The sequence below is a fragment of the Calypte anna genome, chromosome 4A (assembly GCF_003957555.1).
Source record: "Calypte anna isolate BGI_N300 chromosome 4A, bCalAnn1_v1.p, whole genome shotgun sequence".
In the NCBI taxonomy this organism is placed as follows: domain Eukaryota; kingdom Metazoa; phylum Chordata; class Aves; order Apodiformes; family Trochilidae; genus Calypte; species Calypte anna.
The window spans coordinates 26,620,274-26,764,452 of NC_044248.1; the positions used below are offsets into that span (position 1 = coordinate 26,620,274).

The 144,179-nt window shown below is 35.7% G+C and overlaps 1 protein-coding gene across 3 annotated transcripts; it reads left to right on the forward strand.

Moving 5' to 3' along the window:
* The first annotated feature begins 31,614 nt into the window (after positions 1-31,614).
* GLRA3 (glycine receptor alpha 3) lies at positions 31,615-106,183 on the forward strand. Of its 3 annotated transcripts, XM_030449908.1 has the most exons (10): positions 31,615-31,733; positions 49,716-49,843; positions 56,338-56,405; positions 72,192-72,415; positions 75,412-75,494; positions 87,820-87,957; positions 94,583-94,797; positions 96,705-96,851; positions 101,939-102,058; positions 105,914-106,183. In XM_030449908.1, the coding sequence occupies exons 1-10, from the start codon at positions 31,615-31,617 to the stop codon at positions 106,181-106,183; spliced, it is 1,512 nt and encodes a 503-aa protein (XP_030305768.1). The 3 variants fall into 3 exon arrangements, with proteins under 3 accessions (XP_030305768.1, XP_030305769.1, XP_008500740.2); XM_030449909.1 differs by lacking the exons at positions 31,615-31,733; positions 101,939-102,058 and having other exon boundaries at positions 49,759-49,843; positions 96,705-96,860; positions 105,878-106,183; XM_008502518.2 differs by lacking the exons at positions 31,615-31,733; positions 101,939-102,058 and having other exon boundaries at positions 49,765-49,843; positions 96,705-96,857.
* The last annotated feature ends 37,996 nt before the right edge of the window (positions 106,184-144,179 follow it).

Sequence of the window (144,179 nt, forward strand, 5' to 3'; positions counted from 1 at the left end):
GTCAATCATATTTACCAGGAAGAGAGAAATTGAGAAAAAAGGCAGTAAAGAATGCTACATGCATGAAGTATGGGTTAGCTTTTTGAACACAGTCTGTATTTTCACATTCTCAACCTGCCAGATTAACCTACAGGCTACAGACAGTAAAATAAAAAAAACTTCCTCTGCTTTTTGCATGACTGCCTCTTTTTTTGCTGCTTCTCTCCATCAAATATGTATCACATTATGAAACCAGGGAGAAGGATCATAAGATAAAATTTTTTGCTTTAGTAACACTTTACTTACCATACAACATGCTCAAAAGAATCACAGTTCCATCAGCTGTGTACATGTCTATCCCCTTTCCTGCTAGTATACCTTTGATCCTTGTATATCTTAATATTTTAGTCTGTAAGTTAACATGTAAAGCATTTACCCCCTCAGATATCCATACCACGTTATAGAATTTTTAGCAAATCTTAGCATCTTAGGCAAGTCTGGTATCAAAAAGAATTTCTGTTCAATTGTCTCATCCAAATTTTTATTTCACTAGAAGGTGACACTGAAAAAAAGTATTTACTAAATAAAGACAAACAAAAAATAGCCATTGGGAAAAGGAAGATGTGTCTTGGCAAAAAGAACACATTGTTTCTAATATTGGGACTCACCCTTGAGAACAGAGAAGGCACTGGTTTGGCTTTAGGAGATGGATGTATGAATGAGGTTACCTACACCTTACTATTCAATATTTCTGAGCACATTTACATTTACATATTTTTATAAGCATCACGTGTTATTATCACTGTGTTGCAGAAAATATGAAAAGCTATTTAATTTCACATCTTTGTAAACAGTTAAACTAGAATGTGCTCCCTACTAGAGTACAGTCTTGCCCATTTTCTACAGTAAACATTTTATATTTAAAATTTTTGAAACTGTTCAGGAAAAGCTATTTACAAATACATAAGAGGGTTGGAGGACTTGATACCAAAACAATATAATATAGGCCATAAATAATACCTCTGTCAACAAAATCCTACAGATTTTTTTGTTGTTTTGAAATACTTCTCAGGGACAGGGAGAAAAAGAGCTTGCTTTTTGTTCTGCACTGTGAAACCCGGTCTTCCAGCCAAGACTAGGTAACAGCAAGACAAAGAATAATTCATGCTCCAGGCACAACTGAGATTGTGCAACTCTTGATCTTGCCTTGAGTCTACCACTCCTTCCTCTTCAAAATCTCGAAGATAAATCAGACTAGGAAAGGAGATACTGATATCCTTACCCTTAAACAATACTTTTAATATTAATTTAAGATAGGTATATTCAGGATTTATGCAACAAAAGATCCTTTTAGAAACAAAACTTCCCAAAAGCATGAAAGGGTACGCCTTGTGTACTTTTTAATATAGAGTATTAATCTCTCCTTTATCACACGTACAGTGGAATTCATGACAGCTTTTAGACTGTTTTCTTCTGAGACTTTCTATTATGTTCTACTGACAGAGACTATGCTAACTGAAGCCTCAAGTTGGTTGGAAGGATAAAAAGTCACCATTCAGCAAATTAAATAGAAAAAATTATGAGGCTGAAAGCTCAAAATAGAGAAGGAAGTAGACTCTTATCTTCCCAAACCAAACAATATGTGTGGTTATAAAATTTATATCTAATCTCGTACTGAAATTTTTTCAGCTATTGTTCAGTTCTGGTATCACACTCATCAGTAACATGTAAAGTTGACGATGTAAAATTAAAATAAAATAAAATTTAAAAAATCTTTGAAGATATTCTTCTATTTACAGGTTTATAGACTTGAAGATCATTGTTCAACAAGTTTACAAGAAAAAAAAAAACGGAAAATAAACAAATCTCCACAAAAAGGTCAGAGTGAACATATTCATCTCAAGAGGTCAGACAGTCCAAAGCCCTTTACAGATATCTTAGCTAGTGCACACAGATATTAAGCTTGTAAGATCACCCTTTGTTTGTAAGATTCTGAGCCTACATAATTGGAAGTCAGATTAAGTTTCCAAGTAAACCCACAAAGATATTGAAATATAATAATAAAAACAAATAAATAAATACAGGGAGTTCAGTTGAGCCAGACACAAACTTTGGTTGTTTGCTGAGGAAAAAGGTTAAAATTTTAATTCTGTTGAATTATGTGCAGTCATTAACATTTTATCACTCTACGAATGCTGCCAGAATGTGGAGCCTCTTATAAGTGCTATTTCAGGTCACTAATATTTGCTGTCATGTGGCCATCCCATTCCTAAAATATTCCTTCTGGTGGCATTTCTATACAAGCAGAAAAGGGCATACTTTGTGGCAAGAGCAGAAGGGTTTAGAAATGACACAGTAAGAGAGAAGACAGAAAACCAACAACTGAGACAGAGTGTGTCAGGCTGTACAAAAGTACCAAAGTATCACTGGGGAAGAAATTTCAGAGGAGCTTACAAGGGATTCCTTTTAAGATGGAAGGATTAGTAAGAGCAAAACCATACCTTCTATTTACACATATAGATTCCTTTCCTTCTCCTCTTGCATAAACTTTTAATTCCAGATACAAATTTCACACACACATTTTAGGCTGTATATTAAATTATTTTGTACTTCATTGCGAGTGGAAAATTTTCCCTGGAGACAATAACTTCCTTGTGAATTTTATTTCTAGGAAAATAAGCCTTCTAATTTCTTTTAGAAGAAAAACTTTTAAACTTTTTCCCCAAGGAACAAGTTTTAAAAAATTAAGTGTAATTTAGTTTTAAATTTCAACTTTTTCATACTGAAAGTTACTCTACAAGTCAGAAGAGAAGCAGTTTTGGTTTTTTCATGTTGCATTTATTATTAACAGTAAATTTAATGAAGTTTATCTACTTGTAGCTATCTTGCAAAAAGCAAATGCAAACTCAGAGCAGACCATGTAGAATGAAAAAAAAAATTATCACTTTGTCTCATTAATTTTAATTTTCTTAGTTACCACATGAGGGTATCTATTTTCCAAATTCTTACATGTGCAGTAAAACTGATTGAAACTTTTCTGCATCTGAGCCATCAAACTCACAACATGCTAAAATCAGACATCCCCCACAGACTTCACCCCCACCAGGGTACTGGAGTGTTTAATAATTAGCTTTCTAATTATGCTTATTATATTTGGTGAAAGCCAGTAGAAGGCTTATCAAAGCAGTTTCAACATTGCAATTTACAAACATAATAGCTTCCCAAACAACACAGACTGTTAATTTCAATTTTATCTAGTATATCACTGAGGAGAATAGTGAATAAAACTCAATCATACAGAATTATTGTTGTACAAGTGGCAATAAAACAAGATAAATTTTGTAACTGTGTTATACGAGGCTGCTATATTTTATATAGTGCTCCACATCAAAGCTCTGAAGAGATTATGTTGAATTTAAGCTTGAAAAAAATTCAGATTTCTATATCTCATTATGATCTACACACATTTGAGATGTATCTCTGCTGTGTAAAATTCAGTTTGAGACTTTCAGTAACAAAATGAAATTGATGAATGATTTATCAGTGTTTGCAGAGCTATGGGAGATCTTATGAAAAACAAAAAGATTTTCTTTTCAAGTATATTCTAAGAACACAGGCATAGTATCCAGTTTGAATGAAAATAATTAAAACCATACATCCTGTCCCATTAATTTTTATAAGAGGATACCTGCACCCTGAAAATATTCCTAAATACTTCCAGAGACTCCATGTTATCCCTTTCTCACCAGTTCCCTAAGCTTTATGGTCAGAATCTTGCATGGGCAAAAGAAGAGATTTCATCTCTTTCCCATCCTTAAGTAAGAAAACCGTGAGCCGGGTAAATCAGTGGAAGTATCTGTTTTATTGCTCTCTGTAATGTGGATACATTGAAAATAGGAAAAAAATTACTCTTGAGTCAGCAGAATCCTGGCTCTGCTGGCTTGGTTTACTCTGTTAAAATGTATCAAACTTGAATCTGGCTCCCCTGATTCATTTACTCTGTTAAAATCCACAAAAGCCTGGCTCCTAGGTATTCTGTTTACACTGTGTAAAATGTATCAAGCTTATTTCCACCAGCAAATCTCATCAACAGACCCCCCTCCTTTGTCAGGACTAAAAAGATAAAATGCTAATGGCACTAATAGCCACCAGACAGTAAGGCAAATTGGTAGCAAATACAAGAATTCCAGGAAACCTGAATAGAAAGGGAAGACCTGTGTTTACCAGTTTGCACAACCTCTGGCAATAATTGATGAAAAGATCGACCTTTTACTATATAAAATCCAGAGGAAAATGAGAGGGGGGAGGGGGGAGGGGGGAAGAAAATCAGCACCAAGGAGCAGCAGAGCATCAGTGACTTCAAAGACACAGAGATCCCTGCGACTGCGATACAACTTTTCTTCAGAGGGTGAAAAAAACCAAACACTTTAATAGTCCTCTTTCTTTCTTACTAGCCCTTTTCCCGGGGTGAATAATTTGTTTTAAAGAGCTGTTCAGCCTGTTTCTCTCCCACTGTTAACTCCTTCTTAAGACTCCTGTCAGAAGTGGTGTCATTTTTCCCTGAAATAAACTGTTGTAATTCATTCAAACCACAAAACTGTTTACTCTGCAATTTGTACTTTGTAATGCTCAGTGGCTGATATTTCCTCACAAACAAAATATAAAATATTAATAGCTAAGGACCATGACACTGTCCCAGACATTTCAGCCTTCAACTGCCAGTGGTGTCTAGAAATCCAATTATTCACCTATTAACTTTATCACTTATTCTTATGGTTGTAATCAGCACCAAGCAGCAGCTTCAGTTAATTTTCTTAACTACTTTGGGTAAAAATGTTTCTCCTCATTTGTGTCCAGCTTTAATTTGAATTATTTGTAATGAGAGACAAATGCCATAATACCATTGGTAAAAATAATAACCTAGAGACTTGTTCCTCCCTGCCCGTATACAGAAACTGTTTTTCCTTGTCTAATAAGATCACTCACAAGTGATAGTGCCTCAAGCAGCTCACACTTCCAGCCCATAGCTTTTCAGATGGCTTACTAGTCACTGAGCACTCAGAAGCTAGAGACAGAACAGATTATGCAAATACAAAAATGTATTTAAACTCCACTTTACTACAGATTGAGTTATATTTTCATAGTAAGGTTTTAAAATTTCAGAGAACTAAAAGTCAACAGATTTAATATCATATATTAAGATGTGATTGAGATGTAATTCATTGCAAAAATAAATGCACCTCACTCATGATCATATTTGTTGTTAAGCCTGCCTTTTGGATAGTGGACTAAAACTGAAAGCAAACATTTTTCCCCATATCTTGTATATTTGTGTACTCCACTGCAACATCCAGGATACAAGATCAAAATCTGGTCAACTGAAAATTAGCTAATCCAACATTTATTTTGAAAAATGAATGTCATGATACTTAAAATGCATAAAAAGCAAATCAAAGCCAAATTATTTGACATAAGGTTTCCTTCTTTCTGCTATACATAAGACACTTCATGAATTCTGCATAAAAACATCTTTGGAATAAAGTGTTTAAAGAATCCAAATACTTGCAGAATACTGCTGTTTAGTACAGAGCTTTGCAGAGCTTTAGGACTGTCTTCATTAAAGTTCTTAGGCTGAAAAACAGAAATAACCTGATGTAATACATCTTTGTCTCAGAATTGTGTCATACTGAAGCTGTCAGCAAGCTCAACAAGAACTCTCCACAAAATGTAGCTTAGAGATTACGTAAGGCTTCCCAAAATATCACAGAGTAAAGAAAAAATCAGGTGATTTTTTTAATTCTTATTTTTTTTCCCCCCAGACTTGAGTGATTTAGTAGATTCTGCACATGGCCAAGAGTTATCTGTGTGACATGTTATGAAGACACAATCATCTTTATAGATTCTGTTGGACTACCTACCACAGAATGATTGCAATTGGTTACACATGAAGGTTGTCACAGCCCTGAAAAACTGTTCCACATTTTGATTTAAAGCAAGGAATATGTTTCAATAGCTAGCTGCATACCACTTAGAATAGAAGCCACTTCTCTTATAAATATAGATCTTGAGCAACTAGTTGAAGAAAGACCTAATGGCAAATATTTCCATTTTTAATCTGCCCTGGAGCAAGATGAAAAAAATCCCTATTCTCCCCTAATAAGACATTTGACCTAGCCTTGTAGCAAATCAGGTCAGAGGCAGCACAGAGAGAATATGACATTGTCAGACTGACATACAAGCTGTATTTAATAACCAGTACCACAGAGGAGTTCACTGGGCTGTTGCTTGCCACTTCAGATTGTTTTGACAAATCCAGATAAAAACAAATACAAATAAATTCAGATCCCCTCTGTACTTAGTATAAGGTCTAACTTGTTTTTTTCCATAAGTATTTCCATGACTAGTAATCAACAATAGGCAACATGTATTCCAGACAGAAAGTTGTTACTGCTAGGAGTTACTGGTACCTTGAAACCACATAACAGTGGCAAAAAAACCCATCCAGTTGTTTTAATAGTATTTGCAGTTCTTTAAGAGCATACCTGATGGGTATTCTCTGTCAGGGTAAACACTTCTTAAAAAATTATTTTGTCTGCTCTATTACATTGTAACAGAAATAATAAAAAATAATTTACTATAATAGGTGGGCAAAATCCAATAACTGGATTTTATTTTCCTGATGACATATAATACTTCCTCTATTGTAATAAATATCATTGATTGGAAGGAAAAAGATAAAGCTTTGTCAAAAGGTCAGGCTGTAGTTGGTGCAAAAGCAGTTCTCTCAACCTTACTAATGTTGAAAATGGTAGCCACAAGATTTAGTCTTATATGAGCATTACTGTGAGAAATGACAGCAAAAAAAGGGCTTAAGCTTTAATAAAATTGTTTGTACATATCTACTGACAAAGCAAACTTTGCTTTCAGGAACAAGTAACCCTGAACTTGCTTTTTAATTTGTTTAGAAATACATTCTGTTTAATTCAAAGCAATAGAGCTAACACACAGATAACAAAATAGAAAATATTCTCTTTTCAGCTGTTTTTACAGTTTCCTTCACTCCATTAAAACACCGTGAAAGCTTAGATGTTCCATAAACTTTGATTAGATGTTTCATTAACTTTTCTATCTTCAAGATGAATTTATGATTTTCTTCTTGCCTGATTCCACAAGACTTTGTGCTTAGGCTCTCTTTGGGTCATTTGACACTTCTGTAAAGTTGTCATTCTCTGGATCTCCATGCCATGGGAAAAGCACATGAATCATCACCTCACAATTAAAATAAAAAGTTAAATCTCTATTTAAAAAAATTATGTTCTTCAAAATTAAAAAGTATTAAAATGATCTTTACAATTTTTTTTAATAAAAGTTTTTATTTTGAATGGAAGATAATTTTTGTTACTTTCGTAACATGTATTTAATTGTAGCAGTGAACTCCGTATCAAGCTATTGGTATGAACAAGCATCTCATGTAAACTAAGACATTGAAATCACACACTCAGTTGTGATTTGTAAATGTGTGCACACATTTATGCTCCCTTCTGCATAGACACCAATTCCACCAGTATCCCAAATACTTGATCAGAACAACTATTCCTCCCATGGCTGACAAAAATGTTTCCCTGAAGTGTCTCGTCAAATGTAAATGTAAACATTTCTATTGTGTTCAGCAGTAATGGTAGAGTTACTTTGTAATGTTTGGATTCATTTTTGGAAACTTGTCTTCATAAAGTACTATTTGCAAACCTCCATCTAACCATAATTATGCTGGGAGAAAAGATAATATACCAAAGTGCACAATACAGTAATTTTACTTATCCATCATCATAGTTATATGAAATCTTCCTTTGAAGAACTTATTTATATTCTATCAAGACAGCATAGAGCCGTACAAAGACAGTGAAAATTAGGTTTGCTTTCCTCCATCAGCATACAGGGAAATAAAAGAAATAATCTTTCTCCCCTTATCATTATAAACATTTCTATTATTCCTATCACGTCTGTTTGACACCAGGATTTACATCTGTCTAAGAATAAACTATAGAAAAATGTATTCACTATCAAACAGCCACTTACCTCCTCACAAAGCCAGCAAAGTCACTTGAAAATCCAGGCTATTATAAGTAATGTATTTGTAGAAATAACAGTTTGGAAGATCCTAAACACCAGTATTTCAAAACAAGTCCAAGAGTGTTCCATTTCATGTAATTTGCAAGTGCACTTGATGCTTTAAATCTGTCAGATACCAACAAGACATATTAGTATACCAGAACAGCAATGAGCTTATAGCATTTTAAAATTATCTGAACTTTATCTCTGTCTATACCTACATCCAGAGCATACAGACCAAGTTTCGATTCCAAAATAAACACTGTCTACTTTTTTTGTGCAAACTCTTGTAGCCAAGTTAGATATTGAAATTCTCAGTTGGAATAATATTTTTTCAGGCTTTGAGAATCAATTTTGTACCTTTAGATTCCATAATCAAATGATTAAGTGTGCCTATTAACTCGGTTTTGGATAGGTTGTCTGGATCACATGCATCTGGCAGGAGAGATGCCAGATTAACATCACATTAACAAAGCCTATCAAAGACAACCTATATATTTAACTTGTAGCTCAAGAATTACTCCCAGATAGACTACTCAGACTCAGGTGAACATTCACTGAGGGCCATTCAAGTAGTGTTTACATGTCTTTAAGTAAGGAAAAAGTCTCTGTTCATATAGTTCTGTGTCTGGCTAAGAGGTAATGCTGGTAATTCAAGCTGAAATATCACAACAATCCATAGAATGCATACTAGTAGGCAATACAAGCTCTAAAACAACCTATGGCTGAAAAACTACGTTGAATTGTCCACTGCAGCAAAACCAACCTTATGTTAAGGTCACCTGCAAAGCTCTGTAAAGAGCTGCATATGCAAAGAGGGCTTGTGGATTTAAAAAGAAAAATAGTAATAAAGCAACAAAAACAACAAAAAAGGCCAAAAAATCAAACCAAAAAACCCAAACTGGACAAACAAGTATCATTAGTTCTGTGCAGCAGGTCTGGTAAAGATAAGTATTTTCATGTTACCAAATCCCACATGCTAAAGCCTGGTTTCAGGTAGGACTGGTTGCATTTATTACTTCCTAAAATGGCAATAGTTGCAGGGTAGTGCATAGTAGACTGAACAGGGAGCCAGTTCTGTTGCCAAAAGAAATGATGAAGAAAAAAAAATACAGAAAAAACACCACCCCCCTTACACTTCTGTCCTTATTTGCTATGTGCTCTTAAATTTCCTCCTTTCCTCTGCTCCTTTTGATCTTTGTGACTGTGAACCAATCTTAAGCAGATTGAAATGAATGGATTTTTTTTCTCTTTTTAATAAAATAAGCATTGCCTCATAGTTACCAAGCAACAATGCAAACCTCTATGAAGAATGTTGCAAAGCCTTACAAAAACAAAACAAACCCAAAAAACACCCACAAAACTAAGGACAAACCAAAACAAACCAAGAAAATCGACATATTTTTCAGTAGAATTTTTAAATGCTCTTACAGTAATGACATTAGTACCCTTTTCAATTAAAACATTCTGTTCATTTGTTATAATATTATCTCCTGTGGAGAAAAAGCTTTAAGAAGTATGAAAACAACAAGAAAATCACAAGGAACATTAAACTGGCTGTGAAAGGCACTCCAAAATGATCTGTCTGGTCATGAAATGAAATCTCTTTGAAATTCATTAAGTCAGACACTATCAACCCAATCCTGCAATTCTGACTCAGGCAAAACTGCCATTGACGTCAGTGAGAGCTTTGCCTTTATGACAAAGTGAGAACTGATTTCAGGAATGGAACCTAGTTGTGTTTCATTTAATTATCATCTTATTTTACAATAAAAAAAACCCAGAAAAACCCCACAACATTAAAATCATAATGATATTATAGTCTAAAAGAAAAACAGCACATCCAGAGAACACAAAACAAGCATGGTACAGATTGCAATGGAATTATATTGTGGCCTTTATTTTAACTTTCTGTTAGATGTCAGGACAGTGCAGAACTCAACATATATTTTCTTTATGAGTGTTGGCTTCTCTCAGAGTGATTTATGAAGAGCGATCTGCTACTAGAAGTGCTGTAGGGTAGGGTTGTAGGGAATCACCAATGCACTAAAGAAAAATAGTCAAGAACAAAGCATAAGACAAAGCACTACAGGAATATTGAAGTACATTGCAAACATAAGAGAAGCCATCCCTTTTACACTTAGGGAAAGAAAAAAAAGGTAGATGATGTACTGTATCAAAAGAACTTGTTTCCAGGTCTCAGCTGAAAATTAGGACTAGAGACATCCAGCAGTCTCTTGCTTTTCAAGTGTTCCAGTCTTCCATCTGACTTTAACTACCAGCTTAGTTCAATGTGACATGTTAACATGATCCTGAACAATGTGTTCCATGTCTGGCCCATTTAGGCAACTGAGTCCATGGAGGCAATTATACCCAGAGCCTGACAAAATAGAGTTTAGAACCACATAGAAACACTGAGTGCTTAATGGAAAGAAGTGTCAAATTATTCTTCCACTTAAAACATTTCTCAGACAGGAACCTTCACATATATTCTGCCAGTGTTCCTCCTTAATATTTGACTTGCTGTTATTGAATCATGCTAGCAAATATTTGAATATAGAAATTTCATATTCTTATCTTCTTAACTGAATTATACAGTATAACATGTGATAATACAGAGATAGTTAATGAACACCAAGAGAGTAAATTCAGTGATCGCTGTGGCTATATTTCAGACCTCCTAGGGACTTATAGCATATGCCCCGCTATTTTGTTTAAAGTTTGCCAGTAATGGCAATCTCATAGTCATGAAACTACAAGTATAGAAAAAGCCATTTGTATGACAAATGAATTTCTGAATAGGGTGAGGAGTCAGGAGTAACAAATCCTGCAAACACAGCTGCCCCAAAAGCCTCACCCCACATACATCTTAGAAACCAAAGGTGTGAAATCTGTCGAAACTCAAAGTGTAAATACATTTTTTCTGTTACCATATTTCTTAAGTTAGGCTTAATTTACAGTCCTAATTTGAAGTACTGTAAAGCTATCAGAATTCTGGGCATCTTCTATAACACATTTACACATGAATAGTTATTTTCTTGTGACCTTTCTGCGTTAAGTTCCACGCCCACTAATATTTCATTCCAGAAAAAAAGAAAAATCTTACATAAATGTATAGAGATTCCCAGGGATGCCTTGTAATGCATGTCAGTTTTATTATCTTAACTTTTGTACCAGAAGAGTAGAGAAAATAGTAATGGCTATTTCAATGTATTTCTGGTATTCATGGACAATTAAGACTGAAGTTTCATCTTAGACATGCATACATACATTTAAAAGCCTGTAAAGCTTGACACAGAAGTTTAGGATTATTTTTAAGTAACTAATCACTCAAGCCTCTTGCTGTCCTGTGTAGTCATACACAGCCAGAAGAACGCCTGTCCCACAAAAGGACATACCTGTTGTCCCACAGTTTGTTTTACTCTATGCCCTGCTATGGCAGATCTACTTTCAAAATGTCAGCTGCCTGTGAAGGAATTACAGGCACAGATCCTAAGGACTTGAACTGAACAGTATCACTACACCTGGTCAGGAGTTCATCCACTTCCACATGGTGTCAAGCATCCACAGTTGTGGATTTTACCTCATGAGTTACTCAGCTGTATCTTTTTTAGAACATATAGATATGGTAATCAACTCAAGAATTCTGCTTTAAAATTAAAGCTCAGATATTCAAGGTCTGGCTAAGTATTGGAGAGATAATATTGGCATTGAACTGACACATGGGAAAACTGTGTATTGTTCATTCTTAAAAAATTTTACAATATTTTCAAAAGATTTTGTATTTTACAAAATAAGATTGAGAAAATGTTGTTTGCATCTTTAAGATTGTACAGTGTGTCTCTATCAAGTTTAAGGTTCAAGCCACTGTATTTAAGCCTGTTACTTTTCTGAGTGTGCAAGAAAGACTAAAATGAGAATACAACAAAATACGACGTGCAAATTTAATATAAAGGAAGTATTTTCATGTGCATGTTAGATACTCTATTTTCAAAGACAGCTTTCTAGTAGCATTCCCTAAAAGGAAAAATAAAGGAAAAAACCAAAGCCAAAACAAAAAGAAACTAAATGCATGGAACCAAGTTTAAGGTTACCAAATAACTTGCTGCTAAATTATTTTGCCTGTAGAGCTGTTTATTGCTACATAAAATATAATGAGATTAAACAATATATTCACTTCTTAGCTTCAAAAAAATTACATATATTTGAATTATCTCTTGCAGGCAGTTCTCTTCTTTGGACAGGTTTCTAAGCAAATATTTCAGTCCATAGCACTGTTTGATGTTCACTTTTATTTGTTAGCTCTGTTTTCACCATGTACTTTTCAGCATCTTCTGGGGGGAGGGGAGTGAGTTAGGCCTAAGAAGAACTTGAAATTTTCAGTAGTTATTTGATCCTGTGTTAATGGATTACATTAAGATTTACTGCATTAACACATCAATAATGACTAAAAAATACTATTTGCATATTGAAATCAGTCATTCGTGATCAAAAGGTAAATTGAGGCACTTCACCTCTTTAGAGATACAGTTTACTTTCTTCTGTTTCAGTGCTCCTGTAAACAGGCTGCTTATCCCAGGCAATTCTGCAATATACTGCCGAGAAGAAAACAGGAAAAAACCCCCAAACCTCTTTCAATTAGAACAAGTCAAAACTTGTTACAGGGCAGAACCTTTAACAAAATGCTTCTCTATGCACCTCACAGAGGTCACCTCCAGTACTGTGTGCCATCCAGCCTCTGTTCTGCCAAGGAATACCTCACAGGCCTTTGTTCAGGCTACTATTCTACATGACCCTGCTTGAACCAGGAGGGTTGACCTGACAACTTCCAGAGGTCCTTTCTGGTATTCCAGGAGTCAATGATAAGCTTAAAATATGATCAAAATGCTACAGTGTCTGGTTTTAGAGTTAATTTCCCTAATAAAATAAACCACTGGGGATCAACTTCTTAGTATTCCTACCCTGATGTGTATAGTTTTCTCACCACTTGCTTTTTTATACATATTTATGTCTACACACTAACAAACAATCCTCCAAAATCCTTCTCCCCTCAAAAAAACCCAAAGCAAAAAAAGGACACACACTAAAGTTATATCTACCTCCGATATAATAGTTGCTCCTTAAAGCAATTATTTTACTACTACTGAAATTATACACATATGTCTGTAAACATAGTTTTATATCCATTCTTCTACCCAAATAAACTTGTTTGGGTTTCAAACCCTCCACCCATCCTCAGATAAAGTTATTTAGGTTTTGCCCTAAATAATATAGATAAACAATAATAAAAAAACTTGTATTTGTGTATTATGCTAACAAGTGCAAAAATATTTCTTCTGACCGGAAGCATAAAGGGAAATTTTTACAAACCAGCCCAATACTTCACTGCACAGTCATTAAATTGGTATGAGTAGAAACACTTCCAACAGTTCTGAAATCCTTTGATTTATCTTCACTATACTTCACATCTCTGAGAATTCTTATCTTTCCAGCTAAGAATTTGCTTTATATCTGTTGCAGTTTTAGAAATGGAAACTGCTGCAATACCCGCAGCAGGTGAAGATCTGCCAGTCATTTTGCACATCTTGGTCATTTTGCAAGTCTTGAAACCATTTGCCTGCTTGTGGGAAGCTGCTACTTCACACACATGTAGTGCTTGAAAGCTTCTGCTTCTATTCAAATAGCATAGATGCAGGTTAGCAACACACTGGAGAAATCCCTTCTGAGAACACCCTGCACTTTTAAAGGGGCTTTTATAAATTCCTAGTGTATTAACAGCTTTCTCTGGAACATATTACTAAGAAATGGGCAGTTAAGCAATGCTGTGTCAGTGATCTCAAGTGCAGCATTATGTGTCAGAACTGTTAGAATTAGCAATAAAAAGAGATAAAAGATTACAGTCTGCAACATGCACAAGCTCCTGAGTGTATGGGGAGCCATCACAAAAATTTTTCCAGGTTTTGAAGAAGTCCTTCCAAATCCTTGGTGAAATATTGTATTAAAAAAACATTTTCACCATGTGAGGCTAGGAGGGTGCAGAAATGACAGTAAAGGCATCTAGAGAGGATTGCATTTCCCTCCCTTTACTCTCAGTTGAAAACTCAATCTAATTGTGTTAGAAATTCTGTTCACAGATCTCATAAGTCTTTAAAAATTCCAGCCATGTTTCCTCCCTTTTCCTGCATTTCCCTCCCTTTACTCTCAGTTGAAAACTCAATCTAATTGTGTTGGAAATTCTGTTCACAAATCTCACAAGTCTTTAAAAATTCCAGCCATGTTTCCTCTTCCTGTAAGGAAACTGTGAGAATCTGGTATTTTTGATATAGTGACAAGTCCCTTAGAGAGTTGTTTTCCCAGATTAAGTAAATAAAGAACATTTAGCAGCTTTAAGTTTATATTTAACCTTTCCATTAGACTTTTTGTATTGTCTACTGGATGCAGGGGACAAGCCTGCATTCATGCATGGTTGATTCATGTCTCTTTCTTCTGAAGTTTTAATTAGAAATATGTAAAAATACTTTATAGCCTGTCTTAATGTTTAACAAAGAAATAAATATATACCTATATAAACATTTTCACCACCAGAACAGAAATTTGAAAAGGACAGATGTTGTTTCTTCTGCATCTGTTTATCACTGGAGAAAAAAAAAATAACACCTTTGGTGAGAAAAACTATAGATAAAGCAAGTAAGTTTCCTAATCCGTCCACTTTGGCAAATACAGGGATGATTTCTTCATGCCCACTTAGAATCCTTGGTAGTTTGGTGCAAGAACAATGTAGCAGAAATTAATTTCAATGAATTAAGAGATGGAAAAGTATCTGCAAAATCACCTGGCACTGAAGGCTGAAGTAAGTCCTAAAGCCTCCCTTGCTAAGCATTTCCTCATAGCACAGTCTGCTTTGCAAAAACACTCCCAAGCTTTGTCTGGACTCATTTTATTTGAAAAACGTTTTTTGGGTCTCAGTTATTTTTATGAACTGACAAGGAGGCCTAGTCTGCATTGCCCTGGTAGAATGGTCCTGTCTTAGGCAGCTAAGGGAAATAGTGGTAATTTTTCCATAAATAAGTAGGGTTGATATACAACAGATAATCTGTAATTTGTTTCATTGTCTGGAACCCAAGTGATCACATGTAAGGTGTTTCAATTGCTACTGGTCATAAATAGAGTAAACTTTGACAATTTGTCAAAAGCAAAAAAAATCATATTTCAAAACTGTTCTTTTAAGACAAACGCCACCATTGCTTTGTTATTATTCTAATAAACCATCGTTTCTCCATTTTATGTTTTTTTCAACTAATGGCCTTTCACTTATTCAAAGCAGGCTCCCACAGGTATCTAGGCATGCATGATAATTACAATACATTTTTCTGAAGTAATAAGCCAAAATGTACTATGTTTAAGAGAGAGCACTGTAAGATAAGGGTCATGCTGGTTATACTGAATTGAAGGTCTGTTGTTTTTTTTTCAAAGCACACTGCTTGATCTGACCTTTCAGCAATTTTAAATACAATAATTTAAATAAAACATAACAGTAAAAGTGTAACTCCCAGGATTAATTCAAATGCATTTCTAAAGCCTTCTTCCTCTCTCTGCACCCACCACAGCATTATAATAAAAACAATTTGCCTGATATTTTAGTTTTGAAAGAAAAATAGTCAAAATCAGTTGAAGCTTGATGGACATTGGTCCCAGCGTGGAAGACATTAAATATTTTCATCTTATTTTTAAGCATTATTTTAGTGACATTCACAGTTTTTACTGCAGTCACTGTGGCAGTCTTTGTGAGATACTGACATAGATTGTATATAGTTCACAATTTTCTAATGCCTGAGGAAGTAAAGAGCAGAGATACTTTCAAGAAACCAGTATGATTTAGTTTGAATTTGTTTCATACATAATTAGCCTACCACTTCTTTATGAATGCAGTGCATAGCTGCTTTTTAAAATTATTATTATTCGTGCAAATAAAGCTCCTGAACAATGCAATATTTTTTCTGTTATTATTGCTGCTTGAATACTGTTCAAACGAAGTGAAGGTAGCAGTGGTTCTTTTTTCCTAAATGAGTTTTGTTTCCTTATCTGCTGACAAGGAGGTCTTAAAAGCTTTAACAGTTCAGCCATTCTTAAAAGCTTTTGTTGAATGAGTTATATTTGCCTAAAGGTTTCTGTACAGAAAATATATTTTGGACCTCCCTCTTGCAGAAGTATCTTGACATTCATGAAAAACGATTAATATTCCTAGCAGGTCACATTTACTGAAAGTTCTATATATTACTACTGTCTGACAGATGGGATTTCTTCTTTATATCCCTCATTGGGGTTTTATTCAACAAGCTGGCTGGGTCTCACATCTATAGTCATTCATTTAAGTATGAAAACAAAGTATATAATTTTTACTCACATTTTAGACTTCAGAAAGACAGTGCAAAAAATTTTAAAAATAACTATATGTGTTCTCCAGATTAGATAGTATTTCTGTCTCTGAAGGATTTGGAAGTACTCAGGCTTTTCTGAGAAAAAAAAATCAGCTCCTTCTCTGAGTTTCATATTTCATTCTGCTTCCCTAAAACTGGTATGAAGCATTGCCACAGAGACAAGAACAGAACTGTTGACAGCATCAGTTTCAATCTGTATTCCTGAAGACTATTCTAACCCTACTGAGGCCCAGGAAATGCACAGCACCTTAATTTCCTATTTGCCATGACTGCTTTCTTGTTCCTTTGGTAATAGCCCTCATATTTCTAAACATTCTATATTCGCAATGCAAGGCTATTTACATTTCTAATGCAAGGTTACTTACATTCGTAATGCAGTGTTTCATCCAACTTCTTTTATTCCATGGAACAGGACCCAAAAATTGGCTGTAGGATTACTCACCAGCAAGTGACTATTTGAGCTCAGAACATTAACATGTTCAGATTGAAAGTACGCTTCAATCTTCAATATAATTTCTGCATTTAGACCAAAGATTCCTGTTACCAATTATGAATGGTTTTGAGCCTGATCCATCAGGGTACCACTTGTTCCAAGATTTTACACACAGTAGAACTATAGGCATATTTCTGATTTGCATCTCCTCTTTTTTTTTTGTTTGGGGCTTGGTTGGTTTGTTGGTTGTAATAACATTTTTGGTTGGTTTTTTTTTTTGAGAGAGATATTTGGGTTTGCTTTTTTGATGTTTTGCTTTTGTGGGGAGGTCTTGGGGAGTTGGTTGTTTATTTTTTAAAACTTCACAGTAAAGCATATTTGCAGTCTTACACATTCCTTTCACCAACATATTTCCTAAACAGAAAGAATAACTACTTTTCTATCTTATCTCCAAAGAATAGTTTACAATTACAAGAAATATTTTCATGCTTTCAGAATATATCTCTGAGGGCCACTGAGAAGTATACATAAGGTACACAAATATCATGATTCCCCCTTCTTCAGACATCCCAGTCAAAGCTTGCATTTATCATTTCCAAATTCCAATAAGGATAAAAGCATAAAAGACATGAGAACTCACCATCCCGCCAATAGGCATGGAGCTCCTCTTCACACATTCCAATTTCCAGATGCAGAAAGATATTTCACCCTGAAGTAACTAGGCATTTTGATACTACAAGAACTCCACTATTAAGATTTAATAGTATAAATTTCCATCTGCTCCCTTATCTTCATGTCACAAAGCATCTTCAAGGGTGTTTTAGTCCTCAAACTTAAAAAAACTAGAAACTTTAAAAAATTGTTAGTTTCTGATTCATTAACTGAAGTATTAAAGTTCCAGTATGGAGTCTCATGTTATAACCAAGCCACACAAAAACATTATTGAAAACATCACCCTCTGTCCATGGCCCAGGCTGCAGATTGAGCAGGGCACACTCCCAGAGGACAGTACCCACTGGGTCTCTCCATGCCTGCATTCTGCAAGCACCTACTCAACTGCAAAGCAGCCCCACTTGGAATACAGAAACACATGCATGAGTGGGATTCTGAGAGTAATGGTCCTCAATTTCCTATCAGCTATCCTCTTGAAATTGCTATATTAATAAATAAAACTAAGCTGGGCACTAATTAATGTTAGACTGCAGCTCTTCACCTTGGGAAAACATTTGTTTAATTAAAATCTTGAAATAAAAAAATCTCAGTTCCACTTGGATTTTATCCTATTTAATTAGTTTACTACAAGATAAGGAATGCACTTCTATAACTTTCCTATGCAGCATCTGTTGTTTTCTATAATTCATTATTTAAGTAAGTTCATGTTCTTACTTCATTAATAAAGGAAACAAAGTCTTAGGTTCTACCACAGCTTTACAGCAATAGCCAAAGTAAAATTCATGTTATGTTGCACTAAAGATGCAAACAAGAATGATAATTTAAATATGCAAATCATTAAATCAAGAAAAGTGTTTTTTTAAAAAAAAAAAAATTATTTCAGATAAAAATACTATGGCATACTTAAGCATATGTTATATGTAGCAGGATGAGCCTTTCTTGCTCCTGAGGCTCGACGAGCTGCTGATCTCTCCATTGCCTCGCACCAGAGTGAGCTTCTCTCTGTGGGTGTGTGTCCCACCTTTATTGGCCCCCTGGTAATAGTGGGCCTGTCCTAACCAGGCACAGGTGGACTCACACCCACTCTTTGGCAACTCGAGGCACCTGGTTTATCTTGTTTCTCTACATTTCCCTCCCCCCTCCCCTTTTTTTTTTTTTTAGCTTACAACACTGATTACAGGATTTTTACAAACATTTTCTACTGACACAAACATACACATATAGCTTACAGGATTTAACCCTAGCTTACAAACATACAACACTGATTACAGGATTTTTTACACACTGACACAAACATACACTTATAGCTTACGGGATTTAACCCTAGCTTCAACACAAACATACACTACTGCAGCCTAGGCAAACCGTTCAATGTCAGCCCAGGCACTTTTCACAAAGTCTCTGCCTTTCCGACTTGAGTTGTTCTTCTCCCTCCTGTATCTGCTCTTCTCTTGTCTTCCCTCTGCTCAGGGGTTTCCAAAGAGAGAATCCTTATCTTGGCTTCCCTCTGCTCAGGGGTTTCCAAAGAGCTTGCTGGTTCCTCATGGGTTTCTGGTTCCTCATGGGATTACGGGATTCAACCCTTCCTCATGGGATTCCATACACGGGTTTTAACCCTTCCTCATGGGATTCCATCCTCCTGGCTAGAGTTTTCCTCTATCCTTCCTCTTAAAAGACAACAATGATGTGTATATTTCACAGAGCCAAAGATTATTGGATATAGATACTTGGAATCAGCATTGCAAGGATAATAGAATCAGGTCAAGTTAGAACAATAATCTATACAGTCTATGAAAACAGCATTGACTCCAAATTAAAACCAGCTACACAGCTTCTTAAGATGATTGAGTCCAACTGTTAACCCAGCACTGCCAAGTCCACCACTAAGCCCTGTACCCCAGCACCACATCTACAGGTCTTTTGACTATCTACAGGGATGCTGACTCAACCACTTCCCTGGGCAGCCTATTCCAATGCTTCACTACTCTTTCAGTTAAGAATTTTTTCCTAAAAGCCAGTGAAATCCTCCCCTGGCACAACTTGAGGCTATTTTCTCTTGTTCTATTGTTTTTTTATTTGGGGAAAGAAACTTACACCAGGTAGCTGCAGAGAGCAATGAGGTCTTCCATCGGCCTCTGCTCCAAACAAAACAACCCCGGTTCCCTCAGCTGCTCCTCATAAGATTCGTGCTCTAGACCCTTCACTGGCTTGGTTGCTCTCCTTTGGACACACTCCAGCACCTCAGTGTCCTTCTTGTAGTGACAGTCCCAAAAGTGAATACAGTACTTGAAGTATGACCTCACCAATGCCAAGTACAGGGAAGTGAATACCTCCCTAGTCCTCTTGGCCACGCTATCTAGTGCAATCTAGATCTTAATATTCTCAAAACTCTGTTCTGTACTAATTTCTGTTTAATGCACACATGCTGAACAACAGCTTTATAGACTGTATGTACCAGTCCAAGACATGTGAGCATCAGAATGTAGACAGACTTGTTCTATAACACAAGTGAAAGAAGTAAAGTAGCAGGTGAATTCCATTTGTTTACATTTTTTAATTTTAAAGAACTCCTTGTGCAAAAAGTCCCTTGAACAGCTTCAACATTACTGAAAGATTTACATGATGTTTTCAACTTCCATCCCTTAAAGATATAACTGCAAGGTGGACTCACCCCTTCCTCCATTCCTGAAATCTAGAAAAAACCTTCATTAACAAAAATGCTAAATAGTTCCATTAAGTGAATCTACAAAGCAGGAGAAACTCTACAGAACTTCATCTCTCAAAGCTTTCCTAGAGTTCTCTTCGCATAAAGCAATTTGTGACATATAAATAATAGCTGGACAGTGAGTGGAAAAAGAGTAGCACAGCTTCTAAAAACACACAGTGGTCAAGTATTGAAGCAATCCTCTCACACTACCAAGCTACTGTTTGCCAGAGCTATATTTGTACGCAAGTACACGCAACCTCCTGTTCCAGTTGCATACCTGGATTTCAGACCACATTATGTCTGGTCATAGGGAAGTTCTTGCACTCTGATACCACTTCCTTCTGTGTTCACATCTGTTCAGTGAGTTCTTTTGATCCTGTGCTTACCTCCACTTCCCTTCTATATTATTTGAACTCGGCTTGGAAGTGTGGTGATATGAGCAGCCTCCAGTTAGGGTAAAACCAGAAAGAAAGTAATTTCCAAACAACTCCTAGAAATGATTTAAAAATACAGGGGCAAAACCAATGTTGACTTAGGAAATACTGTACAAACACCAGCTAACAATGAAGTTACAAATCCTTTTCATCATGAACTTTGCCTCCACATCTGTATTTCAGTGCTGAACAGCACCAGCGAGGAATGTTTAGAAAGAGAGCATCAGATAAGATAAAAACTAAATTTTCCTTAAAAAAGAAAACCCAGAATTTAAAATGTTGCTTTTCAAAGGTGTGTATTATAGAGATAGGGAGAGCTTATGTTAGGGGACATATTGATTTGAGAATTAATATTAAATAATAATAAATAAAATATATTTATATATTAAATATATAAATAAAATATATTTATAAATAAAAATAATAATAAATAATAATAAAACAAGCAAGCAGAGAAATAACAGTGTGAGAAATCTAATAATCACCTGAGTCTTTTTCATACTAGTAGTCAACTAAATCTTGTCAGCACTATGTCTTCTCCTCCAGTACTGCCTCTTTGTCTCTGCACACTGCCCTGACAGGCTCCACACTGAAAACTGGAATAGAAAGAAAAGATGATAGGAAACTGAAGATTTTCTCCAAACTCTTTATACTCAAGATATACACAGCTGCAGCTAGAAATCCAGTTCCCCAGCATCCAAGCCCAAAATGGGATTTTTGAAGATTTCAGGGAATCCCTAGAATTTGTCAGGGCAGCAGAAAGTAAAGAAAAAACCATAATAAGTTCCTCTACCTCAAAAATCATAGCTACATGTAGTGGGTCCCTGTACTAAAAAAATACTGATAGGACAAAGCCAAACCACATAAAAAAAGCTACCTCATCCTAGTGTACCTTCCAAGAACTGTATTCCCAAGGAATAAATAGCACCCCAGCAAGAGTAAACATTTCATTAAAAATATGAATAGAAAAAAAAATCCTATAAAATTATCTTTTAATTATCTTTCTGGATAGCTGTACCTCTGCAGCAGGTTAGATCATCAGAAGAGCTCATCTGATCTGTTCTTCCTAAAGTAAAGAAAAGAGCAATACCTGAATAGAAAAAAAAAAGCCCAATAGCTGAATGTCTGATTCCACCTGTAGTTGCACTAACCTTCACCTGAAGTGGGAATTAGAGTGGTGGTGGATGTGTCTGGGAAGAAATTATCTGCAAACACTTCTCCCCTCAAGAAGTACACTCTTATTTTCAACATTATCAGATGTATTTCTCAAAACTTTTATAATATAAAAATACATTTTATTTTAGAATGTTTATTATTTTACAATTTTTGGTATAAACATCTTAGATTTCATTTTCTTCTGACATAATTTTAATTACGGTTTAAAAAAGTAGTATCTATCATTCATAGGTCGTGCTCCTGTATGGTGGTCATCACCTCTCAGCATTCAAAATAGAAGAATAATGTACATAAACTCACATATTTTTGTACCATACATTCTGCATTAATAAATATGTATTAGTACTGGAGAAAATAATTAAATTTAGTCAAGCATATCAAGGTGTTTAATACTTCTAGTTTGAAAGCTAAAAAGAAATCAATACCATTGAAGCTGACATGAGAAGAATAAGCCAATGGAGATTATATTCCATGGAATTTGCCGTTAGTAGAACAGGTTTATGAATCATCAAAGTGTGAATTTGGGTACAGTGAGCTGTATACACTATTGCTGAATCATCACAGCCTGGCCTTTTCTATGATCAAAGTAGATGAAAAGCATTACCACATGAGAGCAGAAGCTTTTCATACCCACATTTCAATGCATTCACACAGAATTTTCACTTTCCTAGACTGGAAAACTGACCCCAGAGGGAAGACAAGCCAACGCCAAGGCCACACCTAATGCACCTTTCTGATGTGGTACACATCACCCAAGACAGGATGGGCACAATCACACACAAATAACAGAGTCCACCAACAGTGCCAGAAACAGATCTAATGGAAAGATCCATCAAGAAGCAGCAGGAGATGGGCCAAAGAGGGAACTGAAGGAATGGCTGTGACACAGGTCCAGCCAGGAGCAGAGAGAGCCACGACTGGAGACTGGCACACACTCAAGGCTGGAACTGAAGTCTCATTCTTGAGCTTAAATGGGGCTCCTGGGCCCACACGGAGTTGTTTAGTATCAAGAAAGTGCTGATTCTTTTGTGATTTCAGTCAGTAAGGCACCGCCACTTAGAACTAGTTAAGGAATCTATTAAATAAAAGATGGAAATAATGGAAAAAAATAGAGCAATCTTATGACTCTGCTGATGCTGACTGTGGGTCATTAATGCCCATTGGTACACTTAAGACCATGACATTAGTGTACAGAATCACTACACTACATTCCAGAATGTGATGGAATTAACATTAAATTGTTTTAACTTGAAAGCCATTGAATCTAGTGGATTTCATAATCTCTGAAGACCACAAATGAAGGACCAAATAGCAAGACATCTAAAATAAAATCTAACAAGATAGTCCAAACCTTACAAATAGGGATGGTTTTCTTTTTTTTTCTTTGAATTGGTTCCAAATACATACTGCATATGTCCAGAACATTGAACTAGTTTTGGGGTTTTTTTTAGGAAAGTACTTGGAGCATCCTAAAAAGTCCTGAACTGACCTTGAATATTTCTTTTTATTCTCATCATTTCATTTTTAGAAAAAGAAATCCAAACTGGGGAAAAAGGGTGAGAAAAGCCACTCAGGGGACTGCAAGAGCTTGGTTTATTTGATAAATGCATTTCCTAAGGTAAACTCAAAGGAAGAAAAAGAACAATATTGTCCAAAAGAACTCACAAAAAACAAACAAACAAACAAAAAAACAACAAACAAACAAACAAAAACCCCAAAACAAAACAAAAAACCCCAACAAAACCATCAAAAATGAAAGGTTTGAAATTTGACAAAGTGAGATAGTTCCCCTCAGGGAGCAGCAACAGAAAAAGGATTAGGTATTTTTACATTGTAACTTACATTCCTCAAACTGTGGATACCTTTCTTGATGCAGTTACCCAGGAGAGCTGTGGACTAAACCTTATGTCTCAAAAGTCAACTTCAAGAACTATGTTCACCTTGAGAGAATGGACAGAATTAACACTTCACTGAATAAACAAAGGATCTCATTAAGCAGAGGCATCAATGCCATACACACAGATGTATTTCCTGTTCCCTTTCCACAAACATTGCCAACACAATTAAGCCAAGGCAGAGCACCACAGATGCATGGTTATTCACATTGACAAATAATTTTACATTAAATTTAAATTAATGATAGAAGGAAAGTTACTAAATGTAGAACATTTACTGTGTAATAGAAAAAATTTATTTTTTTACTAATATTGCTATCCTTCTTTTCAAGCGCTGCTGCCAATGATGAAAATTACTTCTACAGAGTTGCTTGATATTACATACAAAATTTTGAAATATCATGTGTAACTGACTTTGATGCATTAAATCCTTCTCCCTGAGAACTATGGATTCAGATTAAGAACAACTGTTGCCTTTTTATAGCAACTAGAATTTCAAAGTCCAGCTGACTTCAGCAAAAAGGAAGAAATGAACAAGGATCACTAAACTGAAGGTATTTGTCTTTGATTTAGAACATCTTAAAAATCTTGTGAGCTGGAAGATATTTTATGGATCATCCAGATTTAATGAATTATGAGATTAAGGGCTGGTTTTACAAGGGTTAAGGAACATCCAAGCTGAAACTGGGTTTTAAGCCCAGGCTCATTACTTTAAACGCATTTTGCAACAAATTTGAGGAAGATGCATTCACCTTCCCTTGAGGAAGTTCTAGCTGATACTCCTAAATTCCTTTGTGAAAACAGGCCAGCACTTTCAGTTAAGACATTATCCACAATTTACTTCAGCAGGAATGCTCACATGAACACATTTTCAAAAATCCAAAGACATTGAGTCATTTGGTGTAAAGGAATGTACATTAGGCTGTATTATAGCAATACCTTCTGCTGATAAAGTATCATGCTACACACTACATCTGGTTTTCTATATTATTATCATAACTGATACTCTGCCCAAATGGAAATCTCTTATAGGTCGGTTGCTGAAGGGATGATCTCACATTGATCTGTTGTTTAGTTTCAGGTATTTAGATTTGCTATGGCTTGAAAGAGCTTTCAAGCACTGGATTCTTGAGCAGCTGGAGAAAAGGGAAAGTAAGAGTGGTATAAATACACTTCAGTGTAAATTATCCATATGTCCAGTTACTTATAGTCAATATATATTGCCAACCACTCATTCCATACTAAATGCAATACATACATCAACTATTTTATGTAGTTATCACCAAAAAACCCCCCACATTTTCCTGAAAATTTAGTATCTGAAATAGGTCAATAGATGTAAAAATGTGTTTAAGAAGAGCTACTTGGGAAAATGTGGACAAAACTTTTCTAGTAGTCAATAAAAACTGACAGCATTTAATAAGTAACAATCAGTTATAAAATTAAACTGACGCTGGTCTTAGATAACCTCAGATCATTATAAAAGGCCACCTGCAAGTTATTGAAGTCATACAGGATTTCAAAGAGTCACTGGCAGTGTGTATAGTTCATAATCTTATTATGTTTTACACACATACGCAATTATACTTCTAGCATCAAAACCCATAGAAGTGAATTTATCCAGGTACAATTTATTTCTCAGAGTTATTTTTTGTATGCAAAACTATCCCCTGGGCAAAGATAAAAAGCACAAAAGTAAAAAAAAATGAAAGAAACCTCACCCTTCACACTGGCAAAATGGAAGGCTACTGTGGATATTTAAGCACTCTTCTGCTACAATTACAAGGAGTAATTAAATAAAAAAGAGGAGTGCTCACTAACTAGCAGGAACTGTTTCCCTTGAGGCTTGAGCCAGTAAAGCATTCACAGGGCTGCTGACTCCAGCAGAACAACTCACTTGCTTTGAGCTAAACAGGGTTTAATGAATTGAAACCTTGATTAATAAAGGGAGCTAGTAACAAAGTATTACATTTATTTGAAAATTTTTCTGCTTTTGATTGGACGTGGTACACAGCAGTTCACAGCCACATCTGCCCTTTTTCTGGACCACAATTTGTTCTGTTCTTTTTTTTTGTAAAACTTAGAGAAAATAATTTCCTTTTCTCATTACCTAACAGAAATTCTGATTATAAATAAGCACATAAAGAAAAGGCCAGATTTTGCTCCAAGGCAGTCAGCACTATAGTGAATATAAATATCAGCTACACCTCAGTACTTCTTTTCAGTGATGATTGCTTATGGAGTACAAACTTACACTGTATTTCTTAATTGTCTCCATATAAAGTGAATACATACACACACGTCTTGTAAATACAATGACTAATATTTAATATTAATTATTTAATATTAATGTTATATTAATTATATTAACATATTATATTAAAATATATTAAATATATTAATATATTAATTATATTATTTAATATTAATGTTATATTTAGCTATTAAACAATTTCAGAGTGATATTTTTATGTATATAGCTGTTATTTACAGGACTGCATTTTTAATTAGTTTCCAATCTGTTCTCCCAGTATCAATACATTTTTCAAATTCTGCTGTATGTACTTGATATGTACATGTGTTATGTTATTACTCTGAAATATACCACTCTTATTAACATTGGATGAGCTCTGCACTAAGTTACAGACCATTGATCTGCATTTTAATTGCTGCTACTACCATAACTCACTCTCCTTAGATTAGCTTCTCATATAATTTAGCACAGATCTAGAGAACATCATGGATAGAAGAACATCATTTACTACTGGAAGTGTAGAATCCACCTGAGCTAAAAGAAATGAGGCTTAAGATGCAAGGTGATTGAGAAGAAAAATCTCTGAAGAAAAAATCATTGAATCTATTGGTCATATCTCAGTTTGCTAAAAGACTGAATTTAATTAAGTGTGAAGTAGAAACAATTTCTTTGCATGCATCTAGAAATTTAATACAACCAACAATTAAGCAAACCAGACTAAAAGATCTCTTTATTTTACTTACCCCAGTAAGTAAATTAGCCTTTGAGCTAATACATTTTGAAAAACACCGTGTTACAGCTTTGGGGTGAGTACCTATATTTCTTATGGAGAAAACAGGCAAATACAGACTTGCCACCTTATTGTCAGAGACTGAAATACATGACTAAGCCTTTTATTGCTTATTGAGGTACAATGAACAAATATATTTTTTGTTTTAGTAACTTTACTCCTATGTTTTAAAGTTGTCATGTCTATTTTAGGACTGTGTTTTTAGAAAAACATCTATTTGTAGCTTTGTGTTTAGTAATAGGTCAAAGCCTCTGGGGTTTCACACTTGAATGAATTCTATCCTCAGGAATCCTATGTACTGAGAAGGCCAGATTAATTAACATAATCCAACATGTCTCAGGAAAACTGGGATCTAAAACTACAGTGATGTCATGTCCCATCATAACACCCTCTTAAAATAATAGGGTGTTCAAACTGGCAATGCAAGTTTAGCAAAGACCACACATATGAGATCTTTATTCCTTACCATTATGATATATGTGGTTTTCAACTCTGTCAGCTTGAAAGCCAATCTAATATTTATAAGGTCAATTTACTGCTTTTCTAGGAAAGCAGATAACTTTGTAGCTGAACACATCATGACTAAACACTGTGGGATAATAGGTTCATCTCCTTTAACATTGGAAACATGATTGATTTGAACTTCTGTATCTCAAGGTTTATGAAATTATACCCAGTGCCTTCTGAATCAAACCCAGAACATACAGATGATCTAGATATAAAGATTTTAAATGGTGATCAGTCCTGCTCACTCTTTAGTAATTTTAATCTTTTCATTGCTTCAAATTTGGATTTTTTTTTCTGTTATGAATTAATCTTTCATGAGGTCTCTGTCTTTAGTCTTTACTACCTCTACTTATTAAAAAAATTACTTTTCCTTTACAATCTTTTTTCCATCAGGAACAGTCTAAAGACATCTCTAAACATGTCTGATTTTCACAAGCTAAACTGCTTTAATATTATGTTAGAAAAGTATTGCAAACTCTAATGTTCTTGTAGCTCTTTTCAAGAACCTTTCAAATTCATCAGCAGCCTTCTTACAGGATGATCTTTAAAAACATATTGAAACAGAACATGTTCCAAGAGTGGGCAAACTACAATGATAAGAACAACTTCTCAAGACTATATGATTAGTTTGTCTTAACATTCTGCTCGGAGTCTGTCACAGCGAAAAGCACGGTCAGTAATCCTTCAATCCATACCCCCACATTTGCTTTTCTATATGAATACTGTTGAGGATATATATCATCAAATACTGTTGAGGAGCTGCATGAATCTGCATTCAGTGAGCTAAAGTTTAACAAGTGAGCTAAATTTGGCCTATGCTTATATCTTGCTAAGCAAAATATGCAATTTTTTTCAAGTATATCTAATTTTGGTACGAAAAAAGACCAATTTACTGTTATGATCAACATCGGAATCATCTTCTTCCAGTAACTGTCTCTCAAGCTCATAAACACATGTGGTTTACTTTCAAATAAACTAAATACTGATTGGAACAGAAAGAGCAGCTATGCAATCCACTGGTTAGTAGGAGAATTATAGACTAACAACAAGTTTTGTGAAAAATTTTCACTTGAGAATACTAGCATTTTCCATGTGTAAAGAAAGTGCCTCAGTTAGCCTCCAATTCAAGTGAAATTAAATTTTACAGTTTAGCTTTTTACACACATGGTATACACAAACTAACTATCATGTTTTGAAGAATGAGAAATATTTTATTATGTTGTTATTCAGTTACATTATACATACACAAATGAACAAAATTAATATTTGAGACATCCAAACCATGGTTGCACTCTATGATTTTAATTTTTAAAATAGATGTTCAAACAAGTCTCACCTTTTAATTCACTGTATCTACGAAAAGTGTCAAGAAATACCACAACAATCTTCTAAAAATCGGACATAGACATGTGTTCAGCTTTGCACAATAGCAGGTAAAGTCTACATAGTAAACAATAAAATAACAATACTAGATTAAAACACTGAAAAAAAATAGAGAATATTTTACCAAAGCCTGTGATTAAAAACTAAGTGTGCTTCTAGGCTTCTAACATTGAAGTCAACAGTATATGCTTGAGTGCTTTGTTGAACTGGGAGTTTTCATAAATCAAGCCAAGTTGTTTGAATCCACTCCGAAGAGAGTATTTTAATATTCAGTGCTACTCATATGAAAATTTTCAAATCTCAGAAATGAGATTCATATTTAACAGAACAAAATGATGCAAAAGCAAGTTGCTACTTAAAGCAGAGGCAACTGTCTGTTTTTCCCACAGGAATTTTGAGAAGTTTGAACTCTGCATATCTAAAGTACAGCCTATATTTATAATTAATATAACTGTTCCTATTGGAGAACTACAGAGTTCATGCTGGTAGTTTGAAGTATAATAGCACCATAAGAAAAATGCACTTGCTGCAGTGCAAATAAATGAAATGTTTGACCGATTCACAGTTGAAGTACATTACACACAAAGATAAGCAGCTCCTGTAGAAGCAGCCCCTCTAAATACTTATTTTAAGGTGGAAGAATCACCTATTCTGAACATACAAAAGTACTCTGATTCTGTAGAGCACTTACATTGACAGACTGTCCTCCAGCAAATGGAGGGATTCTTTAGTTTGTTTGCTATTATGTTTCTTGTTAAGCATGTAAACAGTTTCTTTTCCTAATTATTCTTCCCACTCAGGGTGACCAGGAGACCAGGAACAAAAGGGTAAGCTTTTTGCAAAGTGTACACCTGGAAACTTAGTACCAAATATATAAAAATATACAAAATCCCTCTGAATGTATGTAAACACAATTAATAAATAAAGTTCAGGGAACAGATGAAATAAGCTGGATATTAATTACATTATATTATTATACTATATATGTTATATTCTAGTATATTCTTCAGCCATATACTTGATAAACTACAAAGAAATTCAAAACTATCTAAAATGGGTGGTAGGCATTATCATTTAGTGATACATGCTGGAACAACCTTGTAGAAGAGCTAAAACCAGAATAAGGATATGGTGAAAACGGAAACCACTCTTGTTCTATATTTCACTGTCTTCCAGTCTTCCTTTTTCTGTAATGCATATATTATACTTCCCCAAAATTTCATTTTCTTTTAATTTTCTTATTGTACCTTAATCTCACTCTTTACCTTTTCCCACATCTGCCTCCTTTTTCAACACCTGATATTTCAATGGCTTTTTAATATTTTAAATAAGACCCTGACCTGTGATAATCATGTGGGCTGTGCAACTCATGGAGATGCACAAGTAGTGCAGCCTGGTCTCTAACACAAATTGGTAGCTACAGGAAAAATCAAGCCAGCAGATTATAGGTAAACATATAGAGGGGTATATGCCCAACCCAGACACATTTGATTACTGCAAAGTTCTGTCCCTGACCTGTTCCCATATTTCCCTTTCCACTGACTCTCCCAGACATGATGTATGTGTTCAAAGGCTATTGCCTTTTAAGACTCATAGAGAGTATCCCTACTCTATAATCTCAGAGATATTTTTCTCTTCTGTTCCTCTCCACGTATAGTCCTTCCTCACATATCTTTATTTTTACTTGTGTATGATGCACAGATCATACAGATTCCCACAAGAATTTGTCAACCTATGTTTCTCAATATCAACTCATAAGTCCTTGACCCTTTCTAATGCAAGCAACATCTGTCATGCATGAGATGTTTGGTTTCCCTAACAATCTCTGTTATCTCCAAACTTTTTTTACTGTCAGCTGTTCTTGTAAACTCATTCTCGGTTCTTCCCTCGTATTCATGAATACCTGTTCTCTTTCTCTCTTTCTTTCCCTTACTTCTTCCCATAATCCCTTCCACCCTCCTCCCCAACCAAACTTTCAAATTCTCTGGATTTCTCTCTTAGCCCATCTCATGGCACCAAGTCATCTCCCTCTACTGAAATGTGGAATAGAAGAGGATATAGTTTTACTGTGTTCTTTCTTCACCATTGCACGTTTTTTTAAAGAACAGAATGAATATAACAAAATATTAAGGTGGGTTGTTCTCCCCCATTTCCTAAGAAAAAGCATACCACCAGCCCCACAGGCAAAACAGAGTACCCCACACCCCTCTTTTCCCCATCCTTTCCGAGATCCAAGTCTCAGAGTTTTCATCCCAGTTCTGGTGCCATGGGTGTCCTGTGCAGGCATCACCCCCACAGCAGGAAGAGCCGCGCTCAGCCGGGGGTCGTTCCGAGCGCAATCATCAGCCACGGACCCCATCTGAGCCCTCCACCTGAGCTCCTGCCCTTCCAGGGGCAGCCCCTCCAGGGCGCCCGCTCCCAGCCGTCGTCCCCGGTCCCGCCCCGCCGGTCTCCGCGGCGGCAGCGTGCTCCCGGGGGGGCGGTCAGGGACGGCCCCTTCCCTGCCTCCCCGCCCGCCCCGCCGCCGCCGGGGCCGCGGCGCCCCCCGAGCCCGGGATGCGGCCGACGGCGGGGTGCCGGCTGCTGGCAGGAGCCGAGGGCAGGCGGGCGGTGAGGCGGGCTCCCGCCGCCACCTCCTCCGCCGCGTCTGGGATTCGGCTCCCGCTCGGCTCGGCGGCGATGCGGCGCGGCGGAGCCGGCGCGGCGGGGCCCAGCGGGAGGGCGCGGGGAGCCGCCGGGCGCTAGGCGGGAGGAGGGCGCGGACCCGCCGGAGCTCTCCAGGGTGCTGGGGAACCTTCCGCCCTTGCCCGGCCGCGCCGACCGGCGGAGCCCCCCCGATGCCTCGGTCAGGAGCGCTCCAGGGCTCCGCGGCTCGTCCGAGCAGCATGGCCCGGATCGGGCACCTCCGCGTCGTTTTATCGGGATTTTATCTGTGGGAAGCCGCGGTACTGCTCAGGTGAGTTGTTTCCCCCCCACGCTGATTTTCTCGGGCAGCCGAAAAGCCCGGGACTCCCAAAAAGAGCGGCCGCAGTCACTGCTCTCCTCACCGCCTCGGGCAGCCAGGCTGGGGGCATGGAAACTCAACGCGTGGGGTCCGTGCCTCACGGGAGACTTCGTAACGTTGCATTACCCAGAATTTGGTTTTGCATTCTGCATGCTGAAAGCTGTGCTTTTCCCTCACCTGTTTGCAATTAGCGTTTCCCTATTTTTTCCGAGTTTTGTCACTTCTTTTAGCAGGAAATGTAATGCCAATGATCTTAAGAATTCTTCAGGTGCAAACTGTCTATACGTAAAAGTTACAGAAAATAATCTGAATTGTGAAAATACAGGCAATTATTACCACCTGCTCATTTCAGTAGAAGGAAAATCAGGGATTGCATTAAATTAGAAACAGTAAAAATGAAAGCTGAGTGAACAGAGGATACAGTCTAGACAATTTCTCTCAAGAAGGAAAGTGTTGGGTGTACCACTGGCAATCAAGGATTTCTATTATGAAAGATAGAGACATATCAGTAAATTATGACCTGAATAGAAGACTGAGATTCATATGGCTTTCTCTCCAGCACACATTTTCTTGCTAATGTAAGTAATGATTTCAATGCAATTATTATTTTTCTTAATACATGGCTCTGGAAATGTGGTGATAGCAGCCTAAATAAACTTGAATCCTCTGTGAGAGGAAAATATAAAAAAAGAAAAATCGAGTAGGTAAAGAAGCAGACTTCAGTGTCATCATGTATTCATGGCTGATGCAGAGTTAGACAAGCTTGTTATCAACAAACATTCTAGCTCTGTATCACAATAAATACACTAGGACATATAACATGACAATGCCAGAGTTCTTTAAGAATCACATTGTTGCTTGACAAAGATAAAAAAGGAAACTTAAATTGGAAAAGTGATTCTCCAGAGGGAATCCAGAGGATTCTAGATGTAAGTGATTCATAACTATAAAGTTAGAACACTAACATGTAGTGCCTCACAATGATAGCACATTTCACAGGTGCTCACAGGTTCACAACACATCTTTCCTTTTTGAAGTTAATCACTTTTTTTAAAAATCAACATATGTAATGTAAATAGTTTACAATGTGATTTTTTTTTTTCTGTAATTGTGCCAAAGAAAGAGATTTTACAAAAGTGGGTCACGTAATATGGGATTAATTGACACTGGGACAAAAGAGTGAATGCACATACTGCAATTTAAATTTTTTGGTTGTATCAGGTATATTCAGATGACTGAACCTCTGTATAGTATAGGCAATACAAGCACTACTTTGCCATTATTATTCTATTTCAATATACATATATATAGAACATACTTATTTTTTCCTGTGTATAGTATTTAAATGCCATCCTAGTATAGAATAATTCATCCTTTATTTTAATGATATAAAAGAACACTATATTCCAAGGGAAGAAAAGTGAAAAATTACATTTTGGAAACCATACAGGTAGTTTCCATCCTATAATTCTGTCCCAATATTTAGTTGTTTCAAAATGTATACAGGCATCTTATTATACAAAAATTCAAATTAATATCAGTGTTTAAATAACTGCTGTATTGCTATAGTTTTCTGCTCTTAAACTGTCATTTTGACATAACAAAAATGGTTACTGTGCACTAAGTCTGTATAATCTGAGAAAGATCTCAGAAAGCTTTTCAGAATCAATATATAAGTCAATATAGAGACAGGTGGTGACTCTAGGTCTAGCACTAATACCTGAGAAACCTGTGTCATTTCATCAAGACACACAGGAGTCTTCTCCATTCTTTAAAGTGGAAAAAGATTTTATTTTGGTTTTTTTTTTCCTTTGTTTGTTTGTTTTAAGAAAATAAATAAATAAATAAGTTAAAATACTAAAACCTGTAAAATTCCCAAGTTTCCTGTGGCTATAATTCTAGCTCTTTTCCATCTTAAACATTATTTACATTAGTGTGAAGAACACAGGGAATAGTTGGATGCTGCTTCCATAGGATATTGCTTCTACTCTCTGTAAGACACACAGACTCCTGCCTTAACACCTGTATAACTCCTTCAGTGAGAGGATAAGTTTCCTACAAATTTCTTGGAACAACCAAACCTAAACTGTTCTGCTTGCTCAGACATTATAGAGGAAAAAAAAAAAAAAAAAAAAAAAAAAAAAAAAAAAAAAAAAAGAAAAGAAACAAACCATATTTCTTTTTTACACAGTGTACACAGTGCATTAATTTTCCTGCTCTTCATTAACAAGCACTCAAAGCTGTGTGGGAAGACTGAAGGAACCAAACAGGAAAAACTTTCCATACCTGCCCAATAGCCCTGAGGCTGTTTAATGTCTACGAAGATAGATACTTATTTTTTATTTTCAAATGAAAGAAAGAAGTATTTTTTCAGTATGAAGTTACAGGCTTGTTACTTTACTGAGCAAAGTCTCTGGCCTGGCATACTTCACAAGAGAAAACTGCACTTTATTTTTCACCCCACATCTAAAGGCAATTCAAATTCAAACCATTGAAACAAGATATCTATTGGTCATAGGAGGATCTATTTATTAATTTGATTTCTGAATGGAATTTCAGAGAGAATAAAATGCCGCTAATATTTTTTCATAATATTGTGCATGTTTGTACTGCTATGTCTTAGATTAGTAATGTAATTAAAGTTAATATATTAATAGATTTTAGACATGAAAACCAAGAGTTTAAACATGCAACACTCTGTTATGTTTTCAGTGGTATTTTTGAGGATTGGGAGAAAAGCTATATACACCAGACATAAAATAAAAAAATATTATTTATTAATGACTGCCAGGCCATGTCCCAGTGTGATATTAAGAAGGGGATAGAGATGTAAAATTGAGGGTAAAAGCTAGGGAAAATAATTAATGGAGATTAAAAATATCAGTAATTTCAGTAATTCACTGTTGAAGAAAGAAAATAAACAATTCTAACACATGGTTTGAAGTTATAATAATCTCTGATTATTTCACTGAGTTTTCATTAAAGTAATAGTGTTAACAAAAATTCCTCTGGATTTGCCTGGATTCCAAGAGGCCACACCGAAAGCAAGATCATATTTGTGCAGTCAAGATGAAGATCATGTTTGTAAGTCAAACAGTTTTACGACAGCTCTTGAATTTGCAAGAGCACCATCACAGCTCCATTAGAGCTACACTCTCAGGAACCTGCCGGGGATTCTGCTTCCTCCTTAAAGGTTCTAGCATAGGCATTTTTAGGTAGACACATATCTGGGGAAAGCACAGGATGAAAAGGTAGATGGAACTATGGAAATGCAAACCAGATTCTCCCTATATGATATTTCTTTATTGCCTATATTAGCATAGACCAAGAGCCATGTTAAGATTACACTGCTGCTTCTTCCCTTGTTCTAATCACTGCCCCATTGGCCATGTATTGAAGGAAGCAATATGATGGAGACAGCTAATTGCACTTAGAAACCAGATTCTTGTGGAAAAGACCTCAATGCAACCTAACTCTGGGGCATGTCTGAGCTCACAGTTAACTGATTTTGAAATTATTCCGGCATTGCATTGCAAATTGATGTCAAATGAACAGCTTTAAGAAGCAGAAGTATCCTTTAAGCCAGCATTAGTTCCTCCAGATAATGAAAGAAAAAAAAAATCTAAAAAATATTCAATCTGACATATCACCACAAACAGCTTTGAAAATAAAGATTTCCAATGTTCTGATGAGACTTCTGTAGATTGTTAGTATGTCAGGAATTATACCTACAATAATATTCAGGAAATAAAAGTGTTTTTTAAAATGAGGATATGAATAAAGTTGTGTCTGAAAGAAAATGCAGCAATTCATGATGAGGGCACAGTACCTTTCTTTGACAGTCCTGACTCAATTGAAAAGATAGTTTCTATGGGAAAAATCAGTTGACAGACTTCAGATCCTAATAGAAAAGTTTCGATATGTGTCAGGGAACAGCAAGAGAAGGAAGGATGAGTGGGAGTTTAGACTCACAGCAAAGAAGGCAAGACCAGGGTCCTATCAACAAAGTTTGCAGCCCCATAGCACCTCTGCAGGAGTAAAGCAGATCCAGTCCAAAGAGCTCAGCTTCCCAGGCAAAGTTGGGAGTTATGAGGGAGGCCCAAGGACAAGCCAGAAAGTCAGGTCAGCAGATCAGGCTCAGGATCAGAATTAGGAAGGCACAAGGCTGGGTGAAGTTGTACTTGCCCAATAACTAACACAGAGACCAAGAGCATCTCCCCAGCATTCCTAAGTGAGAAAAAAAGAAGGGGAAAAAAAAGGGGGGGGGAGGGGTGGGTAGGAAAGAAAAAAAAAAAAAAGCCAAAAGCCTGAGATTCTGGGAGAAGAGGAGTGAACCCCTGCTGAAGCTACTACAGCTTTTTTATTAAACAGCTCTAATTCAAAGCTTGGCTGTTGCATTTTCAGAATCAACACTGATGTTGGAAAGACAAACCCCTGGGATGAAGGAAATGTGCTCAGGGTTCTTACAAAATGTCAGGCAGAGAGCATCGGGGCTCCCTTGCAGGATGTACCTATAGGCAGGCATTGTACTTTCCAAAACTCAGACAAATAGGAATTATTTTTAATTTTTTTTTTTTTTTTTTTTGTGACTAAGAACACGTAATTCAAATTCTCTCATACATTAACCATACCAGTCTGAACACTGAAATCCCTTTGAACCAAATCTGAGTTTTATCATGAGTATGAATTTGATCAGAACTTTTACTATCAATTCTTTACTTCTATAAAACAATTATTTTTGTAAGCCACTACCATGTTTATAATTTTGAAAGAATTGTTTAGATTTTTGAGCTTATAAACTCATAGACTGTAAGAAAATTAAATAAAAAGAAAACTTCAATTAAAACCATGAATCTTTCAAATCTTTCTGTGCTGGTGATATTTTCTTACTTTTCAGTCTCTCCTAATTCATTCCTAGCAAGTTGATGCTAACAACAGAAAACAATTGCTGTGCTTCTGTAGGATGAAAAATGTAATAACTCCTGAATCACATTAGTCTTGTCCAGATAACCTAGGAATCATGTCAATTAGAGGAAACGAAAATTTTTTATAAGATTAGAGCTTCTCATTTTAACAGATTTAGAGTACAAGCTTCAAATGACCTTACTGAGTATTATGTAATAATACCTATAGGGAATGATTCCTACAAATCAGCTTTTCTCAAGTAACAAACAATGAAGAGCCTTTCTGTTTAGTGTTGCATCTTCTCCTTCCTACTGCTTTTCCCAGTGATCACTGGATGGTCACTGCAAGCGTGAGTGAACAGAGATAGTAGGGTTTTTTCCATGGCTATGTAGGCATTCTGAATAGATCGAACGAAAAGCATTGTTTTGAGGATGAGGATCACTGACCAGCATAAAGGTCTCTCTGAGAGCAGGAAAAGACATGGGTAGAAACTATGTGTAACAAGAAAGCAGGACCAAAGCAGGAGAATGCAGAGAGCATCAGGAAGCAAACAGTCTTCACAGTCAAGTCAAGAGAAAAGAAGGTAAGAATCTTTGAGACTGTACTCTTTTTTTCTAGCACAGACTATAACCCATTATTTTTTATGGCTCCTGAAGCAATATGATCCTTCCTGAGTGATGATTTTAGATATGTCAATATAAATGCTAAGTGGGGTGAGTAAAGTAAAAAGAAAGAAGGATGAAAGGAAAAAAAGTACAAAAATAGATAGCATGTAGTTAAAAAAGCATAAAAGAATACACTTTGTTATTAGTTTTCCAGTCAGCAGTCTAATGAAATGCTCCAAGAGCAAACAAAGTAATAATAACAGGTGTATTGTACATCGCAGTGGAATTTCTACATATTGAACAAATCCTCTATAATTTTCCTATACCACATCCCAACCTGTTATTCCTTTAGCCCTGCCACAACTGTGCAAAATGAGCAGGGACAGGGGAGTGTCAGGACTATTTCCAGGTAGGAACTTCCCTAAGGAAGAGCAGCCATGTTCTGGATTATTATTACCAAAGTTTCTATTTGGAGACAGGAAATATAAACAAGATGCAGTTTCCAAGGGAAATTATTTGAAACCACAAAATAATGTAGAAAAGTTCAAGAAGGCTCTGGCCATGTGGTCCCAGACAGGGCTATTGAAAGGGTGGAACTGCACAAGTAGTGGGGCTGCTATCTGATACAAATCAATGGCTATAGGAAAAGCAAACCAGGAGATAATCCAGAGACTGTTTCAGTGAAACAGTAAAGTGAGTAGAGAGCAAACACAGGAATATTAAATTATCTCAGACTGTGAGGTCATGTTAATTGCTATTAATTTGTATGTGATTCTTACAGCTAAAATTAATTTTGGAAAGAGATCATGAGCAAAATCAGTACAGCTATGACATTTAAAAAAGGAAACGAGCTTTCTTCCTCTTCCTGATTAAAATTCAAGCTGCAGTTATATCTATATGAGCTACTATCTTTATTTTTGATAATAAAAAAAATAATATTGGAATATGGTACACATCTCACCATTACTCAAGGCTTCACATAATGCATACAGTTTGCAAAAGACTCCACTATGTCTAGAAATTATCTCCAATTTCTTACAAAAGAAACTTATTTTACCTTTCAAAATTCTGAAAGGGAGAACAATGAGTCTAATGAAATCCTAAATTACATCTCTGGGTATCCATAGATACCAAAATATATCGTTTCCAAGGTGATTTTCTGTAAAATTGTCTGTTTCCATATTTGTATAATTTTTACCAACAGTAAACTTTAATTAACTTTAATTTCACAACTAGCTACTCAGATGAGAGTACATTCATCTAGCAAATATAGCTATAACAGTATGGTTCTTCAGATGGTTACATTTTTTTCTACATTACTATTATCTTACATTTTAGTGGCGACTGCAGAGCTTATGGACTTTTTTGTGGAAGGTTGGTTTATAAAGTTCTGGAGTACTGTAAGACTTTGTTATTGAAAAGACCCTGAGTTTTTGTCCTGGTAAGGCTTTTAATTTCATGAAGTTATCAAAACTCCTCTGTTACAGGATAGATTCAGTAATGCACAGGTCCATGTAGGCTAAGTTCATCTGGAGGGACCAACAAAAGTTTCAGTGTTGTAAGCAACATACCTGCTGGCTAAGGGTGCCCTACTAGATAAATAAAATAAATGTCACAACCTGGTAGCTTGCTGGAAAAAGTAGGAAAAAACTTCATATTTTGAAGGGAAAAATAAAAAATTTTGAAATCAATCATGACTAAAGCACTAATTACACAGCTAATTTATTAGCAAATTCAGTATTCTAAAGTTTATGATAATTCTGTGCTTCAGCATTTGTGTAACACCTTGAAGGGATGAACATCTGAGGGATGTTTTTTCGAATGCTAACTGGTCAGATCCATTACCTCTGACAACAGTATTAGCACTGAAATCAAAGTAGGCAGATTTCAGCATCAAATCTCGACTAGATCCAGTAAAAGACTTTATTCTGAAATCCTGGAGGTTTTTTTTCATTATCTATCAGAAAGTATGTTTCATGTAAATTTCCTTTTTTTTCTGAAAAAAAAAAAAAGAAAAAGGAAACAGATTTATCAGAATACGTAACATTTATCTCTTTGGTTTAACTATTAATTTGCAAGTTAAAGTAAAATGAACTGTAAAATTCTGTAAAATCTTCTGAATATTGGAAACTCCATTGTTTTGAACATGATACTGCAATTTTTTTATGGCACTGAATGAATATGAAATGCATCCACTTGAGAATGAAATACATGATTACAAAAAGTAAAATACACTAGAGTACTCTAGTTAAAGGAGATGTTTGTAACCAGTTTCTCTGTATACCTTTAAAATTTTGCCTCCCAAAATTCTAACTCTGTGTAAATTAACTCTAAGAACATATCTATGTGTTTAACAATTTTAGTTGTTTCTCTACAAAGATATTTGGATGTAAGAGTACTCAGATTTTCACATGTAATAAAAATGTGAGCACGAATGCACTCGTTCCAAGTAATGGCTGGCGTAACAGCCTTTCTCCTCCTTTTTAACAGTGATGACTCCTTCAGGAAACAAAGTGTCTTGCACATAACAACTGCAACACATTCAGTCATGATCTTCTCTTCACCCAAATTATTTCCATTTGTTTATACAAAACTTAGAAGACTCAGATAATAAATGGCATAAACAAGACTAGGATAGCAAAGACAAAACGTGTATCTGAGGGCAAGTTTAACACCATAGTCTCTGTGTGGAAGAGAATGTGTGCATGTGTAGTGGACCAGGATAATTACAGTGGAAACACGAAAGGCTACAAGCACTGTTTTTTAACCTTCACATTATTTTTTCTGACTTATTCAGTAAGGACAATGCTTCAGTGCATGCATTAGAAAAACTGGGTTCTGTCATTATGTGGCATGAATCCTGTCACTCTCATCATCACCCTGAAGCTCAACCCTGTTGTTAAATAAAGAAAGTCTTATACTTAACTATTACAGTGTTGATTCTGGATAGAATTAATAAAGAGGAAAAAAATTATTTGATTCACATATCCCATGTAAACTAACATAGCACTATTCCTGTCTCCCAGACAATTCCAAAGTTCTGAACAGTTTTTCATTGAAGAAAGCAGGAAAAAAAAAATTGTCAATGCTGTGGCGCAGATATTCAGAGAATTTTTTTAAAATTAGAGCCTGAGATCCCACATTCAGTTCTTTTTGACATTAGAAAAATGATTGTGGTTGATAGAATAAAAAGAAAACTGGAAGTTTTCTCTACCAAAGTCTGCAGTCTTTCATTAGAATAACATATATAAAACTTTCTTTCAAGAAATCAGTACTTTTCCAACTAGAAATATTTTTTCTTAATTGAAAATTCTTAATAGTAATAAGACAGTACCTATAGAATAATTAGATGATTAATCAAAATTAACAATTTCATGAGAAGTGTTTTGGGAAAGAAATTTAAGCAGCACTGAGCTCTATTTACTGGTAGGTTTTGATGTGTCTGGGCTGTAGTCCTGCTTCCTGAAATACTTTATTTCAAGGTGAGTGACTCTTCAGGCTGTATTCAGCTTTTGTCTAACCAAACTCATATCTTATCAAACTTATTTTGGAGCAAAAGTCTCATCCTCTAAACAGCCATCTGACATGATCACTGAAGATACAGGACAACACTGTTGTACTGAAACAAGCAGAGCTTCCCTAAGGCAAATGGAATAGTGTTTAATTGTGCTTCAGTCTCCACAAACCCTGGAGGTTTAATACAAAATCAAATTTTTATCTAATTCTGATAAAGCCCAAACATTTCATTCTAAGACTTTATGTGAAAAGTTTTATAAATAGTAAAAGAATTGTTTGAGAAGAAACAACAAAGAACTCCACTTTTCAATTTGAAGTCATAAAATTAGCTTTTTAAAGCAAACCAAAGCAAAGGAGGAAAAGAAGACTGATGACATTCTAAGTGGTCATTATTATGATTACGATAAATATCTTTTTTCTACAGCTTCACACTTCAGTGGCCGTAGTTCTTATTAATATTGAGTGAGAGTACAGCAAATGAATGGATGCAAAGACAATGGGGCAGTGGTGCAACAGGAGTAAAAATGAGTCAGCAAATTAGAAATAAAAAAAACCCCAGTAATATGTCATTCTAAAATGTAAAGGACAATGTGGGATACATTCAAAATACAGGATTAATCAAGCAGCTGTAATCTGTAGAATTCCATTTTCAGTATTCATAGGTTCCTCCTAGGTTTGGGAAAAGTTTATCTTGAGAAACAATAGTTTGCAGGTTTTATCCAGCCAAATGTCTCGTTTCAATTAATTCTCCTTTTAATCTAGTCTTGCCTCACTGACATTAGTTGAATTACTATTCATTATGGAGGGGAAAAGCAGAAGCCAGTTCCTGCATGAGTTCAGTTGGTTACAGGAATGATTCATTAATCATAGAATAAATGTAATTGTTCCACTCTGACATACTTTTGTAGAAGTATATCTCGTGATATAAAAAGAATATTTTCTTAAATTATTTTACTTGGCCATTTTTCAATCTATCCATTACTCCAATATCTTTCCTCCATTATTCAATTAGCACACAAATTAATCTCTATAGTGAGATAGTAATGCAAGCTTAGACTACCATAAATTACTGAAATTTACAACCCAAAACCAAGCAACCTCTCCACCAAAACTCAGTAACTGATTTTTGAGAACATCTGACTATCTCAATTTGGATTCAAAGTTGTAAAAAACTTATGCAGTACATTTTTGGAAGAGCGAGAGATCTGTCAGAATTTGAATATTTCAAACATTCTCTGCTTCTGGAATAAATATTTGAAGCATCTTTGAATAAACAGCAAGAAACTAAGACTGCATTTTAGAACATTTATAAAAATAAGGTATACAACAAGTACACAAGACTACAAAGGAAGCAGGTGCTTCTGGGCAACAACAGATACATTAATCATAATTTATAAAATGTCTTAAGAAAAGTCACATGTGGCATGGCTGAAATTGGCAACAATAAACTTGCCCTAAACAAGAAAGCAAAATTAGAGAGACAAACTGTAGCTTCCTGAATCCATATCTTAATTAAACTAGGAAGACAAGCCTATGGAATTAAGAAGAATCCTGACAAACTAGTTTTCTTCTTTTTCCCTAAGAGATTTTTTTTTCCAAAGGGGCCTAGTAAAGCATTGTGCTTACATATACATAGAGAGTTACAACCTAATACAAGTACATTAAAATTTCGTGTTATTTAGAATGTAAAGCCCTTTGACTTGTAGAATGGTGATCAGGTCAGAGTCATAACAGAAGACATAAAATCCTACTATACTCTAATTTTTAATCTCTGTTAAGAGAAACTGAAAATCTCCACAGCAATCCAAAGCTTTTTTAAACTGTAGTACATAAAGTGAATAAGCTAGAGACATTGTACCGTTTGACTTCCATGACACACAGGACTGGAAGAAGATTGCTGGGCTGAAGGTATTCTCAATTGTATTTTAAAAAGAGGAAAATATAACACCATAAAGAGACCTGGAACATGATTAAAAAAATACTTGTAAACAAGAATTTCTTTACGGAGAGAGTGATCCGGCATTGGAATGGGCTGCCCAGGGAAGTAGTGGATTCTCCATCCCTGGAGATATTTAAAAAGAGACTGGATGTGGCACTCAGTGCCATGGTCTAGCAACCGCAACGGTGGTTCAAGGGTTGGAATTGATGATCTCTGAGGTCCCTTCCAACCCAGCCAATTCTATGATTCTATGATTGCCCAATCTACACAAAACACTAAAATGCAAGGTTTCTTTAGTCAGAATAATGAAATTTTTCAAGAAAAGAGAAATTTTTAATAGTTTAGTTGAAATGCAAAGTCATATATTTTCATGTATTTTTCATTTCTAAGCAGTAAATTGGTTGTTGTTTACTGCACAGACAAACTTACTTTCTTTGCTGAAAATAATGCCCTGTTGTAGCTCTACTTATCTCTGCCACATTACATAAAAACTAAACCTGACTACTTTAACTTAAAATTGAAGGAAAGAAAAGCAACTATAAAAATCTAAAACTTTGAAATACATTATAAAAATCTAAACTGTCACAGAAAATATTTAAAATTCTCCTGAGATTTTTTTTCTTAGGAAATATCTGTTTAAAATCTTGATGATACAATGTTGCTGCTCATGTTAGTTAAAACAGTCTTCTCTTCAGCAAACATGAATTAAGTGTTCTTTGTTCCTCTCTGATCTGATAAATCTACTATTATATAAAACATTGCAGGAGATAGAAATCTGCTTTTTCATTGCACTAGTAACTGATAATTTAATGACCTACAACAAATAAAAGAAATTTCATCTTTGATTTTTTCATCTTTTATTATTGTCAAATTTGCAGAAACAATAGAAGAAGAACTCCAAATCTCAGTTTTTTCAAGACACTACAAACTTTACTCTTTTTCCTTCATTTGCTGACTTTGGGTTAAGCATATGCCACCCTTTCCACTATTCTTTCACCACTGGAAACCCTTTTTCCCCCTTGTTTAGAACTAATTTATTCACCAATAAAGCTCCAGTACAATTATTTTCATGCTGGAATAGAAAGGATTTGAAAGGAAATAATCTTACATACATTTGAACTGCAGAAGGTTGGAACGTTATCTGATTCAGGCATCTAAATGGTGTTCAATTGCCCTGGATTCACAATGTAGGTAATGTAAAGAGCTTGAGTCTTTCCAAAGATTTCTATCTCCTGCTGACAGAGAGACAAATTTTGCATCTTATTTTGCTCATCTGAGGAAACTAGAATGGGACACCAGTGACAGTCCTGCATGGCACTTTCAGGTCTGGATTCATGCAGCTGTGACCCTCTGACACAGCTCCTGGATTTCCAGAGTGGCCATGGCTTTTTGTGAATCTATATCACTGATAAATGGTTTCCAACATGAGAAATCTCTTTATCTTCTCTTTCATGTGAAGGCTTTTAATATTTTTAACATATTCGTTCACTTTTCTACCAGTCCACAATATTTACCTCAACTGCAAGGCTTTCAGAAATGAATAAATGTATTTCCAGGGCAAAGTATGTAAAAATTGGAAAAAAATTAGGAAATAACTCTATCCACAAAAATCAAACTAATTACTATTTTTTTATGCTTTACTTTTTTTTTCTAAAATGTAAAGAATTTTTTTGTCTTTCTGAAAGAGTAGGATTTATTATTTTTGTTCAAACATGGAAAACCCTGTCATTCAAATGGGTTAAGGCCTTCAGCTGTCATTCTTGTTAACATTTGTGTTTGGTTTAAGCTGTTACACTCTGGAGCATTCTGTCAAAAAGGTGTTTTTTTCAGGTTTGTGTTCTCTCTTGGAATCACACATGCAAATTATTCATACTGTAAACTCTGATCTTTTTAGTTATTCTCCTACTTTCATGAAAAGATCAGCTAAATGGAGACACTACTTTTACAAAAAAAAAAAAAAAAAAAAAAATTAAAAAAATTCCTATACTTCTCACCTCTTAATTTTCCCCACTAATTGTACCAAATACATTTTATACATTTTATTCAGAGATCTATATTGCACAGAAAAGGGTTTTATTACTGTCTTCATACCACAAAAATTATTATGAGAATGTTCAAAGTGCAGTTGTCAGACACCACCTCTTTGAGAATCATTTCATTTTAGCAGAGCTTGTAAATTACATTGTTATACTGAATTATTTTGGTTTAAAATTGATGACTACTATAACTTATAGTTACAGAACCAAGGGAAGTGATCCTGAGATTAATTCACCTAACCATAATGGGTGGGCCAGTGAATAAGTATCCATTCAGATTAATTTTTTGAGGTGCTTTTGTGCATCGATGTTTGTGAGATGCAGCTGAATACATATTGGCTGGCTGCAGGTTCAGCATTTCTTATGAATGTGAAGTTAATTTCCTTGAGCTCCTCTGCAAAGCCTTTTAATTGTAAAGGGCATCAAAAACATTCAAACAAGAGCTGGAGAGAAAGGACCACTAACACAAGATCCAATTGCTCCAGAGATCTGGCCACACTTGCTGTCTTAGAGAGTAAGCTAAGCAACGAAATGAAGAGTTAGCCAACAGCATGGAACAGCTCTGTAGCATAGATTGTAAAATGAAATAAAAACTTACTGCCTCTCTGAATGACTAAAATGGATTGTGCTTAAAACAAAACAAATAATTTATGATCAGGTGAAAAAAAGCACCAAGCCAAATACAACAGTAACTTTTTATTGCTTTTACAATTAATAAGTTACAACAGTAACTTATTATTATTTGATTTTAATAGAAGATTTTTAAGATAAATACACAGGTAGTTTGATTGTGAAAGGAAGAAAATTAATGTATCAGCTCACAAAAGGAAGTCAGTGAGACTGTGGACACTGCTCTAAGAATAACTTTGTTAACTTAGGAGACTGCTCTAACTTGCACTTGGAAACTTCCCTCTAGGAAGATTCCAAAGGAAGGTATCATTAAGGCACACCACAACATCTCTGTTAGTCACCTGTAGCAGCAACAAACTGGGAAGAGCCAGCAAATGCTCTAAGGTGTCATTTCCTCCTTCATCCTTTATCTATACCATTCTTCTTAAGCTCTTCTGGAGGGCTACAGTCTTGCTTATTTAAATACTCACAGTAGCCCATTACTTCTTTCCTTCAATACTTTCAAACAAATAGGTATTCTTTCAAGGCTGAAAGGGCTTTTTAAGAACCCATCTTAAAGAGGAAAAATTAAATGAGGAGATATCAGTGAGAAATGGTACTTTCTGTAGCATACAAGTGATACAAAAGGGTAAAAGTCAATATGATTGAAATTACTTTGAAAATAAACCTTTTAAAGTACAGCATATATATAGCACTTTCATTTGTAAAGTTCCTTTCCTCTATTTGTGCTTTGGTAAAATTTGTGGAAGTTTGCAACCGATAGAAAAGAGTCAGCTTATGAATAGGTGTAGGGTGCTTCTTAAAAAAAAAACATGGCAAAATTTTAGCTTTGTAGCATTAAATGTTTTAGAGAAGGAAACATTTGTGCAAAATGTGAAACTCCCTTTGAAGAATTTTTCTCGACCATTTTCTTTTGGGAAGGGAAGAGAGCAAGGTTTCTTCTCACAGACATGCCTACTTTACAGAGACATTTCAGGAACACAGATTCATGACCCATGCTTTCTCTTACTCTCTAAATTTCCAATTGATAGATTAGATCTCCCATTTAAATTCTCTAGGTGTTGGTTCTCTGGCAGCATAACTGTGTTAACTATGCATTCTTTCAAAGTCCTCCAGCTGTAATTATTTCAATATGTGAAAGTATTGATAATACTGTAAACATATCCTCAGCAGAGGAATTAGGAAAGAAGTGAGTCTCATCACCTGCAGTCACAGTCATACATATCACAGCATCCTAATATGCCAGCTCCATCTTGAAACACACAGAGCTTTTCTACCTCTACTCAAAGTGCTAAGCTACTGCTGAAATGAAGTGTTTCAGCCCTTGAAAGCATTTGAAAGCATGTATGGTCTAAATTTGTCCCTGCCCTCTTCACATCCATTTCTTTCCGGGCCAATGTTATCATTTAAGTTAAAATTCTTCCCTCTTCGAAGGCGTATGTCAGATAAAACATTAGCTCATTTTTTCCTACTAGTGGCCAACCTTTGATTTGTAAGCTGCCTGTAGTTTATGGGCAACTCAAGTGCAGTTTTTATTCTGAAGCTTAATTTCACACCACACATGGAGCTGATGCTCATAAAACTGCTTGATAAGTAAAATGTCCAGTTGTGAAAGGAACTGAGCAAAACGGGCCAACATTGCCATATGTAACCTGCAACCCAGCTTACTCCGGCAAACCCAGCCCCAGTGTAGCAGCATCCTGAGAATTCACCATATTCAACTTGGAATTGTACCCATTGCTTCCCTTTCTTAATCTCTTCAAGTCTATGATGTATTGTTTGGAAATCTGAAGGCTTGTGCATGAGATTTTTAATGTCTGTTCTGAATTTAGCCTGCTTTTCCATACATCATAGGTAATTTCTTTTCACCAAGCGAGCCATACATGAAACACAATACCTTATACTTCACTAAATTGTTTCTTCCAGAAAGCTGTTCTGCCTTGGTTGGTACAGTTCAATCTTTGGTTAAATTAGCTTTGTTATTAAAATTGTGTGCCTAAATCCTCACTTGAATTTGTCTGCCTCTCATTGACTTTTACTCTACTGGTTTTCTTTAGATAAAAGTCTGGTGTTTTCTGCTCCTTTGAGATATTTATACACTTCAACCATGTTATTTTTCAATCTCCATTTTAAGAAACTAAGCAGACTGAACTCTTAAAGTCTCCTACTGTAAGGAAATTACCCTAAATCTCATATTACAGTTTAGTGGCTTTGTTCAGTACCTTTCCTAATGCTTTAATGATCGCTTAAAGCCTGAATATGGAATTTGACGCAAAGTCACAGAAATGGCCTCATTAAAATCATATAAAATAATAAGTGATCTTCACTCTACTACCCACTCCTTCACTTCTTCCACACTAATGGATAGCACAGTAGTGCGGTAAGAAGATTCAAGATACTCCGGGACTTTTAACTAATGAATGAAAATATTAATGATATATTATGACAAAATGTAAATGTCACTTTGAAAAAATCCATAGTCACACTAATTACTGTTTTTCCTGTTTAGCATTAATTACTGTAATTTCTAAGTACTCTATTTCATGTCAGCCTTTAAAAGTAAAGTGAAGAAAGACTTGAAAAAAGTTCTGAGAACTGGAAAAGACACAAAGAAACAAATTCTTCATTCAGACAAATTAAATAATATTTAAGATAACAATGGGCCTTTTAACATTTGTGTTCTGGAGTATTTACTTATAAACAGAATATCTATACCCTACAAAACAGAAATGTAACTTTCTTGAAGAAGTAAGAAAAAAAAGATCTAAGAAAAGACATCTAATGGATACATACATATATATTAAGTAACTTGATTCTCCTACCTTGCAAATAGATAAAATCCAGTAAAATGTAGTGGGACTGTCATGTTTTATTAGCTTTGTAATCACAGATGATATTGCATCAGATACATTCAGAATGATTGCTAATGAAAATGGTGTCAGAGACAAATAGGTTAATTTCAAATTAAACTAGAGAAGTAATATGTTAAGTACTTACTTTCTCAGAAAGGAAAATACTTTCTCCAGCTATGTGAAAAAAAATAGGTTAGCTACTGAAGAAGACTAAAGAAACATTTTTAAGGGAAGATAATACTGAGATACCAAAGTATTCAGAACAATTTAGAACTACCAGACAATACAGAAACATGAGCAATCTAGACATATGCTTATCAACCTATACATAAAATTGGATAAACTCTAAATAAGCATATAAACAGAAGGATCAATTTTTAATTGTCTGTTTTCATCTAATATTACAATTAAAACATTTGTAATTTTAAATTAAAATCTCAGTAGTTCTTAAGGTTTTTATAATCATATTGTCTGTGTGTTCAAATTTGCAATGCTCAAGATTTAATATAGAATTTATTATTTTTTTTTACTTCAAAAGCCAGAAATGGTTTAAGTTGCACTGTGTATCACAGAGTTACTCATAATTTTATTTATATATGTATTTACTGACCGTGCTGTTTTTCAGTTTGTTGGCTAGCAGTCAAGTAAGAATTCCACAAAAATAAAGACCTTTTGCATGACTGATGACAGAGTTACTACTCTTCTCTCTTGGCATGTTCAGAGCCACTCTAGAATGTCAATGGGAGTTCTGCAAATGTATAGAGAAGAGGCTGTAGATAGCATTTACCATGTGTCCCTGAGATTAAAAATTTGTCTTAAGGTAGGTTCCTTCCAAAAGTTTTTTCTATTTTTTTTTTTCTTTTTGTACAACAGCCAATGTTGAACAGAAAATAAACCTCTAAGCCAACGTTGAAGAATACTCTGCCAGGAGGTTGTTTGCTAAGTTCTATTATGTTTAAATATCATCATAAAACATGGGCTGAATAAAAATTGATGGCAGTACTACTATTCTATGAAAGACTCTTTTTTTTTTCTGATCTGAAAAAACCCCCTAAACCAGACCAGTCTTAGAGCAGATTCCAAATTCTGACATTCCACATGCACAGCTGCTTGTGTTTATGACATTATTTGACTCTATGATATTGGATTGATTAATGTTGACTGCAAGTCATTAATTTCTGCAAGTCCCAAGCAAAAGGTAACAGCAACCTATAACTGCAGCTTTGCAAAATAAAATTTGTGTATAAAATGACAATAAGAAATGACTTACTGTTTCCATTTCTTTGCTATTGCTATTTTTGAAGCATAAACTAACTCAAAAGTCAATCTTAGCTTTCCTGTTTACCTGTTCAGACGAGTATGAACTAAGTGACTGACTGCATAAAATTAGTTTCTGTAAAAAAATCTCTAAAACAATGGTTTTTTCTGTTTTCTGTTTTCCTTGCTGTCAGCTTGGTAGCCACAAAGGAAACAGACAGTGCAAGATCTCGGAGCATGCCAATGTCACCATCCGATTTTCTGGATAAGCTAATGGGTAGGATGTCAGGCTATGATGCAAGGATACGACCAAATTTCAAAGGTAATTTCAAGGCTAAATTTTCAGGATTTTCATTGTCTTCTCATACAAATGCACGTTCTGGAACAGATATGAAAACAAAGTACACTTGTGGAAAAAAAAAACCAAAACAAAAAAACCAAAGTGCTTTCTTTTGCCTTTCTTTTCTGTGGTTCATTTCAGTATCAACATCAACATAATCTATCCCTATCACTTTCACAGATGCCCAAACCTTCTGAAAATTCATCTCATCATTAGATGTCAGCTAGTCTAATAGGGTTTCTGTTGGGTTTTTTTGTTTGTTGTTTTTTTCTAGAACAGTTATTAATAGGTTCAAATTCCCATCTTGGACTGCCATAGCCAAAAACAGTAAGTGAAGTCTGGGAAAGAGAGGCCATATCCTCATACCTGCCTGATCCTAACTAAAAGAAAGGGTGTGTTAACAATATGACCATTAGAATCAAACTCAAGACAGCTATCAAAGTACTTACTTTTATTACCAAATCTATCACCAAATTGAATTCCTCAATCCTGTGCCCCAGTTGTTCTTTGAAATGGCAACAGGAACCATCTTTCCTTTTGTTCCTTTCCCTGTTCCCAGTTCTACATTGAAACTGTAGGTCCTCAATACCTGGAATTGTCTCTTGGGATCTGCCTTTTATCCTTGTCTAGAAAAGGAGATGTGAAGAAAGACAAAGGAGATTCAAAGTAGATTAGTAGTCTAAAGATCTGTCAATACAGTGATTACATCCTCTGAGGGTCTTCGCACAAGTTATATTATCAATATATTATACAAATACCACTCATTCTAACTTCTATAGTCTGCAAGTTTCATTAAATATGACTACTCTTTTTTTTTAATGAAAAAATTTCAAAAATACAGTGGAACTATATTTTACTGTTTCTGACTATCTGAATCAAATCTTTAAATTCTTCAGAATATAAGCATTTTTTAAAAGAATATTATGATTTTTTAAAAAGACATTACTCTTAATTTGAGCCAGTTGTCTCCTCCTATGGCTACCTTCCAGAATCCAATAATTCCTTTAAGCTCTAACATTTCATTATAAGGCGAGTTTTATTCCATGTTTACAACGAAAATTTTCCTTCAAGCAGAGAGGCCTTCCCCTTCTATGTCATCTGTCACTGCCTTTCCATCTTAATTCTTATTCAGCACTAAATTCTATAATTCTTTGACATAACCAAGAACAAGAAACTTAAGTGGTTATGACTATGAAGCCATTGGTTTTGACAGAATTTGCCCAGACTGATTCACAGGAACCAAGTATTTTCTCAAATTATTTCCCCACCAGTAAGACATGAACAGTTGGTGCTGTGTATGAAAACTTATAACCCAGGGTTTACTGCAGCTAAGAAGTTAGCAGTGGTCATATTCTTCAGAAAATTATAAATGTTCACTGGAAATCAGAACACATTGCTAAAAGATTTACAACAGTGATCAATATCCCTGATGACCAGACAGAGTAAGTCTTCAGTTGTCAGAAGTACTTTGAAGTACTTTCCAGTACCCAGCTTCCTGGATGGTTATTGTATCAAAAAATATATGCAAAGTAATGCAAAGTACTGCATTTCTATACCTACTTTCTTATGCAAATAGTACCTTTCAAATTATTTTTGCTCCTTATTAAAGATACCTTGGCTGGTTGCCACATTATACTCTTCATTTTACAAACTGTAGGTTCAACCTAAGGTAAAGCTGTTCTGGGCAAAGACCTCAAGTCAAGTCTAAGTACTTCAGTTTTACTTCAGTTGACTGGAGGACTGAATTTTATATTTTGCCATGGACATCTTCTGATGGGTCTACAGTGAGGAACAGGCAGATGGTTTAGAGATTATCAAATTCAATACAGTATTTCTTGAAAGTGTAATTCAAAAGATTTACAGCCTTGTTTTGTAACTGTTTAAATTTAAAGAGACAAAACTTAATTTGACATTGTATTTTTTACAAAAGTGTGCATTCTAAATCTTCTAGACAGCTGTATAATTTGAACAAATCTGCACGGAATGATTCAGATTTGTCACTAGAAATAAGTATCTCCTTAAGTGATTTTGCCACTTCCTGGTTAGTTTTATTAGTCCTAGATGTACTGCAGCTTAATGCCTTTTTGAGTTTTTAATCTGTCAACAGTCTTAAAGAAACAGAATGTGTACTAATACAGAAACTCATACAATCATTTTAAACCACTGTTCTTCCAATAAAATTCCTACAAAGAAAAAAGTTTAAACTACCATCTTTTAGTCACTATCTTGTTCAATAACACATAAGTATATATTTTGTCCGAGTGCTCTGCTTTTGGATAAGGAATTCTGCATATATGTTCTTGTTCAACAGAAAACCATTGGTTTTTTTTTGCTCAGCTCTGGAATAAAACAGAAAATTAAGAACTCTTGTAAAATCTTTATTTCTGTTTCAAAATATTCTTATTTCCAGTACATCAAACCTATGACAAAGTGTTTCTTTTACTCAGCTCATAGACTATAACTGTTCTTCACTGCCTTTCAAATTTGGACACAATTACCATTGTAAAAATCATTGTGGTCTCAGTGACTGTCTGGACTAAACAGACACAGAAAAGGTGTTATGTTTTTAAATCTATAGAACTGAGATTACATCGTTGAAAAAAAGATGGAAATTTTGGTATTTACATAAACAAGTGTAAAGTATTGCTTGCCCTTGTATTGCCAAACTGTATTCAGCAATAATTGGTTTAGGTAATTAAGGTCCAGGTTAGTCAGGACTTAACTGAACTTAAGAAAGGATTTAACACAAACAAGTGTTTTGATCACTTCTGGAAGCTGTTTATACTTTTGGCCTTCTCAGTATTTTATAGCAATAAAATATTTAAAAATAGTGAGAAGTATTAATTTTTATTTTTTATTCTTACTTTTTCTTTGAATTTGATGACTATTCTGGTGATTTCATTGCCATCTGAAATACTGAGAAATGAAGGGGAATTATTACTTCCTTTTCATCTTTGTAGATCTTTATAGCTATATATTACTCCTTACTATATCCCTTTTCCAATGTGAAGGGTCCTGTTCTGAAGATTTTTTGTGCAGCAGAATTTCACAGAATTTGTGATTGTTGTCTGACTTCTTGATGCCTGTTCTCTCACTAATATATCTTATTGAGGTGAACAGAGGAAAAAAATTTAAGTATTCAAGACAGAAGGTCATTACTTATATGCTAGTCCATATTTTTAAATGTATTTATTTGCATTTTCTTATCTTTATTGATTATAGAGCACACGAAAGAACCATCCATAATTAGACTAGCCTCTCCTTCCTGTGCGAAAATCATGAATTTCGACCCCATCAGTAGGATTATTTGGTATTTGACTGACATTGAATTTCATCAAACATTTTATTGCTTGATAGCTCAGTATTTTGTAATTTTTCTGCACCTCCTTGAAGTTGCCTTTATATACAACCACTCTAAAATGCCTTGTACCAGAGCAAAACTATAATATTATCTTCTTTTCTAGGATGTTAATATTGAACTACAAAGATTCAGTGCAGACAAATCAGATGGGGGACCTCACCAGCAATCACCTCACACTTCAAAAAATACCTAATCTTAAGAGGTCTTTTCTAACCAAAACAATTTAAAATCATCAAGTCCAACCTAGCACTGCAAAGTCCACCAATAAGCCATGTCCCTCAGCACCACATCTACAGGGCTTTCAAATACCTCCAGGGACTGTGACTCAACCACTTCCCTAAGCAGCCCCTTCAGTGTCTGAGAACCCTTTTGGTAAAGAATTTTTCCTCATATCCAATTTAATTCTTCCTTGGCACAACTTGATGCCATTTCCTCTTGTTATATCATTTGTTACCTGGGTGGAGAGACCAACTGCCACCTCACTGCAGCCTCTTCTTTAGAGAGCGATAAATCGATAATTTGATAGCAAAAGGGCTAGGAGAGGACTGTCTTTTAGTTCCTCACTACTAATATCTTTAAAAAGCCTTTGACAAAGGGTTGCGCTGAAAAGCTCTTGATGCTCTACATAAACTATTTTAATTAAATATTACAATTAAAATTATTTATGTATTGGATAGCCTTTGTCCATATACTTAGGAGCTCCTTCAAAGAGCTTCAGTAGACCTGATATGTTATTTCAGCAAAAAAAGAAATATTAATCTGTATCTCTTAATCCAAACAGTTCACAAAATTTCTGTCACTGTCAGTGTCCTCTGCCATCATACCTGAGGTCTGTTTTCCTTTTTTAATTCAAGTTACACTTGCTGGACATGGTACACATTTCCATTGATAAAAAAAGCCTGACATAGCTGACTCACTGTGATTCATAATTCCACAATTTTGAAAGCATTTTTATAATGTCTGGCTTGATATCACCTCCTACTGTCAGCTTGTTTCTGCTCACTTAGTCTGAAAAATCCTCTACAGTCCTTATACAAATCTTTCATCAGAATGGCTTCAGTTTGAAACAGCTGCCAACTGGAGACAAATGCTGCAAAAAGGTTTTATTCAGCATTTCTGCTCTGACCTTCTACACTTCTGTGGATACTTCTATATCTTAATCATCTTTTCTTGACTTCACCTTCCAGATTTTGACAGGATTCTATTTTTAACATCTTGCAGATGGTTATGGTTGGCTTTCCTGTCTCTAGTATTTTTCTTTCTGCCTGTCTTTAATCTTTGTTCAACTTGGCTGAGTTACTGTGTTTGAATATGACTTCCAGTTTTAACAGCTTCATTTAGACTATGTTTTTGGAAGTTCATTATCACTGTCAGCACAGTATCTTTAAGCAATCTCTAAACAATATGCGAGCTGCTTTTAGCTTCTCATTTTATGTTTTTTTAACTAGCTGTTAACAATTTTTTTGTAATACCACTTTTGAAATGGTATTGATTTAGGGTTTTTCTTCATAAAGGCAACAATGTTAATATAGCAAATTTGCACTCCAAAGCATAGTTCTATTTAAAAGAGGCAGTATCATAACAAATTTTAAATGATGACCAGAACTACAATATGAAGGTGAAAGGAAAGCTGCCTGCAAACAAAATATCTAACGTAACCAGGAAGCACAAGGACAGTTTTTTGTAACTTTGCCTTTGTTTTTCTCTCCTATTTTTCCTTTATATCTTCCTCCCTTCCAGAAGTCTTAAAAGTTAAGCTTTTACTGAATTCTAGGAAGTACTGGATATGCTCAATAACTATAAATAACCGAGTACCAAAGTGAAAATAGTGTCAAAGTGACTGCAGAGTTAACACCTCCTTACCTGAGAAGTCTATAGGTGTAGTCTTGAGTATTATCATGTCTGAAGTAAACATAGTAAATTTTTTTGCAATTGCTATACAGTACTTCAAAATAATTATTGCCTTGCAGAAAAAAAAAAAGAACAAACCTGGATGTTCCAATTTGAGTCCTATTGACAGAATATTTACTGGACATTCTGATTCTTCAAATGTAAGATACCAACCTCATTGGCCACCTTGGATTTTGCTAGCTACAAACAACCAGCAGTGGCAGAGCAGCTTCTTACCTCAGTGACCCTAAAGAAGAAATACTGCACAAGGCTTTGTAAGACCAGTCCTCAAACTCCAGATAAAGATCTTTCATTATTAGTGACTGCTTACACCTGCAGAAAGAAACCAGATCCCCCAGTGCAGAACTGGGAGGATAACTGGAACTCGATAACTGATAGAAGAATAAAGTACAGGAGGGTGAAAGAAAAATCCTGAGATGGAACAACCTTGTTTCTGCTGTACACAGACTGAAATTGATAGGAAATAATGGAGAAATGAGCATACTCTATACCATAATGCCATTTTTACAGAGACTGTCAGAGAAACAATTTAAAACCATTTCCATGAAGAGCCAATTAATTGTTCACTTATCATAATGACTGCTCTGCCATTACTGATGCTTCATAAACACAAGAAAGAACAACAGCTAACTGAAGACTAGTGGTAACAGAAATTAGAATTTAAATGGATTCTTAACTGTTTTGTGGATTTAAGAGAAATGAGCATTGAATCTAAGTCATTCTTTCTTAACCACTGTAAGCAACAGGAGTAAGGGCAGCAATAATGTACTTCTGTTAGCAGTGAGTACAGATACCATTAAATGTAACAGATCACTTTTTCCCTAATTACCAATTGCACTAATTGCCCAATTTTCCTAATTCTCAAGTCCACTAGTTGTTCTGAGAGTGACATACATTCCTAACTGAAATGCACATAAATATATTTTTACTACATATTTCAAATAACATATAGATTATTTTGGGTTTTGTTTTGGTTTGTTTTGGTTTGGTTTTTTCTGGAACTGGCCAGTCAAGTGATTTACCTTTTATAAAAATCAAAAGGAAAATTTATCAGAAAAAAAAATTAATTTTTTATTAACTGATTGTGAATGTAGCATCATTCCCTTTAAGTCAATCAACATTGTTTCATAACTGCTTATCATTTACAGCCACTCAATAAGCAATGATTCTGGAGCAGGAATTTTATTTTTTTTTTATTTTGCAGGCCCTCCAGTCAATGTCACATGCAACATTTTTATAAACAGCTTTGGATCCATTGCAGAGACTACCATGGTAAGATATTTTACCTCAAACAATCTTTAAATTTAAGTTAAATATGTTCAATAAGTTCAAAAACTAGCAATGGATTTTCTTCACCTGAAACTAAATGAAGAAGGAAATCCCATTCTGAGAAGGCAAAGTGAGAAGATTTAATTTGGCAGTTGTTTTTTTTCTACAAGAAAATCCATCATTATGCCAGCAAAACCACAAGTAAAATAAAGGCAAGGGCTGAGTTTTCAAATCTCTCCCTAGGTTTTATTTGACAGCTATAATTAACTCATTATTTCCAATTACATATGTATTCCTACAATGTTCCACCTTTCTAAACTCAAAAATGTCCCTTCATTAAGTTGCTTTATTATTAATCTTTTAAAATTTCATACAGTGCATATGGAGATTTAGACTTTTTAAATCAAGTCTTTCTTCCATGGAGGTACTGAACAGAGCTAATATATAACAGAATAACTAAAATGGTTATTTTGCATATAAGATTTCATTATGAATATTAACAGTGCAGTAAATATAAATGGATTGTACACTCTTTGTACAAAGAACTTGTCTACTAAAGAAAGGTAGAAGACAGTACAAAAAGACTAGAGATTTTAAGGAAAGTAGAGAAAGTTTAAAGTCTAAAGATATTTAATCTAGATGTTGAACAGGGAAGCAAAAACAATTCCTTGGATAACCTTATTTAGCAGGTATAACATATGATAATGACTTGCAGCCCAGATTCACTCAGAAAATTTTGGTAAGAAAGAAGAAATAGGCATTTTTTTCCTCCATACTATTTTCTCGTGTTTTGAAAGAGGGCACATGAACACCTTTGAAAACAGAGCTACACAGTAATGAGAGGACAGAGAGAGTAAAAATACAGAGTGGTGAAGGTAGAGCTCTGAGAGTAAGATCCAAATATAGTAAATACTCTGAAATCCTAACAATTTTGGGAGTCAGTTTAGGTACTTTGAATGACAGAACACAGAATAAAAATAATTGGTATAGCCAAAAACAAACAAACAAACAAACAAGTAAAAGGCAAATACTAAGCAAAAGCCATCCTTATCAATTACCAGAAAAGCAAACAACATCTTTGAAAGAGCCAATGATCTGAAGTTAGGAAATAAAAAATATAAATTCTTACAGTCAAATATTTATGCCCTTTGTCTCCAAAGTGATAGTCAAAGATTCCTGATCTTTTCCCACCTTATACATCATGAAGAGAGGCAGAAGATTTTTTTTTTTTAGGTAGAAAATTACTTTAATTTGTATTTGGGTGCTTTGACAGATTGCAAATCCCAAACAGATTGAAATAGCATTCAAAGAGATTTATTCAGGTTCGATCAGAAGATTAAGTGATGCCCACGTGACTAGAATAGTGCTCCACAGCTACTTTTCAATGGCTATATGGGTGAATCTGCTGCAAAGCAGAAGGCAGATCACAGGGTCAGTAAAAGGCAAATATCCAGCAATTAGATAAAGTCAAAAAGTATATTTGGAAAACTGAAGTTGCTATCACTTAAAAAAAAATTGTGAATTTGGGAAGTTCACATCTCATGTGTATTTTCTCTTCAAAAAAATTAGAATTACAAACAGTTCCTTTCAGTACAACTTAGTAAATCAGTATAATACTTCTGCTTTATAACAAAATTACATTCTGTCCTGTATTACCTTGAAAGACAACTAAAGCAGCTGAGATACACCACAACCTGATCTATAGGTAGTTTCAGGTAGTATGTTATAGAAAATACCAAACCTGGTCAGAACCATAGGGGTTTTCATTCCATTGATTATGTGCATTCAAAACCCGGGCAACTGAACACAACCTTGACCTTAAGACAAGTGTTTCCTTCGTAACATTGCTATTCTGAACTAATACAGTTCAAAAGAGGCTTTTGCATATCAGCAGCAGCTGTTGACCTCTCAGAGACTCAGATTTTCCTTTGAAGAGGAAAAGATGCTTTTTATAGATAGGGTTTTCAGATGTGGATTTTATTAAATTTACTTCTCCCCAACATTGAAAACTAACATTTCCTAAAAAACGTGAAGAAATGTCTATCATAAAATTACAATCAAAACCACCCTGCATTATTTTACAAAATTAATTTCTTTACTGGGGACAGCAGTCAATTCATTGCAGTTCTTTATTGTACCAGTTGTCACAATTACCAATTTTATTTACCATGGTCCTTAAAATTAGAGTACCCATGTCTTAGTATTTATTCTAAATATTTATGCATAGAACCTCTCATTAGAAAAATTTATTAGACTCAGAAAGGACTCCTATGTTATAGATAGATACTTTTTTCAAACTGTAAACAAAAGCTTAAGTAAGGGAAACATGCAAAATAAAACCTGGTGACTAAGTGGTGCCTTGAAGTCTCATTGGTATTCAAAAGAATCCTCTGAATAATGGGATATACATATAATCTACTAGGTTTAAACAAATTCGAGTACATGAAGCCACGTCCTTCACTGTCCTTGTAAGCACCCTTGGTAGGATCAGGCTCACTCCCCACCTCTCTGTTTCTCCACCCCTCACCCATGACCAAAATCTTTGAGCTCCCTCTGCTGCCTTGGTTCTGTTTAACACCATAATGGGTTAAAGAGAAACTATGGGTTAAAAAAAAACAAAAACGGGATGTGTCAAAAAAAAAACAACCCATGAGGCAAAATAGGCCAGTGCCAACTCTACATTGCCAGACTTTATAGCTCTCCAAAGGAAGCAAAGCTCCTCAGGGTGTGATGGGAACTCACAGCGTGCAGCACAAATAAGTTTTCAGACAAGGGATTCCCTTAAACTCATCCACACCTGTTTGTGGTTTTACAGTGGGGTCTAACAGATCAGGAGAGTCAGCCAACTAAAAAAAAAAGTTTGATGAATTTGGTTTACGGCCTGTTAACTCTGAACATTGGTTCTTTCTTTATTTGGTGCTTTTTACATCAATTTTAACTTCTTTAGAGTATGAGTTAGTCATTTCATCGTCCTTTTCTTCATCTTGAAAGACAAACTAGATTGTTTATAGTGGGGAAAAGGCATTCCATCTCTTGCAAGGAGGCTCTGATTTTAGTTGAACCTACTACTGAATTTTAGATTAACATATGAAAAGCTTCAGTTATGTCATGTATGCTCTGAGAAAAAAAATCACATAGTTTAAAACAGCCCTTAAACAAACTTCCATCAGCAGCACCACTTTGAATTCAGCCTTGCTGATGTTTCTTTTACCTCAACAAATGGTAGTGCCAGCTCTGTATGCATCTTGATGATATCAACAAAATGAGGATTTCACACTCACCCTCAAGCCAAGTAAAAGTCTTACTGCTTTGCACATATAGAGGAAAACCTAGGCTCAGTCCTTCCTGTCTCATGTATATCTACTATTCTCATAAGGATTTTGAAATCTTAATAGCAGAAGATTAAAAAAATGTGGAAGCCCAGAATAAAACGAGTGTGTGGTTATATGAAATTAATATATAATTCACAAAAACTAACATCCGAAGTTTTTTATAGCAATGTGTATAGGTACACTGAACCTTAAGAATTTGAAAGATCAGTTGGATTGCTTGGTCAATGTAAAGTTAAATGTATATTGGCAATATGGGAACCATCCTATAGAAAACCAAATAACTTTCTCTTTGGTGCAGCTTGTATTTCAGGTTATATCACAACACCCCCAAAAGTTCTTTACAGAGTTTATCTTTGTAGCTTATATTTGCACTGCATCTCCTCCTAAAGAGATTTCCTGATTGTTAAGGGCAGTATCAAAAAAAAAAAAATTAATCTTATAGAGTGAGAATATCACCAATGCCAACATCTTCAACAACAAATGTTCAGAGAAAAAATGCTGAATACATGAAGCAAACACTACAGAATTCTTAGGTTGGGGTGCAGATAGCAGGTCATAGGAAAAAGCCTTCTTTTATTTTATTAAATATTACTGACCAACTTCCTTAAGGTTTTCTGAATATTAAATGTCAGGAACAACACTTCGATCTTAAATCAGATTTGCAGCAATATTGACTAATAACGTATTAATATCCTTAGCATAATGCATGTGTCAGAACTGCATTGAAAAGGATACTGAGAGATATAATAGCAACAGACAATAATGCAGACAACTAACACATTTGAAGCATTCATTTGCCAGTATGTGTTATATCTGCTATTTGACCCTGCCACATTTTTGCTGTTGAGTATTTCTTTGAGGAAAAGAACATTATCCTGAATGTTGTTAGGAAGCAGGTGATGATAGATATTTCTGTACTCCAACACTAATGAGATTATCTTACTTTTACAAATGAAATGTGCTTATACACTGCATTTACCCATTTTTAAGCTACCATAATTACTCTCTTTTTATGAACCACAGCTCTTTAAATTCATTAGCTTCATCTTCCTTTAAGTGAGCATTTCTCTTTATGTTCTATTCAACCTATTCTAGATTGTATAAAAATAAGAGTAATTGAAAGGAGTGTTTGCTTGCATGTATTGCAAATGTTAATGCTGAAAAGTTTCATACAAAAAATTTCTAAATTAATCATTTAGTCTATTGTCTCAAATACAAGGAAATATAAGCCTTCCTTTGGTGAAAATGTGTTGGAAAATTCTGTGTAATGGATATAGCAATGTGTTAATACTGAGGTGACAGGCAGAAAAATTCACAATTTTTATCTCAGATGAGTGATCACACAATAAAGGCCACTTGTACTTTCAAAATTTCAAAATGACAAAAAACTTTCCATTTTTTCTCCTATTTGGCAATTAAATATCTTTCATCAGGGCACAGAGAAGTCAAAAGGTTGTTCTTGTATGATTTTGGAAGAGTTTCTTTAACATTCCTTATTTTATCATAAATTAGCCTCTGCCACCTTTAGCCTGGGTCACAGAGTCAGGAGTAGAGAGAGGTTTTTCAAATTCTAGCAACTCAATTTAAAGTCATGAATTCTTGTTTCTCCGCAGCCCTGTATTGAAATTATTAGGAACAGGAGACTGGAAGGGACCTCCTACATCATCACTGCAAGCCCTCACTATATCAGGCAATTTTGTTTTATAATCCTATTCATTGCCTGTTCTAATGGGGTCTAAAGCCCAAATGGTTTAATTACATGCCAGCCCTTATGAAAGGCTCATTCGCAATCTTCATGTCCTCATTCCAAGGGATACTTAGCCTTTAGCCAAATTTTTTACATCCTGTGCTTATCTACACCCAGCTGAACTGGTCCTAGAAAAAACTGGAGAAAAGTTCACACCTCTTATTACCTCTTACCTATACTGATTCTTCTTTCTCCAGCCTTTTTCACTTAACAGAAAAGCCATGATTTATACAGTACTGCACTATGAAACCCAATGGCATTACCCTCATCCCCTCCAGTATTTTCTTTCTTACATTTCTCTTTCTGTATTAGCCCTTTCAATCTGTCTGAATAGCAGCTATCAGGTTCGCTGCTGGAGCAATTATAGCATTACCCAGACAAAAAAACGCAGAAGATACCTAATTTGTAAGCTGAGATCTACTCAGTCACTGTTATACAGAATCTGAGGATCTGTGAAAATAAGATTGTGGCACCATTATATAGCTCTGTTCACACTTGATGAGGGAAGCTGTCACAGTTTGATGCAACTTATCATTCTGGATCTGTGACAACAAAGTCCAACCACCAAGGGTCGGGTGCAAGCATAAATTTTTATTTGACAAAGGACATAGGAAAAGTGATATAACTTGTGAAGTTATTCTCTGTGAAGAATTGGCAAATATGTTGAGAGGCAAAAGAGAGAGAGAGATAAAAAGAGAGAGGGGGAGAGAGAGGAGAATGAGGAGAGGGGGGAAAAAAGGCTCCAGGAATTTCTCCTCTCAGGAGGTCCCCTCATTCCATTGAAAAGTCTGTTGGTGTGAGTTGGTGCCCTAATATTCCATTGCCATTTGATGCAAAGGAAATTCAAAATTCCACTGAATGAAACCTCACATAAGCTGTCTATAAAGTTTCATATTTTCTTGCAATCATACAAGAAGACTAATTCCACTGAGGATTTGATTATGTAACACATTAACTTATAAGGATGCAGATATCAATGTAAAGACTGTCTCCTTTGTTCCTCATTTCTGTTCTTAAGTCTAGTTAATATGTGCTGGAAAAGCTCTTCCAGTACAAACAATTTACATGAGGTATTAATCTTTAAATTCTTTCTTTGGCATCATAAAAGATTCGGTCCTGCTCTCATGTTTTCACTGTATTCTGAATATCTGGTACTTCATGTACTCTGGGTGTGCATTTCTAATTGCAATAGCCAAAGTAATTACTCAACATAAAAGAGATTTGCACTCAGAATTATTATTACACAACATACCCACACTGCAAAGACATATCCTAAATCATATCCAAACAAGTCAAAATAATTTTATAATACTTTAAACAGTAAAATTGCACAATTTATTAAAATAGCTTATAAGAATCTGTTTTCTACATTTCCTTTTCTGAAGAGAATACACAACATGCTATGAAATATGATTATCAGACAGGAGAACAAAGATATGAGACTGTTGTTTAGGCTATAATATTCTTTAAAAGTCAATATAACCATAGCAAAGTATGTGCTGATATGCATGTTTTTACAGACCTGCCATTCCTTATGTCATTACTGGCATTACAACAGGTGTCAGATATTTATTTCTCTTTTTTTTTTTCCCCTCCTAAAGTCTTTGAGACTTTAACACAAAATTTTAAATAAAACTTGGAACCTCTGAGAGTTCAGTTTCTTCGGCAGTGCAAAATAGCCCTTATGACTTCAGAATCTGTCTCACAGCATAGTCCTCAGCAGGCCCAGTCACATCCTACAGCAAAGAAATTGGGTTCCGTGCTGTCTCTCACACCCAAAGCTTTTTCTTTTGATCCTTCAACTAGTTAACCACTTTACCCAGGAAGGGCTACCCTGCCCCTAGATTCACCAGACAGGCATCTCTAGACAGGAATCTACAGGTTGTCACCTTCCTCCTTCTCTTCAGATTGCAAGTAATCCCAGCTCACAGGTTTCTCTTCTCCTCTGCCTCTGGTACTCTACTTTGCAGAGGCTTTTAGCTTCTCAACAACTTCTTCCAGGGCTTTCAGTACAGGGAAGCCAACAAATATCAGCTCCCTCTAGCTGCAGTTTTCTCCACAGTTCAGAAATTTCCCAAGATGATGCAAGCTTCCACCAAGCATTTTCAAACCCTAAGAGCAAATTTAAACCAATATCCCCCTAAAAAAAACAAAGAAAAAAACCCCAAAAACCACAAAACCCAAAACAAAAACTCCAGCCAAACAAAAAAACCAGCCAGCTATCCCCTCAAGGCATTTCTCATTGGAGACTTTTTTTAATGATAAAATAATAATCTTAAAAAGCATTTCTGGGAAATATGAACCTATTACCTTGCTTTAAAAAATAAGCAGTCGTTAGGTTGCCTAAACTTATGGTCAGTAGATTTCTTTTCAAGTTAATAGTTTTGCAAAATGTAAATTACATAAAGTTAGTTATGTGAAACAGGATTAGTTTAAGAAGATTTCTAGTCTGCTTTCCATCTATGAACACGGTGTGCTACAATATGTGGGATCTCTCACAATCTTCTTTTTAGTTGCTCTGTCTTTTATAGATTTAAATTGAATGATGGTTAAGCTACTTAACTCCTGTAGGACTGAAGGGATAGTATACTAAAAATTTGATGTTTCTTGTGTAGTGTTTCATTAGTTACCTAATACATTGTTTTGCAATGTATTTTTTCTTATTTTTGTGAACATTGTGAAACTGGCTATTCTACAGTATCAGAAAACTGGATATATAAAATACAAAACTTTCCTGTCTTGATATAATGTATATTATACATAATATATAACATATAATACAGATATAAACCAATGCATTTCTCAATATATATATCTACACTTTATACAGATTAAGTCTTTTATTCATTTTAGATATTTTTGCAGCAATTTTAAAATACTTATATTACAACTTACAATGTAACAAGACTGTTTCCCAGTTCAGCAAAATGTAGAGAAAATGTTTCAGACTTGTGCTTGTTCTGCTATGACTGTATTATTATAAACCCTTGTATTTAAGATTTGTCAAAATAAGGTTAGGCTGAAATTTTCAGTAACTAACCTCTTCTTCCACCCCCTTCATCACCGACCTCATGGAAGCCCACAGACCTCATATTTCTTCTGTCTCCCTCCTTACTTGTTTCAAGTACAAACAAAATTTCCCTTTCTCCTCAGTACTGGTACAGCTTTTACCTGTTGTTAGGGCATCAGCGAAGACCCTCTAAACAACATGATTTTCCTGATGAATTTCTTGGTGTGCTTCATGCTTATCAACAAATTTCAAGACAACTCATATGTAATAAAAATTTTTTAAAGGTAGAGATATATCCCTTCACACAAGCCATTTTAGCAGCTATTAAAGCTGCAGGAGTTAGCTTTCCACCTTGAGCTAGTTCATCTTTATCTTTTATTTTACCCTGTTTACCTATTTGCCTACCAATGCAAGAAAGGCTGAAGGGAATGCTAGCACAAAATTCCCAAATTCCTATTTGATCTAATTATATTTCCTTGAGAAGATGAAACAGAGCATTACTTCAAATACGTATTTTCATTAGTAGTAGTAGTAAAGTTTTCTACACTTACCCCTTTCAGTCACTCATATTCATATTCAACCAATCATATTCTAAGTGCTAACAGATAGTATATATTAATAACATGGAATATGTAGAACCAAAAATTCATCTGAACAAAGGAATAATCTCAGAGAAACAACTTTTCACTTAGCAAGAAATACCTTCTGCTGTTAGAGCAAAAGAGTCTTCAGGGACAAACCTGCAGAAAAAAACCAAAACAAAACAAAATGCAGAATCTTTTGCCAGCACAGCAAAGATCAACAGACAGAAGCTTAGTGCATGATGTTAATTCATGTAATTGTCATGTTCAGTTTCATCTAATCCCTTATACTACTGCTTGAAAGTGCAAACATTTTAAAAGCCCCTGAGCTAAAGCTTTAAAAAGCAATTACACTGAACAGGTTGCATCATGAAATGTTATTGTAATGCCCCAGGAGTTAAAAACACACAACTTCCATTAAGAACTTCCATTAAGAATGGAAGTAGTATATTCAGCTTGCAATTAATGAATATTCTATGACATGCAGTAAGAGCTATGACAAACATTCTGATACAGTATGCCAGTACTGTGTTTAATTATTTTTAAGAGTAAACATCCTTCATATTAACTAGATTTGAGTCTTGATATGACAATTATTTGTGAGCACAGAAACTAAAATCCAGTCATTGCTACTGATAATGAACCAGGAAAAAACCACAACACTAAAATTAACTTAACTTTTTCATTTTGCAAGGTTTCCATCTAAAACTTGTGGAAAACAAGTAGCCTTTAGAGCGTGATGCTGAATTAACAGATTTTAAATGTTTTGTAATAAAGACAAGAGAGTCAGAAGCTGAAAATCAAGGAGTCCTCACAGCATCTACTGCCTATAGTCTACTATTACCTATGGGTTGAATGACAAAGACTCTATAATAAGAATCTTGTAGTAACCCCACACCTTCAGTACTAGAAAGATTGAGATGGAGTAATGACAGAACAGTTCTCATCCTCCAAACCATCAACAGTGATGGTGAATGAGATATTACCCAACTCTGAAGAAGGCCAGCAAAATTCAGACACTCATCTCTCCCAGGCAGAAGGTTAACAGAGCCCACACCACTTCAGAATCCAAGGTTATGAAAGCAGGTGACACAACTACGAAGAGGACTTGGTTCATGAGTAGCAGGTACACTTATTTGGTGAACTCTCAGTTTTAATTGGGTAAGGGAATCTGAAGTCCTGGTTTCAGCTAGTTCTTTGCCAAATAATTCTAGTTCTATTGAATTCAATATGAGTATTGCTGGCCAGTTGTTGGAACCAAACTCTGCAAAGAATTTAAGCACAATTTAAATAAAACTTTAACAGAACTATTCACAAAACATCCATTTGGACCTGTATTAGTTCAGAAGTGTAAGAGAAGTAAACAAAACCAACCAAAGCAACCAACCAACCAAACCCCAGTAAGATTAAAAATATTAGACTGATTTCACACACTCATGGACAAAGAAGGAGAGAGCTCTTCATCCATCATCCATCAACAATCTTTTCTGAATAGCTCAAATAATTTCCTTGATCTCAGGAAGATTTGAGGCAAGTTAGCCCTCACCCAAATCCCCAAACCATCTGGTCTGTCCTATTTAGAAGATGGGGTAAGAGCACTCACCACTTTCAAAGTAGTCTAGGATTAGAGCTTTTATCCAGGAACCAAAAGACCTTACTGCTCATTCTCAGCCTAAAACAGTTCAAATCTGGAGATCATAATCACAAAGTGCTTAGTCAAGTAATTGAGGCAGGACTAGACAGGAAAGTTTTTGTTGTGTGTGGAGCTGGGTACTTGCCCTAATACAACAAAATTGCAAGAGTCATGGGATTAGAAAAAAATAAAATGCAAGAGGAAGGCTTTCTCCTAAGGCCACATTAAAGAAGACATTAATTTCTGAGGGAGGAGTCCTGTGGTTCTGGAAAATTCACAAAGTTGCTTCTTACTGAGGGAGTGGCACAGCACTGCAATTCCTTGCAGCATCTCTATGGGTTCTGTAATTCCAGAACAAGAATAATAAGATTATTCTCTATTTTACACACTGCCAAAATCAGTTCTGGAAAGTGAGTTTCCACCTATGGAGTCATCCATGGCTAGATCATCAGGAAGGATCCTGTGAGTCAGAAAAAATGTATTGTAATCAATAGCATATCAGTTTTGCTTCTTGTATTTAGTGCCCTACAGCTATTCAGTACAGAAAGGAATGTTCTTAGGGATGCTTGGCATTAGTCAGATCTTATTACTCTGGCACAGATCTGACATATCAACTAAAATTAAGTGCTCACCAACCAGTTTAAATCACAGTGAATTTCTCTTCAGAAGCTATGGTAAATCTCTGACAGATTAATGAGTTGCAGTTAATGGTGGACCTTGGATGCTGTCACAAGTTTTTTTTCAACTCATTAATTGAGCTGCCATACAGTACACATACATACACTGGTCATGATGCAGTTCAGACCTGCAATAATGTAAAGATGTAATAAAGGATATAAACGAGTTTCCTTTTTGCAATAATTAATCATGCCAGTGAAAAGCTCACCAATGATTATTATCAGGAGAACTTGGGATGACTACAGATGAGGCCTGATCAGAAATAATCTCACTCATCATTGAACTATTGAGCATGAGGAAATACAGAGGAACCCTTCAGATTACACAAACTGTATTGACATTTCTCAAAGGTCAGTGTGAATTTCAAGGATCTTCTCCTGCTTTGATTTTGCAATGACATTGGTAGTCTGCATGCAAAATAAACTGTAATTTGAGGGGCCTACTTAAATTTAAATACGTGGGTATTTATGCTTCGGAAATTCATCAAAGGCATATTGAAGTCACTAGCTGAATAGCTACTGGATCAACCTAAAATTTAGCAATATGCAAAAGAAAATTAAGGAAACTCCATCAATTTACCTAAAGTAATTATGTTACCTAAAGTGCAACCATAGTGCTTAGGGCCAGTGAACAAATGGAAAGGTGTTATTAGCACAAAGTACTAATATGCCACAGGCATCCTGTCTAATTGTATTAATCAAGAGGGCAATAAAAAGCATGTAAACTTGCACTGTTTTCAGAGACTGAGATAGCAACTTTCAAAAATCTCACCAGTGAGAATTAAAAGTGTTTCTGTGTTCTGTTGCATAGTAGCTTTTCAAGTACCACAATGAGAAGCAGAAAGCAAACTAGAGAGGGGAAATGACTGACAATCTCTATTCACCAAGTCCCCACATTCTGCTACTTTTGTATTAGTGCAACAAAACCCAAAATCATCCTTCACTTTTTGTGGTTTCTTCTCTCATTATTTTCTAAGGTAAACAGAATTAACTATCTTTGGTAAACAAGGAAAGCATGCGTTACAAGGGAAAAACTCATCTAGAAACTAAAAAATAAAGAAGTTAATATTAGTTTTTACTGCTGTCCTATAGCAGTAACAAGCTTAGTGCTATACTGGTTTGCACAGCACTTACCTTGTTCAGAATAGAATTTTCTTCTCTGTTTTCCATTTTATCTTCCAGTTTTGGAGTTAGTCTGGAGTGGGTTGACCTTGGCTGGAAGTCAGTTGCACACCAAGTTACTTTATCACTCCCCTCTTTGGAAGAATAGGGAGAGGAAGAAAATAAAATGGAAAAAACCCCTGTGGGTCAAGATAAAGGCAGTTTAATAAAGCAAAAGCAAAGGTCACATGCCTAAGCAAATGAAAACAAAATATTTATTCTCAACTTTCCATGATAACCTTGATATCATCACTTAAGTCTTCACGTGAGAAGCTCTCTCCATTGCCATTACAATGAACTGCCATAGTTACCAGACTAAAATATCCTCCACAAGAACAAAATTTCTCATAATGCCTTTAAATTTAGTCCTAGTTGTTGCAGGAGGAGCCTTTCTTGCTCCTGAGGCTCAATGAGCTGCTGGCCTCTCCATTGCCTCACACCAGAGTGAGCTGAGTGAGCTCTGCTCTGTGGGTGTGTGTCCCACCTTTATTGGCCCCCTGGTAATAGGGGGCCTGCCCTAACCAGGCACAAGTGGACTCACACCCACTCTTTGGCAACTCGAGGCACCTGGTTTAGTGGGAAGAGCCTTTCTTGCTTCTGAGGCTCGACGAGCTGCTGGTCTCTCCATTGCCTGGCACAAGAGCAAGCTCTCTCTCTGTGGGTGTGTGTCCCACCTTTATTGGCCCCCTGGTCTTGCTCATGCCCAACAGGGGGCCTGTCCTAATCAGGCACAGGTGGACTCACACCCACTCTTTGGTAACTTGAGGCACCTGGTTTATCTTGTTTCTCTACACCTAGCAGTGTTTTGGACAGTCCACAATAGCTCCATGATGAAATTTTCCAGTGAGAATATATAAAGTAAGATTCATTTGACTACACTATGCAAAAGACAACTCTGGATTTAACTTAGGTGGATACGTTAGTTAAAAGTATAATATTTTTTAGCACTGCAACAGGTAGTGTACTGGAAGATTTATGGGTGATTCATTTATGCATGAAAGATTGATTATTTGGGTTACGTGACAGCAACCAAAAATTACTACAGCAAGTGAAATGGAATGTTCAAATGAAGGGCATATTTTGGAAATTTTCCTTTATATATTCCTCTCTCAGACATAGGAAGATTCTCCATACAGTGCATATTAAAAATGCATTAAAGAAGACAGTGTTAGCTAGGAAATTAATATCTTGATGTTTTATGCAAAAATTTACATAAAGCAGTCTATCTATATTCTGTGTACTGTGGAAGTGTAACTCTTATCTGTGGATTTATTTTTGGGGGGAGGATGAAAAATGAGAGCACATTGAAGACACTTTTCAACGGAGAAAAAAATAAAAATTAGTTTCAATTGCTTCATTGAAAAGTTTAACTAGGATTTTTTTAATCTTAAAAGCTGGAAACAATTTAAACCAATAACTTTTAGGCAAGCAGACATATAGAATAGTTTAATATAACCCAGAACAGATTCCACCATTTTTCTTCCTCTATTTTCCATTTTCATCAGAACTTTCTGGTACACATTAGTCCCATACTCTAGAAGTAACACCATTCATAAACTCACCATATTCCACAGAGAAAGGTAAAATAAAAAGACATACTTCAGGTTATAAATATTAAAACACAAAGATTGAGTTTGGCTGAAGTGCAGTCGAAGTGCTGAGCGCTGCAGTGTTCCCACCCAGCTCCCCAGTTTCAGGGCTATTTTTTCCTTCAGTGCAATGATTCCACATGCTGGGGCAGGCAGTAGAGCTGTCATTGCTCCCACACCTTACTTCTTCCTGGCCTTTCCATTTTATACAGGATATGATGTAAAGAAATAAGGGTATGTCAGGCTGGAGGTATTATGTATGGCCTCTTGCTGCATGGAAGACACTGAATGATCAGTTCTATGAACAGTGATGCACAAGCTTGTCTAAGGGTTTTGGTTTACTTTAGAAGAAAAAAAAATAAAAAAATAAAAAAATGTCTCTATATCTGTAAAGTATTCCTGGATCTGATTTCATTATGCCATGATGTTAATAAAAAAACAACAGCTTCTTTTAAGAATTTCTTATGATTCTTGAGGCTATCACTAGAAGCCATAGACAGGAAATTTCAGTATTTCTGAAAGGGTTTTAAAAAACTCGTTAACAATTATTTTTTTTTAAGCAATTGATTAACAAATCCTATGCTTTTTCAGCCTGACATTAAATGTTAGATGGTTGAATTTGCCTACAGAATCTTTTGTGTCTGCTTAAAAAAAATAATCTGAATTAATTTCCTCCCCTGATATAGTTTTACACTTACTGACTTTGTCTTGAAAAATTATAAGGTTACTTGAATATAAAATCCTCTACTGGGACTTACTTTATATGATATGCATATTATATGATATGATATGATTGTGTGCTTATCAAGCAACAAATGTTTGGTAAGCATGTTTTTACCACATTTGGCTTCCCTTTTTCAAGACAATTAAGTTGCCCAAAACAGCAGGATGCTTAAGATTTTAAAAGCTGTTTCTCATGAGCAAATGTTGCATATTGAGTTCTTATTGTCCTTTATTTTATCTGTTGGCATGATTTTCACAACTCCATGGATTCATGTACAAGTTGCAAGTACATTCTGACAACCAGGCCTCATTTTCCCTCTGCATCTAACATGTCTTAGTTTCTATTTTATTTTTATCTTCTTTCATTAATGCAGCAGTGCAAATGATGTGGAAAATTATTTTATGACCAATACAAGTATTGTTCCTATGTCCTTATGCTCAGTGTCTTCTCAGTTCTTGATATAATGTAATGAGATTATAATATTCTCCTTTATTACAAAAAAAAAACCAACCAACCAACCAACCAACCAACCAAAAAAAAAACAACAAAACAAAACTCATTTTCAGATTCATAAGGTTGTAAAAAAGTGTGCAGACATAAATACAATATTGTTTGGGGCAGAGAGTATATACAACTCCAAGAGGCCTTCCAAAAGTTTGAAGCACTCCTCTTCCATAAAAGTATCCCTGTTTAGGACAGGACTTTTCTGTAGGAATTACTGTGACTACACTCTACCCAAGCTAACTTCTGATAAGGACCCTTATGATCTCCACCACATCTGAACAGAGGAGGAACTTGTGTCCTCCTCAGGCAGCTGTATGGCAAATTATCGCTCACACAGTTTTCAATAGGGAACTGAGGCAAGGAAAGTCTAAGTGGTAGATCAAAAATATGTAAGCACTAGAGGGAGAAAAGAAGAAATTAACTGAAGTTCCCTTACAGTCCCTTAGGCAGATTCTCATGCCTAAGAGAGAGAAGTGGGAATGACCCTGCCAGAAGTTACACAGAAAATGGTAATTATATAACACTCTTTTTATACTTCGCTTTTATTTTGATTTCAAGAAAAAGCTACTGTAGTGCTAGAGTTATATGGAGTGGTATCAACTGTACCTGGTGTTTGGATTTCCTTATCTTGCTACTTTTTCAATTACTCTGAAATTCATCTCTATTGTCATCCACTGTGTCCACACTAATACAAATAGGTATCATGCCGGCATTCAGCTAAATAACTCTTTTGTCATCCGCAGATGGACAGGGGATTACATGGCTAAGAACTGAAATAAAAGCTAAATCCTTATGCTTGATAAAGCTTTGCTTGTTTTCTCTTTCATTCAGGATTACCGAGTGAACATCTTTCTCCGTCAGAACTGGAATGATCCACGGCTTGCATACAGTGAATATCCAGATGACTCTTTAGACTTAGATCCATCCATGCTGGATTCAATTTGGAAACCTGATTTGTTCTTTGCTAATGAAAAAGGTGCCAACTTTCATGAGGTTACAACAGATAATAAATTGTTGCGAATTTTCAAAAATGGAAATGTACTTTATTCTATCAGGTGAGCCTCTAAACAAATATTTTTTTTCAGATAGAAGCTCAAAATGTACCTAAAAATTGCTAATGGGTATCTTCAGTCTTGCAGAGCTACATCTGAGGTAACTGTAAGTTTTGAGTACCAGAACTTTATCATTATTACTCTTCACTGTTAATACTAAAGTACAAAATGATCCTTCATTAGGAATACACAAAGTAAAAATAATAAGAAAAATCTTTCCCATTTTAAAGTACAGATACTGAGTCTAGAGGAGCCAGGACTCTTGCACAGGCAAATAATCCTGGAGGTGGTTTATGTGTGAGTTTCACATGCTGTAACTTCCAATGTCATGGCAATCCTCCTTCCCTACTTCCAGTGCAATTGGGATGTGTCTTGTGAAGTTTACACAGGAAGAAAGATCTGAGTTAAAAATCCTACAGGCATTTCATATCCAAAAGGAGGCTACTCTGCCAGTCTTGTAATTGTTCCACAGAGTTAAAACATGTATTCTGTGTCTAGAAAAAGAAGGAAAGCAAGTACAAAGCAGAGCTAAATCAATGAACTTCAGACTTTTGAGTCACCCTCAGGGGCACATGCAGTTGCTTCACTATAATCAAATAACTTCCTTCTTGCCCTAGTCCCTGTACAACAGACCACAGAAGCCTCCATGTAAAAAAGTTTTTATTGGAACTTCAACAGAATTCAGACCAGATTCATGATGATATGAAATGGGGGGAAAAAGCAAACATGAGAAATACTATACTATTAAATTATAAAATAAAACATTGGCTGTGAGGAAAGTAGATGCCAGAAAGCTCCTGTCTTTCTTATGGGCATAGAAAGTTTATGTTGCTAAGATTTAATAAAGAGCTATTAGAATTTCTGAGACAGATTTAAAATCATACAATTGGTATTGAGTTAGTATGTAAAGTTGAGTCAGCTAAGCTTTTAATGCAGGGAGACATGGTAATTTCTAATGTGCTGATATTAAAAGAAAAAAAATTAAGTTTTCTAAATTTGCTTTTTTCCTTTCATTCCCTAATGTCTTTTCCTCCCCTAATTGCATTGGAACAATTAAGAGATTAATATAATGAGAAGGTTGCAGTTCCTGATTCAATGAATGCTTAATACAAAATTCCAAAATATTTACAAACTAAAGACCAGGTGCCTCTTCTTTGATATGACTTGCCATGTTACTAGGCTACAGTCAGATTTTTATTAGCACAGGAATAGGGCCAGGGTCTCAGTTCTCCTGTCAGGTTATCCCTGTTCATCTCTGTCACTGGCAGGCTATACAGCAGTTATAGCAACAAAGAATCAAGAAGCTCTGAATTGGGGAAAAAGTAGGGTAAAAGAAATATACATCCACACTTGCCATGACTGCCTGCTTCTCTTGAGACCTACTGAAAAACCAAGCAAGTGGGATTAAGAGTGAGGGGTTAGAGTTTTGCCATTCTAGAAAAGCCTTATGTGTCAGGAGTTGAATTCAAGTTCCTCAACATTTTGGGGAGGAACCGATGAATTAATATGAGGCAAAGTTTTCACACAAGATATTTTCTATTGAGAAGAAGGGTACAGAGTTAACCCTGAATGGGTTACATAAACATTGCCTGTGAGGTAGAAAATAGAAATGTAGAATTGTTACAGTTGGAAAAGCCCTTTAAGCTCATCAAGTCCAACCATTAACCTGGCACTGAAAAGTCCACCACTAAACAATGTACCCAAGCACCATATCTACATGGCTTTTAAATTCTTCTGGGAATGGTGACTCAACCACTTCCCTGGGCAGCCTGTTATAGAGCTTGACAACCCCTGCAGTGATGAAATTTTTCCTAATATGCAATCTAAATCTCCCCTGCCACGATTCTAGACCATTTCCTCTTGTTCTGTCACTTTTTATGTGGGAGAGGAGACTGACACCCACTTCCCAACAACCTCCTTTCAGGTCGTTATAGAGAGCAAGGAAGACTTCCCTCAGCCTCCTTTCTCCAGACTAAACCCCAGTTCCCTCAACTACACCTCATAAGACTTGCTTCTTGATCCTTCACCAGGTCACAATCACTTCCCTAGTCCTGCTGCTGACACTATTCATTTGCCTTTTCCTCTCCTTTTTTTTTTTTTTTTTTCTCATTCATCTGAAAATTATCACTCTAATGAAAAGTTGTTGTACTGATATAAAATGCAAAAATACACCTTCTGTCTATAGGCTGCAAAGTATCGCACAGGACTAACGTGAATGACAGCAGCAGTTCAAATTCACAGGCATATTGCAGTCTATCATCAACATAAAATGTTATCTTAAACCTTTGTGTTGACAATTTAAGCACTTTGTTTTAGGAAAACATATATATTACTTTGCCATTATGACCTGCATTTGACTTCTCTTAGGAAATTCTTGCAAATCTGGGTATATTTTATGATAAGAATTTGAAATACCATAGTGCTACAATAATTTTCCTGTGGCACAAAGAAGCATACCAGTGTTGTGCTCCTTTAGACTTCCCATAAAGTTAGGGAACCCTACTGAAAAATGTGTTTTTCTGAAAAACCTGTAATCATTTTTTTCCACATTGTCAGAGTGTGATTGAGAGGTTAGGGTTGGAGAGGACCTTAAAGTTCCAATAATTCATCTAGTTCCAACTCCCCTGCATGGGCAGGGACACCTCCCACTAGACCAGATTGCTCAAAACCCCATCCAACCTGGCTTTGAATACTTCCAGGGATGGGGCCTCCACAGCCTCTTTGATCAACCTGTTCTAGTGTCTCACCACCCTCACAAGAAAGAATCTTCTCTGAATGTCTAATCTAAATCTACCCTCTTATACTTTTAAGACATATTAGGCTGGGCAAATGAAGTGGGTTCAGCAAATATATATAAATTTTGAGAGCTTTCTAATGCAAAAAAAAAAATACATATTTTCTCCTTGTTCCTATTAGTTCTACTGTTTTCCTGTATTCTTCCTGTGCAGTTCTATGGCATTTTTCTGGTATGTTTTTAATATTTTTTCATGTTCTTTCAGATTGACTTTAATACTGTCCTGTCCGATGGATCTCAAAAATTTTCCAATGGATGTGCAAACATGTATAATGCAACTGGAAAGCTGTAAGTTTGACTAATGTATTATCCTATAAATACTTTTGTAGGGATTACAACACTTAAGCAGGAGCTACTAGTACTAAAACAGAAAAAAAAAAAGAATCCTCTATTTACTTAAAGAATCTGGAACATACATGATTTTCAAAGGAAGCAATATTTTCATCCTTACCAGTACTGCAAATCAATAGTTTCATGCAAATCTCAAGTTACTGCTAAACTTCATACCCAGTGTCAGTTTACCTTTAAGCAAAATTTTTGCATATGGGGATTCACCATTAAGTCCTCTCTGTATTGACACATACAGGGGGGTGGTAATATGGGAGAGCTTAAGGAAATATGAGAATAATTTAAGGAAGTGTTTTATGTGATTTATGTGACTATCCTGAAATTGGTAATCATTTGTCCTTAAAAGCTGGAAACAAGATGATATATACTGAGTCCCCTCTCTTCAGATTGCTGCCCTAGCTCTTCCACTACATATCTGTAGTTGTTACCTAATCATCTCAGAAGGGATTAAAAAAGGATTTACTACAAGGGAGAACTGTAGAAGATTGCACAGCATGTATATGCCCATGTATCTATATAGATATGTCTGCAGCTGTATGTCATTTACACATCCTTCACTGCCTCAGCTGGGGCTGTGCCTTGGATTAGTGGAACATTCTCCAAAAAATCTTTGGAAGGGATGTAGAGCCCTTGCATTATGGCAAGGAACAAGTCCATTCAAGGTTATAATTTAGCTAGGGATAAAATGTGAGTATAATTGGACCATCAAAAATAACACACACACACACACACACACACACACACACACACAAATCTTCCTCATGGCATGAAGAACAAAAACTAAATCAGATTTATTAAATAAAGGATGGGGGAAAGATAAATAATAAGTACCCATGTGCATGTCAGACTTAGATTTACATCTAAAATATTCTGGAAAATAATTTTCTGGATATAAAATTAATATATTGCATTATTTGAAATATATTTAGATCAGAAACACAACATGCCTATTTTGATTACAGAATTTTTTGCTTTTTTTCTTCTTTAAATGGACAAAGCAGCATCTAAGAGAAGGAGGAAATAACCAGTCAATAGATCAGAACTCTGCTGTATGGGTAACAGTATGGTTTTACAAAAAAATTGCCATTTCTATCTTTTATTAAAATAGAAAGATGGTATTATTAGAAAGCAGGCTGTCAATTTGAGGCCAATGGCTAAATCTGATAGCAGAAATTTTCTGGGAAAAAATTAGATTTGCTGCAAATAAAGGAATTTAGGACAATAATATATGTTCAGCATTTAAGCAAAATACCACAGTCAACCTGCTTGGATAATCCTACTAATTAGCTATTTTACCTTTATAATTAATATTACTAAATAAAAGGTTAATACAAGGCAGTTGTACCAGTGTACATACAGATAGCACGGATATTTGTTATATCAGATTATACTTCAAACCGAAAGTATCATAGTGTTTGGTTGAATAACCAAAAGGCATACTTTAAAAAAAAAAGTGTTTACAAAGTTTTCAAATTTTTTCTTTAAGAGCTTTATAAATCTCAGCTTTGTTTTTCTCTTTTAGCTGATGTGAGAACAGGTCATACAGCCACTGGTACGCTTGAACAAACAGGCATCTGGTTTGCTTTTATAGAGACCTTGCAGGAGCTCACAATTCACACGAACTGCACCATAGGGAACTAACATTCATTACTTGAATAACACTGTAGATGTACTGTATTTTCCTGCAGAATATTTTTCACTAAGTCTTGGTTTTAATCTTTCAGTTCAGCAAGGTAAATTCCCTGCTGCACATCCATGTGGTGGTGAGAGGCAACAGTCACAAAGAGCTGAACAAAATACAAATGAGTGCTTCAAAATCTTCTAGTTACAGATCAAATTTGTTTCCATAAGGAATTTACAAGCAGTAAAGCTTTCCCCATATCAGCTTGTTTATCTCTATTTTATTCATAAGTCCAGGTAAATAAATTGAGAGTATGGGAAAAGTAGCAAGCCTGAGGCAGAAAGGTTGCAGCATGTGGGAGCTCCAGCTATACCCACATGTCTGACAGCAGAATAACCATTTTAGTTCACAAGAACAAGGCAGTAGTTCCCTGAAACTGAGAGAAATTATTCTGGGACAGATCCAGAGACAGACACAGGGATGTCACTTCCAAGCTCCTAGACCTTCAAGAGCAGGAAGTTGCATGCTCAAAACCAGTTTTTCTGTACAGGAGGTGCAGGAAGGGAAATGGACACCTTGGAGAAGTTACAGAAGATATCTACGAGACGAGAGAGTAACCAGGCAAAAAAAAAAAATGTTTTATACAAATCTGAACACTAACAATTTCCAAAACTTAAAAAAAAAATTAGAAATCTCAGAAAAAGAGCAGAAATGTTCAAATTCCAGAGTCTTTGGCTGATAACAGGCACCCAGTTCTCTTTAAAATTATAGAAGAATAAAGGAGGATGGCCACATTTAGCATTTTCCCAGGCTTAATATCAAATCTCTGGAGGTAAGAACTGATATAACCCTGAGATGCTGAATCCATCCAAGCATCTCTAATTTTTAGGCCACATTGTCATACTCCCCTGTGTCTGTCTGGCTTATACCTTTTGGTGCACAGTGAGACAATTTAAACAGGTGAACTGGAGCACTAACCCTAATAGTTAATGTGCTGCCTGAGGAAGTAGAAGACATGGAGTTGAAAAACTGAGAACATAATGGTATCATGGCCTAAGGAAAAGACCTGAGCATTAGGCTGTGTTATAAAACCCCAAATGGCTGCAGGAGCCAACCAGCAGCAGCAGCCATGCTTACAGATGTTACTTTTTTAAAGTGATCATTATTGCTGTTTTTCCCACTGAGTGCCAAGTTGGGTAGAACATTATAAACTTCAGAATTTACAAGGCCCATTTACTTCACAGTCTCTTTAAAATATATTTGATCTTGCAAGCCCTACTCCTGCATGTGTCTAAGTTAAATGGTTTCTAACAAGTCATTCATCTTTTTCTTACTAATCTTACCACCAGGTTGTAAAGGTTGACAGTTACTTATAAAGGACAGACTGTAGATTTTACCTCTGCTAGAAAATAATAATTTTTTTTACTACTAGATACTAATACTACATACTAGATACTGATGCTAAAGATGATGCTATGACATAGAAAGCTCTAAGAGGAAAATTCATGTATAACTTTTCTTCCCAAATTTTATTTTTGTTTTTAGCCAGCTCATGAAATGTTTTTTCCTAGGTCTAAGCAACTGGATTTGCCTTTACTTATATAATGAAATGCATGAAAAATATTTAAGTGGAAATGTCTTCTATTTTTAAAGGATTTCTTTCACCAAATGATTTTGTAGCAACTAGAGTGAGATGCTTTTGTATCTTAGAAAGGAAGTAAATGAAAATGCACATTTGAAATAATCCCTCCTACATTTCTATGCCTTACACCAGGGCAGCCTATAGGCATATAATTTTAGTTTTATTCTCCTTGAGTAAGATACAAATAAATGTCAGTTAGATACATATTTACTTCTGTGGCCTATCTCCCAGGAAAAAAGTGTTTGGGTTTTTTTCCATGCACTAGAGTTTGTTGTTTCTCTCAAGTTTCACTTTTTACCTCACAGTATTCCTTTATTCATATATTACATTTATAACTTCATGTGGCATTCAGTATTCTTGAATTTTCAAAGAGCAGTGAAAAGAATACACATTATGAAAGAAGAAATATACTATTAAAAGTAATATATGTAAGGGAGAAAGCACCTACTCACCTCATTTTATTTTGGTGCTTATTTTCTCTTTTAATAAATTAAATAATGTCCCTTTTCCCCCTTTTGATCTATAGAGGCTTTTTAGTATTTCTAAGCAATCACCTTTTTGCCTATTTTTAGAGAAGATTCAAGCCATACTACATGATGCTGTTACCTGAAGAATGTAATTTCTTTCCTCCAAGTCTCTGACTGGAGATTGTGCAAACAGACAGACGTGTAAGCAGGCTACAGCAGCACAGGCTACTGCATTACATAAATGACAGGCACACTGCTCCTTTCCTACAACAGCTCAAAGACACCATAAGAAAAAATAATAGAACTGGAGCATATTTCTTCTCTGACAGAGAACCTCAGGTGTCTACGTCAGTGACAGTAATTATGGACACCAGGTCAATGTCTGTCTGTGCCCAACCAGGTGAAACCCATGCAGATTCCTTCTATTTTGGTAGCATGAAAGTTGTACAACAACTCATGGTTTCTGCTCTGCAGACAGATGACTCAACCACATAGATTTTTAGTCTCCAGCTCCCAACCTATGCAGAATGAGAGGGCAATTGTAATTGCACAGGTACTGTTGAACCCACAGACACTAACATAAAATGACATCTGAAAATCTATAGGCTTCAGGAAGGAATACTAGGTTTGAGGGATGTGGTAAAAAGCTGGACCTGAAATGTTATTCTTCTCTGAAATTCAGGCTAAGAAGGATAAAGCTGTAACTCTCAAGGGAGAGACTTAGAGGGCACTGCAAGAGGCAGATACTTTGCAAAGCAGCTCAGAAGTACACAATAAAATAATGTTTTCTTGGAGCTCCAGCATAAATTTAGCCTTGAAATGCAACACAGCAGCTTTCTGAAGCTATTTTTAGTATGAAATGTATATTAGAAGAATTTATTCTAACATCAAGCCAAAACCAGATTCATTGGCTCTGTCAGATCTTTTGCCTGTGCTGCATGGAATTTAGGACACAACTCAAACCTCTGCCATATGCTTTGGAAGAATAATGTGCAGGCACCCTATCCTGGAGGATACACACTTGTGACACTAACAGAAGAGTAGTGAGCTATCTCTGGTCTGTTTGACTGTAGTACTTGCCTCAGATGGATTCCTAAACAACTGCTTGGTTTGCTGAATAAATCCAATGTTACTCTTGGACCTGTACCTCACTAACCATCCAAGAAATGAGAATAGAATTTAGATAAATCATGTGGATTAAGAGAACGATAAAATAAATTCTTTAGTTGAACAAAGCTGTGATGTACAAAAAATGCTGGATATTTATTCAGATCAGCTGAATTATGAATTATTTCATTAATGTGTTTGTTTATTCATCAAAAGGAAAATATTTTAATACCACTGTAAGTATTGTAAAATTGTGCAAGGGAAGCATGGCCTTCCTTGGAATAAAACAGAACAAGAGAAAATTTACAAAATATATTGGTATTCAGCGGGACTATGTTTGCTCAAAAATTTTATTCTTCATGGGTTGGAATGAAAGTAAAGAATTTTGCAAACAAAGCTCAATCAGCAGAAGTGAAAGAGCAAGTATCTTGGAGCTGTTGAGACAATTGTGGTTCAGAAGCATGGAGTCTCTGAAAGTACAGGGGAATTGCCTGCCCAGAATTACAAATCTTGTTTTTCTGTAATGGTGTAGTCCTTAGACAACCCAGAGGTAGTATATTAACACTTTCAAGACACCTCAATAATTCTTGAAGACAAGCTTGTTGGATGGCCACTGTCTTGCCTATGACATTATGGACTTTTAATACCTACAGCTGATACTGAATTAGCTAAAATAAAATCTTTACATAGTATGCATGTATACAACTGATATAAAAAGTTTCATTCCAATAAGTTATATCAAGTAATGTAGACCAACGTGAGTTGAATCAAACCCTATTTGTTTAAGGTAGGCCTTGTTCCTCCTTTTTGAAATTGGATGAATGAAATACATTGTTTTATAATAATCTAAGAAACCCCACAGATAGAGTTCACTTTTTTTTTTCCCCTTTCAGGGATTTCAGTCCAGTGTTGATAACAACTTGTAAATATAATTTTTGAAAATATAAGATTTTCTGGGAAAGATGACTGAGACTAAGGGAAAAGTTTGGTTTTCCTTATCCAGACACTATAGTTCCTCAGGCTACTTAAAAAATATTTCAGCAGGATCAGGCTCTTTTTCCCTACAACTTTTTCTGAAACCTAAACATACTGAAAATTTTCACTCCAGTTACGCAATCTTCAGAGCTGTTTATAAGCTAGATTTAGTATTTCTGTGTTGTCTGTGTTCTGCCAAAGATTTCTGTATAGATTAAATCAATTAAACAGACTATCATGGTAGTTTCATTTTATTTGATATTTAGATATTCAAAACCCTGCATAAAGTATTCCAAACACAAGTCCTGACAACCACTCTTCATCCACTGCCTTATCTTTTCCACACTCTGTAAGTGTGACAAAGTTTTACTTTGACTTTTTCACACCAGTCAGCAGTTTTGTGACAGATGATTTTCTAAAGAGAAACTTCAAGGCCAAATCAAACTTTCATAGTTGTTTCAGGCCTGATAATTCTAAATTCTACTTAGTTTGCCAGTTCATATTCATCTCAGGTGTAGGTCTGTCTGACAGTAAATAATTCATCAGCTAATTATCTGGAATTACTTTAGGTTCCTAAGAACTGTCTCTTTAAACAGTGTGGTTTGCTGACATGGTACAGTGCAATACAAACACAAAGCTCTTGAGTTTGCCTAAGAAATACTCCCTTTGGCAACCTTCTCTTCCTGGGATGATAGCCAATTGTATGGTTTTACATTACAGTTGTGCAAGAGCTCAGATTTTAGGTTAAAAGAGACAGTATTAATGTAACCTAACCAGTCCTGTAACTTCTGAACCCTGCTGTTCAGTATAAAAGTGTATTTTTTCTGTCCTTTCTTTCCAGATCTGTAATGGATTTTCTTGGATTTTCTGTGATTAATATCTTTATAGAATTAAATAAGGGCAAATACCTTGACAGTAGCCAGAAAATAAAAAATACATTGCAAACTGTACTTCAGCCACAGCAGCCGAAGTGTATCCCATAACACAGAAAATTTGGTATTTCCACTGTCTTTCTCAATCTTCATGAATTTGCACCCTGCAAACCCAGAATTGAGCACACTGAACTTCAGTGACAGAAATCTACTAATCCACCTGACCTAGCTTAGTTCAGTCTTGCCCTAAACTATACTATGTGACTGCCTCCATTCCTTTCAGCTGTTTCTATTGTAAAGAAGCCTCACTTTTCCTGCCATCAATTAAAAAGTGAGCTGCACCCTTGTATGCTACCAGCCTGTATAAAGCCAGTGATCGACTGTCACGAAAATGTTGCCACTAGGACTTTTCTCCATAACACTATTTCCCTATTGCCAGTAATAAAAATATCTGGTAGTGATTTATACTAGTCACCAGCAGCACTGCATAGTCAAAAAAAAAAGGAAAATTCCTTTTTAGTGAGAGGCTAAGTCTCATCTTGGGCTGCAGTAAATGCAAGTAAGAGATATTTATGTTCTGCTCACAGCACAGCAGCAAGAGAGATAATATATTGAGTGAACAGCAAGAATCTTTATGTAATACAAATAAGCATTATGTAGCAAAATTTAGCCTGAAAGACTAAAGGCAGATTCACAGTTCTTCCAGACAGACTAGGATTGCCTTCAGAAATGAACATCACATTTCCTATGGAAAGCAGAATACAACAAAAGCAAAGCAAAAAAGAGACAACTTCTTACACTCAGGTCTTATCCCAAGTCTGTCTACTACAGGATAAGCTCCATTAATGCATAAGCAGAGTTAAAAACACTTAAAGTTATGTGTAGTTGATGAAAGCACTCATCTGATTTAGCTTTGAGTCACCCTTTTGTAGGATCTAGGATCCAGGAGCTCAGTATAAGGCCACTGAAATTACTTCCCTAGAAAAAATACAGAACCCTCCTGATAGAAATGACAGAGGCATAGGAAATGCAATTATGTATCACCTTTTCTATTTTGCAAATCTAAAAAATATAGGAATAAACTGCAAAACTCATCACCATATTAACATTTGGCATGGCTTTCTGTGCCATAGCACATGTAAGGAGTTAAATCAGAAACAGGTATCATAGGGGATATGGTGGGAATCATAACTTAAAAATATGTATGGGACATGATACCACAATCTGTGACATTGCTGTGAGCTGGTTCCTCTATTTCCTTAAATTCTGCCAACTTTTCTGCCAGAGTTTCTGTGGATTAACTGCATGGGCCTAGCAGCACAATAAAGACACTATTATCTTCCTTATCTTTGAAAATCCATAAAGACAAATGTCTTGTTTTTTATAACTGCTACATATTTCTTCCATACCAGACACTGAATATATTTAACAATATAGCACATATCACTCAGAATCACTCAGAATTTCAAGCCCAGTTTGCTTAGAAGATGGTCTGATCATGTAATCCATTCTTTCCCGCTCCATTTGCATGGGGACAAACACGTTTCTCAAGTATTTTATTACATAAGCCACCTGGAAAATACATACATTGTAGCTCTAATTTTTGACAGCAGACCAATATCAAGAAAAGGTATTTAAACTCTTAAAATTTATGTTACTGAAGATTTTCTTCAGATTATTTTGAAGAAATTGACATTTATTAGTCACGTAACACAAGCAGATCAGTAGGAGCCAAAAGCTCAGTTAGACTTCAGGTTTAGTATTTCTGAATTTAGTTTAGGATATTTTGCCTTATTTTAATTATCATTTTTATTTCATTTAAAAAATCATGCACTAGATTGACAATGTAATATATTTACCAGTCATTGGAAGAATAATCCATTCTTAAGATATTCTGAACTGGTTTCACATAGATCTACCGAACAAATCATCCCTTTCTGCCAGTGGTGCCATTAATCAAGAATATCAAAGTAAAATCAAGATGTGTCTCATGGAATGTTACCATTTGGGTAATACTGCATTCAGCACAATTATTTTTAATAGCAGTTGTGTCTCAGGAGCTCCCAGCTTTAATCATGAGCTTGATCAGTTAGACTGACTACCTCTGCATAAACCTGGAACCAAAATAGCATGATTGCTCTCTTCTGTCATCTGCCTTTTCCCTGATAATTAGTTACCACTAACTTTACATAGACAATGAAATAATTTACTTGTTTTCATTTTTATTCTTATAAAACTCATTTTAGTAGTGGATGACCACGTGTATTTTTTCATCTAGATGAGTAAGGTAAATGCTTTTTAGGAGAGACCTTCTTTGTTGCAGCATCTAATAATATTGCAAACTTAGTCCTCAGGACTGCAAATACAAATGCATGAATGATGTATATAGTTCCACTGAATTCAAGCAGTGGCATTAGGATTTTTTAAATATCCACATAATTCTAATGCTGTAAACTTTTATGACTGACAATTTCAGGACCTTAATTTTTAAAAGTAGCACCGTGCTCTTGAGGTTTCAAAATTTTCATTAGCAAAGCACAATAAACTTCTTCTACTTGCTGTGCACTTAACCTCGCTGGCTCCCACCAACATCTCTAAGCAATGTGCTGCCTTATCTGTATCAGAATCATAAGTGTCCACTTTGTTGCTGAGCCTGAACTTTAAAGTAACTTCAAAATCTCCCACAATGTCTTCTCATGATGCTGGGACCTAAACACTTCAAATAAGGACACTAATGACATTAATCAGAAGAGCTCCCAAAATTAAGGTGCTGGAGAACTAATTTTTAGGCTCATTGCATCTGCAATACCATAAGCCATATTACAGTATGGTAACCACTGACTGCTGAAAGGGCCATTTCTATAGAAATGCCTTTTTCCCCTTACACACAGTGCACATAATATCACAAGCATTCTGAGTGTTAAGTGCTGTACTATTTGGCAGGTTTTCTTCATAAAATTAAGAATGAAAAATAGTTTTCTTTTTCAAGATATTAAGGAATACCAGTTAGCTCTATTAATCTTGCTGTTCCTCCTGAAAAAAAAATCTAACCAAGAGCAACGGGCAGTTCATCCCATTTGTGCATAGAATATTCTGGGATGAGCCTAGGACATGAGTTGCAGTTTGTTCTTGCAAAGTCTCTGACTGTGCTTTATTTCTCCAGCTGACTACATACTTTTTACTGTAGTCTGTCTTCCTTTTCTTCATGACAAGAATGAATGATGCAGAAGTTGGGAATAAATAAATAAATTATTAATTTGGAACTGTACTAAATATGAAAATATTTTCAGTTGCAAAATCAATAACATCTTTCCTAACATCTTTCCTAACATCACTCACTTAGAAAAATTTGGAAACATGTTTATGTTCTCAAGTAGTTCAACAGGCTTAAATGATTTATCTCATGTCCATTAAATTATTCTATATTTTAAGATAGCTTTACTATCTTAAATATTTCACAAAAAATGATTTCACAAAACTGAAGTTACAGTAACGAATGCTAAAGCTATATTGGGGGATTTAAAATGTAAACATGATAAAAATTAACTATTACCTCAGCATTTTGAATACAGTGCTATTATTTTTAATAGATTGTCCTATAGGGAATTAGTGGGCAAGGTAGATAACCAAAATTAAAAGCACAGATTAGAGATGTATGAATGTGATTTAGTGAAATAAATTTTGACACAGCAGTTGTTTCTTGTCAGTTCAATGAGTTTTACCCAGGAGATATTACTTCTGGCCATAATCTACATGCTTCAAATGATAATCTGCTTAACACAACTGCTTTTTTTTATGAATTCATGCAAATTTTATAAACCTATACTTTTGATTTTTAAGCATTTGTGGCATTTATTAGTGATTTTTAAAACTGTGTTTTATAGAATGTCATACATTTGAGAAGACAGAAAAATAATTGTTTCCTTGTGCAATTCCTTGTGCCTCTTCTGACTCGAGTAATGACTGATTTCAATGAAATATATAAAAGGATACGGTCTCATTTTTAGCATATTTGTCTAGACACAAAAGAATACGAAAGCAAACCAACAGTCCTAAGTGCCTGCATGAAGGTACTCCCATATAGAAACATAAAGAATCTACAAGCAAGAAGTGTTAAAAACAATTTTAAATTTATAATCACCAGTTCTTTGCTAACAGGGGCAGTCAACATAGAGCAGAAAGGATGAAGTGTGTTTAATATTTGAGACCAGTATGTGAGGGCATAAGGACTGAACAGCCTCTTTAGATGTATTCAAAGAGTAATGAAGTCACTGAGTATAACAGGGGAGAGATTTATGCCCCCATACCAAAGAGGTTATTTCCTACACTAGAATTCAAAATTTCAGTATTTGTGGGCAGACAGTTACTCTTAGGAAGTTCTGAACTATAAACCTTGTACAGTAATTTGTTACTGGAAGGATAAAAGATATTCCCAGTTATCTAGGTTATTCTTAATATTTCATAAATTAAGGACTAGAGCAGAAATAAAATATTTCAAAGAAACAAAATAGATGAATGAAAGCTAGATATAAATTTACTCCCTTTGGCCCAGCTATTACAAGAGTGAAAACCATCTAGATTTAGATTTCAGTCTTTAAATCTCATTTTACCAAAATCTATTAGATTCTGAAAAAGTTTTAATGAAACCTGAATGAGAGAAGGAAGCCTTTTTTTCCTTTTAGTTGTCATAACCACATAGAAATTATTCCGGAAAAAATGGAATAGAATGCCAGGACAAGTCAATATAACACATATTCAGAGGAAGGAGTTATTTTCACCAGTGATATCCCATTGAACTATTCAGCTGAGAGGGAGAAAGAGAAGGAAAAACTACTCGCTCTTTACACAGTCTATCCCTTGATTAATACTTCACAGCTTTTGCTGTTCTATATAATCTTATACACACATGCATGAGGTACAGATAACTGCAGGAATCTGAATATTAAAGCTGAATGCTTTTTAAAATCATAATACATCACAGTCAGCTAACATGACAATAAGATTACAGTCAATTGCTTTCTTTTATTGGGTATCAGCTTCAGAGAACAGCATGTTTTCAATTCAACTAATACCTCCTTCCTACAGAAACTTTTATTCATTGTTCTCCTAGAGGAAGAATTTGTACCTAACAATTTAAATTGACATAAAACAATAAATGCCATTTTGACAGTCCACAAATTCACCTGAAATTAAAGAAGAAAGAGAATGGAGAGTGAAGGTCTTATTGTATCCTTTATGGGCTGAGGGTAAGAGTTTCCCAAGCACCCAAGAGATTTGGATGCTTAGCTCACTTTGATGCTTTTGTTAATTCTGTAAATAGAATATGTGACTACTAAGATTTCACAAAGGATGCATAAGATTGGCTTTTGTTTTCTATTTCAGTACAGTTTACAATGGCAGGTAAAAATTTCTCCTTAAAAGGTACAAGCAGATTCCCTGTATTTTCGCCATTTTATGATGTTTACTTGAGTGACCACTATTTGGCATTTCCCTGCTTTTTGAAGTTTGCAGTTGAATTAGAGTATATTTGCATGTTTTTTGTTTGGGTTTTTTGTTGGTTTTTTTGTTTTTGCTTTTTTAGTTGGATACACAATGAATGATCTCATTTTTGAATGGCAAGAAAAGGGAGCAGTTCAAGTAGCAGAAGGTCTCACTCTGCCACAGTTTCTGTTGAAAGAAGAAAAGGATTTATGTTACTGCACCAAGCATTACAATACAGGTAGGAAAGCATACTAGTGATTAAAGGTGGAAAGGCATTTAACATTTATTGCTATTCTGGAGAGTTGTTGGGTTGTTTTTTTTAAATATTCTCACTGAACTCACAAGAATATTAAAACACACAGGCTGACCAGACTTCAACATAAGATGAAATAATTCAGAAGCAGCCAGGAGCTTTGTTTTTACAGTGGTGTCGTGGCCACATCTTCACTGTGGGATCTGAAACTGCTGAAATCCAAAAGTGCACTAAGTATGGCCTGGCTCAAGGGACATAGGGTTGCAGAGTCAGTTATCTCTGCTCTAGTTCATAAAGCAAGATGGAAAATTGTAAAGCATCCTTACTGTGCACTGGCCAAGCATCATGGCCTTTCTGAGTTGAAGCCTTTGCAGAACTATGATGTTTAGCTCATCATCTCTGGGATTATTCAAAAAAGAGGGGGTTTAACACTATTAATGTAGTTATTTTAATTGTAAAAAGTTATCTAGATAACTGGACAAATTTAATAATCTTAAAAAAAACCTACCATGTATCAAAGGCTAAGAATGCACAGCTTACATGTTCTCATGGGAAAAAAAAAACAAAACTGGAATTCCTTAACTCTAATCTATATCTCTTTCATTTCTGTTTTCCAATACGATTCTTAATTCTGAAGTTTAAAACAATCCGCGTTAGTTAGATTCTGGTGAAATGACAGAAGGGATAAAATTCAATAGCTGGCATTTATAAGGAAGGTCCCATTACAAGTAAAATTAAGGAAATGTGCTTTTCAGTGCTGAGTTTTATCACAGTTGCCACGGTCCCAAAGGAAGGGGAAAGTTCTCCAATAATCTGCATTTAGATTTTAGAGATAATGAAAGATTTTTAAGTATTCCCTGAAATAAGTAGGAAATACACATGCACTTTCACTGTTCAAATACTAATATCTGGATAATCAATAAAAAAATTGCAGGGGTGGAGATACATACCCTATAGCAGGGTAATTTTTTCATTCAAACAATTTAATTATAATAATGGCATTAATATTTTTTTCTTTTTACGACAAGCAAGAAAAATTTTTTTTGTCATTTTTCTTTGTCTTCTTTGAGATATATAGGCACCCTCTCCCTTTTTTGTACTCTCCTGGTTTTATCCCATTTCAGCATGTATCTGTAACAGTACTGTTATATATTATACTATTATATCATATTTGGAAAATATGATGCATCACAAATCTCTAACTGAGGAATTAAAAAATTACTGGTGTACTTAATGTGGTATTGAATAGAAATTTCAGAATTTCTGGTGATTCCTGAACCTCTCTCCAACTATCTCATCCAAAGTTTGTGCCTGTACTTAAAGCAATAATTAGGACATTCGATTTGTCCATAAAAAGTCAAGCCATTTACTGATGCAGAAAATCTGGAAGCCTGGACACAGGCCATCACAATATGCTTTGAAAGACCTCAGCAAAGAAGAAGACAAGTGCACAGCTGTGGGAGCTGCCTGTGATGGGCAGGGGGAAAGCAACGTGATGCTGAGGGGCATCGTCACCAAGCCGCAGGGAATGTCCTCACCAGAGAAAGCAGCAGAGTGGTCTGCTTTGAGTTACAGCCCTAAAATCACAGGTGCAAATCTGGAAGAACTTTGGCAGGGCAAACCAAAAGAAAAGATAGTCTTACTCACGCAAGACTACATTTATTGTGACATTCTTGTTTCCAAGATAACAACAGTATTTTCTGCGGAGTATAATTTGGTTTTCATTCAAGTCCTCAGTATAATTTCATCAAACAGGGATTTGGTTTGGTTTCTAGGAGGGTGGAAGTAGCTTTCAGTTCTCTGTTACAAGCAGTATTACTAGATACCATATGCAGGCTAAAAAAAAACCTTAAAATTTTATTAAAATTCAGCAACTTACAGTTTCTTTTCCTCCATTATGTCTTGGATACGTGACCAGTTTTGTGCTTTCTAAACGCTCGTGCAATGAGATACTGTAGGTAGCTATTCCTATAGGATACTTCACAAGAAAAACAAAAAAAAAACATTTTTCAAAACTAGCAATAAAGCCTGTTTCTCTGGCCAGTGACAAAGTAGATAGATTGAATTCTCAAAAGCAACTTCAGCTGTATGCAGTAAGTGATCAAAGAAGAGTTTTCAATTTAAATTTAAATAGTTACAACCAGGGTGGAAAAGTCTTTCAAGACATCCTTGCAAAACAGAAAAGAATGCCAAAAGTCTCCCTATGAAACAAATTAACAAGTTTCAAGACAGTATGTGGAAACTGATCATTGCATGTCTCATCGGTGTTTCATGTCAAATTGAAAATGGATCCTTCTAAACACAGGGACAAACCAGTTTCAGCAACAGTACTGGAAAATGGTTCATCAAGTCTGTTCTGAAGTGTTGTAACAACCTTTCTTATCACTTCTGATTGGGTCCACTGGCATATCCACAGTAATAAATTTGGGAAGTGAAGTAGAATTATAGCAACCAGCAAAATCACATTATGAAAACCACTCATTACAAGGGTGGTCTCTGGCTTTACTGTGCCCTCACTCACTTCCTATGTGCATGCATTGCTCCCTTGGGTGTTTATGCAACACCAGCTTTAACTGTGATCAAAGGTAGTTTCAATCACAGCTCCAAAAACCCCACTATACAGTAGCATGAATTTTTACAGAAAAGCATTTTACAGAATAGCAATGTTACTAACCAAAAATAAATAGCTTCCTATTTGAGGTTTGGTTTTTGAGTTGCCATTTTTGTTGGGGTTTTTTGAGCTGTTTTTTTCTTTAATCCAATTTGTCTGAGGACACTTGGAGCTAATACCCTCACTTTCCCAAAAGACCAGAACAACCTTTGCCAGGTTGATTCCATCCTATATACTAGATAACCTAAAATATTAGGGTTCGCAAATGTAGGGGACTTAACAAAAGCTTTGATTAATTGCATGATGAATGATTTGGTATCAGAACAATATTAATCAAAATGTCATCTGTCTGGGGCCATAATGCACACATGCATAAAGGACCAGCTTTCTACTACCTAGGACACTGAAGTGTCTCAACTCAGGATGAGACAAAAGGCAGAATCAGCCTTAGAGAAGGGCTGGAAAAATACAGCAAAGAGAAAGACTATGATGGTCTGCAATTAGATCATATTAGGTTGCAGCTGAACAGCAATCTAAAAGCATCACACAAATTACTGTCGTTGCATATTGTCCATACACATCCTGACAGATGTGTAGGAATCCAAACATAAAATACCCACTTCCCAGATCTAACTCACATATTCTGCAGGGCCCCATGAAGATTTATTCAGATTTGCCTAACTTGTTTGGTTCAGTTCTGCTAAGCTTTGAACTGTTTTCCATTCAGCTAGTATACAATTCTTATTTTAGAGTTTAATGTAATTTCATTAAACTATATATTCTTTCAGCTAACAGTCCTCTCACATTCTTAAAACATCTCACAGCAGATCCGATACTACCATTATCAAAGGCTTTTCTTACAAGCAAACTACAACTTACTAATATCTCAAGCCGTATCAAGAACCCACCCCGTAGCAGATATATCTCCATTCTGCATGGATCAGCATCTGAATCTCTGCACCTTTAGTTCTTTTTTATACTCTATTAATTTTATGTTTTGTAACATTATAATTTTTATTTCATAATTATTTAATTATAACGATTATTTTTATCTTTAATAACTATATCTTAGGCACCCTGCTTCCTTGGCTTGGTTTCCTAAGATGATTTTCATTTTTGAAAGCATTCTATGTAGCTTCAGAAACAAATACTCAGTCTTTCTGTGAGTGGCAAACAAGGAGGGTTTGCCCCAAGGGATACCTTAAAAGTTGCCAAACGGGTACAAATATATTGAAGTTCTACCAGCTACTGCCTCTGGATCAGTTTGAGTCAGATGAAACTTAAAAAATGGACTCTTTATGGCCTGAAAGCTTTGACTTATGCTTAATTCCCCTTGTACATGCCACAATGCTGGCAGCACCTTTAAATCATGCAGGCATACTCTTACTTGAGTAACTCACTGCTTAAACAGCACCTGCAGCACCTTCTACAGTCAGAGGATGCTGTGCAGTGTGAAGGTGTGATGAGGTAGAAAACTGGTTTTCTTAGGTTATTCACAGCTGGCCACAGCAGCAACAATCAAAACAAGGACATAGACACTACCTTCCACCAAAAGTCACTTATAATTTCTGGAGCATATGGACTGACTGGAAAATATTTTTTTTTCCACTGTAATATTTATTTCAGTGTGGACATTGCATAGAAATGACAGCCCAGCAGATTTGACATTGCTACTAAAGAATGTGTGTAAGAGAGAAAACTGCACCATCACGTGCATATGTATTAGTAAATTTGTTTCCTGTGTGTTGGTACAGCATTCAGCAAGGCAGCCCTTTTGGTGCCTTTATCACAGCTGAATGCCTGGCTAGGTCAGACTTACAAAGAGCATTACCTGTGTTTCAGGAAAAAAAAATAATGTATTTTAGCAAGCCCTCAATAATTCGTCTTTTTTTCATTACAAAATCTGTATGTTTTATGGATTGTGCACACATCTGTACTCAGCTCTGGTCTGAAAGTAGCATCAGGCATTAGCCTGTTACTCAGCCTCAGCAAAACCCCATTATCACAAAGGTTTCTTGTGCTCCTCCAAGCCATTCTCTGTGGCATTTACAGTGCATATCAGAATGAGTGAGAGCTTAACTTTTATGCACTGCAAATGAATGATTAGAGCAATGCTCTTAGATGCTTGTCTATCTCCTTCCCCAGATGGAGTGACTCCAAGGGTATGTCTCTTCTGATCCATTCCAGAAAAGAGGCTGACAGCTGGATGCTGGCTTCAGCTGGGAAACAACAGCACAACTTCTGCTGGCTGCCTCCTAGCTGATGATCACATCTGCTGGTGCAAATGTGGTTTTTTTCCATGCTGCTTCATTAGCCAAGTTTATGCAGGCGGTTCTGACCTCAGCCAGGAAAGACAAAAACACCAACACTTCTGCACTTAGACCAGCAACTCCTGGAACAAAAAAGAAATCTCTAGTGTAAGGACCATCTTGAAGTAAGAATATGATTCTGACAAAGTCCAGCCAGTAAAGAATTCCTAGTTACATGTACTGCTAAGTGAAAATATGTGTCATATAAGTATCCTTTCAAAGGAGGATATCCCTTGATTGAAGCAGAAATTAATTCATAATAATTCAACTGGCAGATACAAAACTCCTAAGAAATATTATGTCATTTTTAAATTTAACATCATAACCTCCATCTTTCTAAATAATATTTTAGTGCCTCAGGAGCATAAAAACTCCATACAGGGGCATTTCTTATGACACTACAGAATAACATAATGGCCTATTAAGAGAATTATTAGTAATATAATGAAGTTCAGAAGTTCTTTCCAATCATATCATATGCCTAGAATAAAAATATATTTCACTTTGATTTTATCTGAAGCTCATTTTTGTATGCCTAGTTATGTCACAGCATAAACCACAATATGCTAAATTAGTATAGGATAAACTCATAAATAAGTCCATTACATAAATTTTGTTAGTATGATAGATACTAAAACACTATTAATGTGGAAAGACTTGCTCGAAAACAGAATTCTCAGAAATAAAAATGTATTAGCAAAATCTGTATAAAAATACTGGAAAATACAGCAAAAAAATTCTCATGCCACTTACAAAATCACCAACTACATGTTAAATTTAGAACTAGAAAATGCTTTCATTCGAGTGAGGAAGAAATCTGTGCTTTTCTTATTGTTGGTAACTGTTTCACATTTACACTATTTACAGTAACAGTATTGCCTTCAGCACCATTCATATGTGACTAATATGAGCACCGAGAAGAATTTAAAAAATCTAGCAAGACCAGATCTAGATCTTTGAAATGATCTACAGTTTACAGAGTGATAAAAAACTATTTTTATAAGTGAAAAATAATGGCTTATGACATTTTTACAAGTAAACAATAGTTTAGTTAAATTAGTGGAAGTTGCTTGCTCAGTACTTGCAAAAATCAGGCCATTTAATCAGCTACCTAAAGTTGCCTATTCTCAAATCCTCGATTTCTGTTTGAATCACAATCACTTTTGAATATGAACAATCTGAATAGGGATAAAAGGAGAGATTTAGCAAAGTCTCCTATTGATAACCCACCCTGATCTTATTATATTTTTTTTTATATTCATCTCACAAAAAATTAAATAAATTTAAGCTTAAAACTGAACCCAAAGATAAACGAGATTTTACACAATGGAGGAGCAAACCTCTTGTCTGCATACAGCAGGATGACCAAGTATAAAGTGGGATAACAAGTGTGATCACACAGAGGAAATTCCCTATGTCATAACAAATTGTGGTTTGGTTCTTATAAGGAGATCTCCAGAAGTTACTGAATTGTTAAATTTTCATTTTTTCTGTTCCTTTCCTTTCCAGCAGATACTCCTGTTATACTGGAGACCATGCATATTAAAAATCACTGAAAAGCAATCAAAACATCCATCTTTCATTAGAGCACAAATATATTTGGCAGTGTAAATTCTTTAAGTGTGCACAAGATGTTGACAATAAAGAACATTCTATTTCTACTGAATATTTTCTTCTTTGTTACAATAAGGAAAGTTCACATGTATTGAAGTCCGATTTCACCTTGAGAGGCAGATGGGGTACTACCTCATCCAGATGTACATCCCGAGTCTCTTGATCGTCATCCTCTCCTGGGTGTCATTTTGGATCAACATGGATGCAGCTCCAGCCAGAGTGGCTTTAGGTATAACAACGGTACTGACCATGACAACACAAAGCTCAGGGTCACGAGCATCTCTTCCAAAGGTAAGCAAAATTTCCTTTTTTTTGTACCACATTAGTGGCACAATCCTATAATGCTATGTTACATATAAACACCTTCAGACAACATTGTAATATGCATTTAAATTATTAGCATTTAATCAACCATGTTCTAAAGGAGATAAATAACAGAAATATTTAAGGGTTTATGGAGTCACCAATCAAATATATCCTACTTATCTCCTGTCACAGCTATTTAGCTAGCCACTTATCTACCAAATTTCATAAACCTTTCATTAAGCAATGTTATTCAGTACCACATAAATTCTGCTTTGAAATTGATTAATTCATCCTTTTCTATATCCTATTGCCTGATAACAGATATAACTAATCTTTTAAAGATCATAGATTTTAACCTATTCTCAATAAAATGCCTTTCCCAAAACCTGCCTACATTGTGGATTAAATCACTAGTTACAAATATTTTCACTAAAATGTAGAAAAAAGTGAAGCTGAATAGCTCCAAAAAAGTTGTATGAGTGGTTCACTACACAGTGTAAGTACTTAAATGTACATTTCTGTGACCAACTATTTAAGTTTTCTGATTTGTCTTTGCTGAAAATATATATATATTTTAAGTGTTATTCCTTGACCATCTTCACGTGCCATTGAATATATTATATATGTGTGTATATATATATATATAAAATGCATATATTAAAAATAAACAAAGTCAGCTTCTGTACTGTTTTTACCATGATATTTTTAGGTTGGATAATTAAATTTTTTTTCTAAGTAAAGCAGATACCCCTAGCAGAGGTGAGTGGGGTTTGTGTCTCAAATTGATGGGTCAACAAATAAGAAAATGGAATGCCATAAAAACTCTGAAAAGCAAGGCCATAAGATGTTACCAAAGAGAGGTACAGATACTTTTTGTCACATTTTTGAGGCTGGAAGCTAGGTACATTGGCTTATGTGAAAAAGCTCTTGTAAATCTGTACACAGAGAAGGAAGAGGATCTACTTTCCTAGTTCAGATGATGTCCTGCAGCTGTTTGGCAATGAAACATTGTAACAGCATCCACGCTGTAATTTGCTTTCAGTACTTCCACTGTGTCAAAATTACGCGACTAATTAGAACTTGTATCTTTGATTTATCATGCTTATATTAGCAGAGAATTAACATATCAGAGTTCTCCACCTATCTTGCTCCTAAATTCTGTTCCAGGAACTCTAAATTAGATCTATTATATTACAGGAATTCCTACTCATCCTACTATAAGCTGTCCTCTGGTTCCTTACCACCATTCAGAGATCTCTGTGGCACAAATAAAGAAAATGCTTGTGTTTCTTATGGATTATTTGGGTTGTGATAAATTGCACAAGCACACTGTAAGAAGCTATTATTGACATAAGCCGTAAACACATTTTGTGAAAGACTACATTTTTAAGAAGATGTTTGTAGCGAGATGAACCTTTCTTAGGGATCGGCGCCTCAAGGTCTTAACCAGGTGTCACAATAGGGACTTGTGAGCGGTGCTCTAAGTCTATGGCTCACAGAGTGGAACTAGCCTAGATCGGTCCTGTGGCTCGAAGAGCTACTGACCTCTCTGATGCCTAGCCCAAGAGTGAGCTAACTAGTGGGTGTGAGCCTCACCTTTTATTGGCCCCCTGGTCCTGCTCATGCTCAGTAGGGGGCCTGCCCTAACCAGGCACAGGTGGACTTGATACGAGCTCACACCCACTCCTTGGCAATCAGAGGCACCTGGTTGCCTTGTTACTCTACAGATGTTTAACTCTTACAGATTGCATGGTTGACCCTCTCCATACTCTCATATCAAGTTCTGTTTCCTGGATGTGGAGATATTAATGCACTTTCTCCTGATGTGAAATAATAAGCTTCAAATCTGTGATTTTCAACACATTGAGTATTCTGCTCAATTCTCTTCACAGGTGTCGTATGTCAAAGCAATTGACATCTGGATGGCTGTGTGTCTGCTCTTCGTATTTTCTGCACTTTTGGAATACGCAGCTGTAAACTTTGTGTCAAGGCAGCATAAGGAACTTCTGCGATTCCGCCGCAAGAGGAAGAAGAACAAGGTAAAAGTAATAGTATGCAAAACTTTGAAAAAGTCTGAGATTGATTTATGCTAGGATAAAGGGTTAATTTGGTAAACAAACTGCAAATTAAAGTGGTAATATAAATAAAATGGCAGCACAGAATGAAATTCACTACAGGCAGAGGGTCACGACAAGGACTAGGCACTGCATAAATCCAACCTGAGTTCTCAAAAGAGGGATTAAGAGGGATTTAAATGGGGCATGGGCCATGTGGGAGCCAGCTGCACAACCATGAATTTCACTCTGTTAGAGGAGTCAGATTATACTTCAGTGGATGAATGTTACTGGTACTTGCATCAGTTTGAACTGAATTGAGATTCAACAAATAATGAAATTCCACAAAAGCTGAAAAGCTGTGTTTCATGTAAATATTTAAAAAAAAAAAAATTTCAATTAATATTATTGGTGGTAGAGCAAACATTTTATTTTAAAAGACTCAGAGGGGTTATTATTTTTTTCTCCCTCTAACATATTTATTTAGTGGAAAATATTCATAAAATTGGTAAGAAACTTTAATATGGCAATGGCTATAATTACTTATTTGTAGCTGGAGCTATCTAGACTATGGTGAAATAAGTATCTACCAATATGCAAAATTAAATAGCTAAGGATACAATACTGAATTCTGAAATCCACAGTTAAATTAAGCAATAAGCAAAATTTCTTACCATATGTAACTCCTACTTCAGATTTTTAAAGTGTAAATATTTCCCCAACTTACTCATTAACTGAATGCCCACCACTGATATCATGAAGACTCTTTCCTCTTTCAGTCACTGTCTAGATTATTACTATGGATGCAAGTCTGACCATAGCAACATGACTCACTCCAACCATCTTTCATTCCTGAAGACTGGCATCAATTTGCTGCTTATATCGTAAGACGCAGACATTTTACAGGTTGCTTCCCTTTAACTTAGAAGATACTGAAAAGATGCAAAGCCTACTTAAGCAGCCTCTGCTAGCAAGAACTGGAGGAACTCTGCTAGCAAGGCAGGCTGGACAGTCAAATGAAAATGACATTTCATATACTGCCCTGTTCCTATTTGTTAAGTCTTAGACTTCTTCAGGTGCAGTCTCACATACTGTAGCCTAGAGTATAATACAGCAGCATGTACCTGCTTTTGACATTTGTTCCAGAGAAAAATATGCTTTTTTTTCTTTTTCTGATGACAGTAGCAGAAAAAAACCCCTCTTTTGGAGATACACAGAAAGAAAGCAGCATTTGCATGACAGGTTGTTGTGTTGTTTTTTTTAAATATGGAATATGGCAACTCTCTAAAAGGTTCCTAATGGTTTGGAATGGGGCCAACATGAAGTGCAGAGATGAGTTCCTAGACAGGGGGCAAGTGAGCTAGAAAAAAATTTGCAATGTATCCAATACAAACAGCTCTGCTGAGTGATATATTACACAACTATACTTTTAGTCCATTCTCTTTATACTATGCAATGTAGTGCACTCTGCATTTCAGGCAAGTTTACCATATTCAACTTTAAGGATATATTTTCACTTCCTGAAATATATGCCACTTACTATAACCACAGGGTTAGAAACTGGATGGTGATATTATTTTCCTTCCTCATAATTAAACAAAATCTCTTTCCAGCCCCCTCTTAGCCAGACTTCAAGGTCAACAAAGATTTCTTCAGCAAACACAATCAATCAAATTTCAGCTTAGAGTTATTTGAGGAAGGATCCACAACATACAAAGCAGTCCTAAGAGCAGATCACCTAGCAAAGTAGTATAAATATGAATTGTCTCACTGACTTGAGTGTTTTGGTGTATCAGTGCTTGACATCATGGTATTTTTGAATTCACACTTCCTTATTCTAATTTTTTCACTTCATAAGATAGTCTTCCAGCTTCAGATAGGTTCCCATGAAATTAGAGAATTAGTTTTAGAGACTGCAAAGTCTATAATAAATTATCAAGTACTCCTCTTAGATTCTGAAGAATGAAGACGTGTTTCAATGCTTTTCTTCATAACATACCCATTATGGGCATTAACTATATTCAGGGCTACATGGCTTTCCCTTCCCTTTATTTATATGTTTCATCATGAGACATGTTTCTTAGCTTAAATTTTTAAAAAATGCTTTGTTTCTCTGCTAACATTGACAAATAGACAATTTTCAGAAAGGGTTGATTTAACTGAACATTTCTTCAATGACTCCAATTCTCTGCAGAGCCAGAGGTCCTGGGCAGAGCTAATTTTTGAGAATAGAACTTCTCAAACCCTAGTGACAGTTCAGCTAATAACTTCTCCTCAAAATTTTATGAAACCATTACTTGCCCAAAAGGACTTGAAATGTTACAGCATAGAGATTTTATCTCTTAAAAAAAATCTGGATCCTAAACACTCTGGTATAGAAATAAGAATTAATGTCTTCTGGATTAAAGAAAATCAGTTAATAACTAAACTTCCTTACTGTAAATGCTATTATTTATTCATCATAGTTTGTAACTTGAAACATATGCCCTAGGATCATGAGTCAAATCACCTTGTGTTTCCTTCTTCTTTTGCTTTTTCAGTCAGTTACTACAGGGCATAATTGTAAAATTGTACCTGCTTGTTATCCATTTGGACCAGGTAACACAGCTAGTAGCTCTCAGGAATTAGATAGTATTTCAAAACTGCCATGTGTAAAAAAATGTTTATTTGACCAGAGTCAAATGAAGTCAAAGATGTTAGTTTAAAACACTGCATTTAAAATAAACTTCAGGGGTTTCCTTGAACATTAATCTACTAGGACATAAATACTGAATAGAGCAGCAGTTTTCACTTTGAAAAGAAAGAGGATTTAGAGAAATAAAGGCTAGGATAAGGTTTTAGACTTTTTCATCCTCTGTGGTTACCATCTTCGGACATTTTACTGGGACCAGGTTTTTCTACCAGGTAAATTCCAATCAGTGAATACAGAATATTGGGCATTGGCATTTTACCTGCACAGGTATAGCAAAATTCCTACTGATTCAGCTGTTTTGCAGAAGTCCAAATATACATAGTTTTAGAAATGTTTCACTTCAGGGATATATTGACACATAAGAACATGTATGAATAATATCTAACTGCAATAGCACAGCTATAGAATATATCAAGTCTATTTTCTTTATAGAAAGACAGCTTTTCTTCATTAAAAAGACATGCTTGCTGCAAGAAATATTTGCTTTTATTAGGTAACCCTGGCACTAGTCAGACAACTGAACTGCAGTGCTGGAACACCACTAGGACACCAGTGACTCCTTTTTCCTGACCCAAGCAGCAGAACCTAAGTTAAACCTAAGTAGCAGATCAGTTAGATCTAATTCATCCCAGTCATAAAAATTCCAAAGTTCTTCTGCAGTCTATTCCAATGACTTAGGAAGTTTTTCACTCATGTCCGTTTTGGCCTGTCATGGCTTGTCCAGACAGAGCACAGATTCCTTTTGTAGCCATATGCACATTTCCATTCAGTTTTCTTTTCTTTGAATATTCCCAGTTGTTAAAGTCTTTTCTTTGCTCATTCACATCTTCCTTCCCTGGAAATTATCTTAATACAACCATATCATTCCTCCAAACTGTGTTTGCAACATGAAGCCTACCCAGTAACAGCTGACAGCAGCCAAAGGATCACATCACACAAAATATTTGTGTATTTATGCAAACCAGATGCTATTTTCCTTTTTAACAACACCCTGGTATTCACTTATGTCAAGATTGTGACTTTTCATAACCCCTGGTCTTTCTCCAGAGCTTCTGCAGAGCCATTAACTTTCCATCTTATATTTGTGAAGTTGATTATTCCTGGCTGAATGTAGTACCTTGTTTTTTAACCTCTCCTGTAGTTTTCTGACTCTGTCCAAATAATTTAAATAAATTTTAACTCTAAATATATCCTCAAACAATCTTTCAGTTTTTCCCAGGTTGGATTCTATTGTAAACTTTATCAAAATATGGTTATTCCCTTTCAATACTGGCTGAAAACAGGGGAGAACTGAAATCTCTCTTGGATAAAGCCCCTGAGGTAATGTGTGTAGCAAACAAAATAAGAACTCCTGAGATTTATGAAAAATTATATGCAAGGTTACACAAATTGTAATTATATAAAGAGCTGAATCATGACCTTCTGGCATCCAAAGCTCATCTATCCTTGCCATTTTCCTTATGCTTTCTCCACCTACACTCACTGTCTCTTTTTTACAGCACCTAATACATATGCAGCCTCACTTCACAGGTAACAGTAACCACGGCATCGAAGTGATTCTTAGGTATAGATGCACCCTCTAGCTACCATTTTTGTGGTTGTAATTATGGACCTCACTCAGTGATTCCAAATAAATGACAGGCAAATTTCTTTTCAGAGGCCCAATCCAATTCACACAGAATTAACAAAATTGTCTGGAATTACCCTATAAATAAATTTATAAACAAAAACTTCTATTGCAACATGATATGCAACTTACTCATTGCTGTTTCCAATAAGCATCACAATAGGTACAGTAAGTTTTTCAAAAAGGGTCTAACTCTTTATAATTACACAAATAGCATACTGAGACCAGAGGAAATTTGGTTCTTAATCTGAGCCTCCATTTGGTCGTCTGTATATGATCTACAGTGCTTTGTCTCTATCAGGCAAAGAAATCTGTCCAATGAACACAACCATTTTTAAAATACTGTACTTCTTATGTTATGAATACATTCCTTCCAAATGCATGAAAATATTAATAATTCATTCACAGTCATGCTCCTTTTGGTCTTGAAAGTCAAAAGGAAAAAAATGGCAGAATTAGAAGACACATAGGGTTACTGAGGCACACCTTTAAGCAGTGCTTTTTCTTAGTTGCATTTATACTTTATGGGGAAAAACATTAACTGTGTATATATACTGAATGAAACTTGGATTTTAGATTAGCTTAATATTTACTTTTCAGGCATATTTTATCTTTTAATTCTATTTTCAAAAATCTAAAGATCACTGTATCTTTAGTGAGGAAAATAGATGTGAAAACTAGATTGTCTTTAATGGTAATCACACCTCTTTTCTTTTGTTTTCTTTCTGGTCAACCCATCCGTTTTGATGAAAGTATTTTGAGGGAGTTCTTGATGGAAATGAAATCAGTGAATCATTGCAGCGTAGCAATGGCTTGAGATGTACAGGACCTATAGACGGGAGTTTGCTTCAAATCTACAGTACAAATTTAAGGGTAATCAATAAAGAAGATGTCCCATTTGTCATAATGTGATATCCAATCATTAACAGAGGCCCTGTCCTTTTGTTTGAAATTATGTCTTCCCATGTGAGATCCATATGCATTCATTGCTACCTGTATGTGATGACATGAAATGTTACTAAAGTTACTTGTCTTGTTAATTTCATAATCCTTTCTGATCTATTTAAATCTGAATTAAAGCATAGTATTAAAAGTTTTTCCTTCTGCAACTTCAAAGGAACAGTGACATAAATTAAAGGAGAAAACAGTTGCTACCAGATCATCAAGCTGTTCACGTTGCAAAAGAATTCAGTAACATTTTTCTTCTCAAAAATTAGGAGTAAAAATTATAGTGCTCAAATAACTAAAACCAAGGCTTTAAATAAGTCTTCAAGCTGTTTCCACAACCTACAGTCAAAAGACTATAGAGATATTTTCACCCTTTATGCATATTATTTCTCAAGAAAAATGCATTATTACATATATGGATATGGAAAAAGTAGTTACAGAGACTCAAACTGACAGTTTTCTAATACTTTACAGCTAAGTATTTTGAAGAACAATGCTGAAAGAAACATAAAATAATTGATATTATTTCCTGCAGGCCTCCAAAGTATTCTAACTTTCTAAATAGAACTCATATCTAAATTTATTTCCATTCTTTCATTACAGTCTCTTTAATAAAGATTATAAAATATTTATGTACAACTCTATGCAGAAAAAGTTTCAAATATTTAATTCCAAAGCCATATATATGAAAAGCACATTCATATCAAACCTTTAAAAGTTCACTCATCAAGATCTAATAGATTTATCAAAAATCAGTAAGAAACCATTAGTTTTCTTTTCTTCGTGATGATACACTGAAAAAATACACAAAGGCCAAAAACCAAAACAAACCAAAACAAACTTCCTTATTAACAACAAAAACAATCAATCAAAACACAGGATTTTTTCAGGATTCACTGACTAGAGTCTCAGCTGGGACACACAGGGTTGTTTCCATTGAATGGTTTCAAAAGCTGTAAATTCAAACATATATTATGAGAAATATTTCTTGACAAAAAGAGAGACTGTAGTCAAGTCATTTGAGAAAAACAAATAGAGTTTCACTGACATTTTAAAAAAATGCCTTCAAAAAAGCACTCTAAATTATTATTAGTAATAAAAATAACTGTGCACAATAACTGCTGTGCACAAGGACCCTCAGATGCAAACCTGAGGGCGAATTAATGATTTTTCTGCATTATGACTGCTGGAAAACTTGCAGCACCACACTTTGGGTGTTCCAGCTGGTGCCCCAGAAAAAGTACTATGGCAGTACCTAGCATGTTAGAATGCTCAGAAAGTGCCTTTTCCTGCATGTTCATTAGCCCTAGAACTTTGATTCTTTGGTAGGTTCTTTGGTTCTTTTTGGTAGGCTCCAAATAACCTGACTGCTCTCAAGGAGGCACCATCTAAAGATGCTGGCCAGAAATGCTACATTCCCTAAAGAGCTTTCATATCACTTCCACAAGAACAGAGAACATTTCCAAGCAGGCAGAATGAATTCAAGATATTCCCAAGGAGACACACAAAAAAACCCAAAAGCAAAAACAAACAAACAACAAAAAAAGCAGAAACCTGGCCTTTAAAACCTTCTAGGGGACTGCTTAATTCATGTAAGCATAGAACAGAGACAGTAAAGTCTTAATATATATAAAAAGTGCCTCATCCTGAAAATATACTCAACTGAAAGCTGTTAATCAGAAGAATTATTTTACTGTCTTTTTGAGCCTTTGCAATCATAAGCCTTGTTTTCTGGAGAAGAATAAAAAAGCTGTAAACTAGGGATTGTGTATATGAAGGGGTTAGAATTCAAAGGTTACTATAAATTCTTACAGTCCATGTATTTGTAGCTTCTGTTAACTGGAACACAGCACTAAGACTCCTCTGGAGTACAACTTCTATACAGATGTTATTTCCCATTCTTTTCTGACAGAAGAGGAACATTCTTGTAATAATTATATCTTTGTTTTATCACATCATCAAATAATGATCCTATCATTTTGTATTTCTGTTCTTCATTTCCATATTGAAATCAGTCAGTGATTTTTCCTCCTTGTTTTACATTTGTTTTTTTGTTTGTTTTTTGTTTTTGTTTTTTTTTGTAAACTTCTAATACAGATTTGAAGTATAGCAGCTTCAGTGAACTATATTAGTCTATAAGTATTCAGTTTATACCTATGAAAAAGTATTGCTGTTTGGATGACAACTAAAGCATTTGGGTGATAACTACAACTCTGATGAAGCCTTTTGCTGATTGTAAACTAGTGTACCTAAAACTTAGTAATTGACACGTATTCTTTTGTCAATAACTTATTCAATGAATATTGATAATAAACATCATTGGATTTTTTTAAAAAATGAAGTATTTAACATTTCTTTTAGAAACTACTGCTTAACCAAAACTTTAAATATGCTCTTCCATTCCAAAACATGTTCAGATTTTCCAAGTGTCACAGGCATCTTCAAAAAGAAAAATTTAGAAGTTTGGATTTAAAATTTATTCCTTGAGAAATTACATTTGTATAAAGTAAGACGTTTAAATACAAAAAAATGCTTATTAACAATGATTATTTGACTGGCTTTGGTAAATAGTTTACCCTTTTATTTTAACTAAAGCTAGGATGAACTTCAAAATACCAAAATTGTCTTGTGAAAGGAAAATTGGCTGCTATTCAATTCTTTTTTTAATACCTGGAAATACTTTTGGAATACTTTTTTTTTTCCCAAATACTTATTGAAGAAGTAACATTTGTATAATACTTTGTCATACTTCTTATAAGTACAGAATCTTAAAGCAACTAAGAAAAATTAGACGCGAAAAATAGGAAATCTTGCATTTGAAATCAGTGGTTTTAAAAAAATGAGTATCATCAAAATCACATGACAATCTTTGAGTAGCATATATAGTGAAGGAATATACCAGAATACATTTCAGAGCCAAATTTCACCCTGGCTTTAAAGTCTGCATATCATTTTTTTTTCCTGCATTTGTGCCTCCTTTATTACTGGAAAATAGCAATAACCAGATAAAGAGAAGTACAGAATACGTCTCTAGACAGAAGCCACATTCTTGAAATGCATGCTGTTAAAATATGTATAACTTCAGATTGTCTGCTTTTGTTTCTATGCCAAGTGATTAAAAAACACTTTCTCTTATAGCTCTCTGACTTTAGAATATTTTTATGCCAGTTTTCCTCTGAACTGATAGAAGAACGAGTCAGAAGAAAAATCCGGCATTCAGCTTTTATTCACTTTATTATAATCTAAGAGACTTCACATACTCTTTGCTTTGTCTGATATATTCACAGCAGAAATAAGATAAATAGATAAGATTGACTAAACATACAATGACCAAATAGGTAGAATTGTCACTACAATTAAAGTGAACATCATTAGTGCTTGTATAATAAGTAGCTCTAGAGGCCAGAATCTGATTTTCTTAAGCAACATTAAGAGATAATGGCTGTTGTCTAAAACACCAGTGTGAAATCTGTCCAGGTGAAGTCTTTAGGTATTTACTATAAATGGGAGTAAAGCAAACCAAATCAGAAGCTGTGTGCTTCATTACCACTAGTTTAGTAAGCCTATTCTTTTCTCTAAACAAATTACAGATTCTATAAACAAATAGGAAAATGCTGTGCTTGTTAAAGCTGCTGCAATACTTTTGCAAGTTAAGATAAACTGTGGATTCAAGAAGTCACTGAGGTTATAGTGCAATCCTTTCTATTTAGCAGATAGTAAGATTTCTGTCAATAAAAAAAAAACTTCTCGCTTTTTTCTTCCTATTTTCTTTCCCAACAGGATGATGATGCAAGGGAAAGTCAGTTTAGTTTCACAGCATATGGAATGGGCCCATGTCTGCAAGCAAAAGATGGAGTGCCACAAAAGGGGCAAAATAATCTTGTTCAAGCTTCACCCAAAAGCCCTGATGAGATGAGAAAGGTATTCATTGACCGGGCCAAGAAGATAGACACAATATCAAGAGCTTGTTTCCCACTAGCCTTCCTGATTTTCAATATTTTTTATTGGGTAATTTACAAAATCATCAGGCATGAGGACATTCACCAATAACAAGAATAAGGCTTGCAGTACATACAAATCCAGCTGACATGTTCAACAGGAGGCTTCTCGATAAAATGCACATCCAATTAGAGATTGGGAGAGTTAAATGCATGGAGGGAAAAAAAGATACTGCATTGCCTGTGATGCCCAGTCAGTGGAATGGAAGACTGACACCAAGACAATATACATATACTATTGCAAACTTCCTGTGTTAAACTAAATACTAATTTTTTCATTGTAAATCACTCTCTACTGAAGCTCTTCTGCCAAGTATTTAAACATACTGTTACATAGTGGTATTGTTGTACAGTACTCTATGATTTTCCTTAATTTTTTAAAATTCTGGTGTATTTTTAATTAAAAAAATGATCCAGAATATCCTAGGTAAATCGCACAGTATTCAAGGGTAGATTAGAATTTATAATATTTATTTCAATTTTACAAGACTATGACAGATTATTGATTTCAGGTTGTACACTTTTAGTTATTTTTTCTTGTCTTAAGGAAAATACCTGTGGCTGTACAATGAGCACATCTGACACATTTAAAAAAGATAATTTATTCAATGTGCTTCATATTACTGTTGCCCTGGAAGGTGTATGTTAAAATAACCTCAGACAGCACAAAGCCTGCATATCACATGGGAAATACAATAAAATTTGTGAAGTATTGATGCCTGCAAAGGAATTTTTCTTTTAATTACCAATGCTTTGACAAGTGAAACAATATTTTTTCTCATTTTATATTTTTGAAGATGACTTTTGGCTTTTTTTTCTCAATAGGTAAAACTCATAAAGCTTTGGAAACAGGCAAATTACATTTAAAAATCTGCAATGTTTCATTTGATTCAATGCAAAGAGATTTTGGATCAAAACTAAAAGACAATAGTCAACTGTTTCACCGAAACATTTGGGAGATGAGTACAGTTGTGTTTGTTCATATTGGCCTCCTACATGTTACATAAAACCAGGAGTTAATTTATTAATATATCAAGCTTTCTATCTCATTCTTTGAAGTATATTGATATGACTTAGATATAAATTAAGAAGCACTTAACATGTTTGGAAACAAATAGAGGTTTTCTGGAACATGAAAAAAGATCTGGATGGCCTTTTACATTCATTGCACTTCATACTAATAAATAGGAGAACAACCATTAAAACTCTTAGAAGGATTTTGGCTGTTTAGGATTAAATAAATCATATTAGCTGCTGCTTTGAGTTATACCACATTTGTGGCATAGCTTATAGGCCAGAGTGTTTACTTTTGCCTGTCTTGTTAATTGAAAAACAAATCATGCTAAGATATGGACATCTGACATTTAGAATTACTAGATAGTTTAAGTCCAGTAGCTGAGGCTGTTTCTCACTGGAAAAATCTTTTTATTTGAACAAGTTTTAAATTTTTGTTTGTTTTTACTCATAATGCATATATAAAAGCAAAATACAGCTGGAGGCAAACATCTGGTGCACTGCCAAAAGCATGGTGCACATGGAGGAACAGAAGCAATGTAACTCTGAACTGAGGATTATAGCAGAACAACCTTGGGTTTGTTGTTTTCCTCCAGGAATTACTTAGAGAGATTCTAAAATAGTAGCTCTCATATTTTTTTCAGTTGTGTCAGAAAGAAGCATTATGATCCTCTTTTATTATAAAACAGTGCTTTTAAAGTAATTTTTCTTCCTTTATGATCTGAAATTAATTTAATGCACTTTAAACAATTATTGTTTGCTGAGATTTTGTCTTCTTTTTGTTGATTTCTTTATGTGCATGTTCAAAAAAATCCCATTCACTTATGAAGGTGCTCGTCTATGTGAGAGGGCATAATGAACTCATAACGGCTGTCATTTCAGTTGGATCATATTCATCTCTCAAAGTTATCAGTAGCTGTGTATTGTATGAAAAGGGCTATGAACTTGCTTCTGCTAGCAGTGAAGTCAACAATATTTTGTTTGAGGACTGTTTGAATTACTGGGTCCATAATCAAAAGGCAATCATAAACAATTACATTATCTTTCAGGTTCATCTCCTTTCCTTCTGAAATAGGTGACTTGCATTCAATAAAGAATTCTTAACTGAAGGATTAAGGGTATAAAAAATTCTGGCCAGATCAGAATAACTACTAGTCATTCTAATTTATAGCACTTGTGTATCTGGTTCCCATTATCTTGATCCCAATCATTCAATATTCTGTTGCTCTTGCACACGTAGTACTCTCATGTTTTGAAAACATTTGGGAGCTAGTGTCATGCAGAGCTAAACAAACTTAGCCCTGATTTCATTCTTTACTCTCTAAGGCTGAAAAGGTTTATGGTCTCAAATAGAGAAATTTGAGACAGGAGATCTTGAAAGTGATAAAACAGAGATTGGATTACAACAGGGAGTCAGAGGAATGTAAATTATTAAGCAGGAAGAAATAGATCCGTTGTTTGTATGTGAACCTTTTACCTCGGTGAGGGGAACAACCCCTGTGCCACATTTCTCTTAGACTAGAGTATGCTAATTAAGGAAAAATGACATCATATAGCATATATAAAATATAAAGCATAAACCTGACATCCCTTACAGATTGTAACCTATGTGTTCTATCTTAAATGAGATCTGTAGGTTTATTGACTGGACCTACTGCTGCCTCTTAGGATGTATCTCTTCAGCTTTGCACTGTACTGAGATTGAAGAGGGTCTCAGACATGGCCAATGGAAAGTTTATCCCTTCCTCTATGTGGTTGTACTTATTTTTTATAGGCCTTATCATGGGAAGTTGAGCATATTCTACTTCTATATTGACATACATATATATACACACACACTATATTCACACACACACTACTTTATATGTACTAGTATATACAACGCTCAGTCTTCTACAGAGCACACTGAAAGTAAAGATAACTAAATATACTTAGAACACCATTATGAAAACTCTACAGTTGCTGGAACATTTTTTGTTTGTTTGTTTAGTAATCCAGCAATAATAAAAGTGTTTCAATCAAAGGAGAAAATAAAAAAATGTTTCCACTATGATGATTTAAAATGCACATAACATTTGCCATGTCTTTCTGCTGCCCTCAGGTAAGTGAAGAGTTCCTATTTTGATGTAATACAACCAAGATCTCTCCCAAACTGATGGTTTTGTGGTTTTGTTTTTTTTTTACTAGAATCAAAACATTTGCCAAAGTAGCAGAAGCCTTTGCAATGTAGTAAATAATGTGTTTTTCAAAAGAAAGTAGAACTTAAAATTTTAATTTCATTTAGATTATTCCCAAATGGCTTAGTGTAAAGTCACATAGTAAAGAAAGAAATAAATGTCATTTGAGATGTAAAGAAGCATAAATGCCTGATATTCACTTCTGACTAGGGGAAAGGTCAAAAAAATGCCAGCAGGCAAGGCCAGCCCTCTGTACAAAGCTAGAATCAACAGCTACTGCCATCAGCTAAGATTAGCGTAGGAGATTATTTTTGTGTAACTGCAGAATGAAGAGAATAACATTTCTAAGATGAAAGTATTTGAAGGTACTATGCAGTGTTTATCAGACTGCAATGTTTATGCTACAGTCCTGTGACAGAGGCACTGGACATCAAGGCAGTAATGTCTGAGGCAGGTGATACCTAACAGGGTTTCTCCTACATCTATAAAAGACCCCATTCATTAGGCTGAAGTAGCTACCTCACCTCACTACCACTCAACCTGGGCTCTGCCAAGTCCAGGTCCTTAGCAAAGACAAAAAACAAGGCTTCTTGTAAGCACAATGCCTATGTGACAGGCTAATGCAGCTTTTCCCTGAGTGATGGTTCACCACAGGTGCAGACTGCTCTGCTTTTGTGGTCTCTGTAGACCAGACCTGTATTTCAAAGGCAAAATACTGGCACTTAGAGAATCATTGCAATATAATAGAAACTGAGGGAGAAATTGTAGGATTTGGAGAAATACTCAAGGAGCACAACTACCAAAGAACTGATAGTCACCATAATGGGGAAAGAAGGAAGCATGAAGAATCCTTCCTACTTTTCCCTGTCCCCCAGTATCGTCTCCATAGGTACACTTATTAAATTAGAAGCAGAAGCTGCAGGGGTAAACAGTTTATACCAACTGCTGCAAATTATATGTTCTTGGAACAGCCATTTCTACCTATGCAGATAAAGAATTGACTTCCACACCATCCACTTTCTTAATGGAAAGAGAAGCACAGGAAGATGCAGGATGCCAAGTATGGGCTGTACATAGCATAACAGGGACCACAGGGAGAGGGAAAGTCCAAAGCAGTGCCTGTGACCTCTCACATGACTCTCTACTTCCTGCACTAAAGTGAGAGATGTGGTCAAATCCACATCACCCCTTGTAATGCAAAAAACTTCAAGACCTTGAGAGAAGTTAAGAAAAGTCCCCTAGACATGCAGTAGATACATCCAGCTACCACAGTACCAAACTTCCTCTTAAATTCTAAATAACAAAATACATTTTGTTTTTAAAACTATAACCAAGTATCAATAAAAGAAGCTTGTATGGTTAGAGGGTTGGTGTTTTCCTCCATAATGTTGATAAAGGGAGCTTTAAGGAGAAAGCGAAGGATGGAAACTACTGTTTTACTATTTAGATATTTTAAAGCCCAAAAAACACATTCTACTTTCAAAGACAGCAAGCACTATTACATAAGCAGGTTTGTAGAATTCAGAGAGATCTTGGGATTTAATTATTATTTCAGCTCAATCATATATGACTTTTCTCTGGGTTCCCTTTATTACAGTTTGTTCCAAAACCTTTTTATAGACTTCTTTATAAAGAATACTTTGTGATGTGCAAGAGGTTATTCTGTTTACTCACTAGAAAGGCTTATATTTAGATGATTTAGGTGTGCACTTTACATTTAAGAAGTAAGGTATTGCTCCCAGTTTGTACTATAATCTCGTACAGAATGGTAGGTTGATAGTGTAGATAAAAATGGAATATGATAAACTGTACAAAACCTTATATTTTTAACAGTAGGAAAAGATAAAAAGTCTTCCTTAAAATAAAATTATTTTTTGCAATAATTTTATATGAGATGGAAATAATTTATTTATATCATTCCCAGCCCAAGCTGAGATGGTTGCTTGCAAAAGATAGATATACTTTATGTGCAACTTCTGCTCGCATCTGAGCTATCATGTAAATTAATCTAATCCAACAGAGCAGAATTTGGCCTTAAACCGTGAAACTGCTGAATGAGCTATTAACCCTTACAGTACCCTGTGAGGCAGTAAAATAACTGTATCCATATTTAACTGACAATCATATGGATGATTTAGATAAGAACAATATCAGATCATTGTTACTTTCTTCCTTTTCGAGACAATAAGAAGGAGTAATATAAATCACAAACTAAGCTACTTGTTAATAATAAAATGAGTATTCTGTTTTAGAGTGGTTCTGGAAAAGGTGCCTTCAGGCAACACACAACACCTACTGTAGTCATTGAAATGCTATCAGTTTGGAAGGCTTGTGGAAGCAGGTTGGATTGCTAGAAGCAGTGGGTTAAATGCCAGAAAAATATTGGCTCATCTTGTATTCTTGACATTCTTAAATTTTACTGCACTTCTTCACTTTCATCTTTGTGAAATATACAAGACATTTTTCTTATGTTTGTACTTTAATGTATGACAGATTGATGTTAACAGATGAAATGGACTAAAGTAGCTACTGGTGTTCATTGAATGTGCAATTGTGAGCTGTATAAAAAGGAATTGTGCCATAAGCTTTTGACCTAAAGATTTAACATAATATACAGTATTTTGTGTGCTAGAAATCCCAGGCTTTTTAAGGCTACAGAAAGAAAAAAATTAATATGATATTGTATTAAATTGTCTGTGAGGTTTCAAAGTATTCTGTGAATTCTGTCTGATGGCAACTTCATCTCAAAGTACTTTGTTTTTAGTGAAACTCTATAAATGTGTTGTGCATGGATTTGATTAAATACCTTTTTCATTGTATTAAAGTATCATGTTGCACTTAAACTGGCATTCTCAGAAGTGTTAATATGTGCAAAATTTATGGTGTCACATGTCACTGTAGATATTCTGTTAAAAAATAATAAACTTAACTTTTTCCAGAAAGCATACAAGTATTGTAATGATATTTTAGACAATGGGTTTAAAGTCACAGGGAAGACCATCAACACCATTGGAAAGAAGGATTAAACCCACAGCAATAGCTGAGGTGCATTACTGCTAAATATTTCAGGAGTGAAAACTTGAGAGGATGAATAGAATACCTACTATATACTATACAGATTAAACCCTGAAATATTTTAACTGCATTAATGAGATATACAAAGAGGTGTTTGCAGGGAGCATGATGGAAGATAGCACACAATAAACTAGTAATTTGTTCTTCCAAGGCTTCCTTTACACTGAGTGAACAGAAAGAGGTCTTTCCACAAGACAGGGAGGGAGAGAATGGGCTCCCAATACTAAAAAAAAACCAAACAAAAAACCCAAACCAAACCAAAACAAAAAAAAGCACTACTCCTTAATAGAAAAATTATTTTAAGAAAACTGAAGTTAGCAAGAAGTACTTTAAGAACAGTCTGAGTTCTGCTAATCTGATTACAGAAGTGTTAATAAGCTTATGAAATCATGGTCAGAACGGTCACCTCAGTAACAGCCACACGTCAATGTGATGCCATTTAGAAACCTTTAGCAGCCCCAGTTCAGATGCCATATGACAAAAAGCAGCATCAGTTCACTCGTGTCACCCTGCTTTTCAAGTCAATGGGATACAAATACAGGAACTCTGCCATACTTGCTAATGTGGTATTTCCATTATCAGTGACTAATAATTCAGTACAGCAACAATATGGCTTGGAGCCTTATGAAAGGGAGATTTCTCAAAAGAACAGCCATATGTAATGAGAACCAGTGGAGTCTGAGCATAAATCCTCAATGTGCCTTCCTAGAGCCCACAGAGGTGTGTGATCAGAGCCCTGCTATTTATGACAGCTGTTGCTCCAGCAGCCCTATACCATATTATTTTCCCAAGACCAAAGCATAACCAATCTCTCTTCCTTTGTGCAGATCTATTCACAAGCAGCAATGTTATAAAACTACTGCAGTAACAAATGTTTTCATGCTGAGATGCATAGTTTCTAGAGCATGAAAACTGCAAATATACTGATGCAAGCAATTAAATAAGAAAGTAACAGTCAGATAATGTTACCTGAGTGCATTAAAAAAAAGTAGTCGGAGATCTTAGAGATATCGATATGTGATTATATTGCACAGACCTTTCAACACAGAATTGAGGATTAAATAATATAAAATATCCTCTTTTTCATGTCTGCATAAGTAGCTACCTAATTTTATTAAAAAAAAAAGATTTAACTGCATGTAGACCATACAATTGATTTTATTTCTGGTATCCTACCCTCTACACATTAGCAGAATCTCAGAGTATTTTTTCCTGAGTAAGACACAATCATGTGAATTTAACAACCTGGACAACAATCCTCTAACATCACAAAACTAACATTACAGAGAAAAATGCATTTTGGAAATAGGTGAAACTTTTTCAAAATTTCAATATTATACTTCCAAATATTTGTCAAACAAATACATTTTATATATTTTGTCACTGACAAAAATTAGATATTTCAACAGCCTAAAACCCACTTATGTCATGTTTTAATTTCTCTCTCAGTGAGCCAAACACAACTGACCTACCTTGAAAACTATTGCTTTGGATATGCTTAGCTATTAGATATGTTCTGTAGGTACAGAAGACATTCAAACAGTTGTTTTTGAAAGCACAGGATATGTTTGCCATTGCATAGGGTAAACCTCATATAGAATCATTGAATAATTTGGGTTGGAAGGGACTTCTAAAGGTCATCTAGTCCAACCTCCCTGCAGTAAGCAGGGACACCCTCAACTAGGTCAGGTTGCTCAGAGCTCCATCAAGCCTCACCTTAAATATCTCCAGGGATGAGACCTTAACCACCTTCCTGGGCAACCTGATCCATTTTTCCACTACCCTCATGTTAATGAACTTTTTTTCTAACATCCAACTTAAATCTATTCTTCTCTAATTTAAAACCATTGCCTCTCATCCTATCACTGCAGACCTTTGCAAACAGTCCCTCTCCAGCCTTCCTGTAGGCTCCCTTCAGATACTGGAAGGTCACTATTAGGTCTCCCTGGAGCCTTCTTTTCTCCAGGCTGAAGAAGATCAGAATAATCCCACAAATTACTAGAATTTGGGTGGTTATTCAACATTCTTACAAATTTCAATTGTACTTGTGTTATATGCAAAACAAGTTTCCCACCCCATCCATGATTTGTTTTATTGTAGCAGTAGCATTGTCATTTCTCAGGAAAGTATAAATTACACCACATGATGGCTCCCTCTCATAGGAATTGAGGGAAGTTGTGGGCGTTTGCATTTTGTTCAAGGAGATAAATGTTAGCAATGCAGAAACTTCAGTCACTGGGATTCATCATTAAGAAGGAAATTTCTAAAGTATAAGCATTATTCATGCTGCAAATCACACATCACTTTTAAAAGTAATGCAAACGTTTTGGGGCAGTGCTGTCTTCGAAACAAAAAGAACTAAGATGCTAATTTACTAAGAATAAAACACAAGAGTTTGTCTAAATACCTATATGAAAGTTTAAAGGCTTTTGTTCCTCAATGGTAACTAAAAATGGCATTTTAAACCAGAAATCTATAATTTGCTTTTTTTCAAGGATCTGTTGATTGTCAAATATTTATTGTACAGATATGATTTTGTCCAGCAGAAAATTAATAGCTTTCCAAGTTTTGAAGCAGTCTTTGAAAAGTTTAAGAGAAATAGCATAATTTACACTCTTCTTACAAATCTGCTGGAGTTAAAATGTCTTTGGAGTAGATTCCTCGTGTTAAGAATGCCTTCAGAATAGAGTTACAGGTACAAATACATCAGTTATTAGTTATTTCACTTATGGACAACATGCACGTAGTTGTGCTGTAATAGGTGCAAAGAAGGAAACATACAGCTTTCACTGAAAAACATGTAGCTTCCTACTATGAGGTGAGCACATACACTTCAGCAATGTACACGCTGTAAATCTGTAACTCAGTCTGTCTTGTGACAGGCTCCTGTCACCACCCTCTCTTCCCCAGCAGACTTCATTCTATTACACATTCACTGAGCAAATGTGGAAACAGCAGTAAGAGTACCCTGAACTTTAAACTGAAATGCTATTAAGGATATTATTATAGCTACAGAATACTTGCAGGCTAGAACAGATACTACAGTATATCACTAACATCTGCCTATTGTTTATCCTTAATTTCTCAAGAGAGTACAAGTCATGCTTTAGATGCAAATTTAATGGGACCATGATGAAGACTTCATTTTGAAACTAGCACTAGTTAATGTATAGCCAACCAAAAGTTAAAGAATTATACATTTTATGTTCACAGTAGTACTTACAACTTAAAAATCAATGAGCATAGTGCTTGCTGTACTCTTTTTTCCCCCAGGGCTTTACAGAATGATGATTGAACTGAATTGCTTTGACATAACAACCAACTGCTTTATATTTCACTCCACTGTCAATAAAAGAAGCTCAGTAAAAATAAAACAAGAGCATGCCTCAGTTCAACAAAAAGCTTTCAGTTTTAAACAGATCTGGTCAGAGGTAATGCAGAAACAATTTTACACCAACACAGAGTTTTGAGAAAATAAATTAAAAAGCACTTTCAGAAGTGTCCTGTAGATTTACTTTAGGTTTCCCAAGTACCAAAAAATCCCTTGAAACTTATTGTAAGAGACCAAGCAACTTGTAAAGAGCTGTGAATCAGTACTAAAGCAGCTTCTAAATGAAGGAACAGAGAAAAGAGAATCAGCCATTCTTCTCTCCGAGTTTTCTTCCCAGTATCCTTATATCTCACAGCAAATCTGATCCACCTGAGAGACTAGGACTTTTTTTGGAGGACTTTGTTTAAGTCCTACCTGGGCTTCTGGTTGTGGCAGACCCAGTTTAACATCAGAGTCTGTCCTCTTCCCTAAGACACCAGAAAAATCAGTTGGGTTAAGAAAATTCAGGTATTAAGTTCCTTTTTCACCCCTTTTCTTGTTCAACTACCTAACTCTGTGTGGTGTTTTGAACCTGGCTGAACACCAGGTGCCAACCAAAGCTACTCTATCACTACCCCCCTCCTCAGCTGGACAGAAGATTAAAAAAATATAACAAAAGGCTTGTGGTTGAGATAAAGGCAGGGAAAGATCACTCCCTATTCACAGTCACAGGCAGAACAGACTCAGTTCAGGGAAAAAATAATTTATTACCAATCAAATCAAAGCAGAATAGTAAGAAACAAAATGAAACTTTAAAACACCACCTTCCTACCCTTCCCTTCTTCCCAGTCTCAACTTCACTCCTGATTTTCTCTACCCCCTTGCCTGCCACAGCACAGGCAGATGGGGAGTGGGGTTATGACCAGTTCACCAGACATCATTTCTCCAATTCCTTCCACCTCCAGTGGAGGACTTCTCACCCTCTTCCCCCACTCCAGCATGGTGTCCCTCTGACAGGAGACAGTTGTTTACAAACTTCTTCAACATGAGTCCTTCCCACAGACTGTAGTTCTGCATTAACTGTTCCAGTGTGCATGCCTTCCACAGGGTCAGTCCTTCAGGAACAGACTGTTCCAGTGTGGGTGCCCCATAGGGTTGTAAGTCACGTCAGCAAACCTTCTCCAGCATGGGCTTCTCCCTCTATGGGTGCCCAGGTCCTGCTAAAAGCCTGCTCCAGGGCAGGGTTCCCACAGGGGTCACAGGAATCCCCACCTCCTCTGGCTTGGGGTCCTCAATGGTGGATATCTGGTGGATATCTGCTGCACCATGGACCTCCATGGGTTGCAGAGGTACAGCATGCCTCACCATGGTCTTCACAACAGGCTGCAGAGAATCTCTTGTTCCAGTGCCGGGAGCAACTCTTCCTGCTCTTTCTTTAATGTCTGGATGTCTGCTGAGTTGTTTCACATATTCTCACTCCTCTCTCCAGATGCAATTGCACGGGGCTTTTTTCCTCCCTTAAGATGTTATCACCAAGGTGCTATCACCATCACTGTTGGACTGTGCCTTGGCCAGCAGTGGGTCTGTCATGGACCCAGCTGGCATTGGCTCTGTTGGACACAGGGAAAGCTTCTAGCAGCTTCTCACAGAGACCACCCTGTAGCTCCCCTGCTATGAAAACCTTGCCACAGAAACCTAATATATCCTGAAAAAAATTCAATCTCTGTTTTTCCATGTTAGCATGCCCAAGTTGCCTAAAGCCTTCTATAAGCATTTTCTTCTACTACACATTTGCAATATCAAACCTATGCCTAAATCCTATGAATATTTACAAAATTTATTTAACCCTTCCTCGGTTTTACCTGATAGATACAGTTTCCTTGGGATGCCCAAAGGCGCCACTGAACAATCTTCATAAACATACAGAAGATTTTATATAGTCTTTTCCTCTCTAAACTCAGTCTCTGCTGAATCTGTCCTAGCTCTCACCCAACATTCTCTAATTTGAGATTCCCAGGTAGTTTAAAGGAACAGCCAGTGCTTGTTGATCTGTGAGTTTTAGTGTTACTTAACCTTTTTAAGACTAAAGTAGAATACTTGTAGCAACCAGAGCAACATACCCTGCATGGTTCTTTTGGCATGAGCAAAGCCTTCCAAAACAAAAATATTTGTTTCAGTGGGACAGAAAGTTTCGGTTTATTCCATTACTTGTTCCATGTATAAGAGTTTTCTAATTCAGGGCCTAATTTAAGTCCTAGTAAGCACGTAAGTCCATCTTGCTGTGTGTTTGTTTGTCCATACATCAGTCAGAATTTATATATGCATCACAAACTTGCAGCTCCAAAAAAGCAGATCTATTTATTGTCACAAAAATCAAGTGTAAAAATTCATAAGTGATGTCTACTTACTCACCTAAAACAAAAGAGCAAAGAGTTATTCTGTCACTGATTTTTAAGCAAAGCTCTTAGCACAGCATGATCTAATTTTCATGAAAGCAAGTGGTGGAATCACTACTCTTTCATTCGGAAATTATTCTGAAAAATTATCCTGCAAAGATTTGCTTGCAAGTTTCTTACTTCTGTTGTCTCGCATGTGCCTACCCAGATGTTTCAGAGCAAGTGGGGCTTTAGCAGAAATAAAGACTGTGGGAGATATCCTGTAAGACACCAGCCTTACTGAAGTACTGAAAAAGGTTTGAGATACTTTGGTGACTGAGTGCAGTAAAGTCCATAAGTATGCATTCTCAAGAGAACTGTCCACCCACATACATGACACCTTGTCATACTGTAACAGGTTGTAACTGTATCAATAGTTACTTCAAACTACACAAGGACAGAGCTATTTTTGGAAGCTGAAAAGTAGGAATCTTTTTTTCCCACAGTAACTATCCATTCCCTGACTTCCTGCATCAGGCTATGACCTGTAATCTTACAGAACATTTACAATCCAGGTATCCATCAGTACAACACAGAACTGAGACTTAGTTTTTTCCATTCCATGGAGTATTTTTTTAATACCCCACTTCAGCTCGCTCTATAAAGTGTTCCCTCCCGGATATCAGAGTTCCCTGCATGATTTGACAGCAAGAGGGACTAATTTTGTCAAGCTCATGTAGGGTTCTTCACACAGCTGCTGGAGTGGACTGGGCATGCACAAAAAACTACCTGACATCCTGTAAACAAGAACTAGAGGAAGGAAGCAGCAATACAGTTGGATGAACAATAAACAGCGGGGTTACAAGGAGCCAGGCTGAACTGCACAGGCAGACACCGATCACTACGGTAACATAAAGCAATATTGTGATAACCCAAATCCTCTGACTGCTCTCTCCCAGTATAATTTTGCAAAGCTCATTCTACTCTTAACACACACACATAAAAGGGCACTAGGTGCTTTAGTTGCCTGGTAAACTAAAGAACGCATGGTTAGTATTTAATGTGAAATATGACTGCCTGAGTTACTGATTTTCCTACAGGTGTACAAAACAAAAATTGAACAAAAAATCCACCCTGATGGTTATTTACTTTTAGCCAAATTAATATTCAGTTTCATGTGAAATGAACATTTTTATTGGAAACAAAAGTAATAAATTTGTAATTACATTGACTACACTCTAAACCATAACACTATTATTTTTTTATTATACATTTAAAATATGCCTTAACTAAATGGTTTAGTTAACAAAAAAGTCTAAAACCATTTATATGATTCAAATTTATATGTTCATTCACTGTGCTAAAATTTTGCCTCATCAGCAAGCAGGATCATAGGGGTAACAGGGACTTCTGCTTTAAGAGAGAATCAGATATGTATGTACAGACAGACACTTGTTTAATCTGTTTTTAAAGAAATTATTTCAGTTTCACAGTTCCTCAAGGCTTTATTCCAGAGCTTCATTATTCTAACTGGGGTTTTTTTGGTTGGTTGGTTTGTTTTGGTTTTTAATATCTAATAAAACTTTTTTTTTTAAATTAAGGCAAGTATATCTCATCCTATTTTACAACAAACAGTAACTCCTCTTTGCTAGTGTTTTTAATACAGTCCTCCTCCACAGCATAGTCCTTTTCTTCTTTAAGAAAAAAAAATTCAAATTCACATGTTCTTTCCTCACAGATCATGCTTTCCAGACTTCAAATCACTGTTGCTGCTCTCTTCCATGTGCTTTTTAGCCAGTCTTCTGCCTATCTTGGAGAGCAAAACACAGAACCGAACCTGTCTTTAATTTGAAGCCTATTGCTGTGCAGAGCAGAGGGATTACTTCATATGTTTTGAATATGGGGTTCAGTTTATACATTTTCCTTTTCACAGCAGTCTGCCTCGGCTGATTCATGTTCAGCGTGTGAGCAATGCTCATCCACAGATTCTCTTTTCTTCATCTTGTTTTGCTTACTAGAGCAAAACATTTTGTGCACTTCTAGTGTGAACTGACATGAAAACAATGTAATTTGAATCTTTTCCAAGGATCCTGAGGCCCATTTTAAAATTCCTTCTCCAGCTTCACAAAACCTTTCTAAATGTTTCAATATTTCATCTTGGCAGAGCTGTCCCCATCACTCAATGGTAATAAAACATCCCTGTCACAGCCAAGCTACATTTTATTCATATGCTGTAATAACAGTGCTTTTAAGGAACAAAGCAAAAAGATTTTGAGTAAGTATTCATTTGATGTCACTTCTTCCTTTCAGAAAGTTAGAAACAAATTTTCTATCCTTACATTTTTCCACATGTACACAGACAGAAACTCATTTTTCAGAGAGGATGAAGATTTATGTCAATTTCAGAGCTGTTGGAATCCTTTCAGCATATACAGGATGCCTAGAGAGGAGGACTTTGTTGTTGAATAGAAACTTTTTCTAATAAAAAGACAAATGACAGACAAGTTGTTTCTACATTAGATTTTCCTCTATTTGCATAAATATTTTGAAACCATTTAATAGCAAATCTACACTGACAATTTTCAATTTAAGATTTTTAATCTATTCATAATTTAGAGTAACTGATCAGTAGATCAGTTTTCATAATCTTCTCAATGATCTTGTATATTGAAGAAGGAACAAACTGATTTTCACTCAACAGTATAACACAGAAAGTCTAAAAAATTCTGATGTAAACTGTTTTTGTCAGCTAAAAGTGCCCAACAAGGACCTAAAGATGATTACAGAAAACAATAAACTATCATGTGTTGCAGGCAAGAAAAATGCAAAAGAAATCCTAGGAAAAATCAGCAGATAATACACTTTTATTAGAAGTAGATCCCATTCAGCAGTCGTGGAACTGTTTTGAATGCATGCTTTTGAATACAAAAACCTAAAACATATCCAGAGAACTACTTTGATTACAGGCAAAATATGAAATGTGTTTTTCACATAAGAAGATTCAAAGAGCTTTTTTTAAATCTGCTAATGGAAACAGCAAGGATATGAGACTGATCTCTGGAAATTGAGCAAATCTTGGTTATACTGATGAGAAGAACCCCCTAAGGTGAAGAGGAATGCCAGAAAAAGAAAAAAAAAAAAACTTAGTATTTTAGGTTTCTTCTTCTTATAGAAGAGTTCTAACCATTAGAGCATTCAAGATTTGGAACAGATTTTCAATGAAAGCAACAGGAGTGTAAGCCTATGAGAACTCCTTTTATGGAGCATAATATGAACACCTACAGCAGAACAGGATTTCTCTCAATGATCTTCTCAGTAACTTCCTCCTAGGCCATTGTTTCTATGGCTGTGTTAATATGCATATACATACACACTCATACATACATATATGCTGATAAAGTTTTCAATACATAGAAACTACATGTTATTGTATAATACATTTTACCCATGACATTGTGTAGCACTTGATCTGACTATATGTATATATCAAGAGTAAATAGAGATATATGAAATGCTGGCTAAGAATTAAATGCACGCTACAAAGCAACATATCTACTTTGGGTGCATAGCCCTGAGTCAGTATTTTTATTGACTTTAAGTTGTTATACAATATTTTTTATTTTAGATAAACACAATGGCAAAGCAAGAACAAATATATTTTTCCAGGAAATAGTTAGGATTTAGTGTACCTTAGTATACCCTGAAAAACAGTGTATAATTTACGAGTGACTCACTAGGGCACCAGCTTTGGAGAATATATTCAATTCCTGCTCTGCCATTGACTTACAATTAGTCAGGGGAAAGCCAAGTGGGGCCTATTTTTACTGTTGTTAGTTCAGTCATGGTGTTGATGGAATTACTGACTCTGTGCTAACTCACTTACTACACTGTGCACAGCATAATCTTCAAAACAGTGTGATAAAAACTAACTCAGTCCAGCAACCTGCCAACAGTGGAAGAGGTTCTCATTGCTTCTACTCTCTTCCCTGATGTCCAGATACCCAGCCCTGCCTCCTCCCTCATGCCAGCTCTGCGACTGCCCCCAGATTCTAATTCAGCTCACCAATCCCACTATGTTTGGCCAACAAAAACAGGAAAGGAACAGTCAGTTCCAGCTTCTCAAAGTTGGGGCCATTGGAGACAACGCCATGTCTTTTAGTATGAAATGTTCTTCAGTTAGTTCAGAAATCTGAAATTGCATTCACAACTTTCAAATGGGATGAAAAACACTTTCTCAAGAGAAAATCTCTTTTAGGCAATTGTTCTGACAAAACGCTGAAGCATGGGAAGGAGAAGTAATTTGTCCAGATTTATACTCAAAAAGCACTTACTTGTATTTATCAGATTGCTAATAAATTAATAATCTTAATATCTAAATTTCTTCTGGATAGATAAAAGTGTGAATGTAACTGTGAGTGTATTAAATGCATACAAAAAATACACATTTCAAAACCAAAACCATTTATAGCCAGAAATACCTACAGTGTTGGTGAATTTCAGTTCTGGATAAGGATGGGAAGGAGAAAGAGTATACACAAACTGCTTTGGTTAATTGTTTGGGATTAGATTTGTCTTGCACTGACAGTAAACACTCATGAGAGAAACTGGTATGTTGAGTTGGGCTAAATCTCATGTTGGTAGGTTGGCAGGCATCTCAATACTAGTGAAAATTGTCCAATCAACATGACAAATTACCAACTATTATTAATTGTTTCATTACACTGAAACAGTCGTTTGTCTTGTTATGCCTATTAGTGTACAGGAACACAGCAAAATATTCATTCCAGTCATCGCTGAGCAACATGAGTTGTCGTCAACATGTTTGTGGTCAACAAATCTCTGAAGGAAGCTAAGTGCTTCCAGCATTTTCCTACATGTAAGTTGTCTCTGCTTTAAGACAATTATTGGTGATTAACTCGTTCAGTTTATTCAAACTTTAAAGTAATAGGAAAGAGAAGAGTCCCTGCTTACTGACTGAACATTTTTAATTGGGTGGCTAAAATGAGATTCCCACATCACTAGTAAAGTGTCAATATAGAAATAACCTAACAGCTGCTGAACACCTCTGATTTCCATTAGTGACAACAGTTGTTTACTTCATTGTTACTGGCATCATGTCTACAATAGTTGTTTCCATTTAATATTTAACACCATGGTACATCCCCTTTAGCAGCAGCAAGAACAATTTTTATTGTTTGCATTATGTAGCAGAGTATATTAAATATAGAGATGGATGTTCTGAAATGATCACATAAATAGCGGGCTTCTCATGCAGTCACTGTTACAGACAATGCCCTCACAAGAGCTGCTCTTTCAAACTTACTATTAGGAGCAATGAAAACAGAAGACAACCAAACTGGGTAAAGCTCAGAACTGCTAACAGGGAAACTGATTACAAATTTTTGTTTAGTGGACTCCACAAACAAACAGGACTGAATGAACACAAATTTTATTAATCCTAAGAATTGCCTCTCTGAATGCAAAATAACAACCAAGCTAATTATTAAGCAACAAGACTTACTCCAGAGTACTGTGGGGTTTCTTGGATACCTATAATGGAACATAAGAAATTGTTATTTCTTGAAATAGCTGACAAAGTCAGTCTTTCTCAGGCTGACAAAGGCTTTTCTCAGGCTAGAAATTAAGTCGATTTTTTTTTTTAACAGGTTCATTTTGACCTACAATACCTATGTGAAAAAGATCTTTTTTCCTATTTATGAACACAGGAATGGTAAGTATCAAGAAAATGGGAAAAACCCTAATGGAGATCAACAGAGCATTTTATACTGAGTCAGCACGACACACCAGTGTCCATCCTTAAGTTTTGAAGTGATGCAGTGATTACACAAGAAACACTGGATTAATTTAAATGCTTCACTTTACTACTTTTATCCATCTTTTTTATGCTCGGTGCATACTCTGAGCCACTTCCAACAGAAAAAAACCCAGTAAGATGTAGACAGCTATAAAAGCCTTCCCTTCCCTTCTCTTCCTAATGACTCAACAGCTGCTTAGCATGCATTTGAATAACACGGTTTTTAAATGCAACAAGATAAGCTTATGTTGATTTATTTTGATTTTTCCTATCTAGAAAAAATCCTATCATAACAGATTACATATATACATATATCTATATATATAATGCTCTATGTGCTTTTAATAAAAAGCAATTTCACTGGCTTCTTCCTCTAGTTCTCCTTTTCAGTAAATGTTAAACTTATGAGAGTTCCTCACCAAAATATGAAATGCTATTTTTCAGGAATGCTAAAATGATTAGTTATTACCAGACCCATGGGTCCAGAGATTAAGCTGTGTTTTTGTGTCTCAAACAGATTGCAATTAAATTTTTATGTGTAACATACATTTCTATTTCCCCTAAACACTTCAGTTTCCAATTCCAACACTTCAGTTTCCAATTCCCTAACTATGTTTTGTTGAGAGGTTTCCTGTTGTGAGGAAAATTTCATGAAAATCACAAGTGCTGAAGGCACTTTTCACAAGAACTGAGAAAATGTTGTACTTTGTAATGAGTCAGACTGGATAGAGTCAAAACACATGACTTGTTCTTAAGAAACACTGTCTGAAAATAATGGAAATCCCAGATATACATCTGCTTTTATGGATTTTATAACATCTGGGCTGAAATTCTTCTATCATCTCATTGCTAGCAATAAATATTTCTTTCCCTTCCTTCACTGAATGTACTCTAAACTACTAATTTATGATTTTTTTAAATCATGGACTATATATAGAAAAAAATAGACAAATTTCTAGTGAAATTTATGATGCCTGCAGTCAGAATAGCTCCTTCTTTTAATTCCTCTTTCACATGGAACCAGCCATAGGCTTTTGTGTCTTCCCGTAACTTCAGAAAGCAATCTCTCAGCAGAGTCCAAAACCCAGTGTATAGACAGCAGCTTCTCTACCAGTGTAATCCCAGTCAGCGACCTTTGCTCTTCTTTCTCTTCTGGTATCTTGAGCTGTGTTCTGTGCTTGCTGCTGTTTTGCAAAACTCAAATATGAATTTCTTCTCATGAATACCATCCCTTTTTCACATCTGCATGATAGGAGAAGTTCTGGAGCATTTTACAACCAAAAAACAAAATCCTAAAATTCATTTTCTCAAAAGGGCTGAATGCAAGTACTTGTGTAATTCTAGAAAAATGTTCTTTGATACGGTACAGAGGCAACTGCTCTTTAGAATACAGCATGTCAGACAGGGGATTGCTCTGAGAGGGGAGAAAAACTGGAGTCCAAATGTATGGCTGAAATACTCTGTGAAGTAGAGGGTCTGAAACCTGAAATTAATACTTTCCTTTGGGTTATTTAGAATTTGTGCCTGGAAACAAAGATTTTGCTTATTTTTTGTTTCCTTTTTATTGTTGTTGTTGTTTTTAACTTTTACCCTGCAAAAGTCAAAATGAGCTACCATTGCAGAAGTGGAATTTGCAAGATCCCTTGAAGAGTGTGTTTTAAGAGAACATGGTCCAGGAAGTGAGTGTACAAGAATTTGACCTCAGGTCTTCAAGGGCATGGGGGACAGCATTGGTGCACTTGAGAGAAATTAAACAACTTTAGCACGAATTGGAGAGACAGATCACTTGTCATGAACCTCTTCTGTTTTATCATTACCTCAGCACCTTCACCTGCTCATTTGAATGACTTGTCAGCTATGGATCAGGGCGCTGCTGGACCACTGCCACTTGCTTGATCTTTTTACCTCAAAATCACAGAAGGGGCAGTCTTTGGTGCCACTTAAAAGTGTTCTGATCTATGATAAATAGCTCCTTTCCTATGGTCTAGGAGAAGAAGATAGAGAACTCTTCCACCCAGAAAATCCATGTGACAGAGCAGGAAAATTGTATACAAAAGATTCTGCAAAATAAACTTGTTTCTTGTGGTCTTCTCAGTTAAAGCAAACATTTATGAGACCTAAAGAGACCAAAATGGTCTCTTAAATTTAGAATTCTCTTTGCCCTCAGTTGTGCACATATTCTTGTGAACAGGATAAAAAGCAGAAGTATAATGCACTTATTCCCACATGTTTAATTTATACTTAAAGTTGCCAAGAGTCTTTCCAGTTGACTTAGAAACATGTCGAGCTATGGCCTTGGAAAATAGGGTATTAAAACACTGATACTTTTGTTTCCCCTGAAAAAAATATTAGGAGAAAAGCTTCCCTAAACTGTCTTATGATGCCAGTAACTGTGTGTTCCAAATCACATTTTGTTCTTGTTAAAACACACATTCAATTGATGAATTACTGATATGCTTAACAAATTGCATCTACTGAGTTCCAAAAATAAAAATATGCTTCCTAGTTCAAAAAAACAGATCATTAGTTCCAAGATTTCTTATGCTATGCTCTTACTGTTTTGTATTTTGCTAGAAATAACCATTTGATGTTCTTAGGCAAACAAAGCAATCAGTGTAGTTGAAAATATTTAAGAATGTGAACACTTAATAGGATTTTAATTTCTTTGAAAAGGCTGACATATACAAGATCCTGTTTATACTAAAGGCATCTTTGCTTGGGGATTATGTAAAGCAAGATTTCCTCAGGTTTTGCTAATCCCCGTAATAACTATAAGAAATAATCTTATAATTGCTACCTTTCAAATTCTGCTTTTTATAAATCCATAATTTTCACATGGACATGATATATATCATAACTGACTAGAAGTTATTTTTCCTACCAAAAAACTTAAGAAATACTCACAAAAAGAAGAACTCATACAATAGACAGGTACTTACCCTCCAACAAAAACAATAAAACTATAAACCTTTTTTAAAGCTAGATGCTGAAGTTAGTCTTTGACACAGTTTTAACAGTAACTAGGAGACAAATGCTCTGTTATTCCCCTACTACCCTCTCAGGGGAAGATGAGGAAGGGAACAAGGGAGAGAGATTTTAAGGTTGGAAGAAAAAACTAGAGTAGGTTTAATGAAGTAGCAATAGTGATAGCGAATTATAAGTTTATATAAAATATGTAAATATGGAACTCACCTTTCTCAGCTGTTGATACTTCCCAACCAGAAAAGTCCTACAGTAGCAGCAGGTAGGGGTGTCCAAGTTCAGGGTCTCAGTGACAGTCCACAGAAGTCTTAGAGCAACCAAGTCCTACTTTGGAAGGAAGAAGCCAACCTACCCTGGTGAATGATGCTCTTCCCTGGTGAGGAAACAAGGAGCAGGAGGAAACAGGCCCCAATGCAGGCAGCACATAAACCAGAAAAGCCATCAGAGCACTCTCTTCGGAGCTAATTTATACTGAGCTCCATGGGAAGAAATACTGTCCATTTTAGACTGACCCATCTGAGTCAACTGACCCATCCTCTCCTGCCCACAGCCTCAGCTGTTCCCCATTGTGACTGCCACATTAGCAGCCTGGCAGCTGCTGGTGGTGTTCCAGGCAGGTTTCTTCTTTCCTAGTTTCCTCAAACCAGGTGTCAACAATATCTTGTTGCACTTGGCCTTTCTGGTTATAGCTAGCCATACTGAGATTTTAAAAATTCTTTTTCATAATAATAAATACATTTCTAATATTGAGCGTGAAAGAACTGCTATTCAAAAGGGTGCAACTATTTTATTTTTTTTTCTCATAAATGTATTCTTTTTCCATGAGAGGACAATCTTCTCTGTAAAATTTATCTGTAAAAAAAATATGAATGGTAGGAAGAGTTTACCTGCAAAGTACAACTTGCACTTTATACACAGTGACAAAAACTCATAGAATATTATGTAGAATCAGGTCTACTCCTCTTCAACTGGCTAGGTTTTTTAAAAATATTCTGGAATGGAGGTGAAACTGTATTTAATTTACTTCAGATTATAAAAATGAACACATAAAAATCTAGAATTTTCTAAAGGCTGAGGAAAGGTTTTAATTCTAACTGAGCCTGAGATCAAAGGTCCGTGTAGTCCAACAGTCTGTTTGTGACAAGAGCCAACAGTACATGCCTAGAAGAAGTGTAAGAACATAAAAAGTACATAACATACTTTCTATGACTATTCCTGAATGGCAACTGTGTGCAGGTATCTCAAAGTTGGATATGATTTCCACATACTTAGAAATCATTAATGGAGTTTTATCCTGTGAACTTGGTAAGGTTTCCCTTGGAGCAGATAAAAATTTTGGTATCTACAACATCTGTAGGATGGAGTTTCATGGATTAGCTATACATTGCATGAAATAAATATTTTTAATTGGAATTGGAGGTTTGACTGATTATGAGAGCAATCGTTTCACTTATTCCTATGACAGCAACACCAGTGTGAGCACAGGGTCAGATTCTGTACTGCTCACCTTGTTGTACAAACATCCTCCATGAGCTAATATGAAGGAGGGTGCTTCTTGTTACCAGATTTTACTAACATAGAAACTGAGATAAACTAGAGATCTTACTAAGAACTTGTTGCAGCCTACATAATCAGTCAGAGCAGGTCAAACAGCTTGTCTTTGATGAGTATGTTTTACTATCCCTGGAACAAAATTACTTTGACTTTATACTCCTGTCTTAACATATCTTTTCTGCTCAAGAACTTGCCTAAGTTGACTGCACATATAAATATCCATTTCAGTTTGCATAATATCTTCATGAGTATAAAAAGATCCCTCTATTGCCAGTTTTGGATAGTAGTCTATGTGTGACAACTGCTTTTTATTAGAAAAAGAATTACCTTTATATCTGTCGTCTCTCTTCTTGGATCAGAGTTATGAGCCCTCTTTATCCTCCTAAGGTGATAGCGAGTCAAAATATTGCTTCAAGATGTTCTAGTAGTGAAGGAAATGTAATTAACTTCAGCACATGCAGAATTTAACCTTGAAGAAACAATGTAAACTATACTTTGTTTTCATTGTTCACTACAATGAAAATGTGAAGCTCTTCAAAATATCTCCTTCAAAACCAAGAAGGATCCCTTTGCATGGAAAATATGGTGTATCATACTAAAGATTATAGTGGTAATTAAATGTTAAGCATAACTAGATAGATGATAACAGACTGATCTGCTGCTATGCTGTTACTGAACCACTGATTCAAAACACAGTCTTCAAGAAAACAGAAAAAATAAATCAATTTATATAATCTTAAAACTATAAGCTGCAATTTTATGCTTAATATTAGTAAATTAGTAATTGCTGTTGATTTCATTCAATAGATCAATGCTTGAGCTATTATTTCTATCAATTTGTATTTTTTCTTAAGTATTTTGAATTGTGTTGATTACATATGTCTGTGATATTGTGTGTGTGTGTTTTTATATATAGGTACATAAACAGTAACACATATATTAGCTACTTGAAATCCCTGTTATTCCCATAAACTTGCAAAATACAGCAATTATTTATCAAAAAGTCAGGAACTAGGAGACTGGAAATATCTGGGGTGCTATGGGCAAGTTGCTACCTTATGACTGTCACAGAAGAGGTGCAACTGGACTGGCAATTTGTCAAGACTTTCAGCCCTAAGTGCAAGAGAAGTACCTATCCGGATCCTCAGTCCATTCCTATATCCCAGCCTTCTCACAGCCCTAACTGGCATAGAGAGGCAATGTTTTCCTACATTGTTTCTGTTCAGTCTTTCATAACAAAAAAGAGAGAAGTCATGCGTTATATTAATCAGTCATTGCAAAACAAATAATTACCTGTCACAGATCAGAAAAAAAACAAAAAATTCATTATGGTGTGTTCTAGCTACAGCATTTGGAATCTTGCCATTTGCTAAATTTGTTTTCAGTTAACTTTTTTGAAAACTATTAAAACCCCACTAGTTTTGTTTATACATTGGTTCCTATCAGTTTTCTTAATAATCTTAGCTGTGTTATGTACCCTGTAGCATCATCAATCAAGTTCTTTAGGTTCCACAAACTTTCTCAAGTAAACGAACAAACAAAAAAACTAAGCCAAACAAAAATAAGGACAGCAGGCACTCTCACATGAATGGAGGAAGAAGGGCCTCAAATTACAAAATGTAGGGTGTGAGCCTCGAAGCATTTAGCAGCTGCTTAATTTGAAGCAGGCAAGTATTCCAAATGACTGCAAGCTATGTGTGCCTGAGTCTGCCTGCTTACTTACTTGCTTGCCTGCAGCTACCTAAATCTTTTCCAAGTAGAGAAGCCATTTTCATGGAGGATGTGTCTTCACCAGGCAGCTAGGTGTGGCTCCAGATACAGTAACAAATGCCTGCTAAATTCCCAATGAAGACAGGCAATTTGCAGTTTTCCCACATTAGTAATTTGCCATAGCAGACTGTGCTGCAGCAAAGGTCCAGCTTGATCTCCAGATTCATGTCGAGATTATGAACTGACTTATATTCATTAGGACTTAATCTTCATTACCATACGCTGGATAAACTGAATAATGAACACCTTGATTTTTTGGAAAAAACAAGATGTATGAGATAGCTCATCTGTTTACCCGAGGTCTAAATTAGGACTCATCTTAAAACAAAGGAGTCTACTAATGATTACATTGAGAATAGTCTGGTGATCTTTATCATTTAGTGTTACAAAAGAAGGAAGTCTCTCAAACTGTAAGGATGCAAATAAGTGTTTATGACTCCTGGGGGAAGGGATGGACTATGTGGGGATAGATACTAGTCTTAAGTCAAAGATCATTCTTGGCAAAATTTGCTAATTAGACTGAATCTTCTAGAGTTTTTAAAACATAATATGTTTTCCTGAGAAGCAACCTGAAGGTTTTCTTTCTTCTACAAATCTAAGCCTGGGTTCTGGTGATTTTCCTGATTTTCCAAATGAAGCAAACTCAGTTTGGTTTTGTATGTTTTTTTAGTGAAGATTATTTCCTGCTTTAGTACTTTAAAAAATGCTAATTTGAGGGAGATCATTTTTTATTTTTGCTTTTTCTTTGCTTTATAATTAGCTCCAGAATTACAGACCTATGCTGAAGTAAAACCTTAGTAAAGACAAGATTCTTCAGTTTTGCCTTTAGGTAAAACAGATTAGGTCAGCAGTATGCCTCCAGGTCTTTCTCTCTCTCTCTTTTTTTTTTTTTTTTTTTAATATTTATATTTACATTTACCTGGTGGAAAAAAAACGAAGTTCCTTGTCACCCACCACATGCATTTTTTTTGTAGTAATTACCCTCAGGTAAAAGCTTACTTAATAATGAAAACCATACTAAGGTTTTTATACTTATGGTTTTTGGAGTGGTAGTTGCACCAAGCTGGTAAAAGTATGAAGTCTGATGCCTCCTCTGGTAGTAGTCTGCTCTTGAACAAAGCAAGCAAAGTCAGTATAAACTGAGAATAAACAACTCCACATAAAAACTCACACACAGCAATTATGAAATGAACTTTCTGCACGTCTAATTAACTTAGTTTAATGGCAAGGTTAATCCAGTAATTTCCAGTATATAAGTACCTAGGTTTTATTCATACCTCTCATTAATCACTTTAATAACTTTTTTTGACACTTTTCTTCTTCGAAACATGCTAATTGGAGAGGTTGGCAGACTGCTGGTGTTAACAGAGATCCAAATTTGGACGATGCTGTTAAAGGACAAAATTCATGGTATTTTGAGAGAAGATGAAGCATATCTTAACAAAGTGGCATAAGCATTTATTTAGCATTTGTTCTTTCTTCCTGTTGTAATAATTCTTAACATTCCTTTTCGTCCAATGCTGAATGTTAAGCTGATGTTTTGACAGAAGTAATCATAGCACCAGTTCACTTGTGAGTGGTAATAACAAACCTGCAGACCACTAGTTCACATGTGAAGTTAGGATTGCTTTTCCTCATGTGCATCACATTGTATATATTTGCATTAAATGCCAACTTCCACTTCATGACATAGTCACTTAGAATTCTAAGGTCCTTTAGCTACTGTCAAATACTATCATTTAATTAATACTATAATACTGTATTTTATTTATATAAAATAATTTGAAAACTGTCTCACCTACTGAGTGCCGCAGCGATGAATGACTGACACCCAGGAGTCCTTTTGAGCATCAGCATTTTTTCTATGAAACATGTCTATTTTTATACTTCTCATTATCCCATCCACAAGTACAGGCACAATTTGTGTTACTTTATAATTGGTTATTATGAGCTGACCATGCATACTTGCTGCAAGCTGATAGGCTACGACTATCAGCATACGACTTCACGTGAAGCAAAGCCTCCTCTAACCAGTTAATTCAATCTTCCTAAAAAGCAAAACATGTGCTACTCTACTCTTTTGCCAAGGTCTTGTTATGTCTGTTACCTACATTCTTCTCACTTAAAGTCGCCAACTGCTTTGCCTCAAGGGTAAAGCACCAGTTCACTTAGGTCAAAGTTGCCAAAGTTTAAAGGACTGTCTGCTACAACTGAAGATGTAATTTTCTAAATAATTTATAAATGTGTGGATGAGCACAGCGGCAGTGGAACTACAATGGTAACTTCATTTCTTCCAACAACAGCAAAAAATCTCTTCTTTTTTTTAATTATCTTTTAACTAGTGACGATCTTAGAATCACAGAAGCATAGAATCATCATGCCTGGAAAGGACCTTCAAGATCAAGTGCAACCATCAGTCCAACACCACCATAACCACTGAATCATCTCCCAAAGTGCCATGTATATCTGAGTTTTTTAATACCCCCAGGGATGGCAACTCCACCACCTCCCTGGGCAACCTGTTCCAATGCTTCAACACTCTTTTGGTGAAGAAATTTTTCCTAATATCCAATCTGAATCTCCCCTGGCACAACTCAAACTCATTTCCTCTTGTCCTATCACTAGTCACTAAGAAGAGGCCAACATCCAACTCACTACAGCCATGTTTCAGGTACTTGTAAAAAGCAGTAAGGTCTCTCCTCAGACTCCTCTTCTACAGGTAAAACAGCCCCAGCTCCTTCAGCCTCTCCTTATAAGACCTGTTGTCCAGACCCCTAATCAGCCTGGTTGCCCTTCTCTCCAGCACCTTGATGTCCTTCCTCACTGTGGCACCCAAAACTGCACACAGCACTTGAGGTACAGCCTCACGAAGGCTGAGGACAGGGGTAAATCAGCTCCCTGGGCCCTGCTAGCCACAAGGTTCCTGATACAGGCCAGGATGCCATTTGCCTTCTTGGCCACCTGGGAACACTGTTGGCTCATGTTCAGCAATCTATCAACCAACATCCCCAGCTCCCTCTCTGCTGGGCAGCTGGCCAGCCACACCTCACCTGGCCTGTAGTGCTCCAGAGAATTGTTGGGGCCAAAGTGTAGGACCCAACATTTGGCCTTACTGAAACATACAATTGGCCTGGGCCCACCAACCAAGCCTGTCTAGATCCCGCTGCAAGATCTTCATGAGGACTGCAAGACTTCCCTTTAGTGAAGCTATACTGAATCTCCCTGAAGGATTGTATTTATCCAGGTTTCTATCCTCAATTAATTTCATACACACTAAGACTCTGATCCCATTGGTATCTAAAAGCATTTTGCTTACCTGAGTCATGTATTCAACAGCATGAGGTTATTTAAATGAGTAAAGAGATATGTATGGTACATTTTTTTCAAGAATATCCTGCATAACATGAACAGGAGATCTGATTATTTCTCCTCTATGCTAAATATAGAGGTATAAATGCATCCCCAAAATTCTGCACCAGTGCATTATACTGTAATTATATTGCATTACAATGAGTCATTTCTAATAAATAAGCTTCTGTTAGAGGAAGAAGTTGGACACAGCTCTCATATGAAACAGATACTTAGTCCAGAGGACTGGAGGTACAGTGTTTGGCAAGAGAAGTTTTCAATATCCTTTGGTCTCACATTGAATTCATATAGTATAGAAAGCCAACAGCTGGGGAACATCTGACAGAAGCAGAGATTCTCAAAGTTTATGAAAGCCTTTCATTACCTCTAGTGGTTATAAATATGCTTTGATTCTGATAAAGTCTTCAGAGTAATTACAGACTATCAATTTTTACCTAAAGGAGAAAAAGCAATAACACAAGAAATTACTTACTTGGAAACATCAAAAAATAGATGGATGTAATACAGACAAAGAAGGGGACAGGAATAGACTTTAAAAAAGAATGTCACGGACATTTGGAATTGAAGGAATTTGTAGTCATTAGTGGGATCTTACAAGAAAGAAACAGATATCTTGTCCTATCCTTTCAATTTTTACCAGCTCAAAGCATCCTACAGAGTATCACAACGTTTGAGAGTCAGAAGTTATCTCTTAATTAGCATTCCATTTCATACCAAAAGTGCTTTTGTGAAGCAAGTTCTGCATTTGTCTCCAGTTACTACATGCTGGTTTGCATTTCAGGGCAGTCTCAGAGTACAGGAATTGGTTTTATATTTGTGAGACTGAGATACAGTGCAGGACTTTGCCTAATACATTTCTACCTAATACACTTCAGCTACTCACAGATACTCAGTTCATGCAAGCTTAGAGCTCACCTGAAGTAAACTCTCACATGGTGTGGGTGTCCTCAGCAACCTGCTACTAGCTAAGGTGGACATTGCCAGAATAAGAGAGGCATCAAGAGTTCACACAGAGGAACAGTGCATGTGATGTAGAGGGTACAAATACTATGCTTTTATCAGTCTTCAAAGTAGCATGTTGCACAATTTAAAAATGAAATAATTACACTTCCATATGCAGCACTGAGCTAAGTTTACCTGTATGGTAGTATCCAAAATGTATGGATAAAATTGAACCTTGTTAAACCTACACCCAGAAGTGGAAAATGCTGAGCAGGAAAAGTAGTTTAGTATGCACAGCTAATTTCAGTTTTCCACATTTTAATAATCAAGACATGTACTGTGCCTGAAGTTAAGGTATTTCTCAGTTCAAATTTTGAGTTGGATGTCAGGGTCCCACCTACTTCAGTGTTATAATAGATGGCAGTTCCAAGCTAAGTCCCTTGAACACCATTTGAGGTCAGGTCTTCAGCTCTTTGCCTTTCATGCTGGGCTGAGAAATCACAATACTTTAATAATAGTGTTGTGTATTCAGGCAGCCAGAACACACAAATAAATCTGATTGTATGATCCAGGAAGCCCTTGCAGGCCTTTAAATATGCTAGAAGTGTACATGTTAGTCACTATCGTCAAGCTTGGCCAGTAAAACAGACTCTTTGAAGGAGACAGACTCAAAATTGTTCCCAAGCACCTTCTAAATAAAGGTCAAGGATAAAATGAACATATCCACAAAGGTTTATAATTTAGGCACAGCTAAAAAAAACCTGTAATTTATCTTAATCTCAAATATTTTAACAGGTTTGTCCTAAGCAATATTCAATTTCTTCACAAACAGATGTTCAGCACAGACTAGCTGCTGAAAACACATTTGCTCTTCTAGACAAAAAAAAAAGGCATTATTTTGGCAGCTATGTTTACATGAGGTATCATCTAGACTATGGAGCTCCTGAGGCAGCTACATGATAGATAACATCTAGCTTTTGGAATAAGGGCGATGAGGAAATTGTTTCAACAAAGCAACAGTGAAATATGCAGAGCTGTTAGAGACATCCACATAATAGTGAGGGACATGGTAATTAAAGTGTCAATCAAGGTGGAACATGATCAGAAACAGAAGAAAGGGAAGGCAAAAATCCAACTAGAAAATATTAATTTAAGTGAAGGCTGAAAGAAGGTACATACAAAAGGAATCTAGGGAGATGACAGCAAAGATGAAGACTTCAGTAGTGAATATTAAAATTTTATAGTACAAGAAACTCTACAGAAGATTCTGCAGATAATTAGACTAACCACAGAGCACCCAAGGGAAGACAGCTCTGCTGAAGTAATAGAATAACTTGGCAGTGGTCAGAGAAAAATTATGGAGCTTTGCAGCAACTAGATACAGTTCCCTGTTACATGTGATTGCACTGCTTGCTGTCCAGTAAACTGACATGAATTCATAGCTTTAACCCTTCTATTGGCTGACTTTCCAATCATTGCATTGCTTTTCATGCTCTCTATACTTTTCTAGACTAATCTCCCTGGCCCTGCCATCATGTATTTACGTATGTGAATATAGATAACTTCAGAACTTTTTATACTGCATGTAAAATGAGTTTTTACTGTAACAGCATGGAATTTTATAGAAACCAAGAAGGGAAATCTGACTGCTGCATTTCCCAGCAGGAACCATAACACACAAAGCTTCAGTAACAGACAAAGCAACAGATGCTATCAGGGAAGTGCTTTGCTGTTACACTACCATGAATGGTATCTGATGATGCCTGGGCCTGTGGAAATACTAGATAGCAGATGACTACGAGCTTCACCATTTCCACAGTTATAGTAAGGTTTCCAAAGGACAAGATCGTGTACTGGGAAGATGAGGTACAGATTAGGTACTTTTAACTCAACAAGCAAATGAATTTATTGCTATATCCAAAGTAGAGGACAACTAATAAAAAATGCTTCCTGTTACGATGAAATCTTTAATTAACAGCTATATAAAGCAGTATGTTTTTCCAACATAAGCAACTCTTCTGATTAGCTTTTTCAGAGATGCTTGGAAAGCTGTTCCACATTGCAGTAAGTCCATTTTCTGTTGAACAACATGTTCTGTTGAACATTCCATCATTGTCAGAAAGCATATTTAAAAGAAAAGAGATTCCTATGAATTACAAAATACTTGTAACTGAGTTTTGAACTCATACATTTTTAAAGTTGGAGGGAATTAGATATATTTCTTGCAGGTTTGCATAACCATAATTCCCAAGAAAGTTATCAGATGACAAAGCTGATGCTTCTTGAGATAGATACAAACCATGGGACTGCACCACGGACAAGAACTTACTGATTTCCTGAACAATCTGTTCACAAGTAGGACATGAATAATGACTTTTTCTATGTGACACACACTCCTATGATTTACAAGGTCTCAGTAAATTTACATGAGTAGAACACTTGAAGGTGTAAAGAGGGTACTATATCAAAAGAAGCAGCCAAATAGCTTATACCATTCAATATGAAGATCTGCATGACAATCTTAGGCAGGTATTCACAACCAGACTGAGCCAGTGATAAAGACTCAGCTCAGATGCCTTGTTAACAATCTCTAACCTACACAGCTATAATCAGCAGGCTGTCAGAAGCATGCCTCAGGCCTAATGATGAGGACATTATTTGTCTGAGATATTTTTAATGGGAAATGGTAGAGGTAGTGTATTGTGATACTATCTTTTAAAATTAGTCATGTGTAATCATCAGAAAACTTCAATTTGGGAGAGCTTTTATACATGAGACAGAAGCTGGCTCAGAGTCTGCAGACTGGCATATCTCTACAAGCCATTGTCAACCCAAATCTCATTAGAAGATCTCTATCTGGAGTGCTACATTCTTGCTTTCACTACCTCTGGTGCTACAACAGTTAAGAACAGCAATTAGAAAATATGGAAATCAGTGTCAAATCCTGTTGCCAGTGAAGATGAATTACAAAACAGAGTGGACAGAGGAAGGAACAAGCCAGGACAACAGGAATGAGAGCAGATATAAATCAAAAGCAATCCACAGCAATGCTGATCAAACGCTAAGATATAAATTGGCACTACAATTTAGAGCTGTTCCTATTCATGACCACCACTTAGAATCAGAAAAATGACACATTTGTTGTGCTTTCCCTTCACAGTTATTTTTGACAAGGAAAGCACAATGCTGGGTGTAAGATAAGTATTATGGTCCTATTATGGTCTCTTTGCTGTGTTTGGCACTGCTTGTGCATATTCTAATTTGCAGTGGCTTGGATTTTATTTTGTGAAAACAGGGGGTTTTATTTGACAAATATGAATTTCACATAGCTGCATTGTACTTGGTCTCATAATAGGGAGAAAAAAGATAGCTATACTTTACTCCTTTTCTGCTTTTCTTTTATATAAAAAGGGGAGAAGGGGATGGGCATAAGCACTGTTTCACATCTCAGGAAACAAGCTGCTTTCCTGGTTTTACTGAGCTCTGGAATTTTTCCATGCCAACAGAGCACCTTTCTAGCACTGAGGGGATATTTTTATTTCTGTGTCTAATGCAATAGTTTATTTAAACTGAGTCTACCTCTCTGAAAAAGGTTTCATTTTGCCATCTCAGATAAAGTTGTAATGTTAGCTGAATTTTTCTTTAATATATATTCTACAGAAATAAAACAAATCTTAAAAGAACTGTGATAGTCTTTTCCTACTATACACATTATTATGACTTTCTGTCAGTAAGCTAAGGAGACAAAGCGGAGTGCGAATACTTACGATGTATTTTCATTTCTTGTGTTGTCACAGCTGTCTTAAACAAAATTGTTCTATTTTAAAGTAACAGACTTTGTATATTTATTTTTAAAAATTAACATAGCTTTTAGAATATTTGCTGTTAAGGAGTCTAATAGGAGATACAAATATTGAATAAATATAATAAAATATAAATATATATGTTATCTAAATTGAAAAAGTTAGAATGTTAGGTTGGCTATAAATTTACTTAAATGTTCATGCATAGCAGAGATGTTAACTATTTAAAATAATAAATGTCCCCATTAGATTACTGTTGAGCATATTGTTTTATTTCATTTACATTTCCACATATTATGCATAAGAAATAAGGGCGTACTATTTATGTATATCTATTTCCCTTTCAGTGATACAAATTTAATAAATTATAGCATGAGAGATAAATAAATTTTTAACCACTGAAGTGACCCAAAGCTCTATCCTTCAAAGCACTGATGTCAAACTCAACACTGCGTTTCCCTGGGTTCAGGAAAGCAAGTGAAGTGTGCTGACTGTTTTTGTATTTAGTTGTTGTCAGTCCTACAGTCTGTATTGACAGGATATTTTTAACAGGGATAAACATGTTTCTTCTTCACTGGTGTTTGTGTCAACTTTCTTGGAGGACCACATTTATTCAAATAGCTAGTAAACTACTAGCTTTGTTACCACAAATCTTACATCTAACTGTCCATTTATGGCACAAAATTTTGACACTTAAAACAGTACCTGAGAAAATTAATTCTATCTAACAATGAATTACTGCAAACTCTAAGAATTACTTTATATCAATTAACCTAGGCAATTCTTTTACTGTTCATAGCTTTAGTCTCTACCTTTCACATATTTTCTATCCTTATATCACATATGAAAACATTTCCCTGCAAGTTCATCTCCCTATTTTAACTTCATTCTAGTCTGTCTTACTGTATATTCTGTGGATGTTTTGACCATACTACTGTGTTTTCACCATCATCATCACTACTTCTATGCATAAAGCTAGATTAGCTACAGATCAACGAACACATAAAAATGGTATTGATTCAGAGACCATGACTGCAATAATAGACTAATTCAATTGAACTGAATAGAAACAGATTACCTACCTAATTGAAAACACATCTACAACTTTACAAGATCTGATCTTTCAAAGTGTTCTTTGGAAGAGGAATAGCTTTGTGTACTAACTATATATCGAGAAGATCCCCCAGTTTTGTTCCTGAGGCAAAAAAAAGGTTGTGACTTGTTATCCTTACTTGACAAACCAGTCACAATTTTTGAGTTTATAAGACCAATTTCAAAGTTATTTCAGATTTGGAGATAAAAGAAGTATGAAGTCCTCCATTCCCACAATATTCCAACAGAACCTCGGGCATGTATAATGGATGCTTTACAAGAGTTTTATGCAAGAACAAAAGGTTTGCTTCAGAATTTATCATACATGAATTTTGAAGGTTATAACTCTCTAAAAAAATTTTCAACTGTAATAACTTAAGCCAAATTATGCCTAAAGAAATTTAAGCCTGGAATCTCATTATTGAAGCCAATGGATATATTCCAGAATTAAACAACTGCAATTAAGAACAGAACAGAGTTTGGCTTCACATCTCCTGTCACATTCAGACATTTTAAGAAGTGTAGGATTTTCTGCAGACTATTTTTATATAATTTTCCTGTGGAATGATATATTTTTGGCTGTTATGGTGTCAGTTAGAAAAAGAATGGTCATTTATTCTCATCCTTGCAAAATTAAGCCTACAGCTTTGCTGCAGAGGATGAACACAAGACTGAGTCATGGTTACAGTATGCTGGGTGTGGCTACAAAAGAAAGAAATATTCTTTACCTTGACAGTATTTGTTGTTACTCTGGGGGGAGGGGGCAGCAAATATGGGTGATTTTATCGGGAAAAGGGTGTATTCCCAGCAAATCGGCTTCATAAACCTGCTGAGTAGAGTTCGCTATGAGTACAAGAATAGTAGTAGCAAAGGCAAATAACAATATTCTGATATCCGTGATACTCATCTAAGGTATCACAGGAAACACTGGAGTTATAGGAAACCCTTCAGAACACAGACTAAGATTGAAGGTCCCTAAAACACCCCAGGGAGAGATGTGCTATTCACAGCAGCAAGCATTTTTCCAGGTTCCTGCCAACCAGGCTACCGGGTGCAAGGACAAGTAAATCATCCAGTTACCGTATTTGTCCATCTGTAACTTCCAGGTTATCCACTAAAATCCAGTGCAGTCAGCAACTACGTGGATTAAACCTGTGTTTCTTTGCCATGCATAGAAACAGAAAGCAGAGGATTTTTGCCCTTGCTTCTGATCTGCAGCAGACTGCAGCTTTTCCTCCTTGGCACCTGCTAGCCCTTGTTTTCAGACAGCCTGGTCCTTCCACCCCAGCCTACCTGTGCCCCCGTTTCCACAGCTCCTTCTCCCTGTGACCACAGCCATGCTTCTTGCTGTCCCGACCCACTCCTTTTCCCTTACAAAAGTTATCTGAACATGTGGGTTACCTCAGGACTTCTTTTTAAATATCAGAATTTCAAAAAGGCAGGGATTACTATATGCAATTATTCACTCAAAAAAAAAAAAAAAAAAAAAAAAAAAAAAAGCACCTTGCCCTTGTGCACATAAAGAACAGCTACCTTGCCACCTTCAAACTCAACCTCTCTGTGTTAGCTGAGAGCCTCCCCTGGCAGCCATCAGAGCAGAGCCCATCCTGCTGCCCCAGGGGAGGGAGGAGGGAGCCTGGCAGGCTGGGAGCAGCCCTGGCCCCAGGGATGAGGCCGTGCCTGGGGGGCAGCCTGTGGGGCCAGGACCAAGCCCTGTGCCCAGGGCACTGGCTGTGGCAGTGGCTGTCCCTCAGGCTGGGCCCTGCACAGCCACAGCCACAAAGGGGGTATACTGACATGGAGATGGGCAGGATACACAGACAGGTGAGGCACCCCTGAAGAGGGGATCCTGGTGAGCCGAAGAGCCATTCTCATTTAGTTCCAGTCCCACAGGGACAATGGGGGTGAGGGTCTCCCCTGGAAAGACGACACGCAAACACAGCCCCTCAGAGGAAAAGCAGCACTGGGTGGGGATAGTCTCCAGAGGCACACAGAAACAACAGCACAGTTATGAAAAGTGGCTCCTACCTTGAAAAAAAATAGTATCAGTTTCTAAAGTAATACCACTGTTAAGACCATTTGCTTTCTTCCCACAACATCCAGTGGCTGGGTTGTACTGGCAATGCATCACCTGCTTGGCACAGTCTCAGAGAAGTCCTAGTAGCAAGTTGATGGTGACTGGCAAGGCTTCTGGTGTTTTTTGGTTTAGATATCACTACTAATCTGTCTAACCTACCTACCCTAAAATGAAATAGTGATGATATTAAGATACTAAGAGTACTAAGATATTAAAAAATGTTTGACATATCTTGTGCACATATCTGAACAGTACATCCTGAATCAATCTGCCTTTTAAAATCCATTTGAAATAGCAGCGCTCTAAACATTGCTGCAGGAATGAAAACTGCTTTTTCTCTATGTCAGGGCTTAGCAGAAGGCATGTCTGCTGAGATGATAAACAGAGCACAAGACAGGTGCTGGAGTTACAGCTTGTTCTTCCAGATCTCAGGGAAGAACAGGAAGCTCTTAAAAGTCTGTCTAACAGTTCCCTTATTAGGACACTTGTTCTATATTTGTTTTGTATTCACCTCTTTCAGCAAACACCTTTCAACATGACTCCTACAAGCAGTAAATTACCTTGTGAATGGGATACTTGGGGTGGGTTTTATAATAGAGGCTGCCTTTTAGCATCTTTACCAAAGATCATTTTCAGCCCATTTAGTAAACATGTCACAGGGAAATGTCTTCATGCCAAAGTTCAGACCTGATGCTTTTCAGATGAAGTTCTGTAATTTAGTTTCTCTATGAATCTTCTCACTGCTTATGTGAGGAACCATAAAGGCACATGTGAGGGTAAACTTGGGCTAATATGACTTCAGGTCTCTCATGTCTTTTAGGCACTAACATCCAAAAAGCATTGCCTAGTCACATGAAATCCCTCAGACCTTTCCAGTAGACTCTGGCCACACCTACTTATCCGAGAAGGGAACAGGAGTAATTTTGGATAAGTTTCTTCTTCTGCTTCAGCCTGTGTTTCCCCTAGGTTCCACTTCATTTCATTTCTGCCTTGAATGTTCCTCCTTGTCTTGTTCCACAGAAACAAGACTTAATATGAATTTTTTTTCAGTATAGTTTTTGCAACTGTTTGGTTTCTCCTAGTAGAATTTGAATAGTCTGGCAATTTTTAAACACATCTTGTAGATCGGTGGAAGTGATTTCCAGGAAAAATGATAGCCAGGGAGAAAAAATGCAGACCATGCCATTTTTCAGTCTTTGAGAAAAGATGCAGTTATATTATTAAACACTAACAAATCTGCATGGGAGAGACACAAAATCATAGAATCATGGAATGGTTTGAGTTAGGAGGGACCTTAAAGATCACTTTCTTATAACTTCCCTGGCAGAGGCAGGGACACCTCCCAGTAGAACTGGTAGCTCGAAGTCCCATCCAAGCTGGCCTTGAACACTGCCAAGGAGGGGACACCCACAGCTTCTCTGGGCAACCTGTGCCAGTATCTCACCACTTTCATGCTAAGGAATTTCTTCCTAGTGTCTACTTTAAATCTACCCTCTTTCAGCTTGAAACCCTTCCCCCTCACTACAAGCCCATGTAAAAAGTCCCTCTCCACCTTTTCAGTAGGCCCTCTTTGGGTAGTGGAAGATGGTTATTAGGTCTCCTGTGGTCCTCCTCTGGACTTACTCAAACAAGTCACATGTGCTTTTTATGTTGGGAACTCCAAAACCAATCTTAGTACTCAAGGCAAGACGAGAGCAGAGAAGAGAGGGAGAAATACCTCCCTGGATCTACTGGTCATGCTAATAGATGCCTGTCATAGGAAAAGTTGCTGTCATTTTTAGAAACTGAAACAAATCAAATGTGAGGCACATGTTTCTAGAGAAATAGGTGACTCCGTGTGGTCACTGAGCCATATGGACCAGGAAATTAGTATTTTTGAAAGAAAGGAAAAGTACAGTAGAAAGGAAGATATAGCAGAAGAAGTCTGCAACAGTTGGATTTATTTTTCTTTAGTATAATACTGTCAGCAGAACAGAGGCTTTCCCTGCAAGAAAACATTACAACATATGATAGTACATCTTATATTTGTCTATTACATAAAAAACAGGTGCTTATAAGTTCATAACCCCTGATTTTCTGCAATACAACTTGGGCAGAGCTCTACATCTCTCATTAGTGACATCCAAAAGTAAATAATCTGTTAGTGATTTTCAAAGCCTCTTCACTTTCTCTTGGTGAAAGTCATAACAAAGTTCGACAGCAGCTTTCATAGCTGACACCTCACAAATTTGTTAGAAAGACAAGCTTGTTAGAAAAAAGAATTTGCTGGGTTTTTTTTAGAAAATAACTTGTTATATAGAAATACCAATGAAACTCGAATTACAGTAAACTTATCATCAGGTATCCCCCAAATTAATGGGCTTTAAGATTAGAAGGGACTACCAAGATAATTTGCTATAACCTAATACACATGGCAGATAGGTAGCAGAACAGAAAAAAAAATGCTGCATGAGGCTAGCAACTTAATCTTGACTTAGAATATGTGACAGGACAGAAGAATTCAACTTCTGGCAGTTAAGTTCTAGAGCATTAATGGTAACGTGCTGGAAATACATGCTGGAAAGAGAGCATGGAAAAGTGTCTTTACACTCGGACCGTTGCTATTAAAAGCAGCACATCAGTCTAATTCAGAAAACCACATTTAAAGGGAAAAAACCCAGTTGCTGGAGAAGTGTACCTACAGGGCTAGGATT

Bases quoted from the DNA above. Each gene is read 5' to 3' on its own strand.
- GLRA3 (XM_030449908.1), top strand. From the start codon at position 31,615: ATGCCTCGGTCAGGAGCGCTCCAGGGCTCCGCGGCTCGTCCGAGCAGC. The intron at 87,958-94,582 runs GTAGGAAAGCAT...TGTTACAATAAG, and splicing joins CACCAAGCATTACAATACAG to GAAAGTTCACATGTATTGAA. The intron at 96,852-101,938 runs GTAAAAGTAATA...TTTTGATGAAAG, and splicing joins GCAAGAGGAAGAAGAACAAG to TATTTTGAGGGAGTTCTTGA.